The 144,179-nt window shown below is 44.7% G+C and overlaps 1 protein-coding gene across 1 annotated transcript; it reads left to right on the plus strand.

Moving 5' to 3' along the window:
* The first annotated feature begins 1,505 nt into the window (after nt 1–1,505).
* LOC138293454 (calreticulin-like) lies at nt 1,506–115,959 on the plus strand. The gene is made up of 9 exons (XM_069232683.1): nt 1,506–1,857; nt 23,832–23,933; nt 51,383–51,586; nt 67,445–67,539; nt 70,328–70,537; nt 89,316–89,429; nt 96,242–96,385; nt 110,235–110,327; nt 114,404–115,959. Exons 1-9 carry the CDS (start codon nt 1,764–1,766, stop codon nt 114,647–114,649), a joined length of 1,302 nt encoding a protein of 433 aa, XP_069088784.1. The 5' UTR covers nt 1,506–1,763; the 3' UTR covers nt 114,650–115,959.
* The last annotated feature ends 28,220 nt before the right edge of the window (nt 115,960–144,179 follow it).

Below are 144,179 nucleotides of genomic sequence, written 5' to 3' on the forward strand. Positions count from 1 at the left end.
TACCATTAGTTGGTGAGGGTTTTGCGTCCTTATAAAAGGTATGCCCTTCAAAAAACAAATTACTCCATTCTCCTTGCCCATAAAAATACATTTGTTACATTTTCTGTTATTGTAGTAATTGTTTAGGGAATTACACGCAACGGACCTTGACAGAAACCCTCATGCTCCCATTCGTTTATTAGTGTGATATTCAGTCCACACCTGCATCTAGTTCTCCTCCCAACCCCAGGAGATATTATGGAGGTTCTGCTGAAAATGTAACTTCCCAAATAGATTCCATTAAGTGGAGGCTTTTTCAAGCAGGAAAATGCTAAAATATATTAATCAGTGGTTTAAAACTGTGGATTCTTCCACCTAAGTCTAGTGTGCTGGAATTAATTTTCTAGAGACTCACACAGTAACACATAATAATATCCTTACTGTAAAGTGCCTGGTCTTCCCTGACCTTCCAACTTTGAAAACACTAACACTGTGAAAGAGGGGAGGTGGGACCCTGTAGGGAGTGTGGCCTTGAGTAGGGACAGGGCTTTCAGGCTGTCAGATCCATATTTAAGGGGGCGGGACCTGATTAGGCTGGGGGAGGGACATTTTATGCTTGGCATTGTCAGAGCAGTTACTGCTAAACCTCCAAAAATAACAAACAAAATGATTCTAGAGCTGCCTCACGTGATCGTTGAGGTAGCATACAAGCCAACAGTTCCGAATAAGGCAGGAGACTAGGCCTTTTAAAGCCAAAAATGGCTTTATTTGAGCTGTCTGCCGCCTAAAATGGCATCTGCTTCAATATAGGTCAATGGGAAAAATACATTGCCCCCGTTTTTTTTCCCCAAATCTCCTACTTTGCATTTTTTAAATGTTGGGATGTATGAGGTAAGTAAATCTGTAAATCTGTACTGGATTCGAAAAGTACATAGAACCACACTTGGGATGGAACTTACCGTGTGTAAGGGTTTCTTGAGCACATGCTCGCCGTTTGACATCAGCTTTTCAACAGGTCACTCAGTGTGAATAGCACCGATGTTATTTTACTCACAGTGGGACTGAGTGACTAGATCCTCTAGTTTACTGCCAATCCGTGCCCACCTACAGCAAATTAAGGCAAAAAAGAGCACCACTCATGATTGACAACAAGATATTTAAAAAAAACAGTACTTCCCAAAAGAGTAGCGTACTACCTGTCTGCTAAGGTGCCTGGAGCCGCATCATGAGGAACGAAACGCTATCTAAGTGCAATACAATACGTGGGTCTCCTGAGACCCAGCTAAATTCTTCTCCCTACTGTAGTTATTTTGCAGTCAGGTTGCACCCGCGCTTTGTAATCTCTATTGTTTAATATATAAATATAAGAAACATGTTTTCAATTCTGCATTTAACTCTTACTTCTGATTGGATAAAATTACTAGATTTGGTTTGGTTATATTTATGGTATTCTGATATGGCCGACGTGTTGATATGCGGTTTGTGGCCAATTTCATTGTAAGGATGGTGTTTTATGTCCGTTGTTTGTTTCGATTAATTTCCCGCCTCTGGGACCCGATGCTTTTGCTGTTACATGCACAGGTTGTTCAGCATCTTCCCGCAGGACCCGCCCAGTGCGTGGTCTGAGTTGATTGGCTGTCTAGGATGCATGGAGGTGTATCGGTAGCCAATGGGAGTAGGCCATCTGTGGCAGCTTGGCTGTGCTCTGTAGAAGCATCTTCTGACAGCTCCGTCCTGGTTCCGTGCCCTCGGTCCAGCGGCTCGCGCTCTTCGCCGAGAGAGGGATGACAGGCATCTGCTGGTTGCTGCTGGCCGGGCTAGCGAGCGCGGTGTTCGCCGAGCCCATGGTGCACTTCAGGGAGCAGTTCGAGGATGGAGGTGAGACACTGGCTATTGCTTTCGGACGGAAAACGGCGGCCGCTAAATGGCCACAACCCCTTTACCGGCCACTGAGATCTCTGGGGCAATATATACAAGAAAAGTGAGGAGGATACTCAAAAGGACCTGTGTTAAACACGGATGTGTTCGATGTAAGGGCACTACATTGTGTGTTGCTGGGCACAGCACGTTATCGCAGGACATACGTTTGTTTTGTCTAAGGCATAAGGTACAGTTGTATGGATCATAGAGACAAGTGTACGTGTTATCCTCGACACAGCAATGCGTGTTATCCGCGAACGTTACTGTGTGTTAACTGATGCTCAGGTAGAGTGTGATATTTGAGGTAGCAGGCAGGAATTAAAAATGACAATGGACAGAAATTGAGTAACATACAGTAGAGTAGAAGGGAAATGGAGTAGCAGAAATCCTTTTACTAAATGTATTGGCTGCTTTTGACTCTGTCCACCACCAGACACAACTATAGACATTGAAAAAGTTTAGAATTCAAGAAGGTATCATAAACTGTATTCCCATCCATCTTCAAGGCAGTCACAGCATTGTCTCACCACGCCGGTTTGCATCAGCCCTTTTCCTTAATGGCTTAAGTTTTTGTCCACTACTTGTAGGAAGTTGGCTCTGTATGTGCTATTTCAAAGTAAGGAATAGCATGCACAGAGTCCAAGGGTTCCCCTTAGAGGTAAAATAGTGGTAAAAAGAGATAATACTAATGCTCTATTTTGTGGTAGTGTGGTCGAGCAGTAGGCTTATCCAAGGAGTAGTGTTAAGCATTTGTTGTACATACACATAGACAATAAATGAGGTACACACACTCAGAGACAAATCCAGCCAATAGGTTTTGTATAGAAAAATATATTTTCTTAGTTTATTTTAAGAACCACAGGTTCAAATTTAACATGTAATATCTTGTTTGAAAGGTATTGCAGGTAAGTACATTAGGAACTTTGAATCATTTCAATTGCATGTATACTTTTCAAGTTATTCACAAATAGCTATTTTAAAAGTGGACACAGTGCAATTTTCACAGTTCCTGGGGGAGGTAAGTTTTTGTTAGTTTTACCAGGTAAGTAAGGCACTTATAGGGTTCAGTTCTTGGTCCAAGGTAGCCCACCGTTGGGGGTTCAGAGCAACCCCAAAGTTACCACACCAGCAGCTCAGGGCCGGTCAGGTGCAGAGTTCAAAGTGGTGCCCAAAACGCATAGGCTTCAATGGAGAGAAGGGGGTGCCCCGGTTCCAGTCTGCCAGCAGGTAAGTACCCGCGTCTTCGGAGGGCAGACCAGGGGGGTTTTGTAGGGCACCGGGGGGACACAAGCCCACACAGAAATTTCACCCTCAGCGGCGCGGGGGCGGCCGGGTGCAGTATTAGAACAAGCGTCGGGTTCGCAATGGAAGTCAATGAGAGATCAAGGGATCTCTTCAGCGCTGCAGGCAGGCAAGGGGGGGCTTCCTCGGGGAAACCTCCACTTGGGCAAGGGAGAGGGACTCCTGGGGGTCACTTCTGCAGTGAAAGTCCAGTCCTTCAGGTCCTGGGGCTGCGGGTGCAGGGTCTTTTCCAGGCGTCGGGACTTAGGTTTCAGAGAGTCGCGGTCAGGGGAAGCCTCGGGATTCCCTCTGTAGGCGGCGCTGTGGGGGCTCAGGGGGGGCAGGTTTTGGTACTCACAGTCGTAGAGTAGTCCGGGGGTCCTCCCTGAGGTGTTGGTTCTCCACCAGCCGAGTCGGGGTCGCCGGGTGCAGTGTTGCAAATCTCACGCTTCTTGCGGGGAGATTGCAGGGGTCTTTAAAGCTGCTCCTTTGGATAAAGTTGCAGTCTTTTTGGAGCAGGTCCGCTGTCCTCGGGAGTTTCTTGTCGTCGTCGAAGCAGGGCAGTCCTCAGAGGATTCAGAGGTCGCTGGTCCCTTTGGAAGGCGTCGCTGGAGCAGAGTTCTTTGGAAGGCAGGAGACAGGCCGGTGAGTTTCTGGAGCCAAGGCAGTTGTTGTCTTCTGGTCTTCCTCTGCAGGGGTTTTCAGCTAGGCAGTCCTTCTTCTTGTTGTTGCAGGAATCTAAATTCTTAGGTTCAGGGGAGCCCTTAAATACTAAATTTAAGGGCGTGTTTAGGTCTGGGGGGTTAGTAGCCAATGGCTACTAGCCCTGAGGGTGAGTACACCCTCTTTGTGCCTCCTCCCAAGGGGAGGGGGTCACATCCCTAATCCTATTGGGGGAATCCTCCATCTGCAAGATGGAGGATTTCTAAAAGTTAGAGTCACCTCAGCTCAGGACACCTTAGGGGCTGTCCTGACTGGCCAGTGACTCCTCCTTGTTATTCTCATTATTTTCTCCGGCCTTGCCGCCAAAAGTGGGGGGCCGGGGCCGGAGGGGGCGGGCAACTCCACTAGCTGGAGTGTCCTGCGGTGCTGTGACAAAGGGGTGAGCCTTTGAGGCTCACCGCCAGGTGTTACAGCTCCTGCCTGGGGGAGGTGTTAGCATCTCCACCCAGTGCAGGCTTTGTTACTGGCCTCAGAGTGACAAAGGCACTCTCCCCATGGGGCCAGCAACATGTCTCTAGTGTGGCAGGCTGCTGGAACCAGTCAGCCTACACAGATAGTCGGTTAAGTTTCAGGGGGCACCTCTAAGGTGCCTTCTGGGGTGTATTTTGCAATAAAATGTACACTGGCATCAGTGTGCATTTATTGTGCTGAGAAGTTTGATACCAAACTTCCCAGTTTTCAGTGTAGCCATTATGGTGCTGTGGAGTTCGTGTTTGACAAACTCCCAGACCATATACTCTTATGGCTACCCTGCACTCACAATGTCTAAGGTTTTGTTTAGACACTGTAGGGGTACCATGCTCATGCACTGGTACCCTCACCTATGGTATAGTGCACCCTGCCTTAGGGTTGTAAGGCCTGCTAGAGGGGTGACTGACCTATACTTGCATAGGCAGTGAGAGGCTGGCATGGCACCCTGAGGGGAGTGCCATGTCGACTTACTCGTTTTGTTCTCACTAGCACACACAAGCTGGCAAGCAGTGTGTCTGTGCTGAGTGAGAGGTCTCCAGGGTGGCATAAGACATGCTGCAGCCCTTAGAGACCTTCCTTGGCATCAGGGCCCTTGGTACTAGCAGTACCAGTTACAAGGGACTTATCTGGATGCCAGGGTCTGCCAATTGTGGATACAAAAGTACAGGTTAGGGAAAGAACACTGGTGCTGGGGCCTGGTTAGCAGGCCTCAGCACACTTTCAATTGTAAACATAGCATCAGCAAAGGCAAAAAGTCAGGGGGCAACCATGCCAAGGAGGCATTTCCTTACACTACTGTTCAACCTATTCATGATACCCTTAACAATCATCAGCTCTTTGCCCACAAGGCTTAATTTTCTCGCCACTACTGCTCAACCTCTACATGATGTATGTACATATTTGTGTATTCATGTGTGTATATATGTGTGTGTGTATATGTATGTATATATATTATATATGTATGTTATTCTATGCTTAACATGTTCATAGGTCATTGCATAGCTCCTAGATAAGTTGTTATACTAGATACTTATGAATCCCTGCTCTTATCTTATATCACACTTATCTACCCATCACCATATGTCATGTCTCTATCAATCTATCCTCCATTCCCACTCTGACTCATCCCAAATCCATTCTACTACTTTCATCTCCTAAATAACTCTGCCTAAGCTCTTCCCTCCCCTTCCTTATCTAACTCACCAAACCTCACTTTTCTACCATGATCTCCCAAACAAACCTAGTCAATTCTCCCTCATTTATCTCACCCTGCTACTATGATCTCCCTAACCCCTTCCTCAGACACGTCCCTCTTCCATCCTCCTTTTCTCATCCCAAGCCTAAATCCTATTACTATCTACTCCCAATTAACACTTCTAGATTCTTTCCTCCTCCACCCCTCCATTACTCCAGTCAATCTAACTAACAAACTCTCATATCCGCGGCTCAAATTAACTCATAATAATACTAAAACTGTACTCATATTTCCCTATACTAATCCATCACTAATTCTTGTTGGGTTCCGGAGTGGCGTGCTACTCGCCGAAAGGAGCTTCGACCCCTCATCAGGGGTAGTAAGTGCTATATAAATGCTATTACAATACAATACAATACATGATACCCAAAGCTGATCCGTTTCTTCAACCTAGCCTGCTACAATTTTACTGAGATAATACAGGTTATCTTAAAAATTGAAAACCTGAAGGAGTTAGAATCATTAATGCTGGACAGATGTTTCTGTGCCATTAATGAGGAGATGCTATCCCACCGTGGCATAATGAAACTTGAGGCCCCCCCGTAAAGTACCTGGAGATGGCCCGCTCCTACCTGGGCCCATTCAGGGGCCTGCCACCCGTGCACAGTGTACTGTGCTGAGGGGGCCTCTGGGAGCTTGGGGGCCCCCTGCACCACAGGGGCTGTGGGGGACTGTATTACACCACTGATCCCACCATCTTACACTTAACTGTTCCAAGGTTGGAATGCTGTTCTGTGGAGAATGAAGAGTCTGCTTCCTGGAATTGGAGACCCAAATGTCGACACCAACTGAAAGAAGAATTTGTGGATTGATTATAGACTCCATCCTTTCTTTAATCGTACAAGTGAATCAAGACACAAGAAGTGTCGTCTGCACAATTTGAACAGTTAGGGAAACGTGGGCCATTACCACCTTCATTATCTCACTTGTGAACCTGAACCTAGTGCCACTATTCATACTTCAGATGCTGCAAAGGGCTCAAAATATGACAGCAAGACAGCTACTTCACCTTCACAATTCAGAGTACATTATACCTGCACTACAAGTGCTTCACTGGCTCCCCATAGCCACACACTATTCATTAGAGAGACGTGTACAAGACACAGATGGGTATGGGTTATCTGAAGCACAATATTTTTGTCAGGATTATATTGGGATGGAATATAGGGCTAGGCACAAAATAATACATGACTCCATCAGTGAATTAGATAGATAAAAAGTGACTCATGCTTGCACATAGGGGCAGTTTTGAACTTGCAAAAACACATTTTCTTAGTGTTTTGCAAGGTATGGATGTCTGCTTGGAGTTGAGCTTCTTGCAGACAATGTTTGTTTTAATACCAGCAAAATCAACAGTAAAATCAGCTCAGAAGACTATAAATCAGGCCCTCAAGCAGCCAACTACCCTCCCACACACAAACCTGTCAGACCATCCCATTTGGCACTGCCTCATTGGTTTATAGACCAGTCCGATTCTAATTGTCATGCACAGCAGTGTGTTATTCAACTACAGTAGTAGTGTGCCTTTTCCAGGCATGATAAAGAGCCAATGTAGTCTTCCACTTTAATGTGGTTTATTTATGGGTGTATCTAGAGCAGTTTTTTTTAAACTGTGGGTGCAGTGGGTCGAAAGTACATTTTTGGTAGATCAGGAAAGTCCAAGCAATAAATAAAGATGCCTTTAAATCATGTTACATTTGCTGGTGCTTCAAAGATAGAGGTGAGATGTCAGACTATGCCTACTGACAAATTGCTGTTTACACTTTTAAAATTAGGATTGGTATATTCCTTCTCTGACAGCAAAGTGAGAGAACTATTTAAAGTGAGTTATATGACAATATTACTGGAGTACAGCATGTGTGAAAAGAAAGGCTGTAGGATGTCAGTTTTTGCAACACATAAAATGGTAAATACCTGTAAATGATCTGTATGCGTTCAGCAGTTAGGAAAGCAAAAATGAAGCACATTTGTTTTGTAAATCTGAAGTGTGCTGGAAACAGGGATTTTAATAGAATCAAAAAAGTCAGCATCCTTTACATGGTGATGGACAAATAATAAATATTCCCAGAAACGTGATTTCTGCACGTTATCATTTGTGGGCTATAGTTTTATAAATAAAACTGTATGTCTGTGCAAATTTAGTGGCCATTTCAAAGGAAAATGTACTTTCTGTAAATGACAATGCACCGCCACACAATGCTTTAGTTATATTAAAAAATCGTCCAGACTCATGACCATTGGCGGTAGGTTGGTAGCAAATGTTTTTGCGTCTTACAAAATTGGGTCATGGTTTTGAAAATTTGGGAAGCACTGATCTAAGTCACAGAATCATATATGTACGCCAAAGCAATGGAGTGTGGGCTGCATATAGAGGTGTCTGTTGCTAGGTGCAGTAAAAGTTGAGTGTTACTCTAGTGGTGGCGATCTAGTGCCATGTCATCCGAGTTCACTGTGGTGGTGTGTGTTATACGGCAACAGAGGTTGAAAGGTGCTATCCAGGGAAAAAATGTTTGTGTGTTATTCTGTACCAACTAAATGTATTATTTCAGGGCAAAGGGGTGGGTATTCTGTTGTACATAGCATTTAGTGTCAGTCAAGGACACAGGGTTGTCTGTCATTTGTGGCACAGGGTGCATGCATGCTATCCTTATGTTATAAGAGCATAAGTATGTAGGTCTTTTATGCCAGGGCTCATGTTTGGGTGCGTTTTTCAACGGGGTAGGTTGGGTATGCATGTGTTATTTCCTGCCTTAGTGTGCATGTGTTAACCATGGGTACCTGAGTGCATGTGCTGCTTTTTCCAAAGGCATAGAATGAGCCTGCATTATCTGGAGATGCAGGGTGCTGTGTCTTGTCTTGTGGTACAAGCTATTTGTCCTTTATCCAGAAGAAAAGGGAGTCTCTCAGACTCATGACATGTGTGTATAACAGTAAAACAGTCAGATTTGTGCAGCCGAGGGAGTGGAGGGGTGGTATCATATAGTAATGGGGTATGTGTTCTTTTGAGGCACAGTGCCTATTTGTTTTCCAAACTGATGTGTTATGTGTTATCTATTGGCATTAAATGTATTTCATATCCTTGGGTGCTCTTTGGGGGGGTGAAACGGATAGGGGGAAGAGGGCCAGGGTTGAGGTTAATGGTAGCTGGAGTCTTCAGCTGCTTATAAGTGCCTGTGTTGTTTGTAGATGGAGGGCACTTATTCCTTACCTTGTGCTCCTATTAACAAAGAAGCCACAAATCTCCACCTAAGTAAGCATACCCGTACCCCTTATGGAAGTGTATGGTTATATGTCCAATTCACAGAACCTCCTGAAGGATTTATGAGTTTCTTATTAAGTTCAGAATTTCTGTGCATAAATATATGCTATTGTCATACCTTTCTAGTGTACAGCTCTTTTTCCTATCTGTCCATGCGTGGAGTCTCCTCGTGCATAATGTTAATGGATTAGAAACACTTTAAAACCTTTTTACTTCTTTATTTCCCCCATCCTTGAGGAATATACAAGACACTGGTGCACTTTCCCATACTTACTGTGGAGCTTACATCTGGATCAATCAAGTATAAGCTTGGAAGTGAAGTATGGGTGAGGTTTTGCAGTTGTCTGTGAATACCCTGAATATCTTGCCTCAGTCGCTCACCTGACCTGAATTTCATTTTCCTGACCATGCCTTAGGATCGTTCACACCTACTCCTCTTCAGGCGTGGCAGAACGTAAGTGCTAGTAACATCTCAGTGAGCAAAAAATGATTTCTGAATCACCTATCTGTTTGGCATGCACAGTGTCAGATTTCTGTAAGCATAAGTCGATTTGCATACAGGAAAAATCTTTGTAAATAGGGCCCTATGTGTGTTAAATTCCAAAGCACAGGAGGTATTTTATAACCTGGGACCCTGAGCCTATAGGCCAGTGAATACTATGTGCAGGTGGTGGGCTTCAGCTCTCATTTCTGGAGAATGGGAACTATTTTTCATTATCAGGCTTTGACCCAGAGCAAGAGGGAGAAAGGCACAAAATGAAGAGCGAAGGGGAGGGAGATACGTAGGAAAACAATAGAGCAGGTAAAAAGCATGGATAAAAAGTAGCTTGCAAGAGATAGAGATAGGAAGTGTAGGGTGGTGGAAGAAAGAGGCATCAGGTAGGACATTGGTTTACAGCAATCCTAGAATTCTGTAATGCTGGCAACAAACTCCTAAGGAAATCTTTCAACCCTTGCACATACTTTTTACATATTAAACACTGATATAGCTGTATCTATTAGCTGCTGGTTGTATGATTCCATGCACTCTAGGGGCACCTTAGAGGACCCCCAGTACTGCCATTACAGCCTTCTGAGGTTTTCAGGGCAGCCCCAGCTGCTGCCACTTCACAGACAGTTTTCTGCCCCCCTGTTGCTCAAGCAGCTCGAGCCCAGGAAGGCAGAACAAAGAACTTCCTTTGGGAGAGGGGTGTTACACCCTCTCCCTTTGGAAATAGGTGTTACAGGCATGGGAGAGGTAGCCTCTGGAAATGCTTTGAAGGGCACAGATATTGCCCTCCTTGCATACTCCAGTCGACATGGTTCAGGGACCCCCAGTCCCTGCTCTGGTGCGAAACTGGACAAAGGAAAGGGGAGTGACACTCTCCTGTCCATCACCACCCCAGGGGTGTTGCTCAGAGCTTCTCCAGAGTGTCGGTTTTGCTATCTTGGATTCCAAGTTGGCAGAGCACTCTGGGAGCAGCTGAGTAGCCAGTGCCAGCAGGTGACGTCAGAGCCCTCCCCTGATAGGTGCTTACTTGTTTAGCTGACCAATCCCCCTTTCAGGGCTATTTAGGGTCTCTCTCTTGGGTGGTTCTTCAGATTCAGATTGCAAGACTCCAGCAGCAATCCCCTGCATCCTTTACTTCACCTTTATACCGAAGAAACTGTTTTGGACCCTCCAGGAATTCTACAAACTGCAACAAAGAAGCAAGGATGACTTCTGCAACATTGTATCTTCAGCTGCTCCCAGCAACTGCAACTGTTTCCAGGTCGTGCATCCTCAGAGGACTGCCTGCACCAGAAGAACGAAGGAATGTCCCTTGAAGTGAAGGAGTCACTTCTCTGCTTCAGCAGGCACCCCTCTGCAGCAACGACCGGTGGCTTAGGTCACCTCTTCTGACAAAAGTGCATAGATCCAGCAACACGGGTGGTGGACTGAAGTGGTCCAGACATCCAACTGTCCAACTTTGGTGGAGGTAAGTGCTTGCCTTCCCAAGCAAGAAGGTACCCCCCTGCACCACGTGTTTTGCAGTTGCCAAGGCTTGTTGGCATCCTTCCACAAAGTCCTTTGTGCATCGTGCAGCTCCGACCCCCAGCACTCCTTCCTGCGACGCACAGCCTCCTGTGTGGTTCTCCGGCTGCGTAGGATCCCTTTGTGTAGTGCTGCGTGGGCCTCCTTTTGCACCTTCTTTGACCCCATGCTGTTGGACTCCTGTGCACGCTGCCTGCTCTTCGACAGCTCTCTGAGTTGCTGAGAGCCCCCTCTGTCTACCCCTCCTGAGTAGAGTCCACCAGGTCTCTCCTGGTCCCGGGCAGTGCCATTTTCCGCTAACCGCGAGCTTTGTGTGTGCCAAGGCTTGTTGCCAGAATTCAGCAACGCAAACCAGACTGCATTCATCCATCCGGCTTGGGGCATCTTCTGCACCAACCAGGAACCCGCATCTGTCTTCTTGGCTGCAATACTGACTGTTGGTCCTCACCAGTGGTTCTTATTTTGCTCCTTCATCAGGGTTAGCAGGGGCTCCTGTTCTCCCTGGACTCTTCAGTGCTTCTTGGACTTGGTCCCCTTTTTCCACAGGTCTTCAGGTCCAGGAATCCATCTTTGGTGTCTTACAGTCTCTTCTGGTTCTTGCATAATCTTCTTTCTCGTGTTCTTGTGTATTCTAGGAAAGTTACTATGATTTGCTGTCCTGGGCTCTTGGGTGGGTTTTATTACTTACCTTTGGTGTTTTCTAATACTCCCTGCGCCCCTCTACACACTACACTTGCCTAGGTGGGAAACCGACTTTCGCGTTCCACTTTCTTAGTATATGGTTTGTATTCCCCCAGGCCCATTTCTAACTATTGTGATTTTCACTATTTGCACTGTTTTCTAACAGTTTTTGCAGCTATTTCTGCATACCAGTGTATATAATTTGTGTATTACTTACCTCCTAAGGGAGTATAGTCTCTATGGTATTTTTGGCAGTCGTGTCGCCAAAATAAAGTACCTTCATTTTTGTAACTGAGTATTTTTCTTTCATGTGTGTGGGTACTGTGTGACTACAGTGGTATTGCATGAGCTTTGCATGTCTCCTAGTTAGGCCTTGGCTGCTCATCCACGCTACCCCTAGAGAGCCTGGCTTCTAGACACCGTGTACATTTCACTAATAAAGGATAACTGGACCTGGTATAAGGTGTAAGTACCTTAGGTACCCACTACAAACCAGGCCAGCCTCCTACAACTTGATCCCCAAGTAACCAGGCCCTTCAGCCTCCTATAAGTCCTTGGTAAATGGTACCCCTTGGCTTTGGTACTGAAGAGGGCCCCTCAGAGCTGCAGCACAACCTGTGCCCCTCTGAGGGACCCAGCACCAACCTTATGCAGACTGCCATTGCAGGCTTCGTAACAAGGTGCTCCCAAAATTGAAAACAAACACAGCACACACTTGTGTGCCATGTCCTCTAAAACACTGCTTGTAATATATGTACATCACCCCTACAGCAGGCCTTCAGCCCTGGGCAGGGTGCATTATATTACAAATAAGGGCATATATGTATGAGCAAATATGGCCCTATGGCTTTGCCGATTCTTAGACATAGTAAATGTATAGGGAAGCACTGTTAAATATATGTGCTCGACATTGGTCACTACGAGTTCCCCAGCTACATGATAGGTTCTCTGAACCTAGGGATATTTGGTATCAAACATCTCGTATTAATAAACCCTCACTGATTCCAGTGATGAATTTATTAATAAATGCACGCAGAAGGCACCTTAGAGGTGCCCCCGAAAAACCTACCAACTGCTGGTGAGACTGACCGTTTCTGGCCAGCCTACCACCGACAAATGAGAATCTTACCTCCCAGGGGGAGAGCCTCCACTCTTGAGACGTCAGAAACAAAAGTCTGTCTGGGCTGGGGTGTTACCCACCCCTTCCCACAGGATGATCTGCATTCCAAGGCAGGAGCTTCAATGAAGCCCACTGCCTTTGATATGCAGAACTGGCCTTCCTCAGAGGAAGATGCCAACCCCTCTGCCTCATGGCCCATCTGGTGCCTGGACAGGTGGGAAAATTAGCTATGCAGGAGGCGTATCACACTTTCAGACTGGGAACACCCCTAGGGTGGCTAGCCTGAAGTGGAAACCCCTTTAGAGATTCTGCCATCTTGCATGTGGTGGCATTTAGGAACTCTGGTTAGGGTGATGCCCACTCCCCACAGGAAGTGGTCATCTAGAGGATGTAGTGACCCCAAGGGTAAATAGCCCATTGGCTACTACCCTGCACTCAACCCTAAGGCCTCCTAAATTGAGTATTTAGGGGACCCCCTGATACCAGATCCTCAGGTCTTTGCTGGACCCAAAAGGAGTGGACAAGGAGACTGCTGGACCCGAGACCCGAGGAGCACAGCTGATTTGGCACTAACCCTGCCAGCTTGCCTGCTGCACCTGACTCTCGAGTACCAACTGACCTGTCCCGTCGCTGCAGCCTCCAAGAAATGGGGAGAGCTACCAGTGCTTCGCCAATCGCCAGGAGGAACTACCTTGGAGTAAAGGAGCTGCCCCCTCCCCTACATCCGCAGGCACCCAAGTAAGAACTGAGAAGACCGCGACAGCCAGAAATCCAATGCCTGACATTACCACTGCACCCGAGCCACCTAGCCCATGTTTAAGTGGGCCAACGGTGTCAGCGCTGTCCCCAGGCGGCCCTCCAGAAGAGAAGCCCACCCTGTACTTATCCACTGTGGACTTCACTACAGTGTCTGCATACAGTTTCTGCAGACCCCCTGCAACCACGAGTGACCAGGAGGCAAAATCCAACACCCTAAGACACTGCTGCATCTGTTTGCCCCAGAACCAGAAGAGGAGAACAAAGTGTGCCCCCACAACTCCTCACCTTGTGAGACCTGAGCCCACTTGATGGCTGGGTCGAACTGGACCCCCAGTCCAAACCTGCAGAGTGTTTCTGCGGGCCTCCCCTGTAACCGCGAGGAACTCCAGTGCTGGACCTGATGTCAGAAGACATCCCTGCACCCGCGCCCTACACCCGAGGAGGAGTGGACTGACAGTGTCCCCACATGCCCTAGGACCTCATGGGTCAAGCCCCCCGGTGGGTTCCCCTGGTTTGTCCTTCCAGTCCATCTGTGCAGCAACTTTGTAACCAGACCAATCCCCGTAGACTTGAATGGGACACCCGATGCTGTAACACATGTCTGCACCCGGGCACACCAGAGCTCACAAGATGACCTATTGGTGTGAACCTTGCCCCAAAACCCCCAAGTCCCGGGGATTGGTCCCGTAAGTCGTTACACTTTACCTGGATTGCCGTCTTTGTTTTCTTCCATAGGATTCCATTACAGATTTCTAAAAATGCTTGACTTTTGAAAACTATTAAAATTCATAACTCAAAAAGTGTTATTTTTATAAATTGGTTTCCGATTTCTTTTTTGAGTGTGTGTCTCACTTCATGAGTCTGGCATTACATGCTTAGCACTACCCTCTGATATGCCTAACTGCTTGACCATGCTGCCCAAAAAAGAGAGCATTTGGGATGTCATTTGTGCCTCTGTGGTACTTATGGGGATTGCTGGGGACCGATTGCTGGGGACCCTGTCATTCACTGATCATGTGTGTTTGCTTTGTAGTGAAGTGCCATTAAGATTCTTTTCTATGTCAGTGAGATTGTTTTTCCACTTCTTTCTTTAGTTAGAAGTTTGATTCATATCTTCATTCAATTAATATTATTATTAGGTTTATTAATTACATTAATAAAGCGCAGCAAACACCCCGAAATCTCTTGGTGCTAGAACGGGCTTTATGAGGTGAAAAGGTGGGGTTTGAGACTTTCTTTAAAAGTGAGGTGAACAGCTGCCTTCTTTACAAAAGATGGAACAGTGTTCAAAAGGCCGAAGCCAAATCTATAAAACATTTGCCTCCTTGTGAGGACTTTTTGAACTGTGATATGGCAAGATGATTACTGTTAGAAGAAGCAAAAGTCTGGTGGTAACATATTTCCGAAATTTGCTGCTGAGGAAGCCCAGGAAAAGGCAACTGGGGTGTTTGTACACAGTACACACAGACTTGAAACAGATACCTGTGAGAGGAAAATATACCATGGGAATTTGGCCGAATGAATGGGGACCAGCTCTGTGGGTTGTAACCAACTTCAGTTTTATCAAGATTAATTTTTAACTAATTTTGGTCCATCCATTTTTTTAAATATTAGAGACTGTTCTCCAATCATTATCTGGATGTAGTCTAAACAAAGCTATTAGAAGCTTTTTTGTATTGCAAATCTAGAAATATTCTGTGATTAGCTTTCCCTAGCTAGCCAAGTTCTACTTTCCATTGCATTTATTAATACTTTCGGTACAGTCTTTCAAACAGTACTACATTTAAAACACCAGTTTGACAAGCAATTTAAAGGCCAAACAATGAATATATGTAAACACTCCTATTAGTGTGTATACAATTTGAGAGCGAAAACCCTGGTTCAACACCTGTCTTTTTCAAAATTGTTACCCCTAGTCATTGTGCCACATCATTTCCAAAGTTTCCAATGGATGGTTTTCTTTCTTTCTAAAATTCAGAGCATTCTGAATGCTACGGCTCGAATTGAGACATACTAAAAAGCAATATGGCCCTACCAGTTTCTGCATTGATTACATGTTAGGATACTATTTAAAGTCCTTGTGTACCACAGTAGGTTCTAGTTCGTTAATGCAACTCACTCAATGTAACATTTAGTAAAATATGTTCACACAGTATCTAGGCCTGCATTCAGTCATTTTCCAAAGCCTCATAGCCTGCTGCAATGTTGGAGAATTCTCCTTTGAAGCTGCTCAGCACTGAAACCCAACTTTAGACCTGTGAGAGGTATTTCTGACCATATACTAGTAGAAAGAAGAATCAAGTCTTGGATTATCCATCAGCAAGGTCTTCTTATAATTCTCGCCCAGTTATCCTTGATGAGTTTTTTTTGTTCCGAAATTTTTGTGGCGTGTTGGTGAATAGAACAAAAGTAAGACATAGTAACAGACTTTCAAGACAATGTGAGATTTGGCTATGAAGATAAACTGACAATACGTAGGCCCTAGCAGAAAATGTATCTGATATCTTCAGGTCATGATGAGTGGTGCACTGTCAGAATGAAGAACATTGTTTTAGCATGTCTTATTAATTATTCGTTTTGAATTGATCTTTATTAATTTTCAATTATACATTTTCCGGAGCTCCACCTGAGTATAATGTACAAATGATATCATGCGCATGCTGTTTCTAAGGATGAACATCATGGGTATATTCATGTGCTGAATTATGTGGCATCTGCTGCATGCATGCTACACTAAGTTACATTTAGATCTGTCTTTACAAATTAGACAAGAAAGAAACATGAAAGAAAGACAGCTTCCCCTCCTGCCAGCCCGCTACGCCGCCCCAGGCACCATTACCATTGAACGTATTAAAGTCCTATATTGTGTTCGAGGTATTGGGGTGTGTGCCTGTCCGTGCACTCACGCTGTCTGAGCAAACGGGGACCCACTAAATGTATAGAGTGTGTAGAGTATTCACCACTCTTTCCTTACTTTTCATCAAAGATGAAGTCTATGACGTTTATCCTCTGTCTTGGGGCTGATGGCTCGCCATAGAGGTTCCCATTCCAATACCACTTTCAGCAGGGATTCCTCCTGACCTGTAGCTGCTTGTAGACATCACAGCCAAAGCAAGCCATTCCATATCTACGTTCCTTCTTCCTTGATCCGACGACTGGAGAACTTCCAGCTTATCAACATGAGTCTCTTAGAGAGAATCAGTGCCAAGTCGATACATTTGCAGAGGGACTTGTCAATTTTAGGCCTTCTCAATAGTCCCAATAACCATACCTTGGGTTCACCTGTACTCTGCCTGCCTATCCAATTTGTGATATTTGTTGCCACTTCCATCCACCAGAGCAGTATAACAACACATGACTATACTAGGAGACAAATGTAGCTCCACCTAGCAAGCTTTTGAAATGATGAGAGTTGAAAAGAAGGAAGAACAACATAGGTGGTGAAGAGAAAAGAAAAAATGGTTGGTCTGTGTAGTACTCAATATTTGAAGGAATATGAGGTTGTCCTGCCAGTGTAAATCAAATCCACAGGCTAGTAGATAATGCACAACTTTCAAATTACAGTGGGATAAGCAGGAGGTGCAACTTGTGGGGTTGGAGTTGTAATTATTTATTGAGGCTGTCCTATAATTGCTGTAGATCAGTGCTTAATTTGTGCTTGTTGTTTCCGTTGCTGAGCACCGGCACTTATTTTTGAGGACCGGCGCTTAGTTTTCTGCCTCAAGTATTTATTGCGAGCAAAAGACTCATATGGGAAAGACGGAGGAAGAGAAAGACTGAAAAGCGTCTCAAAGGGAGAAAGCAGAAAGCTGCAAGAGTGAGGGGGCAAGGGAGTGGCTGTAAATTGACTAAAGAGGCCCGAGATGGCTTCAGGATTGCGCTGCCTCGGTATTTAGTGCTGGCACATTTAATTGCAGCAGCCGCGTATTTAAGAGGAGGGCTTTGGGCACCGACATGTTACTTTTACAAATTAAACACTGCTGTAGATTACTAGTTAAGGGCCTGATTTTGAATTTGGATACTCTTTCACAAACGTGATAGATATCCCGTCCGCCTTATTAAGATCCCATTATAGCCTAAGGAGAACCCAAAGTAAGCATAAACTACTGGCCAGAGAGGCTAGACATGCAGCTTGATAGTGGGCTGTGTCAACTGTGGTCGAAAGCTGGGAGCAAAAAGGGAATTGGTTTGCAATATCAGAGGGATTAAGTTCCTAAACAAATTGGGGATATATTGACCACATAAGAGTGGTCTGGGGAAGATCCTGGCTTTCATAAAGTTCAAGGTTTTTTTTTCACTTTCTAGTGAGTACACGAGAGAGGGGTATAGGGGAGATCACTTAAGCAGTAGACAGAAAATGAAAGCTATTTGTTCAGGCATAGCACTTGCAGCTACGTTGGACTAGACACACATAGATGGGATCTAGTGACAGCAGTAACCCCAAGTCTACGAGCAAGAGGGTCACAGGGGTCAGGGCAAATTGGAACGCGAAGAGGTATAGTGGATGAACTGAGAAAAAGTATGATGTGGAACATCAACGACCTTAGCAGATATTTTAAAAGAAATGGTACACCCCAGTTTAAGAAAACATGGTATTTCAATTGCAGCGTTGGGAATGACACACGAGTCTGGAGACGAAACAGGGAAACTTCGGGAAAATGGCATGGGAACGTATTTGCAACAAATCATTTGACTGACCCAAGAATGGTGTTGACCTGGGTAGTGCAAGGGATCACCCTTCCAAAGGGAGACTGGGAACACATTGGTTAAGACCTTGGTCAGCTCTAGTTAGTGGTTGGATTTGGGACATGAGGGAGTGGGCTGTGCTAACAAAAGTTCAAATGAAGACGACAAGACAAATTGAACAAGCATTTACACTGCAATGGGTCTCGTGTTTACTCGCGTTAAAGCTAATAGCGTTGTAATTTCCTAACCAGGCTTTTCTTGCCACATAAACTGAGAAGCAAAACAGTTATACATAAGTGAGCTGACGGCCGCCATGAGCGCAAAGCAAACACACAAAAGGAAACAGAAGTTCGCTCGCAGTGAAACGTATTGGCAAAAGTGCAATTATCCCTGTAACCGGCAAAAGTGCAATTATCCATGGAACGGGGTCGATGTCATGCAAAGCACTCGACTACTGCCCAGTGAGATCGCGCTGACTACGAAATACAGGGAAAAAGTAGCGCAGAAACCAGACGGAAAACATGGAGCCTCGTATGTTTTCAGTAATTGTCCGGTGCGCTCGAGGCAGGCTAAACACCGGAAAAGGAATGACATGTGCATGCCTTTCACTATTGAAATCAAGTGATTTTTAAAAAGCAAGCCCACGAACCAACCAATGGGTGTGGTTACAAGCCCGTAGAGAGTTAACAACAGGGACAGAGTGCTTTGTGCTCGACCCTAAAAATGACTCGTGCACCGATATTATGGGATAAAAGAAAGTAGTTCTGGTGAAGCAGGCTGGTAGAGTAAGTTTAAACGCATCAATAAGTTAGCAGGACTATTGGGACCTTGATGGAGATTGTAAATATTCGACCATCGCTGGTCGCGAAATAACACATTGAAAACTCATTGGTGTGGTGACTGCGTCTCCTGCGCACAATTTTTATCTTTTTATGACAAATGTTGTATGCTGTTGTTTAGGTAGTTTTAAGAAAACCAATAGATATATATTTAAAATGAGAAAAACACAATTTATCTGTACAGAACATTGATGGTGCTCAACAGCACTAACTGTTGTGCAAAGTTACAATCTATAATATGGTGCTAAATTGTACATTGAGTTAAATTAGCATCCAGGCAGTTATGCAATCAAGAGCATGTTTTTAGAAAGAGGTATTCGTAGTAGTTTACAAACATGCTTTAAAGCGCACAGTGAATATTGACTGCTGCTTCCTGTTCCACGTGAATTGTAGAGAGCCAAAGGAAAGTAGACCGGTGGCAAGCAAAGTGGTGAGGAATCGAAAATGTAGTCGCCCAGGTTGGGACGTATGTTGGTTTGAGATGCTTTGGGAAGAATGCAGACGTTCTTCATAAAGTAGTCATCTATTACTTGGAGCGAGGTCTGCATTCTTTCATTTACACAAAGCACGATGCTTAAGTGGCTCCCAGTTTTATTGTGATCAACAAAGTAAAAGAGCAGTAATAAACCACTGTACTTGAGGAGAAGTCTGGGCCTATTGGAATTTCTCTGGAAAGCATGTAGAATGGAATAGAATGTGATTGCAATTGGCAGAGGCTGCTTTTCAGTGTTCTAATCACTCTTTATGTGACATTCCATTTCGTTTTTGATATTATTTTGAGGTTTGGGGGATGAACAAGAGTGAATCTATACTTTGTGGCGAGGGCAAAATGCTGCTTGTAGCTTGAGAGCAGAGGGCACAGTGCCACATTTATTGGAAGGCTAAAAGTACAATGGTGGTAGAGCTGCATTAAGTGGCATTTCCGTATGCCGGTTTGGCTGGGGTGATCCCAACCAGAAGTGTGACTCAAGCCCCTGCGGTGCAAGTGGGCCCCCAATCCTACAGGGGTCCCCAACCCTTCAGGGACCCCTTGTTCGGATGATCTGTGAGATGTGGAAGACACAGGAGCACCTCCCCCCAGCCCACCCCCCACTCCCATCTCAGTGCTGTGGAGCCCCATCATTCTGCGTTTCGCCACTGAACCCGACCCCTGGACCCTGCAGATTTGATGATTTGGGAAGGGGAGTACAGCATATGCCTGTGATTTCAAAACTGTATACTGCTGTCACAGCATGGCTGCCACATGAGCTCTAATTCCAGCAACGTGTCAGCTAACGCAAAGACCACCCTTCCCTCACCCCACTCCCAATAACCTGTAGGCACATCCGTGGACTTACTTTCCATGTTGACATTTGTTTATGTAGCTCTCCAGGGAAATAGGTCCATTTGCATTAACTCATGGAAATATCTATTTGTGGCCGCCTTGCCCATACATTCACTTAGATGAATGCTGTACCTCCGTGTCAAATCACCAGGCTGTATTGGTGGCGGGGGCGGGAGGGGCACAGACTTCACCACACTTCCTCTGTGCTTTTGGGTGACTGACTAAGATACAGAGTCGGTGGGTCAGGCGGGGACTGACACACCCGTGCTCAGAGACGACACCTCCACCCTGTCCGAAGAACCTTTTTAGCATGAATCCGAGCCCAGCTAATCAGCTGGAAAGTGAGGGTCTTAATTATGCATGTGCAGGTCACTGCAAGTATTAAGAGGCCGCCATATTTCGAAGCCCCAATTAATAATTCAGAAGGCGAAAACAGGTTTCCTTCCTGAGTAACAAACAGCCCTGAAGGCTGAATAAGAGTTCGACTGCATGTAAGATTCACCGGAACCAACTAATAAACATAAGATTAAACTCCGTACTGCACATTCTTGTACCTATAATGTTCACCCATTATGCTTCTTGTTTAGCCAATCTTTCTGTTTTACGTGGTTTGAGTCAGCACACTTTCAAATGAGCTGAATTCGCTTTTCTATCAACGAGCTGGGGCACCAGGCACGTGAGGGCACGTGAAGGAATTGAGCCCGGGTCACAAAGATGTTAGGGGTGAAATGAGACCAATGTCAAATATAGCTGAGGCTTTTCAGAAAATGCAAATTTTATGGGGATGCAACATTTCCATCTGCACCAGGCCCATAACGTGCGTAGTGCAGCAGGCGCATACAAATGTGTACATTGAATTACAAGTTACTCATAAACACGTGAATAAAGCTAGCTTGTTTATTATGCTCCTTCGGGCCACCGTGGCCTGCCTTGGTTCAAACCTTTCTGTTATGAAAGCACAGATCCTCGGTGTATTCTGGTCATATTTAGGCCATTTGGACATATTTCGTCTCATCAATATCAATACCTGCCTCAAGCGGGTATAATTTAGCTTCAATGAATTAACAAGGTTATTTGGGGATTTACTGGATGAAAAGTGTATTTAAATTGCCTGGTTTGGCCCTTCATTGAACTCCCCTTTCCGTAATCAGATGAGGTCGCTTCTCAGACTGTCTTTTTGCTTCCATTTGCAGTGTGAGCTTGCTTAAAGTGTGCGTGAAATGACTTTCTGAAACACATTAATTGTGTCTGTGAGCATTTTGCTCATTTGTATACGAGCAAATCCATAAGCAGGTATAAAAACATTGCGAGTTAGACACACTCATTGATGTCCATTCAACAAAATGTCAGAGGTAGCAGAAGTGAGATCGCTCCTCTGTTTGACCTCTTCCCCTCATGACTTCACGGGAAGAGACGTGCCGTGACCTTTGACCATGATTACATCAAAGGAAGTGATGTCACGTGCCCTTTGAGTCTGTTGGTATTACAGACAGTGCCAACACTGAACTTCGAAAACACACTCACAATAAAAGTGTTAGTGGTGAAATACAGAGAAAAATATCGATGCAGCTAAAACACTGTTTAGTTACCACCCATGTATGAATTAAGGTATTGCAGGGGTGCAAACACGATAGACCAGCATTAAGGCAGTTATAGGCCAGTAGTAGAGCCGTCACACACTAAAGTACAGCCTCAAATGTCCTGGCACTACCATCAGTTGCTTAGGCGGAATCCTAGTCTCAGATGCTCAATTTCAGCATCATAAAAGCATGTGCTGGCTCGCGCCATTTTATAACTAGTGTGCACTCAGATTACATGCATGATCAGGTCATACAGTGGGGAAAATCCTGTGGGCTCTTGACCCTAACAAATGAGGGCTTGCTTCGCAAAGGTAAACTTACACTTTTGTAGAAGTTTGCGATTGTTTGCTATTCACAAAGGTATTTTGTGAGTAGTAGTCAAGATATTACACGTAAAATACCTTTGTGAATAGCAAACAATCGTAAACTTACACATAGGTGTAAGTTTACCTTTTGGAATCATGCCTTCAGTGTGTGCTCAGGAACCGGTGTGTGTGTGTGTGTTCTAGTGACATCATGCTTAGTTTGGTGATTGATTCAATTACAATAGCTATAGAGACAAAATATTTTGAGAATTATAATAGTTTGGTTTTATATACTCTACAGATATTTTGCATGTGCAAAGCACACTCCGCAAACTAAATTGCCTGCTGTGGATTTATTAATTACAGTGGTGTAATGGGAGAAATGCTGAGACTTCTGTCTAGTATTTACATCCGTGACTGCATGACTCTCACACAGGTTTTTGTCATCAGCATTCAACTTGGTGAGCTATTGTTCCACCCATAAACGTCTAGACATTTTACAGAATGCAGCCTAGAAAGCGTGCATGGACCCCGAAATGAGTGATCCATTAGTAATGGACACAAGCTTTTAGATTTCAAATGTTTACAATGATATCATTATAGGCTGCTGATTTCGCACATGCTGAACCCAAATCCAAGTGCAAAGTGCTGTAGGTGTCGGCACCCAACTGTAGGTTTTATTGTGGACATGCCCATGGGGTAGCATTTCCTCAACCTTGATAAGAATATGAGACAGAGCTGTGGCAACAATGCCACTAGTGGCCCTACTGGGCAGTGTGCAAGACATCCCAAAGACAGTCAGAAGAGTGGCTGCCATTTCATGACTCCTAGCTAATCAAAGAGTAACTATGTTATGGCTGCACAAAGAAGCACAGTGGATTGGAAATGTGGTGGTGTGCGATGAAGGTGCGGGGGCAATGTTATACTCCACCCCAGCATACCTTGTCCCCAAGATATCTGGGACCCTCTCGTAAACTACTTGGCCAAGATGGATGAAAACAAGCATTCAGAATTGCTCAAAACATAGCATAATGTTATGCATTGGAACTTGTATCCTCGTCAATATGTACTGGCTCAAAGTGTTGGGGCTTCCGGAAGTTGCATATATACTGAGCTTTACTTTATAGTGAATGATGCATTGTGTTCTTTCTGCATGTTTTTTGTTGGTAATGAGCAATCAACTTTACAGTAATTATACACCTTGTTCTGATGTAAAAGTGTTTTTATTAAATTGCTCATGTGAATGTGTTTTTTCTTCTTTTTCACTTTGTATTGCTATGTTGGTTACTGTTCTAACACTTCTGAAATATAAATAAATAAGACAAGCTGTGACGCACGTTTTCTTTCCCGAAATCTAACATTATTCAGATGGCCCCTTATGATCCTTAGCTGGTCACCTTTCAGTGGCTTATTGCTGTATTAAAGCATTCAACTGACACTAATGAAGTGAAACGTTTGCACACACTTGATGTTAGTTTGTGTTAAAATGTCAAAAGGTGAATGTTATAGCCAGTTTATCAGGTATTCACTAAGCATGTTTAAGATTGCATCTCATGACTGTAGTTGTCATTTTCGATAATGTTTGGATGAATGGATGTTGGCTGAGACCTTATGTTGGCTCTTTTTTTGTTCCAGATGAGTGGCAAACACGGTGGGTCGAATCAAAGCATAAATCAGATTATGGTAAATTTCGACTCACTGCGGGGAAGTTCTTTGGAGATGAAGAAAAGGATAAAGGTAAGCCAATATTACCAGTAAATGCATACTCATGTTTGAGTATGTGCATCTTTATATTATTTGTTCAGAGAGAAAAAAGGAAATGTGTATGGAGAGACAGCAGCCACGGTCGAGTGAGGGAGTCAGAGAGACTGATTGTAAAAGCACACTAACTCCAATCACTCAGTGTGATGTATTACTGTAGAGTTTACAGCCCAGCATTCATACACATCAGAGGCACCACACTTTCTGGTGTACTCTTCGAAGCTACCATGTGACCCCACCCAGACCAGTCACAGTTATTGACTGAGGCGAGCTGCTGCTTCTCTCAAAAGTCATGAGATTCTCCAAAAGGTCCTGAAATTCTCAACACTGCTTGATCAAGGATAACCTCCATCATCATTGAATGAAGCCTCCAAACTGGATCCTTCAGCGGGTTCGTTCTCCAGGGAAGTAGATTTGGAGAATCAGTCCAAAGTTCCTGAAGATCCAGAAACCATTGTTGCACACTTATCAGCCAGGTTATCAGGCTCAAATTAGCTCTCTTCCATCTAACTTGCCTTCAGAATCCTGGGAATCACTGGAAAGGGTGGTATTTAGAGCCCCCCTCGCCCACCACAGGAGAGTATCCATACCACTGACTTTGAGTCAGCCCACCTAGCATAAAACCTCCACATTTGTCTAGTCATCTTAGATGCAAAACAATCTGCCTGGCATTTGACCCAAACTTCCAGTACTGTATCCAGAAATGTGTATCCAGCTTCCATTTGCTGCCTTGCAACCAATAATGTCAGTTCTAACCCGCAGTGTCTTTCCTGTGACCCAGTTGGTACTCTGCCACCACAGACATCTGCTGACAGAGGCAATATGCCTAAACTCCTTTGCACGTTTCAGCTGTTAGAATACCTCACTGCAGACATGTTATCCATCTGAAGAAAGACACAATAACAGACACTTCCCCACTGATGAGCTGGCAAATGATGTGCATCAGCAGTTTGCACACTGACACCGTCCTCCATATGACATCTCCCCGAAGAGTCTCTTGATCCTTGCTTGGCATTGGACTGTATCATCAGTTCTTGTGCTCTCCCAAAAGTGGCACACCCTTTCCAGGCATCTATATGAGGTAGGCGCAAGTGAAGCTCTGTGCCAGTGACCTGAGAAATAGGCACCAACTCTGCAGATTATTACTGTGAATTCACATTTAATTATGAAAAGACGACTCAGCAAGCATGCTGTTCTAAAGTAAAGCTGAGTTAATTCAAAAGAAGACACTCCAGCCACCACAGCACAACCTTCAGCTTTCCCCTCACATAACAAGTTCTGTTCTTTCAATAATAACATCCTCATATAGAACCTTTCATTGTACATGAGACACTGAAAACTACAGACTTGAGATAAAAGGAATATGCCACCAGAACCCTTTTCTGAGATGCTGGATCTTCAATCTTAAAATGTTCTTTAATGTGAAGGTCACGGAAGGATGTTTTTAATGGATGAAGAGAACAGGCCAACTATCTTGGTCAAACCCTTCAGGGAAGTCTGCTTTCTTCAACAGTGACATTCAGATGTGTATTTTGATGGCAAGCATCATGTTGGTTGGGAGCTAAAATATCAATTGCATATAATCCACTTTGATTCCAAAACTCTGTTTAGGGCCAGGGTCGCAAACAAAGGATTTCTTCCAATTGATGGTAAACCTCAAATCTTGGAGAATGCCAATCAGAATTGCTGCCTGTTACACCAAACGTTCCATATTCAGTACCATTAAAAGTCAAATTGTCCAAGTATATACCCCTTTTGCTATTAGCAATGCCTCCTCTAACTTCAGAAACTTCTAAAATAAAAATATCATGGGATGCGGGTTACCTGAACATCGTACTGAATAACTCTCAAATCTGACCAGGCATATGAACTGAAGAAACTTACATTGAGGCTTCCAAATGGGGACTGACAGGTAGATGTCCTTCTGACCCAGACAGCATTTTTCTGGTGGCAAATGCCTCCACAATTCTGGACATCTTCTTAATGAAAGGATCCCCACTGAGGAAATCCTGTGCCACTAGACCCAACTTTCATTGTCATCTTTTCTTGCTGAGGAGTATACTCTGATGCTAGCTAAGGGTCCAGGAACTGGGGAGGCTCTTCTTGGGGATCATGGACTCACTCCAGCAGAGGCTAGCTGGGCTCCGGCAGGTTCAGATGCAGGACCAGGCAGGTCCAGCTGCTGCAGGTCAGATGGACCGTTACAGGGAGGCCTTTGAAGCTTGTTGTGTCCCTGTAGCTCACACAGGATGTCAGCCAGCTGAACTTGGAATCACTCATGTTAGCCTGGGATGAAAGTAAGCAGGTCCAGTCTTCCTTCTCAGACAGCAGGGCAGTCCTCAGGCAACAGGGTAGTCCTTGTTCTGTAACATTCATAGGTCCAGTAGTGATGATTTCTGATGAGTAGCTCTGGAGGTCGAATATTTATACCTGGTGCCAGCCTTTGGTGGGGACTCCATGTCCTAACTCCACATCTGGTTCTAGAAAGTTCTTCCCCTTCCCCTGTCAAGGCTCCAAACTGTCTAGGGGTGACAAAAGGCAGACAGGCCTGGTATCAGATTATTTTGTTGGTGCAGGATGCCAAGCCAAGCCCTTTGAAGAGTAGGTGCCCAGCCATCCTACTTGGACGGCCCATTCTGTCCACATCTAAGCCCTCTTTGTCTCACTGCCTGGAAGAAATGCAGAAACCCGAACAGCAGAACCATTCACCATCAGGTGACTCAAGGACACTGCAAAAGCCACAAATTATTGGGACAAGAAAATACTAACTTTCTAAACATGGCTTTTTCAGAATTGTGACTTAAAATGTGACTTCACAATTTAAGAGGGTTTTAATTAAAAATTAATCTGAGTGTAAACATCATATTTCTATCTGCTCCTAATCCAAAGTTATCACTTGTTAAACGCAATAAGATAATCCAGTGATAGTCAATGGGAGAGATAGCCCTTGCAGCAATAAAAAATGACTTTAGAAGTTGTTTATTGCCAGGACATGCACAACATAAGCACACATGTCCTACTTTTTAAATACAATGCTCCCTGCCCTATGAGCCTTTTGGGCCCACCTTAGGGTGACTTATATATGATAAAAAGAAAGGTATAGGCCTGGCAAAAATTTCATTTTGCCAGGTCAAAATGGCAATTTAAAACTGTACAGTAGGCTTGCAGTGACAGGCCTGAGATATGTATTAAAAGACTACTGTAATGGGTTGCACAATGGGTGCTACAAGACCGACTTACAAGCAGGGTTGGCTTTAGCACCTGGTGCCCCATGTGGCAATCTTTTTTGGTGTCTCCCACTCCATGACCCCCTTCTACATGACCCTCCAACAGTGCCTTTCACCTCTCCATAGCCCCTCTCTCAAATGTATTTCATTTGTTTTATAGTGCTGCTCATACTAGTGTTGGGTGTCAGACCACTTTACTTCACACACACATTATACAGAGACAGTGAATCATGCATGTGTAAATCAGTCTGTCTATAGGAAATGCTACATAAAACAATGAGGATTACAGGTGCAGGAATCAAACGTCATCCATCCTTGGAGGCAGTATATTTTGAGAGTGTTTGGTCCGGAGAAGGACAAACTCTAGATATAAAACATACCACAGTGGTTGGGGTTGGCTTTACTAATAAAAATGTATTCTACCTAAAATAACCCTTTTCAGCAACATTAGGATAATGAAAGACTGGGAAAACATAAGGTTCCAACCCTATTCCTTGCTGTTTGCAAGAAGCTCTTACTTGACAAGTCATAGGTCACTGTGCTAAATTAGGATTGTAACTGCAAGTAACAAAATGATCTTTATGACAAAATCAGTAACTTACTGAGCTATCCTCATAAAATTCAGTTCTGTGATTTGCATGTTACAGGTTCTTGGCAGCAGGCACATTAACCCTCTGTGTTACATTATAATGAATCAGAACTGCCACTAGATAATACACCACCTCTATCTAGCAGGAACATTAATCACCAGTTATCTTGACGTTTTTATTGTTGCCTGAAAACTGTCCAACACACAAGGAACTTTGCATCTGGTGCTTTAAAGCCATATGTCCTTACTAAACACAGTGCCCCCCCCTCCAAAGTCAGCCCCAGGTGCGGCTGCATCCACCGCCCTGCTTACAAGTGAATGAAATGTGCTTATTAGGTCTAGTCAAATTGTACTATGTTGGAAGGAGCGAGCACAAGCACTTTAGCACAAGTTAGCAGTGGTAAAGTACATGATCCTAATGCCAACAAAAATTAATTCAGCAAAACAGGAAGAGTGAAAGCAAAAGGTTTTGGGAAATACAGCACCAAGGATGTCAGGGCCAACAAAAAACAAAAAAACTTAACTTAAAATACTGTTCCACACATTTAACCTACTATTTGGATTACATGGTGTCTCTGCCTCTTCTTTTAGTTTCTTTAGATTAAAGTCAGCATGGCAGTCACAAGGCAAGACACATACTTAATTCCCTTATTCACCCACTACAGAAGAATCACTCAAAAGAAAACTCTTGAGGACTGCCATGGCCACAAAGAAGCAGTCACAAGTCTGCAAAGTGCTCACGGGCATCCGCGATCACTGTCCACTTGAGCACTTTTAAGTTGCTTCCCTCAAAGACATGCTCTTGCCCTAACCACTCTTGCCTCAGCTGCTGCCACCCAAACCACTGCTGTAATAGAACAACGGGCGTCAGAAAATGGCACAAGGAGCTGGGGCCGAGTGAGGAGCAGATGGCTGACTCATTACCTTGGATTCATAATCTCCTCTTCAACATATTCTTTAAAGTACTTTCTAGCATTTCTTCCTTGAAAATGACAAGCACATTAAGACTCTATTGACTAACCTATTAAATATAGGTTTGACTTCTCATTTATTGTCAATTCTATTCTAACACACTCATTGCTTCTTCTCCAGCTTTGTGAATACTATACCAAATCCTTAATATCTGTGGATATATTTTGGCCTTAATTCCAATTAGGCCTGATTCCAATTAATAGCTTCTATTGGTTTCTCCTTTCTCATTTCCGTTAGCCTTCTCCAGGAAAAAACTCCATACCTTCCATCCTACTTATCAACTCTGAGTATGAGTACTTAATTCCATAAAGTAGAATGGGGGGAATTTGATTCCATTTAACAGAGGTGCAGGGATCTTAATACCATAAATTTGCTTAAAATTGTCCAATCACTCATTACCCATATTAGACAGCAAACTATGGACGTCCTTGGCTACCTCCACAAACTTGGTTCTTTGTTTCTCCTCATGAAGTTTCCATTAATCTCTATTTTTAGATCCAGTCATGAAACATTTTATTTTACAGTGTTGTGTTGCAAATATCATTATTTTAATTTGTTCCATTATAATGTTCAGCTTTAATTGTGTGATATATGAACACAGTACAAACCATTTCCTTTGCTATCCAATTTGATATAAAGACACTTCAATCAAATTCCTTTTGCTTCAGTCTTTATTCTTTCATCTCTACTGCCTCAGCAACAGTTCTCCACACAGCTGCTCTTCTAGCTCCTCAACGTTCTACTGTCAACTCCAGCCCAATAACTGTCAGACTCTACCATTCTAAGGGGAAGGGGAGGTGGAACATACTACTTCTATCGGTGTAAATATTAAACTCCTATTAGGATAAACTTATTTATATAGAACAATATATATATAGCTTATTTAATTAAAACTGCGATACAACACATCTTCCCTTCTAACAAAACTAGAAATAGTACAGTCATCTGCTATCATTAATTACAGTTCATTATACTCAAGTAGTAATCTCGTAATCTTTATGCCAAACAGGAGGTTTAATTCGTCGGCTATATGTTCTTTTCTCATAACCTCCTTCATTGCGATTCTGTGGAACTTCCTGACTTCCTTCCGCTTCCTCAGGATTGCTTTCAGTCTTTTCTACACCCGGTGGCTGTTTGACGATCCTATCCATGCTCCAACACTGTCCATTCTCTAATACAACTACATTTCTTTTTACTTTGGCAATATTGAATGGGCCCATAAACTTGGTGTCTCTCACATTTGACCTCATTCCCTTCAATGGATTTTTAACATACACTCTGTCCCCTACCACCCACTGTTGTTGTTTCGTACCATGTTTCTTATCATACATTCTTCTGTATTTATCTTGGTGCAGAGATAATTTAAGTTTGATATGAGGGGTTGCAGGTTCACTCTTCTCTCCTCCACCTAACCATGAGGGAAAGAATTTTGTGCTTGGTTTTCTGCCTTTTAGCGCAGAAAACGGGGAAACTTTAGTGATTAAATTTGGAGTTGTATGGTATGCCCATAACATGTCTCTGATAGCATTTTCCACACTCAAATGATTAACACTAGCTAACTGTATGCATTCCTTGATCATACGATTGGTTCTCTCAATCAGACCATTTGCCCTTGGGCAATACAAAGCTGTAGTGAGGTGATTTATGCTGAGAGATGCAAGGAAGTCTTTCATTGCTAAAGAAGTCAACTGAACCCCATTATCAGTAATAAGGGTAGCTGGTATGCCCTCAACAGCAAACACATCCTTGAGGAAATTTATCACCGATTCAGTTGTGATTTGGTTAACTAATTTTGCATTTATCCAATGCGAGTGGTAGTCAATTAATACTAAGGCAAAGCGTTTGACTACTCCTGTCATGTTGATTGGCCCAATGATATCTAATGCCAGTTTGGACCAAGGTTTGATATGAGGGGTTGCGATACAACACAATTTATGGTAAGGGTTAATTTTAGTTCAAAAACTGAAAATGAAAACAACAGCCACATCAGACATCACCGACTGCAGAAACATCCGTTTTCTGCACATATCAAGAATCTTTTAATGTAATAGTTTAAAAGTATAATATCACCAGCATACATTAAACAGGATAGTTTTTAATCTTCCAACTTTGGGGAAAAAAAGCACACCCTATCAAAAACCCTAGGCAAATCCAAGAAATATAAAGAAAAAAAAAAAAGCCAGCACAATCTCCTGCTTGTATCCATTATATACTGCCTAATCTGAAGTATATGTATTTGACTTATCTAACAGTAAACGTCTTAACAAACATATAGGAATGTTTAATTTTCTTAATGCTGTAGTGGCAAGGCCCCATCTACCTCATCGAAGACGCTGCTAATATTTATAAATGAAACACATAGCCTTTGTGGCCTTGTATTCACATGTTTATCATTATTGTCAATGCCTTTAACTAGAGTAGAGCCTCCCTTCATAAAGCCTACTTGTTCTACTGGGATGAAACCAAAACGACCAACCTAACTTTGTTATTTTATTAGTAATAGTTTTGTAAACAATTTGTCCAGTTGCACCAAGTAAAGCTACCAATTTGTAACTCCTTGGTGAATTACCAGGATTACTTTCCAGGAAGCAAGTATTATGCAGTGGAGCCAAATATGATAAAATATTTGCTTTAAAATGTAGGCCTACTGTGCTTAACTAGTACCATTTGGATACTGTTATGCCTTTGAACCCTTTTAGGTTTTAAATATTCTGCTGTTTTCTTTTTTTTTTTATAAAGAGATTTTTTATTGTTTTGTAATAGACGGTAAAATAATAGTACAGCATATACAAATAATATGAAAACAACTGGTGCTCGAACACAATCAACCCAGTTCCCGGACAGAACTCAGTGTGCAATATCTGTGTGTCAAGATGGTAGTCAATAAACTGGTCTCAGTCTCTTAAGGAAGGACATAGGCAGTAGAAGAAGAATAGGGAGAGGGAATCTTCCCACCATCTCCTTTGGTAAAGGCACCACTCCTCCAATTGCACGGCTGTTTTGAGCTAGTCGTATGTCATGGCCTCCCACTTCCCCCACACTTTGTCATATTTATTTGGGTACCCCTTGGCCTCATACACAAGCCTCTCGCACTGTGCACACCAGTCCACTCCATGTCTCCTTTTACTCAGAGTCGGTGCTGCTCCGGCTTTCCAGTCCACCATTATGTCTCTCTTTGCCACCAGACATGCCACTCCCACAAAACTCTGGTCCGCCCTCCTCAATCCCACATCCCCCATGACCCCTAGTAGAAGTGGTAGTGGGGCCACCTCTATGTCCTCACGCAGAGCCCTGGAGATCTCTCTCATGACTGCCTTCCAGTAAGTCCCTATAACTGGGCATGTCCATACCATATGGAAGAAGTTAGCATTTGGGTTGGAACACCGGGGACAGTCAACTGTGGGTCGGAGGCCTGCTGTGTGTAATTTTGCAGGTGTAAGGCATGCTGTGTGTAGATAGAGGGCTTGCAGAAGACAGAATCGGGTGGCCATCATTAGAGTCCGAGGTGCCATCAAAGCCTCTCTCCATTCCTCTTCCTCCATTGGTCTCACCCAGTCCGCCCACCTGTGACGAAGTCCCTCAAGGGAACATGAGGTATTGGTTATCAGTGAGCGGTAGATCTGGGAAACACCTCCTCTGCCTAGATTTCCCATTAGCACCTTCGCTTCCATGGGGCTGTACTCAGGAATGTGTTCTCCCGCTCGTGTGTGCACTAGCAAAGCATGGCGAAGCTGGAGGTGTTTGTGGAACTGTGTCCTGTTTAGTGAGAAGAGTCCCTGAAGCTCCTCGAAGGACCTCATATGTGATCCCCCCCAGACGTCTCCCAGTGTGGAGATTCCTATGTTGTCCCACCTCTGGAACCATTCCAGCCCCGCAACCTCTGCGAGTAATTTTCCATGCCATAGCGGAGTTTGTTGGGTTATGCGACCCAACCAGCCCGACACCTTCTGGTCTGCGCGCCACCCCAGCATGATTACGTTAGTCACGTCTGAGATAATCCGGGGGATCAGGCAACCATAAAGAGCATCGAATACCCCGGGGTACCCCAGTGTGGGGAGCTCCAGTCGGTATGCGGGGTCTGTCCAACTGCCTCCCACCCAGTCGTTAATTACAAGCAAGTGCATTGCAAGGTGATAGTAGTAAACATTAGACATTCCCAACCCTCCGTCATAGACGTCTCGTTGACAAGTAATAAGTGCCAGCCTAGGCGGGTACCGCTCCACAAGAACTGGCGTGCCACTGAGTCTATTTCTTTGAACCATTTCTTGGGGATTGGGTATGGGAAGTTCTGCAGTAAATAAAGGAGCCTAGGGAGGACCATCATTTTATAGAGGGCTATTCTCCCAAGCAGATTGAGGGGTAGGGTTTGCCAACGTTGAAGATCGTCCTTGACTCTTGTAGTAAGTGGTGTAACGTTAAGTTCCCATGCTAGTTCTGGAATGAGGGCAACGTAGACTCCCAGGTATTTTAAACTATTTCGACTGATGGGGATGTTATGTTGCCAGTCAATACAGTCCCTCGTGGGGTGTAGAGGAACTAGTAAAGATTTGTGGGGGTTTAAAATTAGGCCGGAGGCCTCTCAGAAGAGGTCCAGAATCTGTAAGATATGTAGGCCACTTGTGGCCGGGTTAGCAATGTATAGGAGAACGTCATCAGCGTAAAGCGCCACTTGGTCCTCCGGTCCTGCGGGCCAAGACCATCCCTCAATCAGAGGGTCCTCACGCAGCAGTTTCGCCAAGGGCTCTATTACGAGTGCAAAGAGCAGCGGGGCCAAAGGGCATCCCTGACGAGTGCCTCGGCTGATGGGAAACGGGTCGGAGACCACTCCATTCACCTGCACCCTAGCCGTTGGGTTAGAGTATAGTAGCCCCACTAAGCTTCGGAACTTGGGACCAATTCCGTTACTCCGCAGGACACGATCAAGGTAGGACCAGTCCACGGTATCGAAGGCTTTTTCAAAATCGAGTAGGAGTAGGGGCAAGGGGGATCGGGTCAAGACCCCGCGGTGCGCCAGGGCCAAGTGCAGCCGCCTGATACAATGTCTAGTGCTTCAGGAGGGCATGAAGCTGCATTGATCCGGGTGAATCAATGACCGGAGCGCTGTTTTCAACCTGGAGGCAAGAATTGAAGACAGTGTTTTAATTTCGGTATTCAGGAGGGAGATGGGCCGGTAATACGAACAGCGCCGTGACGGAGGTTGAGTCTTGGGGATTACCACAATTGTGGCTTGTTCGATTTCTGAGGGGAACTGACCGTTGCTTTGTGCTTCGTCATACATGTTGAGTAGGTGAGGACCTAGGATGTCGCTACATCTACTGTACAATTCGGCTGGGAAGCTGTCTGGGCCCGGAGTCTTACCTGATGCTAGGGTGGCTATTGCACCGGTAACTTCTACCAAACTTATAGCCTCTTCTAAGCTATCTCATACTACCTGAGGAATTTTGGGGAAGGTAATGTCGTTGAGGAGGGGGGACTCCCTCTCTGCCAGTGGTCGGGGGCTCTTCTCATATAATTGTGCGTAATAGGAAGAAAAACTTTGCGCAATCTCTCTAGGTGTCTTGGAAAGAGATCCCCTATCGTCTGTGATCTCTGAGATGATCCTGTTAGGCATAGGCCGTGTAGCTAGCCAATGTAAGAGTTTCCCATTTTTGTCCCTGCAGCCATACACTCGGGCTGTCGACGGCCTCCAAATGTGTTTCGCGGACTCCAACACCAAATGTTTAATCTCCTCACGCACCTTGATGAGTTGCCGCATGCAGGGGACCGAGGGAGACGTGGAGTGCCAGCACTCAAGGCATAGTGCGCGGGCCTCCAGGTCTGTTACCTGGGAGTTTTGTGCACGTTCACGCACGCGAAGGAGATGTTTGGCGTGCCCTCTAAGGGTAGCTTAACATGCGGCCCAGACTGTACCCAGGGACTGCACCGATCCCAGTTGAAAGTATTGTGTAAGATGGTTTCCAACTGCTAGTTTGAATTCGTCGTCTTGAAGATACCATGCGTTCAAACGCCACATTGGACGATGGGTGGGATCCGTGCTGCCTAAGCGGACTTGTACTGGTGCATGGTCGGAGATTCCGCGAGGTAGGATCTCGGTCCCCGTGACATTGGCAACGTCTAGCGCAGGTGCGAACACGAGATCAATTCTGGCATGCGTCCTATGGGCTGCTGAGGTGTGTGTGTACTGTCTTGTTCTGAGGTGCCAGGTTCTCCAAACCTCGTACAGGCCGAGGCTTTCGGCCCAGCTGCACAGGGTCGTTGCTTGGCCGGATCGGCCGGCGTTAATGTCGCCCGATACAGCTAGTCCAGGATCTAGGATGCCATTGAAGTCTCCTCCTATTAGTGTAGTACCCTGGGGGAGTCCAGCCACAACCTGACAAAGGGAAGTTAGGAAAGCATCTAACCCGGTTGGAGGGGCGTATGCACAGATTAAGTGGTAGCCCGTGTAGCGACCCGGACACTGCAACATATCTACCCTGTGGGTCGATCTGTGTGGCTGTAATCACCATGGGCAGTGAATGATGAAGTAGGATAGCCACTCCCCTGGAGCCCATAGAGAAGCCTGAGTTGTAAACCTTATCATACCCTCCCCTCGCAAGCATGAGGCACCTAGTCCCAAGGAGGTGTGTCTCGTGTAGTAAGACCACTGAGGGGGTGTATCTGTGAAGAGTACTATATACAGCCGACCTCTTAATCTTGCCTAGGAGGCCGTTCACGTTCCATGAGAGTATCTGTGTCAGTGAGGGCCACACGTGGAGTGTGCAGGTGTGTCAAGGTGACGAGTGTCTGTTATTGGGCACAAGGACAACCGCTTCGAGCAATAAAATAAGAAAACAAAACAGTAAAGGAAACTTACAAAGACATTATTGTTTATCCCCAACGTAAACTTTTCACCCCCCAACCAACCCCCGCCCAATACTTCAACCCAGGAAGCATCTGTCGCCCAAGTATCCAATCTAAACAATACAGCCAAGAGGACTGACGTTGGAGTGGAGTGGTGGACCCCTCCATTAAGACGGATCATCTGCAATTTATAGACGGAAGTCTAAGCCAGGTACGATAGGTAGCGGGCAGGTCGCTGGTTTTTGGGTAAGGATCAGTCTGTATACGCCGGCTTTGTGCGGTGTTGATTTGGAGTAGATCATGTTTATTTCGTCAGCCGAGCGTCGGAGACTGGCTCAGGCGGTCACTGTCCATCACATGTGCCGGATCTGGGTCATCCGGGGCACCCACAGGGATCTCCTCGGACCCGGGGCCAGGACCACGGCCCTCGCTCTCGCACGTAGGATCCCCGGTGCCCCTCCGTCCCCCATGCCTAGATCTAGTGCGCCTTTGGCCCCTCCGCTGTGCCATCCGGGAGGGAGGTCCGTCTCCGGGGGAGCCCCCAGCCAGACCAGGGGGGCCCCTCCGAGATCCGACACCCTCCTCGGTCAACCAGTCCCACGCCTCCTCCAGAGATTCGAAAAAATACGTCTTTCCGTCCATAAGGACTTTTAGGCGCGCAGGGAAAAGGAGCGTATAGGAAAGTTGCATGGCCCTGAGCTTTTGTTTAACGTGTTCGTAAGACCGGCGCCGGGTCTGGACTTCACGGGTGTCGTCTGGGAATATCAGGATCTTGTGGTTTTCTCAGTGGAGGTCAACCGAACGTCTGGCCTCCTTGAGGACGTTATCTCTAGCTTTAAAGTTTAGCAATCGGTCTCCTGGGACCACCCGGGGGGGGGGGGGGGGTCGAGGGGCTAGAGCTCTGTGAGCGCGTTCAACTGCAAACCAGGCTGAGAGAGCTTGGTCTGGCATCCAAGACCTGATCCAGCGCTCAAGGAATTCAGAGGCTTTATTGTCTTCTGCTCCCTCCGGGAATCCCACAAAGCATAGGTTATTGCATCTTGAGTGGTTTTCTGCATCTTCGGCGCGTCGGTGTAGCTCGCCGGTTCGGGTTTGCAATTGGGCCACTTTGGTTCTGAGGTCGGCCAGTTCATCTTTGGCATGGGAGACACGGCTCTCCACTTCTGTGATCCGACCCACTCCTTTCCTGAGGTCTTGTCTGATGAGGCCCATGTCATCTCGTACCTCTCCTATCTTAGTCTCTACGGCCAGCTGCGATGATTGAATAGCCTGAAGGATTGCATTCACCCCGTCCGGCATGGGGCCCCCGGAGGTAACATCTCCGTCGCCTCGAGGGGTCGCCAAGGTGGTAAACTGATCAATTTTCTGCTGAGAGGCCGGTGGCTGTCTATTTGCTCTGTCCTTCCCCATCTCTCCTCTAAGATGCTGGTTTTAGCTCTTTATATCACGCGGAGTTTTAGGTTAGGCTCTAGTCACCCCACGGTCTCAGATGGCTTTAAATCCAGAACGGATATCTCCAGGGGCACAGCCTCAGCGGCCAGCCCGGACACCTCAGGCAGGGCGATTAGTCTGAACGTCTGCACATTAGGTAGCTGCCTGCGGGTGTATTCCCTTCGGGCAGTCCCCCCCCGGAGCAGGGCGGCCTTCAACTGACCACGCTCAGTCGATGTCTAAGCGTCTCAAGCCAGCACTGCCGGGTATCTCTCACCTTCAGGAACCTCCGCAGGTAGTCGTTTCTCCCAGAGGGTCTTCGGGGACAGGAAGGACACGCCCGTCAACCTCTCTGGCCCCCGTCCCACGATGCTCGGTTTGGTACTCCTCACCTCACCTTCTGCTCTTGCACTGCCGTATCGTGGTCCCCTCCTCGGGCCCCGTTCTCGTCCCGAGTTTAGAAGCGGCCCGGGGGTTCAGTTCCTCCCTTGTCCTCCGGCACAGAGTATCCGTGGCGTCTGATGTTAGTAAAGAACACGGAGGGGGGAGGGGGGACTAGCAGCGGCAATGGGGCGGCACTCGATCTCCAGGCAGTCCATCTCTTCTCTGGGAGGTAGCCCAGGGACGGCACCCCAAGGGGTCCGGCGCCGCTACTGCGGGTTCACACCCGCAGTAATCTAGTTCACTGGACTCCCTCGTCCAATTGTATTGGGGGACCGGAGTCTAGTTCTTCCCCTTCCCTCTAGTGCAGAGCCTCCGTGGCGCTGCGTGCTGGCAGGAGAAAACAAGGGGCAGGGTGGGGTCCAGCAGCAGTAATGAGGTGGACCCACACCCAACACGGTTCACCACTGCTGTCAGGGGCCCCTCGGCGCGAGCGCCCCAATGAGTCTGGTGCCACCTTCGCGAATCTGGCACTCGCTGCAGCCCTGTTTGCCGGTCCCCGCTCCCCGCTCCCACGGGGATCAGCCCGTCTGGTGTGTTTAAGCGCCAGGCCACTGTGGCAGTGGCGTGGTGCAGGGCAGGCCCCAGAGTCAAGGGTCGCCGTCCAGGCCCGGGCCGCCCCTCCAGACAGCCACCGGATTTCAGCAAGGAGGGCCCGGCGTTACTCCTGTAAGGCCCAAGACCAAGCGGTCCAGCGATCTCCACTCACAAAGCGACGGGCCGATGGGGCCCATTAAGATTTTAGGCCAATCCGGCACCGATTGGCCCGTTCCTCCACTTGCGCGGCCCAGGGGTCACTCACCAAGCCCGAGGCCGCCGCCTCTGCACCCAGGTCACAGGCTCCATCGGTCTCTTCGATCCATGGGGAGAGAGACCCGCGAAAGCCGGGGCTCCCCTCCACTCGCTGCCGCCGCCGCCTATGTCACTCGCACCGCGACCCTCGCGCCGGGTCTCAACACCGGGCCTCTCTGGCATCCCCGCTACTGCCGTCTCCTAGCGCGTCCGATCCAGGACTCAGCACTACTTTCGGGGACTGCGGCAGGGAGCCACGATCTGCGCTGCCATCTTGATCACAGGTTCGTGCGGCCCACACCGGGACCTGGGCACCGGCGCTTCTCCCTCTTCGACGTCACGGGGTCTCTGGTGGGCAGGGAGCACATAGGGTTGTCGGATGTGCGTTACAGGGTGGGAACAGGGTCGGCTTCCTCTGGCGGATGACGGAGGGGTGCAGAACACTCTCAGAGTGCGACCGCCATCTTGACGCCCGATGCCACGCCCGAATATTCTGCTATTTTCTTAACCTCTGCCTCATCTGCAATTGATTTAACTAATTTAAATTCTAACTCTGCTTGTGACAACTTAACAATATTTATATTACCTGTTTCCCTACTCTGAATAGCCAGATCGAGGCCCTGTGTATTGTTTTCAAGTTGCAGAATTGGTGGGAATAATTGGTTTGAAAACCAATCCCCAGCTGCAAGTGCAACAGATTCACAAAAACATTCTAAATCATTTCACTGCAAACTGCCAAGCATATGCCTCTGAGCTATGCTTTTCTAATTTAATTAATATCTGATATTGTTGCCTAAATAACTTCCTTTCATAAAGCCCAAAAGTGATTCACTCTAACTAAATGATTTAAGTCTCCTTTCACCCTAAATTCTAGTACTGTGATTTTTTTTATTCCGACTTTCCAAGGATAATGCTATTATTCATAACAAAAAATATTCATGGTTATATGACGCTTCTCCATAACTGAAGCTGTCCTTAGGCCGGTGGTATGCCCTCAATACAGAGGCTTCTGGAGTGCATTCTATGTGTATGTCTGTTATTTTGTTTATGAACGCCACTACTCTCTCCCAAAAATATGTTAATTTGGTGCAGCATCATACATTAAAGCTTCTCAAAGGTTTCTATCTATTTGTGTAGTGACCCTCAAGATCATCCTGGGGAAGAAATGGGGGTCTGCATGGAAAACCCTCTTCCAAGCTGCTTGTTCCCCTTCTCTTTTGGCAACCGTCACTGTTTGCTCTTGCTCCTTTCTTCTCCAGGGGCAGATCTCTTGCTCAAGCCGTCTTGTGCCCCTTATACCAACCGACTGAACAGGATTGTTTCTGCACTGAAAGGAGGTCCAGCCTCTCATGAATCAGCCCTAGAACCTCAGACCTTCACTGACTAGTCCACAAACGACTTAAGCAATTTCATGCAATGTGGGGATCTGGACACTAGGACCCCTCCTTCTCCGCCCTCATCAGAGATGGTGAGGGCCCTGCTGCTGATGTAACACCCATGCCAGTCTGTCTCATTACCAAGTTAAAGCTACTATCAAATCACAGCCTTAAAATCCCAAACCCGATTCTGGAAATGTCTACCCCTAGCCATTACAGGCAGGATTGCCCTCACGAAAATGATCACCTTCCCACGGCTACTATATTATTTGGTTAAGGTACCAGTCTATCAAACACGTTCCCTTTTTCGGGGGTTGAACTAGATGCTCAGGAAATTGCTTTGGGATGAAAAATGACGCCACATAGCCCTTTGCAAACTACAGTTGCCGGTGGGGGTGCGGCCTCTTGGGAGCCCCCTCGTTCAAATCCTACTATCTTGCCGCCGAGCTTAAATGGGTGCCACATTCGCAAACAGGTAAGAACCTTTATGAAACCAGTATGGAAGAAGGTCCTCTACCCTATGACATTATCCGTCAGCTCCTGCTGACATTTGTCAAGCTGCACGGCTCTTGGTCCCTGCATGTCTGGGTAGCCTGGAAATGCCTCACCTGGATTTTCCAACTGATGCTCCAAACATTGGTTAGTCAAAATTCCCTGGGTTATTCACGGCAGACAATCTCACAATCTGGCACGACAAATCTATGGTCACAGTGAGCTCCTTTTTTGAGGACCACCAACTGCTCACATTTGACCAGCTCCATCAAGATTACAAAATCTCCCTGGGTCAGTTCCTCCTACACAAACAGTTACTAGCTACATGTCGACTGCAATGGCATGCAGTGGACGAGGAACCGCCCCCCACTCCATTCTACACAAACTACACACTATGAGTGCTGGGTGTCCCTTGATTACATGGTTCTTTAAAGCCACCAGAGAACACGTGGGAGTTTCATTAGCGCCTCTTCGCCAGACGTGGGAATAAGATCTTGCATGCCCCCTCCGTGAATCTGAGTAGAATAAGGCCCTGGATTCCCAACATACTATCTTATGGTGCAAAAGCATACAATATGGTTCTCCACAGGGCCTATCTCACACCAACCAGACTGAATCGTATCTTCCCCAAAGTACACCTCATATGCTCCAGATGTCAATCCTTTGTAGCCGATCTCCAACATATGCTGTTTTCCTGCTCCTCCCTCACACATTATTGGCACACTATACACGACATCCTGGCCACAATTACTGAACTAACCACTCTGAACACATGGGAGGTGAATGCCCTGGGGATCTACAAGTACATTACTAATCACATATTGCAAGAAAGAAAGATTTGCGAACCTGGTCATGCTGCTGGACAAGCGAACCCTCACAATGCGTTGAAAGGGCAGCTAACCTTTAGCTGACTCCCAATGGCAGAGGGCACTCCATCGATTGGGAGAAGCTGAAAGTGTAGTTCTTCACTACACAGAAGCCAGTTGGCTGCACAAAAGACCTATAGCGGCTACCTGGGACATTATGCTCACCCAGTTTCCAGAATGGATTTGCAAAGAGGCCCCCTGCGGCTTACAGGGCCCACAACGCAGGCCCTAGCCCTCCTTGACCCCCCGGCTCTTCCTGTTTATCTACAGTGCAACACAGCACAGTTCTTCAATGACACCCTCTTAGAAGCAAGCACAGCACCACAAGCAAAGGCTCTAGATGCCACCATACGTGCTACACCCCCTACTCCTATGAAAATTCCTCTCAGTTCACACTTGTGCTTTCTTTAAGCTGGACCCCTTCGCCCACAGTCCCTCTTTCTTCTCCTGCCCCCCACCTTCTGGGTCTCATAGAGGTATGCATCCTCCACTACCCAGCTTGTGAGGCCTCTACTCATTTCAAGTCATCGCTACATAACATTGAGTGAACACTTCCTTCTATTGGAACTGATGTCATCCATGGTGTTAATGCTCAATTGTGTTTTCCCGCACATTATTTGAATACTAGCGCAGGGAATAGTTGGTGTTTAAGCCTCCTACACTAAGGCCCTCATTACGAGGCTGGTGGTCATGAGACCACCAGCCTTGCCGTGGTGGTCCTTCTGCTGCGGAGCTGTCAGTAAGGACCGTCACATTAAGAGTTGTGAATCTTGGCAGACGCCAAGCCTCCACAACCCCGCCTGGCTTGCCGGTGCGGCCGCACTGCAGCGGTCGGCGGGGAGAACCTCCAACCCAACGGCAGACCTCAGCCTGCCGTCCGGATTATGAGGTTGCACACTGCCAGGCTTTCCGTGGTAGTCACCCCGCCACAAAAACCCTAACGGTTCCACACCCGGCGATAGGAATCTTTATTCCTGTCGCCAGCACACACAAACACACACCTACACATCCCCCACACACTCAAACCCCCACCTCTTCATGCTCGCATGCATTGACATACACACACACACACAAACACATGCAGCACACAAATACATGCACTCATACACCCCCACTCACTCAAATTCATCCACACAGACACCCCCATACACGTGCATTCATCCAGAGACACCCACATACATGCGCACAAAGACACACACACACATTCACATTCACTCACAGACATGCACGCATTCAGCACCCCCCTCTGCAAACACACACCCAGACACACAGACCCCTCCCCCATTGGAATGCCCACTTACCTTCTCAGTCGAGGGGGACATCTGGGAGGGAAGGGGTCCTTGCGGTCTTCCCTCGCTGCCACCACCACGCCAGCAGGACTCCGACAAGCCATATTACGGCTTGTAATACGGCGAGCGGAGTCCTGCTGGTGTGGTGGTGCCTGCGAGGGAACCACCTCTGCAGCACCGACCACACCACCAACATAACTGCTGGCTGCTTTCCGCCTCAATAATGGCAGAAAGCAGCCAACACTCGTATTATGGCAGTCTGCTGACCGCCAGCACTGCCGGTCGTCTGGCGAGTTGGGCTTTGGCAGTCAGTGAAATTGACCGCCAAAGTCCAAATGAGGGCATAAACGTCTAATACGTGTCTTTATAAATTGTCTATGCCACTCAAGATACGTTCATTGTAACTGTGTTCCTGCAATGACACTGTAATCCACGGTAAAGTAACAAATAAGAAAAAAACCTCAATAAAAAGAGTTTGAAAAAAATCACTGCTTTGCAGTGCACATTCTTACTTTATGTCACAGTAGACAAACTCTCTTTATTAATCATGCACTAAAATATTTTGTCGAAGGACTAATGCATCCACATTTTAAAACTGGAAATATTCACATTGCTGCTGATTAGAGTAAAATGAATTCCGGGGTAAATGTAATAAATACATTGTTAAAGTGATGCAACGTGGATTCCCTGAAAGAATGACATAAATGGGGTGACATTGTTAAAGTTCTTGTTATACTTTTAAAAATTATATTGCCTTTATTTTGGTTAGATCAGAAGCTTGTTGATGTACATCATGCAGCAAAATTATTAATACAGTTACTCTCGTTGTTAATTATCAATTGAAGATCCAGATGTCAATAGAAAAAAATGAGCTGAGATAATGTTAGAATTTGTTTTTCAATTCATATGATGGCTTACTAAAGTGAGAGAGCCTATCTTCATTACTGTGCCAATGTTCAGCATTGGTCACTAGGTCACAATTGTTCATTTACTTTCTGCCTTGAGACAAAACAGCAAGATCTACTTACACTTTGAATAACTAATCAAAATTAAAATAGTTATGGCTGTTAGGGGGACAGTAGCACAGTTTTATGTGGATTGGGTCTCTCTGGGTCTCAAATCCGGTAGTAATTAAAAACGGACCTTGAAGGTTGCTGTTGGGTTGTATATTCAAGTCCTTAACTTTTCTGGCAAATAACACTGATATATTTCTTAACAATTAATGTTACAAATATTAATGTAATTCATGTCAGCCATTTAGTTTCTATTTATATTTTGCATGTCTTCCTAAATCGTGCATTCCCTTGAGTGCTTGCTATTTCCAGGATGTTGTGTTTATGTATTTTTTAGTGTTGTTAGGGCAGAGCTTGCCGTGCTCAAAGATAGCTGCACTGTAATATTTGTCAGCTAACTGGCTTACTATCCTGCACAATCTTGCTGCTCACCTCCGTGTACTCCTACTCACAATTGTTCACCTGGGCCCCCTCGGGCTTAATCTGGCACTGGGATCCCCCAAGTGGAGATGCTGTATGCCTGGCTCCCTGGTGATTAATTGGGGAGTCAGTGTGGGAGCCGTGGCACAGTGGCAGTCCCTGTCGGACCCAGTTGGTTGATCCGAGGCCCAAGACCATTCTACCTAGCAGCTGGGACGGGGGTCAAGATAGATGCTCTGACGTTCCGCATGGATCGTATTACGGAACGCTTGGACAAGCACGCCAAGTGTCTGAACATGGCGGAACGGAGGTCGAAAATAAGCAATTTTCCACAGCTACTGATTAGAAAATGATTGAAAAGCTACTCTCCACCCTCCTAGCCAAAGATGAAGATTAAGAGGCACGTTCCAGGTGGAATAATTTGAGAACTGTGAGAATAGCACCCATATTCGAAACATTGAGCTTTTCATAGAGCAGTTGCTTCAAGACCTACTGGGCTGTGAAACCTTATCAAGTATACTTGTCGTGGAGAGGGCATACTGCTCCTTTGTGCCACGCCCAATCCATGGGGTTCCTCCTAGGCCCAAAATTGCCAGATTACTGAACTACTGAGATGCAGCACTTTGTAAGGTGCTGGAGCTAAAGGAACTACGATATGGGGCGCAGTTGTGTCCCTTTACTCAGATTTTACACAGCAGGTCCAGGACACCAGGAAACAATTTCTTCCAGCCAAACAGAAACTTAGAGAGCTGAACCGGCAAAACAATATGTTACACCCGGCCCGGCTCCAAATCATGGTCAAAAGTAAGGCCATCATTTTCTCTGACCCGAAAACACTTCAACAGTTTCTGAAATGCAGGGAGTGCAAGGTCAGGCGAAGCCACTCTCCAAGGTTGGGCCACGAAGATGAATGGGAAGGACTGACTACAGTGGAGTGACCAGTTGCCCTTCTCCCTAACTAAGGTACCCAGCATTCTCCTTGGGGATATTTGGCTAGAGCACTTGTTTCTTCTGTAACTGTACTCCCTTGTTCTTGTTCATTGTTGTGCTATACCTCCATAGCTCATTGCATGCATAGTTGTATTGGTTTTTCATGTTTACATTGCAACATATGCCAAGAAAAGAACTGTTGTATTACTCTTGGGTAGTGTCCCGACTTGACCTGTGGGGTCCATTGTTTGATAACTTGTTACATGAAAACTGCTTGCACTCTATGTGTATCTTAGAATGGGGGCATGTCCTTGATCGAAGTTTGTGCAGTACAGATACTGTATTTCATCCCCCCGCGTGTACACCACGTGTTATAACTTGTTGGGGCCAATGTTGGGGTCTCGGAGAGTCACAGGAGGGAGTGGGGACATTGTGTCAGTTGGGATATGGCAGAGTGTGCTAGGGGAATGAGATGGATTACATGCAGGAGTCATTATTGCAACTGTCAATTGTTTGCCAGTGGTCGAGTGGTTACATAGAGCTAGGGAGATGGCAGAGATGGCGAGGTGACCGATGACAAAAGAGGTGGATCTGAGGTGCGACCATCAGGCACTCCATGGCTCCGCTTCCGCAGCTGGAACCTAAGAGGCCAAAATGATTGCAGAAAGTGGTAGCATATCTTAAACGGCACACAATCAGTGTCACTATTCTGCAGGAAACTCACTTAACCCCTGATAGCAGCATGTTTACATCTCAAAGATTGGAAGGGCACCACAGCACCACGGGGTTCCGCACACATGCCGGGGGGGTGGTGAGGGGGTTATATGAACACCTGGAGGCTCAGACATGAAATTGCAGAGTGTGAACTTTGACCTGAGGGGAATGTATGTGGTGGGGCACTGCAGCAAGGATAACTTGTTGATTCTATTGATCAGCATATGAGTCCCCAATTACAGTGATCCACAGTTTTACCATTCTTTATATACTTGTTTGTCTCTGTGGTCTGGCTTGCCGCTGTTGTGGGGCAGAGACTTTACTTGTGTATTATGCCCTGACATGGACTGGTCTAAGGGCCCAAGATGACACCCATCCACTGCAGCAATGTCTATTGTGGACATTGCAGCACAGGGCAGTTTAATGGATGATTGGCGATACCTTTCCCCCGACATTCCAGGATACACACATTATTCCTCAGCACACGACATACAAACGTTCATAGGTTTCTGGCTGCTGTCTCACAAGCTGCTTCCGTGGGTGGACAGATGTGAACCACTCCTGCACACATACTCCGACCACTCCCCAGTGCTGTTGGAGCTGGAGTTGCGGTCCCCATGGCGTGCTCCCTTTTCTTGGTGCTTCCCCCCATTTTCGTTATTGGATGCAACCTTCAGGGAATATCAACTCCAAGCGATAGAAGAGTTATTTTGCATGAATGTGGGCTCAGTAGATAAGTTTGCAACAATATGGGAAACCTTTGAAGTCTTTATTAGAGGAGTTACGCTATCAAAACATTCAGGGGTTCTCTGTTCCATTTGCAACTACTTAGCTACTCTAGAGCACGAATTGGCTGCCCTGCAAAGGAAACAGAGACTGGAGATAAAGGTGTCTCCTAGCTACCATCAAATCTAAGATTGATGAATACCACATGTTGGCCCAAGGCAAGGTGAATCACAAAGGGAAATATGCGGTGGCTCAGGTATTCGGCGAAGGCGAGCGCCCAGATGCCACTTTGATGGCCATACTGCGATCCAGCTGGGACAGTGATGCCATACTAGAAGTGCAGAATGAGGACACATGCTACATTCTACTGAGGTCATAACTGATCGCTTTTGTAAGAACTATACCATGCTTTACGAGGCACGGACCACCACAGATGACAGCGCAACTACAGACTATTTGGCTTATATAGTCATGAAATGGCTTACTAATGAGCAGAGGGAGTGACTGATGGCTCTGTTGGGGCTGGAAAGGTCTGTGCTGCACTGAAGGATATGCCATCTGGAAGAGTTCCCGGTTCGGACTCACGGTGGCCTTTTACAAGGCCTGCCAAGATATCTTGACACCCCACCTAGTTACATTGTTTACATAGATGGCTACTGACGGTCTGGTGCCCCCCACCATGAGAGAAGCTTTGCTTGTCACGTTCCTGAAGCCAGGGAAACCTGCAAATGCACTTTTCTCTTGCAGGCCACTGTCCCTTCTGAATGTGAACATGAAAATATACACAAAAATACTCACCAATTATCTGGCACCAATCCTGAAAGGTGGGACAGGATCAGGCGGGATTTGTTCCAGGTCACTTATTAACATATAATCTTAGAACTTTCTTTGGGTGGTACGGAATTTGAACTCAGACACACGCGCCGTTGTGGTTTTTATGGACGCAGAAAAGGCGTTCGACTCTGTGGCTTGGGGTTTCATGAGAGTGGTACTGCATAGAATCGGAGTCTGGGAGGTATTCCAACAGCTGGTCAGTGTGCTTTATGCACAACCTACAGCACGGGTATGCATCAATGGGACAATCTCAGAGCCGATAACCATTGGCAGGTGAACCTGACAGGGATGCCTGCTTTCCCCCCCGCTATATGCATTGGTGGCGGAGCTGCTGGCGTCTGCGTTGTGGGAGTTTCACTTGCAACTTGGGCTCCTGTATCCTGGCTACAGGTTAATAGTCTTGGCATATACTGATGATACATTGTTCTATATTGGAGATCCGGACTGCAATCTGTTGCCGTTAATGCAGGAGGTGTCGTCGTTTGGGGGACATTCAGGGCTCCATATAAACTGAGATAAGTCCCTTATTTTCCTGCTCACACCTGCAATGACTCCTAGGCACATGGAATATCTGTTGCTGTGGACCACTGATGCTATTTGCTATTTGGGGATCCAGGTACATATCGATCCAGACACTGTGCTACTTGAAAACTACGGGAAATTGATGCAAAAAATATTGGAGTCTGTGGACTGCTGGATAAGGCTGCCTTCCTCACTAGTTGGACATGTAGCTATTAAGAAGATGGTAGTGCTTCCGCACTTTCTGTTCCTCATTATGAACATTCCACTCCTACTCTTGCGGACGCTATGGGACACTTTGCACACATTAATGATATGACTGGGCTGGGCCGGGAAGAAGCCGCGGGTGAGCTGGGAAACTCACACCTTGGCATATGACATGGGAGGTTTGAATGCACCATATCTTGAAGCCTAATATTATATGGCACAAAGTAGTTATGCCAATTACTGGGTGCATGGCCTGTAGGCCCTGCCTCATTTATGCCTGGAGCAGTCTATTGTGGCCCCTCTTGCTCTGACACTGGTACTTTTCAGTCAGTCAGTGTTTGGCGGTACCTGGTGGATTGACAGGCGGATGCACTTTTGTATTCTCCCCATGTTCTCTTAGCATGGTGCTTGTGGTTTCTGCTGAGGCAGGAGAGAGGGGCGGCACAGGCTTTTAGCTCCCTGAATATACACACAATGGGAGATTACTTTGATGGAGAGTGATGCGCAGTTGATACCAAGTCAGAACTCAAGCCATGGTACCCACTGCATTGACACAATTCCAGTATTATAGAGCAAGGCTGGCCTTGCGCGGGCTTCTTGGAGGAGAATACCAGGAACCTCTTGAACTGGTTGCTTTGACTTCCTTATTACAATCACAAATCCCTACTTCATTGTGGCCAGGCTCTGTGCTTATATGCAGGAGGCTCATAAGTCACGCCTAACAAAAACTAGATTAGACTGGCAGAGGGACCTACAACTTACCATAACAGACATCCAGTGGCTACATTGTTGCTTGGTCACACTGACAGTCTCCCTTAACAGCAGGCACAGACTCATTCACTTCAAGTATATAAAGCAGGCATACTACACTCTGGTCAGACTCTCTAGAGATGGGTTACGATGTATGCGATGTAGGGTGGACGATGCCGGCTTTGCGCCCCTTGCTTGGTATTGCCCGGGAGTTCGGGAAATGTGGCAAGACGTTTTTCTGGCAATGGAGGCCATTATGAGGATTACTTTGGCTAGAGATCCATTATTGGCCTTCCTGGGACACAACAGAGATGTCCCGAAGTCAGACAGATGGCTAGTGGTCATGGTGCGGTTGCTGACAAAGCAGAGAATTGCTATTCAATGGGCCTGTGCCCACGTGCTGATGTTAAAGGAATGCCACACTGATATGGCGTATTGCAGCACACACTCCAATGTCTACAAGGAGCTGCTTCCTAGTGGTAGGCCTGGAATGTTACCCCCATTTTTACATGTATGTAAATTTGTTTTTGCCTGTCTCACTGGGATCCTGCTAGCCAGGACCCCAGTGCTCATAGTTTGTGGCCTGAATGTGTGTACCTGTGTAGTGACTGTGTCACTGAGGCTCTGCTAACCAGAACGTCAGTGCTTATGCTCTCTCTGCCTTTAAATTTGTCACTATAGGCTAGTGACCACTTTTCAATTGACCTTATAATTCACCCTTATAATTCCGTAGTATATGGTTCCTAGGTACCCAGGGTATGGGGGTTCCAGGAGATCCCTATAGGCTGCAGCATTTCTTTTGCCACCTATAGGGAGCTCAGACAAACTTTTACACAGAACTGCCACTGCAGCCTGAGTGAAATAACACACACGTTATTTCACAGTCTTTTCACTGCACTTAAGTAACTTATAAGTCACCAATATGTCTAACCTTCACTTGCTGAAGGTTAGGTGCAAAGTTACTAAGTGTGAGGGCATCCTTGCACTAGCAAAGGTGCCCCCACATAGTTCAGGGCCATTTCCCTGGACTTTGTGAGTGCGGAGATGCCATTACACGCGTGCACTACACATAGGTCAATACCTATATGTAGCTTCACAATGGTAACTCTGAATATGGCCATGTAACATGTCTAAGATCATGGAATTGTCCCCCCATGCCAAATCTAATATTGGGGTGCCAATCCCATGCATCCCCGGGGCTCCACTATGGACCCTAGGTACTACCAAACCAGCTCTCTGGGGTTTTCTCTGCAGCTACCGCTGCCACCCCACAGACAGGGTTCTGCCCTCCTGGGGTCCTGGCAGCTCAGTCCCAGGAAGGCAGAACAAAGAGTTCCCTCTGAGAGAGGGTGTTACACCCTCTCCCTTTGGAAATAGATATTAAAGGCTGGGGAGGGGTAGCCTCTCCCAGCCTCTGGAAATGCTTTGAAGGGCACAGATGGTGCCACCTTGCATATGCCAGTCTACACCGGTTCAGGGAACCCCCAGTCCCTGCTTTGGCGCGAAACTGGACAAAGGAAAGGGGAGTGACCACTCCCCTGTCCATCACCAACCCAGGGATGGTTCCCAGAGCTCCTCCAGTGTGTCCCAGACCTCTGCTATCTTGGATCCAGAGGTGTGAGGGCACTCTGGAGGCCTCTGAGTGGCCAGTGCCAGCAGGTGACGTCAGATACCCCTCCTGATAGGTGCTTACCTGACTAGGTGGCCAATCCTCCTCGGAGTGCTATTTAGGGTCTCTCCAGTGGGCTTTCCTCAGATAACGACTTGCAAGAATTCACCAGAGTTCCTCTGCACCTCTCTCTTCAACTTCGGCCAAGGACTGACCGCTGACTGCTCCAGGACGCCTGCAAAACTGCAACAAAGTAGCAAGAAGACTACCAGCGACATTGTATCACCTAATCCTGCCGGCTTTCTCGACTGTTTCCTGGTGGTGCATGCTTTGAGGGCTGCCTGCCTTCATCCTGCACTGGAAGCCACGAAGAAATCTCCCAGGGGTCGACAGAATCTTCCCCCTGCTTCAGCAGGCACCAAACTTCAGCGTCACCGGTACTCTGGGACCCCTCTCACCTGACGAGCGTGGCCCCTGGAACCCAGGTGGTGGACCCAAGTTACCCAGACTGTCCAGTGGTTCAACTGTCCAAATTTGGAGGAGGTAAGTCCTTTCCTTCCCTCTCCAGACACTAATCCTGTGCACCGTGTGAACTGCAGCTGCTAGGGCTTCTGTGAACTTTTCCACTAAATTCTTCAGGCACAGCCAAGCCTGGGTCCCCAGCACTCTGTCCTGCAATGCTCAGCTTCCTGAGTTGATCTCCGGCTTCGTGGGACCCCCTTTTGCAGTGTTGAGATGACCACCATGTCCAGACTTATTGAACACATGTTCAAGGACTCTACGGCTGCTACCTTCTTGTGCGTGGGCTCTCTAGAGTGAATATAACAAGAGTGATTGAGGAACTGTGAAGACCATTTTCTCTTCCACAGGCCTCAATGTTCAATTCACAGTCTCACAATTTCAGAATTGAAACATTTTCAGTATAAATGATTTACAACAATGATTGTTGTAACACATTTACCTTAAACAGCGAATCCCCATTGACAAAGACAATAGTCTTGGTAGAAACCGCAGTATAAGAGCAGTACAAAAAACAACATCTTCAACGGATGTTCTTTTTATGGGGATTTGGGGAAAAATGCAAAAGTCATAAGAGTGTCTAAGCAACAAGGGCAACACCTACAGATTTAGGGTGACTCGTTTACCCACACGCCAAATACATTGTGATGGTGAAAGCAGCTGCTCTTTGTAACATTTCTCTGATGTTTTTATTGTGAAGTGCACTTCTGATTCTTTTCTACAGTGTTTTGTTTTTGCTGCAGCACCTTATTTGACTTTCTAATTTATTATAATGTTCTCTTAAAAGGGGGTGGAGTCTGTACATAAGATGAGGATGTCTAATTACCTGTGAATGGAAGTCTGACACTAGCATTTGTTCTTTCTTCCAGGTTTGCAGACTAGCGAAGATGCAAAATTTTATGCAATATCATCAAGATTTGAGCCTTTCACTAACGAGGGCCAAATATTAGTCATTCAGTTCACAGTAAAACATGAACAGAACATCGATTGTGGTGGCGGATACATCAAGCTGTTCCCCGCTGACCTGAAACAGGAGGAAATGCATGGCGACTCCACCTATTTCATCATGTTTGGTGAGTTTTGTCGACACGCTGCTGCTGTGTGTTGCAAGGAATGTTACTGCCAAGCTGAACTTTCCTTGTTTTCTGGATGGATTATTTACAGGTTTCAGAGAAAAAAACTCTCCTGAGGTCTATGATAGAGCTAGTTTATGAATTAAACTAAACATTCACTTAGTAGAAATAAAAGTGCAGATTTAAGACACAATCTCTGCTACAGTTTTGGGCTGTCTGGTGTCTTAGGTAGTTGGAGAGCTGTAGTGCATCGCTTTTGTTAGTACTTAATTTGAGCCTGTGGTTTCCGGTTCTCAGCACCGGCAGTTAATTGTCAGCACCTACATTTATGACAGTTTGCCATATGGTGGTGCTGTCTGTCTAATTTAGAGATGACCACAACAACAGTTGTTTATTAATTCAGTATACGTTAAAAATGACTAATAATTGCCATCAAACCATTTTCATAGCTTTATATGTGTGAAATAGTCACACTTGTAGGATTATGATAGTAGTTGTGTTGGAACTGTCATTGGCAGTGCTGGCAGGTGCAATGGGTGGAGCAAGCTGCAGTGGTTTCCAAACGAGGGCCCGGCACTTTTTTTTTTTTTACAAATTAAGCTCTGGCTTTTGTACCAGCTTGAACATTGGTAAATGGTTACTTGTCATGACTTTCAAGATGTGCTGCTTTTGGCTGGAGTTGTAGCCGTATTTACTTACATTTGTAAAGTAGATAAAACAAACAGAACAAAAACACAAAGCAAAGAAAAGCACCAACATCATGAAAACATAACAGGGCACAGCACAAAACAATCAGTACAGGATCCATCATAACAACCACACAATACAGCGCAACAATATTTCAGTAGTACAGCACCAAAGCACAGCAACACAAACAAGCTTTGGCAAAACCAATGGGTCTCGCTTTCGAGATCTATTGACTTTGCCAGTGCTAGTTAGACATACTGTACAGCATTGGCAGGATGCTGTACAGTGTCGCTGAAAGCTAAAAATAAAAGCCAGATGACACATTTGCATTATTTTGTATGGCACATTTTGCATTATTTGCTCTATTTTGCAAATGCGCATATATAAAATGACGTGGGCACCATTGTTTTATTTACCAATCAAAGGTGAATTAGTAAGTTAAAAAAATAAATAGAAGTAGTACGAAGGCTCTTTGAAGAAGAATAGGCTGGTAGGAATTTATTGTCCGGTTGTTCACACAAAATAAATAAATAAATAAAAAGCCCACAGTTGGGGTCAGCAAAGGTGTGTGGGTGAGTGGGAGATGGAAGTAGCACTCAGGGAAGAAGCAGATAAGCAGGATCACAACACAGAGGGTGTGGTGGAGAAGCACATGTCTTCAGAGAGCAACACAGACATGAATGTGACAATAAAGGCAACCAGTGGTAAGCAATGGACGGGCTCAAATCTCACTGCAAGCTCAGAATATGTCTTTTCACTGTCTGGTTGACGAGAACTTAAAGCAACAAAACACATCAGCACCACAACAAAATAACACACTACAAATGTGCACAAACACTCATTGCACATGTTACAATCTTCAGAAACCTTCTTTGATGATACACTGATAAGCATTAAATTAACTTACCATTAAGGACATGAAATAACACTAATCTGAAATGGTAGTTTCTGGGAGTGCCATACAGGGCTGTTCAGCATGAAGAGGAGATACGTTTTGAGTTTTAAAGTTTGTTTTTATCATTCACCTTGTGCGACTCGTAAATGAAAAGGTTAGTATTAAATTGGATCAAAAGGAGTGCTAAGGTTACAGATTGTGATGAAGATACTTCAGCATGGGTGGTAGAGAAGTGCTGGATTGCATGAAGGCAAGTGGAAGGAGGGATTATTGTAAACAGAGGTGCAGAGGTTTAGCATATTATTTCTCCTGTTAAACCATTTCTTTACCAAAGCCTTCCCTTTATGGATTAGGCTAAACATTTTTCAATAGACTTTGATGCTCTACTCCTCTAAATTTGGACTTTGTTGTTGAAGGACCTTTTGCTATAATGGTGGTGGTTAATTGTATAGACCTTTATTGTCTCATTATGTTGTTTCAACAATGTGGGTGGTGGGGGAAACATGGTTGAATTTGCAGTGTAACAGGACAGACATATTTATGTCTGAGCAGCTTATGATAAACTAGTATATCTCATAATCCACCCGACCATGTGGCCATCTTTTTGGGAGCTTGTGCTCCTAAAAACCTTTTGCTCCCTTTTAGTCGAGCAACAGATGGCGAGTGCACATTTGAGATGCTTCTTCCCTTGCTGGCATTTATAGTTCACCTTTCGTTTGTCTGGTCTCTTCAAAAGCAAGTGAACAATGAAGTACAGCATTTGATTTATGACTGAAAGAGAAAGTGGCATAACACATGGCTAGATAGTGACTAGCAAATAGTTTTATATACACTCTTTATTTACTGCAATGTGAGTTGTGTATGGGATGTTATCATCCCTTGAGACAAGTAGGAGAAGGAGTGTGAGTTACTAAAGATTCTTTTTAAGTGATATTTTAAAAGCTTTAAATAACCTAGATAACCATGCACTGTAACTGGCAAATCACATTAAATCTCTGTGTGCGTATATGTGTGTGTTGGCTGTCATGCTGTGTAGAAAAAGTTACATACCTTTTGGGAACACTATTTCTGGTGGATTCTATATCTTCCATTTGATTCCCCACCTTAATAATATCCTCCAGGCACTAGAGTGGATCTGGAAACTTTTTTTCCCATCAGTAGCTCTGAAGCACAGCTAAGTAGCACCATTTGCCCTGTGTCACGACTCTGCCTGGCCAGAATGTGATGATATTGAAATATTTAATGGTCCAACTGGTTCCCTGGATACAGTTCCTGACAGTTTCCCTGCACCCCATCCAGCCTCGAGTGGAACCAACAAAGCATCAACAACAGCAACAATACAGCACATGATATGTTTGCATAACTTAGGATCTCATTCATCATAGCACTAATTCATAAGGGAGGAATGAAGGTTGTGAGGAATCTGCAGGAAGGTATAGGGGCCTATTTGCAAACTGTATTATGTAGTGCATAAAGTAGTATTACAGTAGTGCTCCTCGTGTACTACTAAAAACAATTCACAAACCAATGGCTGGAGATATCTGTCTCTCCTATATTTTCTAGACAGAGAGCTCCACCACAGTGGTGAAAATCTCCACATATGTAGCTGTGCATTCTCAAAACAGATGGAAATGTACTCCAGTCCAGCCTTGAAGTAAGTCAAGCACCACACACTGCCATTCATAGTAACTGCAACACACTCCTGTAGATATCAACAGATCAGAGAAAGAAAATCGCGCACTATAGGAATTATGTTAACATACTTAGATTATTTCAACCTTTAATATATGTGCATGTATATTGATATGCTAATATTTATATGTGAGTATTAAATAATTATCGTATTTAAAAATAAATAAAAAACAATTAAAACAAATAACATTCAACTTTAAAAATTAGAAATACTTTAAATTAGTTACATTTAACAAATCTAGATATGAAATAAGCATATAAATGTTAGTGAGGGTGGGAATTTCCTTTTGTATATTTGTTCAAATATAATTGTTTCTTATTAAAATCTTTAAAGTCATTATTTATTACACATTTTAGTTGATTGGCTAGTAATAAATAGTTCAAGTTAATTTACAAATTATATCAACACTTAAAATGTTTTGTTATATTTTTTTAAAGAATAATAAATGTTGATAATTTTTCCTATATTATCCCAGAGGGAGACCTCCACCGTGATGGCAGAGATTATCACCTACATAAGCAAAGTGACTAGTAGTAACTTTTCAGTCATAAATCCACTTGTAGTAGGCTCTGATCCTCTAATTTGAGGGGTTGCAACTTGCAAGTCTACACACAAGTGTAAATCTACTCTTGTAAATGGTGACTATCACTAAAGCATATACTTACACCTACGCGTAGTAGTAAATATGCACATGCGTAAATGTTCAGGTGTATATTTACCTTTGTGAATAGGTTGAATAGTATCCCTATGGACCATGTGGCTGCCCAGCAGATGTCAACTACTGAACATCTCTAGTGAGAGCGATGGGAACATCCATGATCCTGGTTGTGTGGTCACAAATGCCAGCTGCAGCATCATGATTCCCCAAGGCTTAGTAGTCTTTAATAGTACAAAGCATAACCCAGATAAAAATGTTGTTCTTGGTCACCACAAAGAGCTGGTCATTATCTCTGTTATGTTGCATCTAGTTGATGTAGTAAGACATTGCATGCCTGGGATTCAGCCTGTGCAGCCTCACCTCTTTGTTGGTGGTTGCTGGAGGAGGGAAGAAATCTTGAAGAGTGATAGACAGGCCCACTTGAAAGACAGACACTACTTTTGTTAAAAAGTATGGGCAAGTACAAAGAACCAGTTGCCCATATAGAAGTCTGTGGTTGAACCGAGAGGACCTACAGTTCCCTAACCCTATGGTCAGATGTCATCACCACCAGGAATTAAGTTTTCAGAGTCAGAAAATAAATCCAGCAACTTTACATCTTTAACCCAAGGTTCAAGTCCAATTAAGGAACAATAAACAGAGTGGAAGGAAACAAAGTAAATAAGCTATCAGAAAACATGTCAGTAGTGAGTGGTGGCTTAAACAGAGAAGGGTGGTTATGGAGTCACATTAAAGTGAATAGTGAAGCCAAATAACCTTTCACGGTAGCCACTGTTAGGCCCTGCTGGGCAGTAGACAGTGTGATGCATAGAACATCAGGAAAACAGGAATGAAATAGGTTCAGACATTCAATCTTGCATCATTAAACAAACCTTTTCTACACACTTGAATAAATGGCACTTGACAGCCAACATAATGTCCACAACTTCAAGCAATAAGTAGGAGGGCTCTTGTTGGCACTGTGCAGTCTCCACCGCTGCAGCCCTTGGCAATTGGTTGAAGGATCTGGGCATTCTGATGCCAGAGCAGGTCTACCCATGTGAGAGTTAAAGAGGCTAAGCAGTGTGTTCCAACAGACCAGCGTACCAAATTGTTCTTGCCCAGGCCAGGGCAATTAAGATCATATGTGCTCGATCCTCATGCACCTTCTGGAAGACACACAACCAAAGTGGTATGGGCTCAGGATTAGGAAAGTGTAATTGTTTTTTTAATTAGCTTTTTATTAGCTTTTCCCATTCAGTTACATCATGGCCCTTAGGCTCTCTACAGTTAAAGTGAACATTAATAAACATTGCAACATTAAGCATCAGCTTCATTACTCGGCGTGCCAGTAACATTTTATAGGACTTTTGGGGACATCCCCTTGCTGCGTATATGGGCTTCTCCAGTCCAATGCAGAAGTCCATCCCTTGACCCTACCCCTCAATGGGGGGGGGGGGATGTCGCATTACAGGCCTGGGCGATGTCTCTTTTGGCCAGCACCAACCCTAAACACAGGAGAAGTTTTTGATTTGTTGTGCCTCCCAGCCCATCAGTGACATGCAGAAGAATCAATTTGGGATTTATTGCGATTTTCCAGCCCAAGACCCCCTCCAACTGTCTCAGAATCCTTCCTCAGAAACCAGAGAGAGCAAGGTGGTTCCAGAATGTATGAATTAAATTTCCCAGTGTCTCCCCACAGCGAAGGCAAGCACTGGTGGTCAGAAGTCCCATGTGGTGAAGCCTTGCTCTGGTATAATAAGTGCAATGTAGCAGTTTAAACTGAATGTGCCTAAACTAGGACGCTATACCTGCTTCCTTAGGTGCCTCCAAGTCCTCCCTCTAGTCCTCATCATCGAGGTCCCCCAAGTCCTTCTCCCATGCTCTACGCACCATCTCCTTGGGGTCCGGCACATTCCATAGAAGCATTTTGTATGTCTGCGATAATTTGTTGTCTGTCATATGTGTCAGCAGAAGTTTGGCCTCTTGAGAGGAAAAGCGCCCGAAGACTGGGCATCAGGGCATGCTGAAGCTGTAGCTGTAGCTGTAGGTATTTAAAGAATTGCGTGCGATGTAGCGCAAAGTCCCTCTGTAAGTCTTGGAAGGATTTCAGTATTCCATTCTCCAATATATCCCCTAGAGTCGAAATCCCCACCAGATCCCAGGCTGCAAAACCCTGCATGGCCGTGACCTTTGGTAGGTAGTTGCCCTGACATAATGGTGTTTCTAAAGTCAATTTGTTCATTCCCCCCAGCCTGTTGCCTTTTTTGCTTCTTCCCATACCTCTACCACCACCTGCGTCGCCGGAGGTAGCTCCCTCCCTGTGGCCCGTATAACAAATGTGGGAGACCCTACACCCTATGACCATTCCTTCAAGAGCGTAGGCTGTGTCTGTAAATACCTCAAACCACCAATCATCAATTATAAAAAGATGTGCTGCTCAGTAATACAATCTAATGTCTAGTGTAGCAATGCCCTCATCAATCCCCAATTAATAACTTTTTTCTAGTGATACAGGCAGGACTCCTCTCCCCCACAGCAGCTTGCACAGCTGGGTGTTCACTGTCTGAAAAAAAGACATGACAATGGGAAACAGTGGTTCTGTAGCCGATACAAAAGGCGTGGCAGTGCCACCATCTTAAATATGGCCGACTACCCAGTAGGGACAACCGAACAGCCTTCCAGAACAGAACATCCTTGGACAACCTCTCTAGCTGCATTCCCAGGTATTTGAACCCATCTGTTTGGATTGCGAGGCCATTCGCCCACTGCATGCCCGTTGGGCATTGGGCTATGGGGAATATGACAGACTTCCCTTGGTTAATATGGAGCCCCGAGTGCTCACCAAAGATTCCCATGATTTCCAGCAACCTCGGTCTGGATGTCTCCGGGTTCCCCAAATACAGGAGCACACCATCTGCATATAACAATATTCTGTCGCATAACGCCTCTTCCCACTGGAAGCCCATATATAAAGGGCACACTCTGAACCAGGCTGCCAATGGCTGTATTACTACTGCAAATTTCAAGGGAGACAGGGGACATCTGTGGCGCATACCCCTCTCCACCGAAAACCACTCTGAAACCTGTCCCCCAATGCGCACTCTAGCCCTGAGGCCGGTGTACAGAAACCTTACATAGCTGCAAAACAAGGGTCCCCAACCAATTCGCTAAGGAAGGCAAACATATGCCCAGTCAACTGAATTGAAAGCTTTCTGGAAATCAACAGAAAGCAGGGCCCTGTGTTCTTCTTCCGCTTCACTGAGAGTAATACCATTATGCACTCATCTCAGATTGTGCCTTGTAGCTCATGTCGGCATTAACCAAGACTGATTTGAGTGTACCAAATGGGTAATGATCTTTCCCAATCTATTGGCCAGCACCCTCGCTCACACCTTAACCTCTGTATTTAGAAGCGAAATGGGGCAAAAATTCTCACAGTAACGACCAGCAGTACCCGGTTTGGATAGTACCACGATGTCTGCAGTCCGAAGATCTGGGGGTAATTTGCCCTTTCCCAAGGCCTCTTGTAGGCCGACCTACTGCCACACCAGACGCAAGTACTCAGGCATGAAGCCATTCGGTCTAGGTGCTTTCCCTGAATTTAGCTGAGCCAGGACTGCCTCTAGTTCCTCCAGTGAAATGTCATCCTCTAAGGAGGCCCAGTCATCTGCTGAGAGTCTTGGGACTGGCAAATCCTGCACAAACTGAGGGCGGTCTGAACTTGGCCCCCCGGTTCGCCCGATAGAAGTCCCGATAATAATTGTCAAAAGCCTGAGCCATCGACCCATGTCCCGTCACCTTCGAGCCATCCCTCATCTGTAAGTATGGTATGACAGCCAGTCCCTCCCTGGGTGTGCACAGCCAGTGCATGGTTTTACTAGCTTTATCCCCCCATTGGTGGAGCTGACTACGTGGGGCCTTCCACGCCTCTCTTGCCTCCTGTGTAAGTTCCTGCCTCAACAGTGTCTGCTTATGTGTTAGATCCTGCAGGAGGTGGTCCATAGGCGGGGAGGTCAGACCACCCTCCAAGTCCAAAATGCACCCCTTTAGGTCCCGGATATTTTGTCTACTCTTCTCTCTGTGGCCTTTCACATAACTAATAATTTGTCCCCGCGAGACCACAGAACCCCGATTGTCAGTAAAATAGCGGTCAGTTCTTTGCCTACACAGGTCCCTGAATTCCTCCCTCTGGAGGTACTGCCTATCCATCCTACATCCAACCCATCTCCCCCCCTTCCCAAGCCAGGCACATCTCTATTGGGGAATGATCTGACAATCTTCTCACTAAGTGTCTCACCTTGGCCACCCTATGACACTCCTTGGCAGGCATGAGAAAGTAATCCAGCCTAGAAAAGATGCAGTGAGCGCCTGAGTAGAAGGTATAACCTTTCTTGGATGGATGTTGTACCCTCCATACATCTGCAAGATTCAAATTACGAATAAAGGTTGCCAACTGGGTGAACCCACTCCCCCTGGCCCCATCAAGGGATCTGTCCATAGGGAGGTCACATACCCCATTTAAGTCTCCTCCCAGCACCCATAGGGCCTCCAGCATGTCCTTAAGCAGCCCTCCCAACTGAGCCAGGAATCCCATGGTGAGCGGAGGTAGGGCATAAACGCTTATAATTGAAATGAGCTGGCCCTGAAGAGTCCCGGTAACCCCCACATACCGAACCATGCCATCTGTCCAGGTGTGTGTGACTAGCAGTGGAGTATGTTTTATAATCAGTATTGCTGTGCCCCTGGAACTCCTGTGAAATCCTGCATAATAGCCCTGTAATCATCCCCTGCGGACCAAAAAAGGACTATGATTGCCTATTAAATGTGTTTCTTGGAGAAATACAATGTCTGCCTCGGTTTTCAAGGCGGAGCGGAGGACCGATCCTCTTTTGACTTTATCTAGGGTTCCGTTCACATTCCCCAAAAAATATTTTGAGTGTGTCCGCCGTGAGGGGACTTATGTCAGTGCTCCCGATCACATTGGTGTCTATCAGTCTATCATCGGGAGACAGTTCTTAGCTCCATGCATGCAACCCTGTGATGTATACTGTACTGTTGTGTTGCCTTCTATTCATGAACTTGTAAAACCAAAACCAAAACTCCCCTCTTCTGCTCCCCTCCCCCCTGTTCCAACTCCCTCCCCATACTTCCCATACTAAAAGTACCTGTTGTGTTATGTCAAGGGACCTAGCCAACTGGGCTAAACTGTGACCTGTAGCACTACTTGCACCAGTGTTTCCCTCCCCAACGAAACTAACCCCCCCCAAAAGGAAAGATAGCCATCTGCAGTTTGTCCCCCACTTCCCTCCTTGCATCCCCAAGCACACACAATTAGTCTCTGGTCATGATCAGTCTTTCTGCTGTGGAGTCGGCAGCAACCTCTGCGTCGGATTCAGTTCGTTGGTCGAGGACCCTGGACTTGCCGGAGATGTAGCCATTTCTTTCTTTTCTCTGGCCATCCCATGGCCCAGTGAATGAGGGTGGGGCCTTTCCTCCCTGTCCGTTGTTTTAGTGCTGTTCACCATTCCTGCCTCGGTACCATACGACCCTCATCTTGGGTAGTGGTCTGAGAGTGTAGCATTTTGTGTGGTCGTTCCTCGATCCAGTGCCAGACTGCTTCCAGTGTATCAGAAGCATGTATTTAAGCCTCATCGCTCTTAGCTCAGCATTGGCCTCTATGTATAAACAGCGCTGCTGCTGTACTTTTAGAGTGTAGTCTGGAAAAATCATGACTGTACTGGACTGGCAAGTCAGGGGCTCCACTCGTCTCGCTGCCCTGAGGACTGCGTCTCTATCAGCATAGTGAAGTAGTCGTATTATGAACAGCATTGGTGAGGCACCTACTGGAGGTCTAGCTGTCAGTGCCCTATGTACATGCTCTACTATGAAACATGTCAAGACTTTGTCCTTAGGGACCCAACTCATTAGCCAATCCCATATGAATTTAGTGGGTGTGGCACTTTCTGCACCTTCAGGATTCCCACCACTCGTAGGTTGTTTTTCCTGAATCTGCCTTCTGCATCTTCTGCCTTCGCCTCTAGTTGGTTTACCAACCTCTGCACGTGCGCCAGTCATTCCCCTGCGATTTAACTGTATCCTCTGTCCCCGAAAGGCACCCCTCCATCTCTGTAACAGTGTGCATGGTGTTTCGGAGATCCTGTCTAATGAGAGCCAAATCTACCTTCAGTTCCCCAATTTTGCCTTCCATAGTGACCTTTAAGTCTCCAATGGCCTGCAGGATAGTCGCCGTTTTGGCAGCACCCTCCAGCTCAGGGGTCGCGGCTGCTGCTCCCACATCATTCCCAGGGATATTTTGCTTGGCATATTTGTCTATTTCTTGTTGCTGTTGTGGTGCCGGTGTGCCCATTGTCTTGTTGCCTACCATTGTAATGACACATGAGATGCCACCCGCACCGTTAGGTTTGTCTGCAGTCCTACGTCCCAAGGGTCACTGTTTACCCCCGGCTACACCTCTTTATGACACCATCCGCCTAGCTGGGCTTCTCGGCTTTTAGCGGCACGCTGGCTCCCAACTCCATGGATTCTGCGTCATTTCCTACCCTTCCATTTTGTCCTTCTGGGGGCTGGATGTTGTTCCAATACATCTTCCAGTTGATCGTTTCGTCACTAAACTGCGGCCTACATTCCGCCCCCTCCTTCAGGCCACCTAGAACTTCCTGCAGAGAGGTACAGCAACTATGGGCCCCAGGCTTAGGTCTCCTCAATTCTCCACTCTCAATTCCTGACCCTAGGGTCTGTAATCGCTGAAGGTGAGAAGGGAGGGCTCCAGCAACTTCCGAAGCCTCAGCGCCCCCCCTGGCATGGCGCCCCACCGCCCCAGGCGACCACTCCGCCAGTTCACCAGGTCTCAGCCAGCCTTTTTCCCGCAACAGCTCCTTATCTGAGCCCCTAGGGCGTCTTGCTCACCTCTCCGCCAGAAGCACCCTAGGGCTCCTCGTCCTCTCCCTCTGTGCTCTCAGTTGAATCGCTCTTTCCTCCACCTGGAGGAGCCTCAGGGAGGGCACACAAGGTCTTCCGTGCGCTGCCTCAGTCCAGCATACAGGTCACCTGTCGAACCTGCACGCCTTAGTCCATCGTCAATGCCCCCCAGGTACACCAGGCCACGATCTTGCTGCTCCTCGCGACTCCTGGGTGTCTTCGTGCCCACAGCACCTGGCCCATCCTCCGGGCCGTCACTCTTCAGGCAACGTGCTGTCCGTCACTACCACAGAGACCGGTATCTCGCCCTCCAACCCTCATGTACCGCAAGCTAACCCGCGAGCACCGCGGCCGAGCAGGTCTCATCGGCGCATCTCTGCCTTCAGTCCTCCATGAATCCGTGAGAGTGATCCCCACACTACGGTCTAATCAGCCGGTTCATGGGGTGTAATTTTCTTTGCATTTTTAATGGATATTTGAGTGGATCATAGGGGATGACGGTATGGGGTCGCGGAGCTGCAGTAAGCTGCAGCCATCTTGGTCGGCATCAGGCCACGCCCGGGAAAGTTTAATTTTAGTGCTTCCACTACTTTCTGTACCACCAGAGTGAACAAAAAGATCTTCTGTGAAGGAGGTCTTGATAGGCAAAGGATATCCCTTTCAGGGGATGTACCCAGACCACTTTTAATTTGTAAGTCCAGATAAAGGCCACAATCTGTGTTGTAAGATGAAAGGAGGCTTGCGTACTCCAAGTCATTATAATCTTAATGGCCATAACACTTTTCAGCCACCAAGAGCATTGGAGTCAGACCTGAAAAGCTTTTCCACATGGGCAAATCTCTTGCCCAAAGGAGAGGGTATGCCAAAGGTTTGCTGTGAAAACAGGCCCAAACTTTTTCTTTTGGCATTCAAATAATATCTGCTGACCTTGAGGGTTTTGGAGACAACACTGAAATCAGTTCTGAGGGCATCAGTGTCATGGACAGCATCAAGAGTATGGTAGTTAGCAACTTAAAGGGCACTTGCTTCCTCAGAGGCAACTCCAAGGCTGAAGCTTGTTTAGGTGTGGGGTTGGCTATTGTCAGAGTCATAACCACAGGAATCACCAACCCTCTAGGAGTGATCACACCCTTGGGGAGTGGCCAAGAGTGTAAAGAGACCATTCTGAGGATTTCTAGCATGACATGCCAAAAGCTTCGACTGGTGCAAGGTCACCATTGAAGTCAGAAATTCTGGCTTTATCTTTTGTATAGTGTCCTAGTCAGTTCCAATGATAAGGAGGAGCACAGCTTGAAACTACGAATGGCTTCAAGAAAAAGACTCTTCCTCTAGGAAGAAGGAGTTTCTCCTTCTGATGGTGCTTTTTGTGTTTTTTATCTTGTAGGGTGATCTTTATTAAGACTGTTTACTTTTAGGGGACTTACCTGAAAGGGAAGGAATATGCTTCAGCAAAACACTGGAGCTCTTGGGCAAATATAACTTGGCTTCTCAACCCTAATGTCCTTCATCTACATTGGTGAACAGGAGTCCCGGATCATGTTCAGAGCCAAGACGCCACATACATATATTGTATTGGTCTGACAAAGACATTGCGTGCCATCTTTGACAGGGTTTTAGCTCTGAAAACCTGAGAGGAGGCATATGACCTATAATTTTGATGGAGAAGCACTGAAAACAGCTCCGGACCCCTGTCAATGAGGAGCGTAAAAACAGGAATTGTGCCTGATGTATTCCAGTATCGTCACATCCTGATTGAGCAGTGTCACTGCTGTGATCAAAGGGCACCACCTGCCAACACTGAAGAGCCGTTGCTTGCGGAAAAAGTTCTGGATCGAGACTGGCACCTGAAAGATATTCATAGGGAGAGGAATCTGTGGCAATAAGTATCCATCAGAATTAATGTTTGTAGCTGAGGCAAAAAAGGAACTGTCAACTAGTGCCCTAAAGGTTAAAATTGTAAACTTGAGGAGGTAGACTGAATGTTGATATGGTGTAATAGGCAAGTACCACTGAAAGGCAGGTAGTGCTGGGACAGATTCAGAATCAGTGGCATGTCAGGCATAACCAGTGATGTGCCTTATTCAGCCCTCCTTTACTTAAATGTCAGGGTTCTAGATTTCCTCATAGGCCAGTTCACATCTGTAATCTTGTATTATCTTTCCAAAAATATTTACATGTGACAGTGTCTTAAACCTAATTCTCTGGAACAGTTAGCAGGACTACACAAAACATTGTACAAAGGTAATAAAACAAAGCTTCCGAAAACAGTAGAAAAATGGCTTTCCTTTCACAAGAAGGGTAGTTTTAAATGCCCAGCTGGTTAACAAAAAATGTTAGAAATGTTCTCCTGAAGGCTTTAACCTAAGACTTGGAAAATATTTAGACTTCTTTTGCAATACCAACAAATCCCCAAAACTCTCAAGGACACTGTGACTTTTGCAATATCACAAAAGAAAATGATGGACGGAGTGTTGAGACTTTTCAAACACTCACCTCCAGTCACAGATCTGGGTTTAATCCATTGTTATTTTGCTTGCCACGTCACCCTAGTTCGGACCCAGCCATATTCAAATCAGTCTTGACCCTGCTCCCAATGGGAGCAGTCCAGCCCCAACTGCAAAGCCAGGTCCTCCCTGGACAGGATTCAAGGATCCTGGTACCGGTTTCAGGGTATTACCCTTCATCAGCCAGGCTAGCTTGAATCCAGTGGAGCAGCAAGCAAGGGACCCACGTCTGGGCATACCCTAGCCACTTAGGGCGCACAAAGCAATTTCCCAAAATAAAATAATGGACGGAGTGTTGAAACTTTTCAAACACTCACCCCCAGTCACAGATCTGGGTTTAATCCATCGTTATTTTGCTTCCCACGTCCCCCCCCATGAGGAACAGGGTCAAGACTGATTTGCATATGGCTGGGTCCAACCTGGGGTGGCATGGTGAGCAAAAGAATGATGGATTAAACCCAGATCTGTGACTGGGGGTGAGTGTTTGCATTGTTCAGCACTCTGTCCATCATCCTTTTGTGTTCCATACTGTGACTTTTGCACAGCCCGAGAAGTACTCACCTGCCTAAATATTTGCAGATTCTGAGCTATAACTGATGAGCATTTCAGAAAGAGAAAATGTAATGCTGAAGTGTTTAGAACTTGCTTTTTTTCTTTGTTTTTTTACAATTGGGTTCCGCCCATTTAGTGGGCATTGATTCTTTGCTTTGTGAATCACTCAGTTTTTGACATTTTACTGTGAGTGAGTCTAACTACATGTGTCTCACCCACAGTAATCACATGGCAAATGGACTGCGTGTGTTTACTGCCAATGTCTGCCTTTTAAGATAAGGCCTCTGCAACGCAGCAAAGGTAAGAGGCACTTGGCTGGTTGCACATGAACACATGTGCACACGTGTGCGGGTTGTCCGTGGAGGACTGCTGTTGTGCGCAGCACAGTAACTGCACACAGGTAGCCTGGCACAATGGGGATATTCACCTGGGGTAGGTCTCATAATGTTAGTGTACACTAACAGGAAAAGTCAGTGTGATTTACTGTTTTGTCTGTACTGACACTTTATTATACACATAGGGAGAGAACTGCCTTAGAGTGCAATTTTGCTTCCCTTTGGCATACAGAGACCATTTTCATCTTGAATTGGGTTGTAACCTGTGCGGGAAAATCCGCATTTTCAAAATGATAACTGTACACTTTATGGGTCATCGCGAGTTGTCAAATTTCTCTGGCTCAGCTCGGGATCAGAGACCAGGCCTTTTGCCATCCTGCTGTGTCCAGTTAATTACAGTTCTCTCCAGCAGTAGGTGTGATTAGTGGGTTCCTGGATGATGCTATTATGGATTGGTCCAGTATGCTGTGCAGGAGGGTTGGATCAGAGATAGAGAGGTGAGATGGCACACTAGGACTGGCCAGGAGGGCTTGACTTCTGGAACTTTCCTCTCCCCTTTAAAAAACTTGCATAAGGAGGTTCTCTCTTGCATGTAGATTTCGCTGCACTTTGCTGCTGGACCCTGGGACTACCATGGAGAGCTGGAAGGAGGGACCCACTGACGCCCACCAAGTACTAAGGTCCTCATTATGAACTTGGCGGTTTAGACCACCATGCTGGTGGCGGCGTAAAAGACCACCACCGGCATGGCGGTCTGAACCGCTATATTATTAACACAGGGAGGGCTGCCTGTGGCGGCCTTCTGCCACCGCCAGGCAGCCGCCGACAGGCAGCCTGACGATGGCAGATTACATTATCCGACAGGGCAGCGCTGCAAGCAGCGGTGCCCTCTGGATAATGTACCCTGTTTCCCCCAGCCTTTCCCTGGCGGGTTCCCCCGCCAGTAAAAGGCTGTCGGAAGGGGTGCTCCGGTGCCACCCAGGTGGCCCCTGCACTCCCCATGCATTTTGCATGGGCAGTGCAGGGGCCCCCGTGCAGTGCCCCGTTGCGCAGAAGTGATCTCCATGTGGAGCCGTAGTCAATGTCCCGGCCCAGCAGAATGTTTTTTATGCGGCAGGCAGGGGCTCAAGGGGGCTGGCGGTCTATGGAAAGACCGCCAGCATGAACACGGCGGTGTTTACCACCGTGTTCATAATGACCCCCTAAGTCTCTGCCCAGTTGACCACAGGACCAGTGGGTCTCCCAAAGGGCCAGTGAGACTGGCACTTTAAGGTCCCTGAGAAAAACCCTAGACTTTTTGCACCCAGAAACCAAGATCAGGATCAATGTGATATCATTAGAATGTGATTCTCTCTGTGGGCTGTTTTTATAATTGCAGTTTGGTGGTTGAAAATGTATGAAAAAATACAAAAAGACAGGTTTTACTGGTTATAAATACACTATTGGTTCCCCATAATGATGACAATGATCACTGCTCATAATATATATGTCCTGTTACCATTAATGAGGATTATTCTTTTTGATAATTGTATTTAAGCACAAAATTATGATTTTAACATGTGGGATTTTGCTCTTGAACCTGTTGGATTCACTAAAACGTGCTTTCTTTCCAGGTCCTGACATTTGTGGAACAGGAAACAAGAAAGTGCATGTTATCTTTAACTACAAAGACAAGAATCACTTGATCAATAAAGACATTCGATGCAAGGTAAAGCCAGTACTTTTTATTTTCTTACTTTGAAAACTGTAACTTCATCCAGTAAACTTGAATGTAATAAGCAAAGAAAACTCTACAGTGATGCAGTCTAGACCTTGATTCAATGTCATAACAGTCAGGAGTGCCAGGTAAGCCACTGGTTCACATATATGAGCAGTGGTCTAAGTTGTGTGCCTTATTTAAATTAAAGAAGGCATAGTAGAGTGCTATACATAGCCTAACTTAACATAATTGATTGAAGATCCTGAGAAGTTAAGGCCAGAATATCCTAGCCAAACATTCCTGATGGCACTATAGAGAAGAACTTGCTGCAGCACCCCAGCCATATCAGCGTTACATTTAGTTCCGAATACCCATTGGGTGTCTGGCTGTGTTCCAAGTATTTCCACCAAAGAGCACATTCAATCAAAGCTAAGTGCCACCACATACTGCTTTAAGATGGTGCACTTCCATAACTTGTCGTTACTGCGAACTACTTAAGCTGTAGCCAGAATACTTTAAAATCGTCATAGCCTTTGTGACATTAGACATGAGGATTCCACACAAAATGCTGTTCCATTAGAGTACCCACACAGTTACATTCCTTAACTTTTCCAAGCAATGATTACCACACCACCAATAGAAAGCACTGGGGGTATCTCCAGGTTTAGGGCCTGGTTTGGCGGATGGGTTACTCTGTCACAAACGTGGTGGATATCCCATCTGTCGTATTAGGGTCTCCATATGCTATAATGGGATCGTAATACAGCGGTCTGGATATTCGTCACATTTGTGACAGAGTATTCCCCTCAGCCAAACTCTAAATCAGTCCCTTAGCCTTTTGATTGCTATTAATAGTCAATGGATGACAGTAAGCCTTCAGTCCCAATCGCCAATCTGTGTATGGATCATGGTATGGTCAACCACCAAGTATTATGTATGTAACATAAATGCAAAACTACAACGTCCCAGTGCAGGAGGGAAGCTGTTCTTTCTGGCCATTTCCTTAGGAAGATCTGCAATACATTCCAAGAAAAGAGTAGAATCCTCTTCAAAGGCCCTTCTTAGATTGCTGAATCTCACAACTTGGACCATCAAGCTGAGCAGTTCACTTCACCAAGTGCATCCACAAAGACGCCTTAGAGTAGTGCTGTTGACTTTTAAAAGTCCTGAACATCTATAAAGATGCAATAGAGGAATGCTACTGACTTTTACAAGTCCTCAAGAAATCTACACAGGCGCTGTAAAGTAGTGCTGTTGACTTTCAAATGTCCTGAACACGTCTACACAAGCACCGTAGATTAGCACTGGTGACTTTTAAAAGTCCTGAACAAATGTACATAGACGCCATAGAGTAGTGCTATTGGCTTTTAAAAGTCCTGAACAAATGTACACAGGTGCCATAGAGTAGTGCTGCTGACTTTTAAAAGTCCTGAACACATCTACAAAGGCTCTGTAGAGTAGTGCTGTTACCTTTTAAACCTTTAAAACATCTACAAAGGCGAAGTAGAGCTGTCGACATATACAGTGCCTTACTTAATAAAACCTCCTATGCCATGATACCAAGAAAGAAGGTGATCCCTTGAGGAACCTGATGTGCACAAATAACAAAATATTAAACTGTATAGCCCAATCAGTAATTCTGGAATTGTGACAATAGCCATTTGGTTTTCAGCTCTCTGTAGTAGAATTAAAGGCTGGCTTTAGTTATGTTCTACAGCTTTTTTGTGCCAACCATCTATGAACACTCTAAACCCATAATCCTCTGCTCAATGTCAGAAGTTAAATACACAACTGTCTTATGAGTTGTCATGCTGGGATGATTATTTCTCCGGCTCAACTCCTAACAACATGTCACATTACCTTTTTTCCATAATTGTGGGTTGTGCCCCGATTCACAGGAATAAATGTGCTTAGAAGTCATCCTACTTTTTCCTGCTAGAGTCCTGGAAAATGAGTGCTAGTTGCCCTTCCCTGAATCGGTAGGGTAACCTTCATTCTGGCCTCACAGCCTTTTTGCAAACGGACCATCAAGTCAGTACTTTACCCTGGCCGGTCCACTGGTGTAAGCCTAGTGCTTCCCCCAACCCAAAATTGAGCAGGGGAGACACAAGTTCAGAAGTTTGATTGGAAGGAAACACTCCTGGTTTACAGGGGTACTCCCTCACTGCTGAACTCTCAATCGAGCCCTATGTCCAGAGCTTAAGATGAACATTTTAGAGATACATATGAAGACAAATAGCAATGTGGTAAAGGTCACAAATGTAGTCGTCTCTATTGTATCGTGTAAACCTGTTGTTGAAAGTTTCGAGGTGATAACCTTGTAGTTCATCAATTGTGTGAGGTCCTGCGTCTAAAACAAACCAACAAGAACATCCAAAGTCAAGCTACTGCTGTTGGTTCAACAAATTTGTCCTCTACAAATTCTCCAACAGAAGCGCTACAAATAAAAATAATTTTGTTCCAACTTGAAAATTACTAATTCCTGATTTCTTCAATTTGGCTGGTAGAAAAGTTACTTCATATTTTTGAATCTAGCAAATACACTCTTAACTTTTGCCACATTGGGGAGCCAGTATATAGCGAGGCTGGTTGGTCTTACATGTTTTCTCTGCACTCGACACTCAGAACAGCACTAATGGGCATGATACAGAAACACGTCCGTGCAGGCCATTTTTATTCCACCATTGATCAACATAGTTGTATAATGTGTTTTGATTTTTCCATTATCATGTGCTCCCAGTGCAAGTGACAAATTATGTATTTTGTTTTTCTCTTAATTTTCATATTCCCCCACCAGGATGATGAATTCACTCACCTCTACACGCTAATAGTCCATCCCAATAACACCTATGAAGTCAAGATTGATAATGCGAAAGTAGAGTCTGGAACGCTAGAAGAGGATTGGGATTTTCTTCCGGCAAAAAGAATTCTGGACCCTAATGCAACAAAACCGGAGGACTGGGATGAACGAGAACAGATCGATGACCCTGACGACAGGAGACCAGATGTGAGTAAACTACTAGGGAAGACTTTTGTTCTCCTATTTATATATTTTTAAGTTCTCTTCCTTTCAAATAAAACATACTGTAAAGATACTTAGAACCTCATTACAAATGCAGATTAAATATCAGTTAAGTCAGTAAGAGGAATTACCAGCTGAATCACAATTTTAAATTGTGTATATACTTTTTCCCTGTGTGCATTTCACCTGTGAAAACCTGGCAATATCTGTGCAGATATAAATGCCAGGAAATTAGTTAAAACATGCAGGGAACAGTGTGCACACAGTGATTCTTGCATTATTCCCCATTGCCAAGTCATTAACTCGCAATTTCATGGGAATATTTCCCAGGAGAAATTCCAACCCCTACTGTTTCATTATTTCTCTGTATGGGGATTCTAAGATTGTATTTCTACTTGACCATTTTTTAAGGTCACCAGGTAGGTTATGGGTTAATACCAGCTAATACGTTCGTTGTCCAGTCTTTGCTTTACTTTGTAAAGAAATTTACTTTAATAAACACTAGAAAAATATAGTACACACAGAATGAACATACATAATGGAAATCTGAAGTCTCCATGACCCTTTGGGCCAGAATTCTGACCCCATATAATATTATAGCGCCTACACGCTAAGAGCTATAAAACAAGTTAACATTGGAATATACACACCATGTTGCACAAGGTTAATGGGAAAAGCTATGTTAATCAGACAATATAGTAACATCAGAGGCACTTGCTCAAGTAAATAATGATTCTTATCTTTCATAATTAATATTATAGTCCAAGTATATATTTTGATCATGTAAAAAGAAACCATCAAAGTCCAAGAACACACTGTCATGAAGAAAGTCCGATCACATGACGAACAAATAAAATACGTCTCAGTTCTTCTGTGTGGTTTATCAGTTAGTAGTTTATTTATTTCAAGCACAATTCTTACTCTTCTGTGTATGCAGATGTTGGGTTTCAAATGTACCTCAGCTTCTGTGTATGCAGAGGTTGAATTTCAAATGTACCTCAGCCAACACGTGTTTCGTCTTAGGGAATAACCCGACGACTTCCTCAGGGCTGATATAATGTCAGTTCTTGAATCTGCTTAATGAGTTCGAACATCATATTGGACGAGCTCCAACAAATTGCCTCACGCTGTAATAGCTGTCAAAACTTCCAACCAGGAATACTAGATCAACCCGACACTTTATATGATAGTACTAGTATCAAGTAGTGAAAAGTTATGCCACGAATGCCGGTCGCGAGTACCCAGGAGAAATTCCAACCCCTACTGTATCATTATTTCTCTGTATGGCAATTCTAAGATGGTATTTCTACTTGACCATTTTTTAAGGTCACCAGCTAGGTCATGGGTTAATACCAGCTAATAAGTTAGGTGTCCAGTCTTTGCTTTACTTTATAAAGAAATGTACTTTTATAAACACAAGAAAAATATAGTACACACAAAATGAACATTGAAATCTGCAGTCTTCATGACCCTTTGGGACAGAATTTTGACCCCATATAGTATTATAGCGCCTACACGCTAAGAGCTATAAAACAAGTTAACACTGGAATATACACACCATGTTGCACAAGGGTAATATACAAAGCTAGAATCTTGTAATGCAGTGATTCGGCTTAAGCAATTAAAATAAAGTCAAATTTACCCATCCGCCCACTGTCCCACCACCCAAAGGCACAGAATTCAATCAATAAATTATAAATTTATAAAGCACGGCTACTCCAAGAGTGTCCCATGCTGGTGGATCCCATTCACACCACCCGGGCATAGTATTTATTCTCACTGAAAGATTCTCTTAAATAGCCAAGTTTTGAACAATCACCAAAAAACACTTTTCATCCCTCATTTCTCACATGTGTGGTCGAAGGAGATACTGAGCCTATGCCGTGAAATGGAAAAATGACACGTCTCCCCACTTTTTTGCTTGGATTTCGGCATATAGCCCAGTCCTGCCACAGAGGAATGGAGAGTTCTAGTTGGAACAGAGAATTCTAGTCTAGATTGCTCACCACCCTTGGAAACGGCACTGCTCTGATGGTGTCATGGTCCTGGTTTGGGTGCTTGATGTCTAGACACATTCACTGGAGTCCCACTAGTCCAGTATCCACTGAGCTAACCTAGTGAAGGTTCCAGAACCCCCTCCCCCTCATAGCCCCTGATGACACAAAAGGGGTGGGACATGTACCTCAGAAGCACACTGGTTGAAGAATTCCCAATAGAAGGCCACCCATGGGATATTGCTTTTTGATACTGGTGCAGGACAAGCAAGGGCAAAGCTGGATGCTATGCTGGTGTGGGGTTCAAGTGGTAAGTGTTTCCACAGGATAATCTTCTCCAGCTGCAGATGATAAATGGTAGCACCAACAGGCTCCCATAGCACAGGGAAGAGGCCGGGGATGAGGTAGTCTCATTTTCAGTGACAGTGTCTACCCTGATTCCCTCAATGTTGATGTGCAGTAAGTTGCCTTATGTTCAGCAGCTGCCTTAAGTCTCTTTGTACTTTTAGGCAGCTACTCTTCCACAGGTCTTAGCAGATAGATGACTGTGTACTGGGATGCTGCAAAACCTTTTGCATGATAAGCTGAAGCCCAGCTCCTTTCATCAGAGTGGCAAATTATTTGCCTGCATTGTCCCTGCATTATCACTTCATAGGGAAAGCCTGCTCTCCCGTCATCCTCTTTTGGTACCTGATTGTACTATGCCAATGGAGGAATGCTCATTACCTCCATGCAAGGGGTTCTGGCTACATGAGAGTGACTGAACCCAGAAGATGGGAACGGAGGGCTGTCTGTCCATTAGGGCAGCCTGAGCTAAACAGTGGTGATAGCAGACTCCTGCCCCAGCCCAACAAGCTTCAACAAGGATTAGGGAGGTGGAATGCCCTAATGGTAGAACAGATACCATCTCAGTGTACATTAAACAAAGTGGGTCACCAATCCATTCTCGCCCAGTGATCATAGTCTTGAACATACATATCCTAAACTATAATTCTCAGGGTGGATGCTGTAGGTTTCTTTTTCTTGGGGGAATATGTGAACTTTGTTAATAGGGTTAAAGCTTTTTCCTGCAATCTACTGGGTAACGCATTAGTTTTCTTCCTTGTCAATTCTTGTTTATGAGGTAGAAATGTATATATATTATTTGTAATAAACTACCACTTCGGTTAACCCCCTGTTTGAAACAGGTGACCCACTCCTCCATCACTCTGATTATTTCACCCCTGAATTAAATCAGCTTGTTGTTAGGCATACAATAGCTACTCATTGAGACTTCTTAGATCTGAAACAGGGAAACGAACGTCTGTTGACCTATGTAGACCATTGTTATCACTTGGCTGCTAAAACATATTGGCCTCAGGTTAAGAAGGAATTCCTGGGCCTTACTCCTTGTGTTACAGATGGACAAAATAACTAATAAGTGGCAGATAGAAAAATGCATATATGAATAATCATACCTTCATACCTAAGCTTGAGAGAGGGTCTATTGCCATTTCACTGTCACATCATCCTGAACCATTTCTTGAGAAAAACATGAATGCTGTTGTCTACATACAATGTGTATTGTGGCTAGGACTTTCAGAATGCCACTGAATGCACCCTGTTCTGAAGGAAATGAGAGTTCTCCAGTATTGGATCTTTCCTGTAAAGGTTGCTAAAAAATCAAAACACATCTCTCATGGGTACGTAATGTGCGTTCATAACCAAACCATGCTAGACAAACAACAGAGGAGGGGCCAGTCACCTATCACCAAGAGGCAGAGAACCATGCTGTATAACTTAATGAAAAAAACAAACACTTCATCTGTTCCCTGAGCCTCAACCCGAACCGCAGCTGCTAGTGCTGCAATGAGAACGGGTGCAGACTGCAGCAAGTCATGATACAAAAGGCACAGCACCAGCTGTACTATTTAAAATTGTACATCCTGTATAGCCCTGCCAAGTGCTAAACATTGCGTGACATTCTCACACCTTTCGGTAATGCTGACAAATAATTTAAAAAGCGCTAATCTAACACAAGGTGAGTGGCACTTGGCAAGTTGCTCAGTGTTGGAGGTCAATATACCACACCGCCAGTGAAGGGATGTCCTAGATTTTCAACTATGGGTGATTGCTCGGCGTGCCAACAGCAGGGCGAGGACCAATAACTGGGTTCTGATCTTGGCAACTGCTGGGCTAGGGTAGCCCCCTAGGAGACCATCATCTCAAGTGGCTGATAGTGTGGAAAGTCTGTAGCGCGGTGTGTGTAGGGGGTTCTTGGCAAGGTTTTGCCATGCCTGAAGCATCACCATGTGAATCCTGCCATCGGTGAGAAATTCTCCTGGTTGAAGCTCGCCTTAGGCACTCACAGCCAGAAAGTCCACTAAGACTCCATCCTTAGGAAAATTCCACATTTTGGACCATCCATCTTCCTCCCAGCGTAGCAGATCTTGAAGGGGAAGCATTGTAGATTGAGCCAAGAATCCTCTCAATGGTAATGCATTGGCATAGGAAGGTGCTTCCTTTAGAGCACTAGGTAAGCAAATTGAGTAATCTCCAACAGTGGGGCTGTGGCTCCAGACCGGGCACCATAGAGGAACAATACAGTATGCAGTGCACCTTCTTTGATCTGGTCAGCTGAGAGGCCAGTCCTGGTCAAATTGTGCCCTGCTAGCCATAACTGCCCTGCTAGTCAGTATGCGTCCCACTTCAGTTGCATTGCATAGTAGTATGCCTGGACGTTTCATGCTCCAAGGCCCCTGAGGTCGGGAGGCAGGAGAAGTTTAGATAAAGCTATGCGATTTAGTAGTACTGAGTTGAGGTCACAAAACATTTTTGCAAGGATCAGAACAGGCTAATTGGTAAAGTGGTACAATAAGCACTGGAAGACTACCATCTTTGAAAGGTCTATACGCCCCATTATTGTAAGCAGTAGAGTATTCCAGAATGTTACTTGGGACTTAATGGCACATATTGCATCCCCAACGTTGCCTTCAAGGAGGTCTTTGGGCATATGGAATAATTTGATTCCAAGATTTGAAAGAATGTGGGGCTCACTGTGGTCATTCAGCGCTGAACATAAGGGCTGTTGTGACATAGAGGGAATGTAACTGTTTTGGTGGAGTTGGCATGAAGGCCAGTGATGATATGGAAGGAGTTCTATTCTGTTACTAGAGGGGTAACGGCCATATGAGAGGTGCGCAAGAAGAGCAACATTTCATCCTTCTAGAGCGATAGGGTGTGTTTAACGTAACCCAGGGGACTGCCTATCTACTAGATGCAATGCATTGTGTGAAAACAGGTGAACACAAAGGAGGTCATTTAAAGTTAGCTGGCAGGCTAACAATCCACAAACTTATCAGAGGCAGTGGCTGTTGTTTTTCGGGTGATAGACCCCTCCTGTATTGTGAGACCACATGACTAGCAAGAATCTCATTGCCTTCAGTGCAATCGCCAGTACAGTGGTTGTTCTGAAGGCAGAACAGTTTGCTGAGCGTGTTCCATGTTGTTTAGGTGAACGTTTTAGGTTTTCAAAAACAAACTTCCAAAATTGGAGTTTGTTGTTGCAAAAAATAAAACGAAGGCCCTCATTATGATACTGGTGGTACCGCCGCGGCGACGGCTGCCAAAAGACCGTTGCCGCGGCTACCAGCCATCCACCGTAATATGACCTCAGCCGGATTTCCGCCAGAAGGATGGTGGAATCCAGGTGTGGCCATGCCGGTGGATGGTAAGATGGTAGACCACCGCCAGTCGTATTATGAGAAATAATACGGCCTGGCGCTGTTCTGCTGGCGGATGCTGCTGCTGGCAGCAGTGCCCCATCCCGTCTCCTGATGGAGGACCCCCTGCACACAGGTAAGTGGGTGCTTCAACAGGGGAGGGGGTTAGGGGGTTTTGTGTGTGTGGTTGTGTGTGTATGTTTGTATGTGCGTGTATGCGGGTGTGTGTTGTGTGTTGGTGCATGTATGAAGGTGTGAGTGCATGTGTTATGTTTTGTGAATGCGTGTGTGCTTGCATGTTTGAAAGTGTGTGCGAGTGTGTTTGAGTGGAAGTATGCATGCGTGGATGTTTGTGGGAATGTGTGTGTGTATGTGTGTGTGAAGGAGGGTTGTGAATGTAGTGGGGGGGCATTGGAGAGGCAAAGGGGTGGGGAGGATAACTGGAGAGGGAAAAGGGGGAAACCCCTATCAGTGACAGGGAAGGAATTCCCTGTCACTGATAGTGCCTACCGGCATGGTTTCCATGTCGGTAAGGAAGCCACAAAAACCATGGCAGTAGGCGGAGTCATAATCCTGCGGGTGGAACAGTGACGGCCGCCGGACTGGAGATAGATATCTCCAGCCCGGTGGCTGTCGCCGCCATGGCGGTCGGAGTGGAAGCCAACCTGCCAATGTCATTATATGGCGGTACGTACCGCCAGCCCATTGGCGGTACTTACCACCATATTTCCACCGACCGCTGGGGTCATAATGAACCTCTCAGTCTGTTACATTTTCTTCCTGCAAGTGTCATTGTTTGTGTTCTCAGACAAAGGTACCAGGCATAAAAATCTAATGGCCATCATCCCATACTTAAAAGGGTAAAGTAACTGTGACATTGCCCTGGCGGCCCCGTGGCAGACAGGTCAAAGATTTTTGCTAGAAGAGTCAACTGAGGCTCCACCAGTGAAAGCTCTATAATTTCCCCACGTTTAATTAGGAGGAAAAAGCAACGGTTTGGAGTTCCAGGTGAAGCGCCAATTTACGATAATTCACCTGCTCACCAAACTGTAATTGAGCAACACAGTCTAGTAACTGCCAGGAAGGCAACATATTTACCAAGATGAAACCTTCAAAACACTGGAACAGCTAGTACAGAGTAATACACTGAAATCAATGGGGATTTAAAAGTAGAAACTGGATGCATATAATCATGATAAAATATTATTAACTGCAGTTCCTGATGTAAGAAACTAATGGCTTGGAAAATACTGAATGGGAAAGAGAAGTTGGAAGGTCTCTTCTGATTCCTATTGTGAAACTGATCTGTTACAACATTTCTCAATAATGTAATAATTTCATGGACACCTTAACCGAAACATATGAATAAGGGGAAATTAGAGACTTTTAAATACTTTTCAAAAAGTAAGTTCTCTATGAGCTGTAAAGATTTTCTATGGTGTGGGTTAAATGTTGCTGATATCCCCATTAGTATGGTCACTTTGTAGATCTACTGAACTAAAATTATTAGGAGGTAAACCCTTTGTCAATGAGTTTAGTTACAGAGAGCAAAGATCCAAAGCTGATTTTCCTACTGAATGCAACAATTGTTTACTATGCTATAGCGAGTGTCTGCTTAAGTGTGGACATTGATAGCATGGTCTAGTACGAGTGTGAAATAATTATTCATATACCTGAGGAGAGCCTTTATGGGAAGAAGGGTGGGTCACATATGAATCTATGAAATATACCAATACTGGAGAACCACAGTTACAGGTAAGTAACTAATTTTCTTCTCCAATATTGGATCTTTCATAGATTCACATGCTTGAATCAGAATAACAATCAATATTCAACATTGTAATAGTATTCACAGTATCCACAGTAATAATAACAATAATAATAACATCAACAATAATAACAATAATAACAACAATAACAACAATAATAACAATAATAATAATATTAATTATTATTATTATTATTTTAAGACATACGTTTTGGTGATCGGAAACAATCCCTCACTGTGGGACCAATACCTTTGGCCCCCTTTCCTGGGATCTCCTCCATTACCCAAATCTGAGGGTTAAAAGCTTAGGGGATTTCCTTGACAAAGAGTTATGAATGGTTGTACAGGCCCTGAAAGGTATCAGCCGTCTGTTTTGGGCTTTTAAGATCTTTAAAGAAATTCCTTAGATGGTTACCTCAGGAGTGCAGGAAATTGGTAGTGCAAGGCCTAATTTTGTCTCGTCTGGACTACGGTAACTGTTTGTTCCTTGGAAGTCGAGCTTATGTAATTAAAAAGTTGCAGGTCGTCAAAAACACAGCAGCACATGTTTTATTGGGAGTGCCAAAGTAAAGATCTGCCAGCCCAGCATTAGCTCCACTGCACTGGCTACCAATCAAGAAAATAATCAAATTTAAAGCCCTATGTATTGTACATAGATTGAAACATTCTTCAGGCATTCATCCCCCTCAAAACCTGATCACCCCTCATGCTGCTAAGAGGGCGTCAAGACTTAACAGCCGCTTGCTCTTAAATGTTCCCAGTATTAAGAGAGCCAGAGGAGGAGGCCAATCATTTGCCTACAGGGCTGCCGTACTGTGGAATTCCCTGCCACTCAAGCTTCGGTCCAACAGTAATTTGTTGACTTTTAGAAAACAATTAAAAACTCATTTTTTGTTTAGGGTGAGCTTAACGACTCACGATTATGGTCGTGTTCTGCTTTTCTACAGCGCCGGGATGCCCAGGAGCTGGGTAGCTGCTTGCGCTCTATAAGAGCCATTAACAAAACATAACTTATGTCATGTAGCATACATTTAGCGGATGGTGGGAAAAAAAAGGGGCTCACCTTAATGAAACAGATGTCTTAGCATTGCCTGTCCTATTGCTGCACCAGGCTTCTGTGCTTCATCCAGACATTAAGGCTTTGTAAATGTGCGTCTGCTGGACCATGTTGTTGCATGGCATATATCCTGGAGAGGTACCCCAGCAAAAAGAGCTATAGACGTGGAAATAGCCCTGGTGGAATGGGCTTTAACCTTGTCCTGTAATGGTTTCCCAGCTTGTGAGTGGCATTATAGTTCATCCAGTCCATCTGGCAATGGTCTGTTTGGATACTGGAAAACCTTTCTTGACACAACCATATGCTAAACAGTTGGTCAGCTTTTTGGATCTGAAAGGTCCTGTGTAAGTAAAATTTCATATATCTCTTTACATCCACAGAATGTAGTGACTTTTCTGCAACTGTTTGCGGGTCTAGAAACATTTTTCTCAGGACCGCTGGTTTGTTCAGATGGAAGTCGGATGGAACCTTCGAGATAAACTTAGGATTCGTTCGAAGTATAATGCTGTTTGATGTGAACTGAAGAAAAGGTTCTTTGATGGTAAAAGCATGGATGTCACTTACTATTTTGGCAGATGTGAGAGCCACTAAGATTGATGTCTTCCAAGTGAGGTATTTTAGTGAGGTATTACAATTGTAGAGGCTTTCGTACAAGAGGAAAAACTTTGACGAGGCCTTTGAGGATATGTTTCACCACGTCACTAGACCATAAAGAAGGGGCATAATTGGAACATCTGAACCTGGAAATTGTTGCTAGGTGCACTCTTATCGACATATGAGATAATCTGGATTTCGCCAAATGAAGCAGATATGGGATTATCTGATCCAGCGGTGATGTGAGAAGGTGAATGTTAGAATTTATACACCAGAGGCAAAAATGTTTTGATTTAAACGTATATGTTTTGTTTGATGTATCCGCTATCGCTCTGGCAAGTATTTGTCTGCATTCTGACAGAATGTCTAACCTGGAGGACTCATTGAATTCAGGAGCCAGGCCGATAAGTTTAGTGATGTCAGGTCCGGATTCCTGATCTGGCTCTAGCTCATGGTCAGCAACGTTGGCATCAGTTTGAGCTGGACATGTGGTTGTTCCGATAGGAGGAGGAGCTCCATGAACCAGAACTGCCTGGGTCACCTGGGGGCTATAAGGAGGAGCCGGCACCATTCTCTCTTCAATTTGTTCAGCCCCTTGGGGATCAATAGGATCGGGGGGAAAAAGCATAAGCATAAATTCCTGCCCATCTAATTGAAAACACATTCCCCAACAATCATTTTTGGGGATGCCAGCTTGCATAAAATAGGCATTTCTTGTTCTCCTTCATAGAGAATTGATCTTAGTTCGTTGAAAACCTGTTGGTCTAGCTCTCACTCGTGATACGGAATGCTCGTTCTACTTAGCGAGTCTGCCAGGAGGTTGGACACTCCCAGAACATGTTCTGCTTTGAGTGAGATTTGTTGTTGTAGAGCCCAATTCCAAACGTGCTACGCTTGATGATATAAGCGCTAGTGATCGTGTCCCTCGTTGTTTGTTGAGATAGAACACACTGGTGGTATTGTCTGTGCACATGAGGACTGCTGAGTGCTCTATTTTGAGTAGAAAATCTTTGAGCGCTAGCTCGCTCGCTTTTAGCACCAGTTGATTGATGTGAAGTTTTTTTTCTGTTGGACTCCATTTTCCACTGATTTGCAAATCTTGGAGGTGGGCACCCAAACTCTCCGGGGAAGCGTCTGCCTTTATGATAAGGGTGGAAATTTGTTGCAGATATGAGAGCCCCTTGGATAGATTTTATTGATGTATCCAAAAAACATGGCAGTTTTCATTACTGTTGTTATCTGAATGCGGTCCTTGAATGAACTATGTGCCTGTAGCCACTGTTTGTCCAGTTCTTCCTGAAGAGGACGCATCTGCAGTTGGCAATTTTGGACAAGAGGAATGCAGGAAGAAACCATTCCGCCTACCAAGTTTTGTGACGGGTTGGAAGAAACACCTGAAGTGCAGAACTTCCACTATAAAAACCAACAGCCGCCGATTGTACTGGATAATCCTCTCTCGGCCAAATCCAGGACGCACAAGCATGAAGGAGACATTATTGGTCCGGCAATTAAAGTAAGATGACATCTTTTTCTAAAAGCCTCATTTCGGTCACCCGTGTTGTTTGTTGCAGAGTGAATATATGCATGAAAAGCGAGTTCTAATCGCTATATTTCCCTTGTGTTTCTACTACTAAAATATAAGGAAGAATGTGGCATTACGAGCAGAGCTGCTGTCTTTAGAACTGGAGAGCCAGGCTCTAGTCACAGCATGAGCTCAACATCCTGTGATATGCCTAAACAATGAGTTTGTCCTTGTGTAAAGTAACTGCAGCTCATGTAAAAAGCTACAATACCTTCGGATCAAGTTTGTGCTATATAAACGGCAGCGTTTGTTATTTTTTATCTGATCGATGCTATAAAAAAGAATTATAATATAAAATTAAATAAAACTTAAATATATCAGGCACGATTCACGCCATGGACATTTAAATTATCTCAGCATCAGCATTATGTCCCTTGTTTGCTACGTAACAACAAATGGCAAATGATAATAGTTTGGGGTGGCCACTTTCTCTGGCCTTCGGTTCTGTGTTCTTCAGGTCACCAACAAGGTCCAGTTTCATTTTCTTATTGAAATTTCCACAAAAGGTAGTCAATGCTGGGAAGGGCACTAAGAACTACTGCTGATATTGCAATAGCACTGATTACAAAGATCTTGTGTTACATGAATGCTTATTGTGTATAGTATTGTTTGTAGTTGTGTAAGACTGTGTGTGGGGTGTGTAGTAGTGCTCTTCCTATGACCTTAGTTAGGTGTGCATGTGTCGAAGCTACACAATGTGGCCTATGGCATGGACATTCCAGGGGCCCACCTGCCAGTGCCGTCAGAATGCGCACTGTCTGCTCTGCATTCCGAGGGTGCTGTTGTGCAAAGGAATTGGCCTTGGTTCCCTTAAGGGAGTCGAGGCCAATGCTGTTGCACTGTTTCTGCCCGGCTGACTGGCGGAAACGTCATAATACTATGTTTCATTCAGCCAGCCCAGTGGAAAAATCATAATATGACATGTGGGGGGGGAGGACACCGGCTTTACGGCAGCCTCCTCCCTGCAAATGAGGCCCTTAATGTTTCATAGAAAAAGTTTTCTTTATTTTAAATTTCTTCCATTTGAAATGATGACTATTTTACAGTTATAAATATGACACAGTGTCTATTGCCCACTGGGAGCAAATGACTTGCTGCCTGTAAATGTGACACTTTGAAATGGGAGAAAATTAAAATCAAGAGTTAATCATGAAGGTAACTTTTCATTTTAATTTTCTCCCATTGAAAAGGAAGCAGAAACATTTTGTTCTCTCACTTCAATATTGAGTCGAAAAGGACTTTTATTTAAGTGTTAAATACTTCAGTGCTTCAGTTTGTCTCCTCTGTGATAAATCTGACTGAGCACTGCTCATTATCAGGCTTTGCTATCTGCAGCCTGATGACAAAAGTAAACACAGCCTTCCTTTAACTTTAAACCCTAGGGTGCCCGGGACGAGGTGGTTACGTCCGCTGCTGTGGTGCTCAGGAGCCCGGGATGTAACCACCTCGTCCTGCTATGGCCCTCAGGGGAGTGCTGGCACCCCCCTCCCCTGGGCAGGGATGGAAGGGGAATCGTTTCCCGTTCCACCCCTGCGCCCCCTGAACCCAGTGGCTTCTGATGACGTCAGCGCTATCGAGCGCTCACCTCATCAGAGGCTGCCCCCAACTCGCCGGAAGCTCAACTTCCAGTGCGGAAAGCATTTCTCCTCCGATCACGTGGAGGAGTGAGAGAGGCATCAAAGGAAAAGCAAAGGCCTTTCCTTTCATGGCTCTCTCAGCATGTCTGCTGCCCACTATACACCAGGGAATCTTTTTTTTTTTTTACTTACTCATAGGAGAAGCAGCCCCTTGGGTAAGGGCCACTCCCCGGGGGCAATTTATTTCAAGGCCATTTCTGCCCCCCTTGAGGGCAAATCGAGCTATTGTAATTAGGCCGATCTGCCCCCAGGGGAGGCAGAAACCTCAAGGCAACAAGGATTGGTGAGTGTGTATGTGTGTGTTTTGGGGGGGGCAGCCCCTTGGTCAAGGGTCACTCTCCATGGGGTCACGTTACTGTTGGCCATATCTGCACCCCTTACGGGCAGATCAGCTAATTTTTGGAATGCCCATCTGCCCCCAAGGGGGCAGAAAGCCCACCAGAGACCAAGGAAGATTTGTTTTTCAAAAAATGGGGCCAAAGTTGTTCTGCCAACCGGTGGGAAGATGGGGCAATTACCCCCGATCCACTCCCGGGTGAGGGTGGGTGCGAGTGAGGGAAAGCCTACTAGATGCCAGGGAATTAAAAAAAACAAAATAGGGTGGTGGCTACCAACCACTATGGGCATGGTTATGCGCCCACCCCAACTGAAGGGGTAACAGTCTCTCCCCTGCACACTAAAACATCTTATCCTATGGCAAGCAAGAGGACATTTGATTATTTTGGGTTTTGGTTTTGCATTTGGGCCATGAGAGCTTGTCTAACTCTCAAAACCGTCCCACTTGGAATGGTGAGTGCTGCACTTTTTGGACTTTGGGATGCTGCCAGGTAGAAAAATCCACAAGACCTAGACACATCTGAAAACTAAACATCTGGGTGAGTCCAGGGTGGTGTGCCTCACATGCACCCGCACCATTTTCTTACCCACAATGCCCTGCAAAGTATCAACTTTGCTGGAAATCACACATTTTCCCCACATTTTTGTGATGGAACCTTCCGGAATCTGCAGGAATCCACAAAATTCCTACCACTCAGCAGTGTTGCATCTATACCAATAAAAATTATGCCCCACTTGTCAGTCTAAAAATGTTTTTTTTCAAACTGCCCTTTTGGACCTGCTTTGGTTTCCCCTCAATTTCGACCTGTTTTTGGCTCTTCCCTGTCACAGGCACTTGGCCCACCTACACAAGTGAGGCATCATTTTTATTAGGAGACTGAGGGAAATGTTGTGTGGTAGGAAATTTGTCCCGGTGCGGTGATCCCACACAGCAATGTGGGAAAAATATGGGGTTTTTGTAGCTAAATTTGAGGTTTCTGAGGATTCTGGGTAAGAAAACACTGGGGGATCCACGCAAGTCACACCTTCCTGGACTCCCTCAGGTGTCTAGTTTTTAGAAATGTTTGGGTTTGGTAGGTTTCCCTATATGGCTGCTGAGCCCAGGATCAAAAATGTAGCCCCCCCCGCTGCAAAAACAGATAGTTTAGTATTTTATAATTTTGATGTGTCCACATAGTGTTTTGGGGCATTTCTTTTTGCGGGCACTAGGCCTACCCACGCAAGTGAGGTACCATTTTTATCGGGAGACTTAGGGGAATGCTGAGTGGAAGGAAATTTGTGGCTCCTCTTAGATTCCAGAACTTTCTGTCACCGAAATGTGAGAAAAAGGTGTTTTTGAGGCCAAATTTTGAGGTTTGCAAAGGATTCTGGGTAACAGAATCTGGTAAGAGCCCCACAAGTCACCCCATCTTGGATTCCCCTTGGTGTCTAGTTTAAAAAAATGCACAGGTTTGGTAGGTTTCCCTGGGTGCTGGGTGTGGTAGAGGCCAAAATCCACAGCTAGGCACTTTGCAAAAAACACGTCAGATTTCAATGTAAAAATGTGATGTGTCCATGTTGCATTTCCTGTCGCAGGCACTAGGCCTACCCACACAATTGAGGTACCATTTTTATCAGGAGACTTGGGGGAACACAGAAAAGAATAACAAGTGTGTAAAAAAGATGTCTATTTGAAAAATGCACTGTAATTCACATGCTAATTTGGGGACCCCGGAATTCAGAGATGTGCAAATAACCACTGCTTCTCAACACCTTAGCTTGTGCCTATTTTGGAAATACAAGGGTTTCCTTGATACCTATTTTTCACTCTTTATATTTCGGCAAATGAATTGCTGTATACTCGATATACAATGAAAACCCATTGCAAGGTGCAGCTCATTTATTGGCTCTGGGTACCTAGAGTTCTTGATTAACCTACAAGCCCTATATATCCCTTCAACCAGAAGTGTCCAGCAGATGTAACGGTATAATGCTTTAAAAAATCTGACATTGCAGGAAAAAGTTACAGAGTAAAACGTGGAGAAAAATTGCTGTTTCTTTACCTCAATTTCAATTTTTTTTTTATTTCAGCTGTTATTTTCTGTAGGAAAACCGTTTAGGATCTACACAAATGACCCCTTGCTAAATTCAGAATGTTGTGTATCTTTCAGAAATGTTTAGCTTTCAGGGATCCAGCATTGGTTTCACACCCATTTCTGTCACTAACTGGAATGAGGCTAAAACCACAAAATATAGTAAAAATGGGGTATGTCCCAGTAAAATGCCAAAATTGTGTTGAGAAATGTGTTTTTCTGATTCAAGACTGCCTGTTCCTGAAAGATGGTAAGATGGTGATTCTAGCACCGCAAACCCTTTTTTGGTGCCATTTTCAGGGGAAAAACCACAAGCCTTCTTCTGCAACCCTTTTTCCCATTTCTTTTTAAAAACTAAATTTTCGTTATATTTTGGCTAATGTTTTGGTCTGCTCCAGAGGATCCCACAAACTCTGGGTATCTCTAGAATCCCTAGGATGTTGGAAAAAAGGATGCAAACTTGGCATAGGTAGCTTATGTGAACAAAATGTTGTGAGGGCCTAAGTGAGAACTGCCCCAAATAGCCCCAAAAAAAGGCCTGGCACCTGAGGGGCAAAAGGCCTGGCAACGAAGGGGTTAAGAGAAAAATGTGCTCCTGTGTTTTGCTTATTTAAAAATGAGCTCAAGGCTGTGAGCTACTCTTAAGGTGTCTGAGAGCTACTGGTAGCTCGCGATGGACTAGTTGGAGACATCTCGTTTAGAGTATATTACTACATTCACTAATGAAAGTTTGATGAGACGCACATATCTGAAACTATTCTCTTAGTGTACAATGTATAACAATATATTCTGATGCTATCTATCCATAAGAATTGTACTTACTCTATAATTGCATGATCTCAATGTGAAAATCAATAAAATGGTTTTGAAAAAACTCTAGTAGGTCAGCAGTGGTATTAGAGCGGTTTGTAGAGGTGTCATATGGCAGTCACTCCCAGTACATTTACCCAGGCCACAAAGGAGACTACAACGTTTGCAGGGAAAAGGAAAACAGACAGGTTATTTTTCACCTCACATCTGAGATGTAGTTACAGGAGTGAAAGGTACTTAAACTATGGCAAACCTATGAGAGAATCTCATGTTTTACAGGGGAAGAAATTGGGGGCCCATCCTGAACCCCCAGAATCTGCAATGTATAACAACATTTATTGTGTGCTACTGTAAATCACAGGATTAAGAATTACCATCATAATAATGAATACCTCGTTAATTGATTAATCACAGATATTATTGGAGAATATCATTGGAGTGAATAAGATAAAATCCCAAACATAATTCATCACAGATCCCTAACCAGGGTGTGCAAAGGTCCCCACTTGTCTTTTGTTATTATTATTATTCAGTGTAGTGCCAAGCCTTGTAATACACCTCATACCATTGGACCAGGAAGTCTTTAAATAGATGTCCTGACAGACAGACAGCATGCCTCCCAGCAAACCTCCTTAATTAGCCGGAGCATATATATATCTTTTTTTCCTCTGTAGTATGCTCTACCGAACTGCTGGGGGCTTATTCTTTCAGAACTCCAAGTTTGCATCACCAAACTGAAAATTATGCTTTCATTTGAAGAATTGCGGAAATGTTGGCTCTTGTTATGCATTAACATAGCAGCCAACGCTTTTTTCAAGGTCATCCTGGAAGTCTCATCGTGACAGCCTTCAACAAAAAATCAGCAAGAAAATCATAATACCCCCTTAGCTGAAGCAACTACATCAGAAAATTTGGAAATTCTTGCACATCTATAATATTCCACCAGCTTGTACGAAATAACACAAGGAAACCTAGTTTATTTTGAGGCATAGGGTACTTAGGCTAAGTGAACACACCAAAAATACACCTTTGATTGCACAAACAATATGTCAAAATGCATCAAGGCCTGTAACGCATACTAAAAATGTTCATATGAGTATAAAAAAGTGGTGCACATGACACAATGGTTGTAACTCATAGGTACTGAAGTGATGTTCACATTATGTGTTTCATCATGTGAAGGTAGCCAGGGTGTAGTTCTAGGGAGGGTGTGTACTTGTGCTGAGAGTGCTATGAGTGTTGTGTCTTATTTGGTGTTGGATGAAAGTTACATTGATTGTATTTTTCTATGGTTTCTTCCTTTCTTTTTTTTCTAGTGACTGTTTTGAACTTATTACATATTGTCATGTGCTCTAGTAGTGTAGCATGTGTAGGCCGTATCTTGTCACATGTGATTTGTTGGCCTTGTGGGTATCCATACATTGCACAAGGCTTTTAGGTAAAGGGCCTGCATGTTGTTTTACAGGCACTGTGGCAATGTTTGAAATTGTATTTGAATCAAAGTGTACATCATTATTTCCAGGTGCACTTTAAGTTTTCTGAACTTCAGTTCTGTGTTTGCTGATGGTTACTGGGGGTGAATGTTTGATTTGCTCTGCATTCCTTCCATCATTTGTTGTTTTTGCATTTGTCGCCCTAAGTGGGAAGGGTATGCCTAGACTTGGGTCCCGGGCTTGCTATGCCACCATATTCAAACTAGCCTGGCTGATGAAGGGTGATACCCTGAAACCAGTCTCAGGATGCTTGTTTCTGGTCCAGGGAGGACCTGGCCTGGTAGTTCTGGCTGAACTGTTCCCATGGGGATCAGGGTCGAAACTGATTTGCATATGCCTGGGTCCAAACTGGAATGTCATGGCAAGCAAAACAAACTGATGGATTAAACCCATATCTGTGACTGGGGGTGAATGTTTGATTTGTTCTTCATTCTGCTGATCATCTGTTGTTTTTGCAGATGGTTATTTCATGTCAGATGTTGTTGAGTTTATCGAACTATGGCCATAGAAGGCATGTGGTGTGGTGTCAGGTGATGTGCGATGCCGCATCTGTTTGTGTTGTGGGTTTGGCATTGCACTATTTTATCCTACAGGGTTATTTGTGCCCAGTCACTCACCTACTTTATTCATCCATCATGGCCTGTACGTCTCCAGGCTTACTGCAAGTCTTGATGGAGAGGTCAGGAGTGTCCATCCACCAGTATGCCGACAACATACAACTTTATAGGAAAATTGCCTCCTTCACAAAATTATCACCCTTATGAACTGTTTAAAACATTAAAACTTATTCATACTAAATCCTGAAAGTCAGAATTTCTAATTATCCTAGAACACCAATCAAAATTCAACACAGGCTGCATTAGTGAACTACAAATAGACATTTTGCCAACACAATCTCGATAAGTTAGATCTTTTGATTTTTGGATCTTCTGAAACTTCACTATGCAAAGTGAGTCAGTTAGAGCACCACTGCTTGCAGAAGAAAGATTCAAACCTAATGAAGCAGTTTGATTTCTGGTCTGTAAAATACAACCTATTGTTATATCCAACATACATTTTGGAAGTATCCTTTCGTTTGTAACTCCCAAAAATGTATGTGCACCATTAAAAGTTCAGTTATACTAAGTTGAAAGTTGATAGTTGACTCACCAAGGTTTAACTAGAAAACTGCAGTACTGATGGCTCCTCACTGGCTACCTACAGAGGCAAGAATCAAACTCAGTCAAACATGCCTTGCGTTGAAAGCACTCAGACTTCAACGACCAACCTGTCTGTGTTCGCCACTAAATATTTTCAGAGGGTCTAAAAGCTGCTGGAAAAAATAAGAAGTTTTTCCACAAGTGCATTTTCTCTAGTAGTGTCTGACAGGACGATTGATTGGGTTACATTCTGAAGTCTTTTAGTGGAAGGAGGGATTCCATTTTCAAAGAAATGTAGTTTGCCAGTGTAAAAATGCCTACAGAGATGGTGTATGTTCAGCAATAGTGCCTTTCCAAGTGGTCACTTTGTGTTTAATGTCGCCCTTTAGAAAACAACTAGCACAATATAAATAAATGTTGATATTTGAACTATGGCACATTCATAGATTCAAGATTCCACATGGCCTTTTGTTTTTCTTCTTCTCACCACTACCACTAGAAAAATCCTGAGAATGAGACCATAAGATAATGGACATTTTATTCATCAATAGTAATCAACTGATCTAAATCCTCGTTGCAGGACTGGGAAGAAATAGAACATATTACTGACCCTGATGCCAAAAGGCCTGATGACTGGGATGCAGAAATGGATGGTGAATGGGAACCACCAATGATCCCCAACCCTAAATATAAGGTAACCATGTTTAAACTCTCTGAAAAACAAGGGTTTGGAACTGTCAACATGTCCATTTCCTTCAATTCATAGTTTATGTGAAGTTTTTCTTGTTAGTCTCAGTTTCATGACATGAGTACTTGGATAAAGAGAACACTTTAGATAGTGGATGTATTTACATGAAGTATGTATGCTGGTGCACAAAGCGCACAAGGCCTATTGCGCCATCATGTACATCCAGGCCCACTTTTCGATTACAGAAGGGACATTTGCACCCCTTCTGGTATATTAATATTTGGTGCTCCCTTGATGTACTTTACTGAAACTTTAGGTGGAACGGATTCTGATGAGCTCAAATATAAAGAAAGTCTATAATGAGGAATACCTGCTAGATCTCTTAATGTACATCACTTTCCTCCACTGCCTACATCCGAGCACACTTCAGGATCCGCTCAAAGTGTTTTTATCCATGTGCCTTAGCCATGGGAAGAGGGCACTGAGTGTGAGCTCTTTGGTTTTGGCACCAAAGGCACGGAGTTGCTGAGCTGTAAACCTGTTTTGGCTGAATAACCTCATCGGTGCACACTCATCTGGAATGTGGCCACCAGTAAGTGTGACAGTGACTTTATGAGAGGCAGTATATATATATATATATATATATATATATATATATATATATATATCCATGTTCAATGGCATGTGTAGCTGCAGATACACATGCTGTGCATTATCCTGCCATCTAGTGTTGGGCTCGGAGTGTTACAAGTTGTTTTTCTTCAAAGAAGTCTTTTCGAGTCACGAGACCAAGGGACTCCTCCCTTTCGGCTCCATTGCGCATGGGCGTTGACTCCATCTTAGATTGTTTTCTTTCCACCATCGGGTTCGGACGTGTTCCTCTTCGCTCCGTATTTCGGTTTGAAAAAGATAGTTATCCATCCGAAAATTCGACGGTATTGTTTGCGCTCGGTACCGAGTTAGTGCTAGCACATCGACACCGAAGAAAGAAGAGCTCCGGCGGCCCTTTGGGGCTTCCACTCCTCAGCGGGGCCTGGTCGGCCCTACCGCGTCCATCTTCAAAACTCATGGACCGGACCCCCTTCCGCTTCTGCCCCAACTGCCACGCAAAGTATCCTTATACAGACCAACACTTGGTCTGTAATCTGTGTTTGTCCCCCAAACACAAAGAGGATACTTGCGAGGCCTGTTGGGCATTTCGATCCAAGAAAACACTGTGGGATCGAAGAGCACGAAGACTTCAGATGGCGTCGACACCGGCCGGTCACACCGACGTCGAAGAAGAGGAGAGATTCTCCATTCCAGATTCGGACGAGTCCGGGAGTGAGCAGCCAAAGACGCAGCAAACCGTGAGTAAACCAGCCCCGGCAAAAACTCACTCGGACGCCACCGCCAACAGGCCATGGCTTAACCCGAAAACACGGTGACCAAACATCGGCACCGAAAAAGGCCTTTCAGCAGCCGAAGACATCTGACTCCGGTCGAGAAACTGGCTCCGAACAGACTCGGCACTGAGATACCGGCTCCGACCAGACTTGGCACCGAGAGATCGGCACCCCAAAAGCCAAAAAGGTTTCCTCGGAGCCCAAAAAGACTGCCGAAAAGATTTCGGTGCCGAAACATGCAGCCTCGGAGCCGAAACACAGCTCCTATACAGACGAACAAGGCCTTTCCACACAATTACAAGGCCACAGATTTGAACAAGAACTGGGCATGGGAGAGCCAGACCATACCCAGAGGAGGCTTCTTATACAAAAAGACACAGGGAAAATCAGAACTCTTCCTCCAATAAAGATGAAGCGGAAGCTCGCATTCCAAGAGGCGGAAATGCAGCCAAAAGCAAAAGTGGCTAAAGAAAAAACACCACCACAGTTTTCGCCATCGCCACCGCACTCGCCACATCTGTCCCCAGTAGCAACACCCCCGATGATGTAGTCACCAACGCACACAGGGATGAGCCAAGATGACCCGGATGCATGGGATTTGTATGATGCACCGGTCTCAGATAATAGTCCGGATTGCTACCCGGCAAGGCCATCACCACCTGAGGACAGTACTGCTTACATGCAGGTGGTTTCCAGGGCAGCTACTTTTCATAATGTAGCATTACATGCAGAGCCCATAGAAGATGACTTCTTGTTCAACACCCTGTCATCTACGCACAGCCAATACCAAAGTTTGCCAATGTTACCAGGCATGTTAAAACATGCCAAACAAGTGTTTCAGGACCCAGTCAAAAGCAGAGCCATCACACACAGGGTGGAGAAGAAATATAAACCTCCCCCTACGTACCCTGTGTAAATCACACAACAGTTAACTCCTGATTCGTTGGTAGTAGGAGCAGCCCGGAAAAGGGACAAACTTCTGGAGACGCACCACCGCCCGACAAAGAAAGTCGGAAATTCGATGCAGCAGGCAAGAGGGTGGCCGCACAGGCAGCCAATCAATGGCGAATTGCCAGTTCTCAAGCTCTACTGGCAAGATACGACAGGGCACATTGGGATGAAATGCAACATTTCATTCAACACCTTCCCAAGGAGTTCCAGAAACGTGCCCAACAGGTTGTCGAGGAGGGCCAAACTATCTCCAACAACCAAATAAGGTCGGCTATGGACTCAGCAGATACGGCGGCCAGGACAGTAAACACGGCGGTAACCATTCGAAGACACTCGTGGCTACGGACCTCCGGATTTAAGCCAGAAATCCAGCAGGCTGTGCTGAATATGCCTTTTAACGAACAACAATTGTTTGGGCCGGAGGTGGATATAGCATAGAGAAACTGAAGAAAGACACGGACACGGCCAAGGCCATGGGCGCGCTCTACACCCCACAGAGCAGAGGCACTTTTAGGAAGCCACACTTTAGAGGGGGGTTTTGGGCCCAAACCACAGAGCCCTCCACCTCACAAGTCAGACCCACATATCAGGGCCAATATCAGAGAGGAGGTTTTCGAGGACAATATAGGGGTGGACAGTTCCCTAAAACAAGAGGGAAATTCCAGAGCCCAAAAACCCCACAAACCAAACAGTGACTTCAACGTCAAAAACCCCCACCACACAACACCAGTGGGGGGGAGACTCACACATTATTACCACAACTGGGAACACATAACTACGGACGCGTGGGTCCTAGCCATTATCCAACATGGCTATTGCATAGAATTCCTCCATTTACCACCAGATTTGCCTCCCAGAGCACACAACAACATTTCCAAACAACACTTAGATCTGTTGCAACTAGAAGTCCAAGCATTGTTACAAAAAGAAGCAATAGAACTAGTACCCAACCATCAAAAAGGAACAGGTGTTTACTCCCTGTATTTCCTAATTCCAAAAAAGGACAAAACACTGAGACCCATATTAGACCCCAGAACACTAAGGGGGTTATTACAACTTTGGAGGAGGTGTTAATCCGTCCCAAAAGTGACGGTAAAGTGACAGATATACCACCAGCCATATTACAAGTCCATTATATCCTATGGAACTCGTAATACGGCTGGTGGTATTTCCGTCACATTTGGGACAGATTAACACCTCCTCCAAAGTTGTAATAACCCCCTAAATCTTTACATCAGATCAGATCACTTTCACATGGTGACACTTCAAGATGAGATTCCCTTGCTCAAACAACAGGACTACATGTCAACATTAGATCTCAAATATGCTTATTTCCACATACCCATACATCCTTCCCACAGGAAATACTTGAGGTTCGTAATCCAAGGCATGCATTACCAATTCAAAGTGTTACCGTTCGGCATAACAACAGCCCCAAGGGTATTCACAAAATGTCTTGCAATAGTAGCTGCTCACATCAGGAGACAGCACATGCATGTATTCCCTTACTTAGACGATTGGTTAATAAAAACCAGCACTCAGCAACAGTGTCTTCTACACACAAACTACGTCATAGAAACCCTTCACAAACTAGGGTTCTCTATAAACTACCAAAAATCACATCTACATCCGTGTCAAATACAACAATATTTAGGAGCAACAATCAACACACAAAAAGGGATTGCCACTCCAAGTCCACAAAGGGTACAAGCCTTCCAAAATGTAATACTAAACATGCACTCAAACCAACACTATCAAGTGAGGTTTGTAATGAAACTCCTAGGCATGATGTCTTCATGCATAGCCATTGTCCCAAACGCAAGACTACACATGCGTCCCTTACAGCAATGCCTAGCAACACAATGGACACAAGCATAGGGTCAACTTCAAGATCTAGTGTTGGTAGACCGCCAAACACACTCCTCCCTTCAATGGTGGAATCCTATCAATTTAAACCAAGGGCGGCCATTCCAAGACCCAGTGCCTCAATACGTGATCACAACAGATGCTTCTAGGATGGGGTGGGGAGCACACCTCAACCAGCACAGCATACAGGGACAGTGGGACGTTCAACAAAGGCAACTGCATATAAATCATTTAGAGCTGTTAGCAGTGTTTCTAGCATTGAAAGCATTTCAACCGCTAATAGCCCACAAACAGATTCTTGTCAAAACAGACAACATGACAACAATGTATTACCTAAACAAGCAGGGAGGGACACACTCATCACAACTGTGTCTCTTAGCACAAAGGATTTGGCATTGGGCGATTCACAATCACATTCGCCTAATAGCACAGTACATCCCAGGGATTCAAAACCAGTTAGCCGACAATCTCAGTCGAGATCACCAACAAACACACGAATGGGAAATTCATCCCCAGATACTACAAACTTACTTTCAAAGCTGGGGGAACACCACAAATAGAACTATTCGCAACAAAAGAAAACGCAAAATGCCAAAACTTTGCGTCCAGGTATCCACACCCTCAGTCCAAGGGCAATGCGTTATGGATGAGTTGGTCAGGGATATTTGCTTACGCTTTTCCCCCCTCCCACTCCTTCTTTATCTAATAAACAAACTGAGTCACAACAAACTCAAACTAATATTAATAGCACCAACCTGAGCCCGTCAGCCATGGTATACAACACTACTGGACCTGTCGGTAGTACCTCATATCAAACTACCAAACATACCAGATCTGTTAACTCAACACAAACAACAGATCAGACACCCGAATCCAGCATCGCTCAATCCAGCAATCTGGCTCCTGAAGTCTTAGAATTTGGACATTTAGACCTTACACAAGAATGTATGGAGGTCATTAAACAAGCTAGAAAACCCACTACAAGACATTGTTACGCAAACAAATGGAAAAGATTTGTTTATTACTGCCATAATAATCAAATTCAACCACTACATGCTTCTGCAAAAAACATTGTAGGCTATTTATTACACTTACAAAAATCAAAAATAGCATTTTCTTCTATCAAAATACATCTCACAGCAATATCTGCCTACCTGCAGATTACACATTCAACATCACTCTTTAGAATCCCAGTCATCAAAGCATTTATGGAGGGTTTAAAAAGAATCATACCCCCAAGAACACCAACAGTTCCCTCGTGGAACCTCAATATTGTATTAACAAGACTCATGGGTCCACCATTTGAACCCATGCACTCTTGTGACATGCAATACTTAACCTGGAAAGTAGCCTTCCTAGTAGCTATCACATCTCTTAGAAGGGTAAGCGAAATACAAGCATTCACTATACAAGAACCCTTTATACAAATACATAAACATAAAGTGGTGCTCTGTAGAAATCCAAAGTTCTTACCAAAAGTTATATCACCGTTCCACCTAAACCAAACAGTGGAACTCCCAGTCTTTTTTCCACAACCAGACTCAGTAGCCGAAAGAGCCTTACATACATTAGACATCAAAAGAGCACTAATGTATTACATTGATAGAACAAAACAATTTTGCAAGACAAAACAATTGTTTGTAGCCTTCCAAAAACTTCATGCAGGAAATCCAATATCCAAACAAGGCATTGCCAGATGGATAGTGAAATGTATTCAGACCTGCTATATTAAAGCAAAAAGAGATCAGCCTATTACGCTAAAAGCGCACTCCACTAGGAAAAAAGGCGCCACAATGGCCTTTCTAGGAAATATACCTATGACAGAAATCTGTAAGGCAGCCACATGGTCTACGCCTCATACATTCACAAAACATTACTGTGTAGATGTGCTAACAACACAACAAGCCACAGTAGGACAGGCTGTATTCCGCACATTATTTCAGACAACTTCAACTCCTACAGGCTAAGCCTCCGCTTTTGGGGAGATAACTGCTTACTAGTCTATGCACAGCATGTGTATCTGCAGCTACACATGCCATCGAACGGAAAATGTCACTTACCCAGTGTACATCTGTTCGTGGCATGAGACGCTGCAGATTCACATGCGCCCTCCCGCCTCCCCGGGAGCCTGTAGCCGTTATAAGTGGATGAAACTTGTACATTTGTAAATATATACTATTCTTTATACACATTATGTACATACATACTCACTCCATTGCATGGGCACTTTTAATATATACACAACTCCTACCTCACCCTCTGCGAGGAAAACAATCTAAGATGGAGTCGATGCCCATGCGCAATGGAGCCGAAAGGGAGGAGTCCCTCGGTCTCGTGACTCGAAAAGACTTCTTCGAAGAAAAACAACTTGTAACACTCCGAGCCCAACACTAGATGGCAGGATATGCACAGCATGTGAATCTGCAGCGTCTCATGCCACGAACAGATGTACACTGGGTAAGTGACATTTTCCACATATATATATATATATATATATATATACATATATTTCGCTCTAGCTGTAGCACAATAACATTGATCCGATGCTGATAAATGTTTGTACACCATTATGAGATGATGCTCTATTTTATTAAATATGTATTTTTATTTATTTAGGGAATATGGAAACCTAGAAAAATTGATAATCCGAACTTCAAAGGTGAATGGGTTCAACCTGAGATTGACAATCCTGAATATGTCCCAGATGACAAAATCTATAAATATGAAAACATTGGCGTTATTGGGCTCGACCTTTGGCAGGTATGTGTAGAAGAAGCCACTTTGTAAATTTCAGTCGTCCACTGATATTGAAAAAAAAATTCTTAAAATTTCAAACATGTAAAAAATCTTTAAAAAAATACTTAGTTATTGAGAGAAGGGGTGTGTCAGTGAATTTGAACACACACACACACACTGTGAGGCCCATTCATACTGCTTGCGGTGATGTCTGCCACCTCCACTGGATGGTTTGAGGGCTCTCCCCTGGCTACCAGTCAGAAAGCGGGTGACCTTAAAGCCCTATGCTTGGTTCACAAGACACTCCAAAAGCGGGGCCCATGTTACCTTAGGGCCACTTTCAAATGGTATACTCCCAGTAGATTGTTGAGATCCACAGGACAGAGAAAGGTGATGCTCCCCAGGGTCTGGAAAGCTAGATGGGGAGAAGGGCTTTTTTAGTGGCAGCTGCTAGGGTGTGGAACAGTCTTTCAGAGTCAATTAGGGCTGTGGACTCTTACTTGGCTTTCGTAGACAGGCAAAAACTTGGTTATTTTCAACCCTGTAACCTCGACCTGGAGAGGTCCTCTGGTGTAGTCTGGTAGGGTTCACTCATGGTTAACCCCTCCTGCTGTCTTGTTATATTTTAGCGCTCTGATGCCTTTCTGGTTTTTATGCACTTCATAAATCAATAATTTCACATTCTTTTTGGCTCAGTGTGACAGCTGCTATGGCTAGCAGATCCCCAAGCCTTTGGTCTTGGATATTTCATCAATGGTTGGAGCACTGGATCCGTTGTGTGTCAAAATTCTGGTGCCATCTTAGTTCTGAAAATGGTATTTAGCATCCCCATTGCTTGTGACTGAAGCAACGGTGAAGAAGGAGATATAGGTTTTGAAGGCCAGGTCAACATAGCAACTACTTTGGTATTCAAGACAAATCATAAACGTTAATAATTTTGTCTTCTCTGTCAGAAGCTGTGGCATTTTCTTTTTCTTTTTTTGCCAAACAATCAAGTGTGAAACTGTTCTTCTATCTGTATTTTTTTTACAACTGTTTGAGTTTCTGTCACATAGTGTTGTGCTTTCCTCTTTGTGGTTCTCCCAAGATGTTAAGGATCTAATTAAGTTTATGAAGCAAAGTATTCGACTTGGAGTTTTACATCTCTTTTTTTCTTTTCTCTGCTACTGATTCTGTCTATTAGAGGGCTAACATTGGTAAAAAAAAAAAGTTTGAAAGAGATTCATTTTACTGTTTTGTTTCTGCCATCTTTGTTTAGAAACATGCAGTCATTGCCCGAATCTTTGATGACGGTATGTGAACCTCAGAGTTCAGTTGTGTAAATAAACGTTCCGTAGCCACCAGTTTGCAACTTCTTTTTGCAAACCAGGACATCTTTGAGTTCTCAGGGCCAGGGACTAGTACTTTATAAGACCTCTGGAGTCAGTTTGCCTCCTGAATTCCAGCAGTTTCTTGGCTACATAAAATGGCCACCATATATCACCAATAACATCTCGTTCCTGCGTGTCTAATGCTATAATATTGCTGATGGCAACTACAAAATGGCAATTATTATTTACTACATTGTTGTCATATGTACTATGTATGTCAAAACTAATAAAATCTCTTTTAAAAAAATCACTAACAGCAGTTGAGCATGGTTTAGCCACTTTGCATTCTTCTAGGTATTGAGAAAGGTTTTTTAATAATTATTTTTGCAAAATAAACTCATACATCTCTCGTACCTCTATTAATATGGTGCAGTAAAGGACTCTGTTAAGCCCTTTGCATAAAGACCTTCTATGCATTGACCAAAAAGCAGCCTCCAGCCTAGGCTTATATGGCCCATTTTACTAGGGCCAACACTGCCACCACTGCACTGATACATGGACTGCCTGTTACTCACAACTGTCAGGCTGTGATGTGGGTATCAGTGCACATGTTACTGAAGCAATATTTCCTTGACAGTTATGTTCAAGGGGAAGAACATTTCGCCCAATTTAGTCCTGCAAGAGTTTTCAGTCTGAACCCACCCGACAGGCCCTCCTCCACCTTGGAAGGTTCTGGTTTCTCTCTATTCTAAAGGTGAGGCATTTGCAGTTAGAAGTATCCATCAGAATAACAAGTAACAATGTTTCTGGTGACTACTCTGTCTAACCTCAGATTCCTCATTGACCTCCCACCTCCGCGTTCTGTAATCTAGTCCCTTTTTGCCATCTTACAATGTCCCAAATTAGAGATCTGCACACTGGTACCTCCAATTGTTTTATGCTTTGTGTCCAAGGGCATGGAAAGAGTCAAGCAAGAAACTGATGTTGGTTCCCAGGGATGGCGCTTATATGCTGCTTTGCTCCCTCAGTTCCAGGGTGGAACTAACCCAGTAGGGAGCCGCACAATGCCACCTAGTAGCATGCAGAATCACTGCTATTTAAAAACTTACAGATCCAGTCTGACGCCTGGGGAATATTCTTACAGTGAAGAATCTGTAGTTGTATAAAGTTTTCACCAGAAGGATTGTTACCAAAGGTAAATAACCTATTCATCTCGCACCCATACTAGCCTAAAAGTATGCTTCCTCTTTCATTCAATATTTGTGCAACAGAAGGACGTAGGCAAGTGGGAGTATGGAAAGCCAGAATGCTCCTATGTACATCAATTCTATTTATTCAAGTGTCAAGTGTCATTTGAAGTGAATGGGTTTGGTAGAAATGTTAGATTATACACCAATACCACTTTCTCTGGTCTACTCCCAGCAACACCCTTTTCGCTGTCAAATTTTTAAGGACAGGGAAACATTGTTCTGAACATCAGATACTGACACTACAAGCCTGTATATGAATGAGTGCTTTGAAACCCGACAGCAGAATTCTCTGCCCCTCCATTCTGAGCCTCTGAAAGTGACAGAACAGGAAGAAGTCATGACACCTTGTCACTAATTCAAATCATTTGAATAGATCAAGACAAGTGGTTTGATGAGCAAGATAGGTAAACAGAAGGGGGATTAGAAAATAAAGTAAAACATGGCAAATTAGGCTAGACAAATGATTGGTGAGGGAGTTAAAGCGAATAAGCAAGCATCAGTATAAGGTGAGGGGGGACTCTAATAAAACAAAAAGAGAAAACAGAGACTGATGAAGGAAATAGGCAAGGAAAAATGGAAGGGGCTGAAAGTATACAGAAGTTTATGAAAGAAGGTGTAAAAGGGATAGCAAACAATAGTCTCTGCTTGTACTGAAAGAAATTTAACCGAATGTAGATTTTAATTAAATAATTCAGGCCAATGTTAATTTCAATACAAAGATGTATTTTTAAATTACCTGCATTCTAACCATTTGATTAAAAGCAGATGCAATAGCCAATAAATCAATCAAATCAGTCACTCAGAATGAGGAGGCAAACCAGAAAAGAAGCCACCAAATATTTTATAAAGATGTAAAATTCAGAGCTAATTGTATAGAAAGTCACCAAGAGGTCCAAAAGTGCTGCCAAACATACAGTGCTGGCAGGGGTGTGGCCAAGCACAATATGGAAAGAGATATACTCCGGTGCTACTCCTGTGTGCCACCCTGCAGTCAACAGGAATGTTGCCTGCTCTGGGCTGATCTGCAGACCAATTAACTGAGTTGAAAAATACTTAGTGAACAGAATGGGTTGGGGCTTGACTAGGGATCAGATCACCTTGAAAACAAGTAAAGGGAGGGCCGAGCTGAAGCAAGGTGGTGGCAGATGGAAAGACCTCCAAAACAGGCTGACCAGAGCCGAGAGAGGATACACATGACTGCTGAACCTGCAGCACATGGTGATCAGAACCTGTGGGACTTGGTTGAACCTATGGCGTGCCGCAGGGAAGCTGCACAAAGAAAAAGATGGGAAACGCGGGCAGCCAAATGCCCCACCTGCTTCCAGACAGTGAGGACTTGGGAGGATTGGCGCAAGCGAAGAACATGCTTGCTATGAGTGTAGATAGCCTGTAGCTCAGGGTGAGCAGAGCCTGTGGGGCTTGGCTAGGGCCTGTGGTAGGCCTTGTGAGTAGTAGACTAGGGAAGGGAGTGAGGGAGTGGGCGGACATGTATCCTAACTGCTGTATGCTTGTGAGGACAGTGGACGATGAAGAAGAAAGTAGGTGCATACATTTGGAATGGTCCCCCCATCTCTGAAATAATAAACAAATACAAAAACAAAAGTCCAGACAGATCTCCAGAGGGAAGATATTGGCATTACTGGGCCAGAAGTGTGTTGGTGAAGCCACCCCAACCTCTGCCTCCCCCCCCCCCGATGAGGATGTCATCATGTGCAATGAGGGAGATTGCACTGGGCCCAGGAGGCCACAAAGGAGCATTTTCAAAGGGCCTAAATCACAGTATTCACTGATTGGAAGGGTGTTGGATATACAAGACTGTGGCATCCAGCATTACTCACACATATCCCGGTGTTCTGGGTTGACCTTCTCAGACAGTAGAGAGAAAACATAGCTGCTAGGAGGTGAACAAACACAATGGGAATTTCCAGCTGGTCCTATTCCTGAGGACTGAGCTGCAAAGGCTGTGGAAGGTTACCTTTGGACACCCTGACTGAGCTCAGGGTAACAAACAAGGAAATTGGACACAGAGCATCTTCCCCCCTTGGGGGTTGTTTGGGGCATCAGTTCTGTTTGCACTGGAAGACGGGAACCTTGGCTCCCATCTCACTATGTAAAATAAAGTGTCTTACAGAGTTGTCTCTGAGGTGTGAGTGTCCCGCTACCATGTGGTCTCCTACCATAATGGTGACAACCAAAGGTGGGAAAGGTCAGTCGACAAAGAAACTTGCTGAGACAAGGTCTGATGGAGACAGAGTATGTGTTAAAGCCTACGGGGACGGCGCTGGACCGCTGCATGGAGAAATTCAAAGAAATCCTATAGGCTATTTTAGTTACTAAATGCACACTGGAATATATTATTGATGCTGTGGCAAGTGCGTAAATTGTTACGCGCCGAACATAGACACAATGAAAGAGTGGCGAAAATAATTCAACACTGTTATCCCTGTGCCCCAACGGCTACTCACAAATATTTATGATGCACAGCAGTTCCTTCTGGTGGAGAGAGCACGCATGTTTTTTGCAGTGGCACAACTGCCAGTTCTGGAGTGCTCCCTATACCAAGGGCCAGTAGGTTACTGAACTTCTAAGACTGGGACCATATCTGGGTCTCCTTCTTCTTTGAATGAGAGAAAGCTTCATGAAGTAAGAAGGCAAGGAGACCACATATTGTCTTAAGTTTCTGAGAGGCATCTCAAGGAGTTGATCTAATCTCTATCCAAGGCCTATAATCGGCAACAGAGCAGGAGCTCTCCTTCTTCTCAGTCTCTGGTATCTTCAAAAGCTCATATTTGTTAGTCTCTGGGCCACCCTCGTGTTCCTCCTGGGCATCTCCTGATTATGAGGAGGAAGAACCTATTCTTCCAGGTGGCCCTTGTGCTCCAAGGGGGAAGTATATTTTGAATATATGATCTTAAGCCACTAATCTCATATATGTCATCAAATCTACAGCTCCCTCTGGAGGATGAACAGTCCAGGGATAGTAGGGTGTATTTTTGCCAATTTCAAATAACTTCCTTCCCTAAGGTTCAAGTTATTCCTGATTCTCAGGGCTTACTAAAATGATAATGTAAGGATCCTGAGAGAGTATTAGTGCCTAGGTTTATGGCCTGACTGTATTCTCAAGCAATGGGTGACACTGAGCTTTCACAGTCCCTCTTTATTGACCTTCTTAAGAGCAAATCAGGTTGGAAACCTTCTTTACTATTAGAAGATGTTGTGGTGGCTGACCCAGTTGATAAGAAGGCGGAAGGCACCTGAAGTGGGTTCATGCTGGCGATGTCCTGTATTGCGGTGCCTGTTTGTGTGCGGATCCATTCTTGTGATTGGGTCTGCTTAAACACAGATTTTTATGTGACTTATCTTAAGGAGCCTGTCTTCTTCCTTGTTGGTGACCTCTCTCTCCTCCCTCTGTCAGGTTGCAAAGCAGCTGTATAGAGAACTTAAAAAAAAGGAGGCGGTTAGCTTGTGACTTATTTTCCAGTATGTTTAGAGAAGATGGGGCTCAAAAGAATGAAAAAAACGTTTGAAGAAAGGAAAGGAACATCTTTTAAAATACTGACTTTCCTTCTAAAATGTCATATGAGGCCTAATGATTTTGGTATAAGACTTTCACTCTTAACTTTTTTTTTCAGACATCTTTATTGGCATTTTTCAACATTTAACAGAATATCTATAGCCAAGTTTTGCACAATACATTATCAAATGAACTAATAGAAGCAGATCATTGAAATAGCACGTTATTGTTATATAACATTCCGTGGTATCTGGTAGTTTTTTTCCTTATTTCAACTGCATCCTGTGATAACTTTTATATAACTCTAGTTTCTATTATTACTATACATGCATCCTCTTTTATTTTTCTGTTTACCCCTCTTTGATTTCTGCAATCCCCAATCGAAGGCATATTCATACTTCCAGTTATGTTAATCTTTAGTGTAGATATAGATACATTGTATACCCTCATTAGAATACACAGCCATCCGAGTTGGGAGTAAGTGTCAATGCAGCAAAGTAGAAGAGTGTTCTGCTCATTTGGAGGGGACAAAGAGTTCCATTACAGTAGCCAAGCCCAAGATAAACAATAGGAAACCGTAAACAGAGAAGAAAAAAAAGAGAAAACTGTTAATTCTAACTAAGATGACTCCAGTAATAGATGATATGCTGTATTTTGTGGTATGTCAGTAATATTACATAGGCTAATACGTGATAACCGGAACCCTCAATCTCGGAATAAGGTATAGGTCAGGTGGCCCGAGATCCCGAGGGCGGGACCTGCCATCACTAGTGCTGTATGGACTACCATGATCAACTCCAACTACTTCCAAGCCCTCCTTCCATGGCTCCCACACCAGATCTTTTCATATGATCTACATTCAGTCGCATGTATAGTCAGTTGGTGCCCTCCCCATTGTCAGATCTTGTGCCTACATCTGGTTGCAGCCATGATTCCAGTATCTCTGTCCATGTGTGCTATAGGGCGCCTCCTGATCCCCCTGCTGTCTTCTTTCTTAAGTACTTGTTTGTCTGCCCTCACCCACTTCGAAACAATTTCCAAGCCACTGTAATGCGTCTCCTTGCCAGGGCCAATGCAACATCTATGAATTGTACCCAACGTTGCACTTGCTGGGTCTAGGGAAGTTACCCACTAAACAGACGTCAATGGTGTGTGGGAGCGAGCACTCGAGAGTGAGGTGTATTCTGTAAACGACCACCCTCCAAAAAACCTGTAAGGGGAACATCTGCATGTCATGTGACAGAAGTCTTCATCTAAAATTCTGCATCTTGGACATCATTGGGCATCCCCTCCATATATTACCCACAGTCTATGCGGCGCCAGATAGGTCATATGTAGGAAGTTGAATTGAATGTATTGAAGCCCAGTGTTACGTGAGACCGTCTTGGGGTATGCAATCATCCTGCTCCTATCTCTATCTGAAATCTCTTTCCCCAAGACCCCTTCCCATTTAGCCCTTCACGCTGTTAAGGGTGTACGCCCCATCTCATTCAGTGCTTTGTTGAACCAGGTAATCAACCTTCTAGCCGAGCCCAATGAGAGAAGTAGCTGAAGTATAGTGTGTGTGGGGGGTCCCTCTGACCACAGTTCCATAGGTCTGCGAAGGATCGCACCACAACCTCGTAGCCGCCTTCTTGAAAGCAGTCACCGACTGTCACTAATCAAGCAACTCAAAAGCCTGACTGCTGTGAAATAAGTAACCGAGTCGCCATGTGGGGGGCCCACGATATGGATCCTGGGGACATACACTACTGGCCTTCGGGTCCTCACTTGGCATCTCTTCCAAGTAGTTAAGGCCACTTTCAGTAATATGGTTGGATGTGAAATTGGTACGTCTGGTCTCAGTAACTGTGGCAGTAATAAGCTCTGGTAAGGCGGCAACCTTATCTGGCCCAATACCCCCCAGTGGACATCCCCAATCCATCTAGCAATCCACTGTAACTGCGCTGCCAAATAATATAACTAGAGGTTGGGACTCCCAGTCCTCCTTCTTCAGGTGGGTGTCTCAAAATTGCAAGCGACACTCTATGTCTGCCCCGTCCCATATGAGTTCCCTGAGCAATGCATCCACAACACTGGGAAGTTAATCGGTATGTTTGCAAAAAAAGTAAAGAAGGCAGGGTAACACCACCATTTTAGTTATTGCTATTCGTGCCATCAGGAATACATTTTGTGATCTCCAGGAAAAAACATTAAACTCAAAGGAGCGATACGCCCTTCCCAAGTTTCCTTCTTATACATTTTCAATATTGTGGTAAATCTGGATGCCTAAATATCTGAAGGAGGAAGGATCCCATCGGAGTCCCATCAGCATGTGTTGTGGGCGCTGGGTATCTTTAGTACAGGGAAATAAGCAGGTCTTTACTCGATTCAGCCGCAAGCCAGACACCCTCCCAAATTCTCTAGTCTCTCAATGGCATCATTCACCCCATTCCTATGGTTTTCCAAATACAGGAGGAGGTCATCTGCATTCAATGAGATAACATGACGGTGTCCATCCACTAGCAGTCCAGTCTCTGCACCTTCTGCTTGAACCAAGCTGCCAATGGTTCTATGGCCAGCACAAATAATGAAGGTGATAATGGGCAACCCTGCCTAGTCCCTCTGTGGACATCATATGTGGAGGAGGCCTTTTTCCCAGTCCGTACCCTAGCAATTGGGTCAATGTACCGCAGCATCACCCACCTTATGCAGCCCTCCCCTAAGCCCATTTGCTGCATAACCTTAATCAGGAAGTCCCTGCATATAGAATCAAAAGCCTTCTTGAAATCCACTGACATAAGTGTGGCCTCGGTGTGGGAACGCACGTCCGGGTGGTGCAAAACATGAAAGAGTCTACCCAGTTTGAGGGAGTTTTCCTTCTTGGGATACACCTGTTCTGATCGTCGTGTATGAGTGTTTGCATATAGGGAATAAATCTATTTGCCAAAACCTTGCTAAGCATTTTGAAGTCCATATTCAAAATAGATAATGGACGGAATGTCGAGGCGGGCGCCCCTGAACATTTCTTCTTAGGCAATGGGACGACCAATGCACTCCTAGCAGATTCCGGTAAATAACTCCTTTCTAACGAGGTAGCATATAGGCATTCCATCTTTGGTGTCAATGCATCTATGTATGTCATATAAAAATCAGCTGGAAGGTCGTCTGGCCCCAGTGTTTACCCTTGGATATCTCCCTGATTACCTGACATATTTCCAGAGCAGTGACCAGACCCCCCAGTTCCCCAGGCTCTCCTTGACGCAGAGTCTGAAACTTCACTCTATAGAGGAATGTATCTTGAGCATGGTCAGGTAGAGCCTCCTATCGTCTGTAAAGAGCCTCGTAATACGTTCTAAAAATGCCATTAATTAAACTCCAGGAGTATACATGTTCTCCAGTCGTGGTAGTTAAGTGTGTAATAGGATTGTCCCGCAGACGAGGACCGATCAACCAGGCTAATAAGCATCTGAATTTTCCCTCTTCCCCATGAGTTTTAGCCACATAAGCCTTATAATCAAGGTTTCACAACCTGTTCATCACTTCACTATGTTTTGTATGTGCCTCTCGCAATTGCTGACTAGTGAGGGGGTCAGACCTCTGTGTCTTCTCTAATTGATGTATAGAGGTTTCAAGTGTTTGCAGTTCACCTTGTAGCTCTCTGCAAACTCCCACAGTTTGACCCAAGCATTGCCCACACACCACGACCTTAAAGGCCTCTCATTCTACTAATCTGTGATAGCATTGCCAAAGGACTCCCTATAACTGCTGTCTTCAAGGGCAGCAGGCTCCAGCCACCATAATGGTATCACTAGCCTGCACTGCTGTGGAACAAGTATCAGAAGAAGAGGGCTGTGATCCTAGAGGGTTGGTCACATATATTCTGTAGTCCGCACTGAATGACATAACCCACATAGCACAACAGTCTAGCTAGGTATGTAAATCATGTACATGGGAGTAATACGAGTAGTCCCCATACTAGGCTGTATTGGAGATGCCATATGTCAGTGAAGGCAGAATGTTGTATCCATTCCCTGAAACCCAAGGCCAGTCTAAAGGCAGAGCTCCCTGCAATAGTGGAGTGGAGCAGTCAAGCTGGACATTGTCTACACAATTTAAAATCCCACCTAGCGAACGATCCCCCCTTATCATCATGCTTACCGGGGCTGAAAGAGTCTGTAAAAAAACAAGTTGATCTTGGTTGTGCGCATAAATGCTTCCCAGGGTGAGGGTGACTTCCTTCCCCAGACATCTACCAGTGATTACTACATACCTTCCCTCCTTATCAATAAGGTCTTGCAGGAGTTCAAAATGGACTCCTGTCCTGACCCAAATCAATGTCCCCCTTGCATAAGCAAAATAAGAAGTAGCATAGAGTTGTCTACGCCATCTACGCTGCAATCAGGCAATCACCACAACCTTTGTGTGTGTTTCTTGCAACGTCGCTATATCTGCAGTACAGGTAATGATATACTTTATAATGCTTTGCTGCAGACCCTAGACCCCGGACATTCCAGGTCATGCATAGTACATTCAGTGGTTTGTTAGCCATGTGTCAGGGGAAAGTCTAAATCACCAATTAGTTGTTCCTGGCCCCATATCAGGTCCTAACACCTTAGTGTACCTTTAGATTAGTTCCAGAGTCATTGAAACATAAACCGAAACCCCCAGTTGAACTCCTCAACCCCGGGGCTGAACAGCAATGGCCTTCCGTCCAAACAAATCAAATTCAGTAAAGGAAACCATCTCATGCATTATTTCATTGTGCTTCGACAAAGAGCATAGTGATGGGGGAGGCCTCCTGCAATACATAGCCACCAAAGACACTCCTGCCCATTTATTGCAATGGTAGTTTTCCTTGGGAGTGCCCTGAACATCTGGGATAAGCCAGACCCACCACTACAATTTGTCGAACAGAGTTGCAAGTTCCATGTTTCCCTCTCACCTGATGCCACCTGTATTTCGGGAGGGCAGTATCATCTCTTACTTCAATGAGACATGCAGCAAGTCATGAATAATCAGGGTAGGATACATTGTAAGTTCGTAAGTGGTCAAATAATTTCGTCCACTGATTGTGGCGTTATCACAGTGAGTTTATAGTTTTCAGGGGTAGATTTGTCCGCCTCAGAGTCTGTCGCCGACCCACCTGTGCCTGATCCTGATCTTTGTTCAGAACTGTGTTGCCAGGTAAGGCTGCTGCCGTTTTGATTGTTGCCTCCCAGTCATTGTTAGTGTATGTGATAGTTGGCTGTTCCCACGGATCACTTTTACGTAACTTCCGGGGTTTCCTGCTAGGACTATGTAGGCATTTGCTCGGCTTGTGTCTTTTTCCCACCCAGGAAGTCCCAGCCCTGTGCGCCTCCAGGCAGTCCCATACTTTCCGTGGATTTTCACAAAAATATGTATTGCTATCCACCATAAGTTTCAGTTTGGCAGGAAACAGTAGTGAATATTGGATGTCTTCATCTCTCAGAGCTCTCTTCACTTTGGCATACAATGCCTTTTTTTTCCTCAACAGTGGTCGTGTAATGTGGGAACATGTTCACTCTTCCATTCTCAACCAGGTAGGGTCCATCTCTGCGGGCACAGTTCAATAAAATATCCCTGTCATGAAAGTGTAGTCATTTGGCCACCACTGTTCACGGTTGTCTGTCTGTGGCAGGGGGACAGGCGGAGACTCTATGTGCTTGTTCCACTGTGAAGAAAAGGGTAAGTTTATCCGGGGCCACCTCGTCTTGATCCAATTCTCGAGATATGCCACCATGCTTCCTTCTGTCCCCTCAGGCAGTCCCACTATACAAGCATCAGTTAATCTGTTGTGGCCTTCCGCATCTTCGGCGCAGTAGTCTAATATACATACTCAATCAGTCAGTGCCACTACATGTAGCATAAGAGCCTCTTGAGCTGGCCACACATCTTCTAGGCCGTGTTCTGTTTCTTGCACTCTGTCTGCTAGTTTTTGATGTTTGGCAAGCAGCAGTCCCAAGCCCGCTGAGACAGCACCAATATCTTGTTGAAGAGCAGTTTTGGTGTTGACTATTGTGATTGCATAATAGTTGGCATTGTATCTGGTACCACTGGTAGCAGGTCTAAAGGGCCACTGCCTCTGATATCTTTGGAGAAGTGGCAGCTTCATGGGCAGAATGAGTGGGTGGGAGTGGGTGGGAGTAGTCAATGTGGATTTCTTCAGAGCTGCCACCTCAGCTTCCTCAACTGCTTTCATTATGCATAATAGGCTGAAAGTAACTAAGGATTTGTTTCTGGTCCCAGGTTCTTGTTAAATCTGTGGCTGTTTGAATGTTTGTTTCTTTTTGTAACTTTCCTTGCTTTTTCAAATCGCTTTGTGCATGTACCAGTGTAATGTATTTTTCTTTTAGATTTGATCAAATTCTGATGAAGGATACCGCTTAACTATTACTCATTTAAGTAAAGAATGGGACTAGAAAGTGACTGGAAGGTAATGCTTGGATTACTTAGCAGTAATCTTTATTACTCCAATTCCTCCTTCCTCACACCAGTACTTACGACCTTCCCTCTGTGCTCTATTTTCTTCATCATCCTTTGATAGGAGGACTTTTATAACATCGGAAAGAGGCAGTGGGAGGGGGATTTGTAGGTGCTGCCTATATTTCTAGTGGAAATAGAAGACAGCTTGGGATAGCTGATTAGATGTGTAAATGGAACTCATTTACTCATTTAAGTAAGTACTGGAACAAGGAAGGAGGAATTTGGAGTAATGATGTTTACCAGTAAATAACCAAATAATTTGATGAGTTTGATGTTGTAGCACCTGAAGTGGAATCTCGATTAGATGCCGAGTGTTTCTATTTTCATGGGTTCAGTAAGCACAAGTTTGTTTTAGAATGTTGAGTGAGAATCATTTATTAACCTTAGGGTAAGCTGTACTTGAAGCATATTCCGTAGTTGCTGTAAACTACATATTAGTAATATTACTGCATGCAGCTAAGTTCAACTTGTTACTTGTTTGCATACATTTGTTTATTTTACACTTTGGCAAGGAGGCTTTTAGAAAGCTATTTCCAATCAATTCAAAGCTGGTTTGAACTTCAAAATTAATATTAATTTGACAAGTAATTTCATTGGTAAATATAGTGAACTTTTATAAAAGATGAAAGTGAATAATAGTTGATCCTCATTTATGATTAAAGGCAAAGAGATGACAGTAATATTTAAAGTTTAGATGTGAAACAGATATGAGATGGAAAAGAGGTAATGATGAAAAATGAAGAAAGTCACAGAGGAGAAGCTTACTAGTGGGATGGTAATCTGTCTGGTATTTCTCCCCTTCTCTGGGAACTACTGATACCATGGGCAATGATAATTCCGAGTGGGGGTGATTACTTCCAATTATGCATTAGCTGAAATAACATGAGAGCATTCTTGATGCTTTTCCCCATTTTCAGCTGCATTTTCACTGAAAACCTGCTTTGAGGTGAGTGGTCATGGTGAAAAACTCCAGATGCGAAGTGTTCCTGTGGGTCATGTAATTCGCATGTCACAGGTCCCTCCCAATACTGGCCCCACAGGGATTTTGGATTGACTTGTGATGGGCACCAAAGTAGAGAAGACATGGATAGAATCTGCTACAGAATGAAGGAAATTGGGGAAAATGAATACCTAAGACAAGAACAGTAACAATATACTCAAAAAGTGAAATCTACAAATTTCCTTTAGCGATGTTGAAAAATGTAATTATAGGTGTAACTCAGCAATCAACTGTTCTTAATTTAATGTGAACTTTAATTAATAATGAAGTCACTGCTGGAAGCCTATATAATAAGTCTGAAACATTTCAACAGGTGAAATCTGGTACCATCTTTGACAATTTCCTCATTACAAATGATGAAATACTTGCTGAAGAAATTGCAAATGAAACATGGGGTGTGACAACAGTAAGTATGTTGTTAATATTAACCATCAACTCCACCTCTGGTCATTGTTTGGTGATTTATTTGAAATACAGGCTAGCATAAATGTCTGTTAGACTTGTACAGTAGACCATTTTTGTTGTTAATTAGTCTTTGGATTACAGCGGGTCTCTGATATCAATCGCCAAATTTGGAATTCCTTCAAAAAAACCTAAGGCTCAGAAAGCTTCTGACCTCAAAGCTTTATTATGTGTTTATGTTACTCATGAAATAATAGTACATTTGACATACTCAGAGTGACCAGAATGTGTGTAATTTCTGCGTCTTAGGGTTTGTGTTTTTAAGCAAAAAATATCTTCATCCTCAGCCTGCGAGTCCTACTTCCTAAAGTTTCTTCATTTCAAAGTAGAATTTCTTTCAGGAGCACATTACAACTGGTCATGTGTATCCTGAGTCATTTTCAATTATTTTTATTTCTGCTGTGTTTTTCTATTGTCCATCATATCAGACAACTGGCAAAAAATATATATATATTTCTCTTTAAGTACTGCAGGACAGAAACAAAAACATTTGGGATGGGTGTCCATGGGGTTAACCACCTTGCGAGGGTTGGACGCAGGACCAGGCCACAATCAGGCCCTGCAGCCAACCCCATGCCACTCAAAGCCAAAGGCAATGCATGGCAGTAGGGTTAGCTGCCTGCGGTTGGCTGGGCACTCACAGCGTAAGTACGCTTAGTTATGGTAATAATGTCTTACTTTATGTAAAAAAACACCTTAGAAATTGACTGAAAAAACAAAGGTTAAAGTGGAGTTGCATGTGGGTAAGGTTCTAAGATTTTAACTCACGTTATAAAAAATTGGAATTTCACTGAAAAACACAAAGTTTAAATTGGAGCTATATGTAGATCGTGCAATATCAATATTGATGCTTAAACGCCAGAAAAACTCAGAAATAAAACAGTTATACGTACTTGACCAAAGCAATAACATACACCCTCATGATGCACTTCTGATGACCTCACATTTTACATCACTCATGACATGTTAAATCACATCTCTAATGACATCACAGATGGCATCTCAAATCCATGAGTGTTGCTGGTAGAGGCTAGGGGTATACACAGAAATGGAAGTGCTTACGAATGACATGCTAAGTACTGTATTTTGAAATATACAGATCTGGCACTTTGCTTAAGTGCCCCATAAAGTGCAAATACACCACTGATGATCAGTTTTGCAACACTTTCAGAGAGTTTGCCTAAGTTTCTCCCTCTCCTCTGAGCCTTGCTGCTGGTGTTCTTGTGATAATAGTAATCTGTGGTTAAAGGTTTTTTTTTTAAGAGAACATTGTGTTTCATTCTCAATGAATTGTGATTGTGTGCTGTGTGCAACATAATTTTGAATGGAGTTAGAGTAATTAGAAAATATGATGGAAACTGTTGCCATAAGGTAGTTGAAGGTTTTTTGTGGGCTTCTCCCCAGTTGGAACCCTTCTCTGGTCACCCATCATCAATTTCTTTCAACTTTTTTAGAACAAAATAAATGTTGTCAAAATTACATTTCAAATCATCTTTCTGACTATAAACGGGAACTATGTGTATAAAAATGTATATAAAGCAGTAAAAAACACTATGCAGAGAAAATTCTAGCAGCAGATAATTTAGATAGAGAAGTCTTTATTATTGTAAAAAGTATGTGATTTCCTGCATTCACACAAACAAAACGTTTAGGCTTGGATCTATTTGAAAACCTTTTGACCTTTTTCCAGCAAAAAATAGATAAAATCAGTCAAACCTTTAACTTGACAGAGACTATTGACAGTGGAGGCTACATCCAGCAGTTGACTCTGGTCTCTACGTTAACAGATTTTGAAATGTTACAGTATTACCCAGTCCCAACATTGATACTGATAGTTAAAACTGGTTGCTGCTGGACCATTTTCCAGGCTCTTGCACTAGGGGACTGACTTGCTAACATAATTGTCAGCTAACTTGTGTAATCAGTCAACTAGTTCTGCCGTTTGCCCATAATCATGGAAAGAAGCCCCAATACTTCCCATTTTGAAAAAATCAACTGCGGACTCTGAGCAACTTTCAGTTTTAGGCCAGTGTCTCGACTCCCTTTCCGGGTAAAAATACTGGAGAAAAAAATCAGTAAATAATTGAAAAGATATACCGAAACTAATAATTTACTGGATAAATCCCGAGACGGCTTTAGGTCTGTGCACTGCACAGAGACAGCTCTAGTAACAGTACTAGATGATATATGAACTCTCCTTGGTAAAGGTCATTGTGCACGACTGCTATTATTAGATTTCAGTGCTGCTTTTAACATGGTCTATCACCCCACTCTGCATTCAGACTAAAACTTTGGGAGTACTTGGAAAGCCCAAGACTGGCTTACCTCATTCTAATTCAAACACAAACGGTGAAGATATCCTCCTTATCTTCAAACAATATGTTTTGCCATGTGGAATTCTCCAAGGCTGTATCTTAAGTCACACTTTATTTATCCTGTATAGCTCACTGCTGCTAACACTGATATGGAGATATGAGCTCTCTCTGATGAATTATGCAGGTGTCTCCCCAATCATAGTGTCAGTAGTAGGGAAGATGCATTGGATGTGTACCAACGTATTAAAACCGAACAGGTGGAAAACAGAATTGTTATGCTTTGGCTCTCTATCTGTTACACAGTCACCTCACTCGTTGCCAATGGTGCTGGGAGTTGGCCTGGTGCCAGCAGCATTACCATAGATATTAAACTTAGTATGAATAAGCAAGAAAATCTGGTTTCAGCCTCTTGTTTTCTGCATGTGAGATTATTGTGCGAAGTGCTCCCCCTTACTTCCTAGGCCTTTATCTTATCACTGCTGGTCTGTTGTAATAGCCTTTAGCTAGTACTTCCAGCCAGAACAATGACAAAGGCTTTAAATTGTACAAAACGGAGTGTTTCATAGGAATTTGAAGACATGGCTGCTTCAACACATACAGATTAGTTCCAATTATCTAGCCCCAGGATTCACTTGTAGGGTAACAAGTGTACTTTATAATTATATGTCTCCATCATTATCATCAACATCATCAACATTATTTGATAAGTATGGGAAAAGGGTCGACTTAAAGCTAATACTTCCTTACATTGATTTAGGCACCCTTCCACCTGAACCAATGCTCTACTTATTTTATCTGGTTTTGTGCTGGACTCATCAACACACAAAATAATAAAATCCTTTCAGACTCTTAGGATAGCCACAATAAATAGGGATGGAAACATTTACGGATAATACATTTTACTGCTCGTTACTGGCATGTTAGTTGGTCTTTTGGAAATACCGGTTAGAGATTACTCTTCCGTGGGTCTGTGGAAAGAGATCTATCCTCTTATTGCAGGAAACTTCACAAGTTAAGATGTAGTGGTATTTGTGGCATGACCGGGGGAGCATATCTGGGAGGGTGTGGTTATTTGTGTCACAGTTCATTTTAATATATAACATTTTAAAAGGTTTTAGGGGCCTCTCAGTGGTCAGCTGGTCTACAAACATGTAAAATGTAAATTAGCACTTGTATAGCGCACTACTCACCCGTTAGGGTCTCAAGGCGCTGTACTCATACCGCTATGGAACCCCTCCTCGCTTTTTCCCTGTGAGGCGCCCACTCCTGAGCACCCCCAGGGTGAAGCCAGGCATCCAAGCGCTGTTGGGGCCGTTGTGGAGATTAAGCAAGCTATTGCCCAGAGTTGCAGAGTGGGACCCATGAATTAGATACATGAAGCAAACATTACTTGCAGATAAGTTTCATGATATAAATCATGTTAAATTGTATTAATTACTTTAAAGAAAGCAATCTATTTCCAGTGAAAGGAAGTTAATATAGGGTAATCAGGCTGTAGGGAACTTTTGCTTTGTTTCTTTACCTTAGTGGTCAGTTATTAACCTCATACCTTTAAATGCAGATGTGACAGCAGAACTGATTTCATGCAAGCAAATGTATATTAATGAAACTGATAGAATGCAGGTCTTAGTTTTACAGACTATGCAACTTCCTTTGTGTATGTGTGATATGTCACCTAACCATCAATATCTAATATGATTATTAGGAGGCAGAAAAAAAGATGAAGGAATTACAGGAAGAGGAGGAAAAGAAAAAACAGGATGATAAGGATGAAAAGTCTACGGCTGAAGACAAAGTAGCTGTGGAGGAGGAGGAGGAGGAGGAGGTAGAGGCTGATGAAGAAGACGATGAAGAAAAGGAACCAGATGAGGATGAAGATGTGGAAGAAGAGGAAGAGGAGGAACTAGAAGAAACAGAAAAAACAGAATCCTCGCCTAAGGATGAATTGTAACTGGAAAAAAAAAAGTAGTACTTCCCAATCCTGGGCCTCTAGTTGTGAGTATATTCACAAAGCTGTCTTAAGATTCAACAATGAATCCAAGCAATAGTCCAGGATCCTGTGACATTCAGCAAATGGATCACGGGATTAGGATGGAATTGGGAATACGGTGTCATGCTGTTAACAGTTTAATTTAAGACAGATTTGTGAACACAACCCTTTTGTTTTTTTATTCACCGTAAGATCTACCTTAATTTAACTTTAAACGTTTTTATTTATTTATAATTTAAAATCAATCTCCGGATATTTTGTCTGTCTTTTAATATAATTAGGCACTATTACCGAAAAAACTAAATGTGAAAATACAAAGGACTTATTGAGAAAACCTTGCTGCCTGTGTACTTAGTAAATACATTTATTTGCTGCCATAATTTCTACAGTTATTTCCGTCCTTAGTATACAATTGTTTTTCATTTATTATGGTGTCTGTTGTTTCAAGAGTGGATATGTGACCTGATTAGTTGTGTGTTTCCACAGAACATATGGTAGACAGTGTAAGTGGCCGCTAGATCATACACTGTATTTCACTGTTTTGATATCATGCCTAGTGAATACATTTATCTGGAGCTCGGAAGCTTACCCTCTTTGAAATAGTTTGTTTGAACTGTGAAAAATTGTCTGCTATACAACTACAAAAAAGATATTATGAATAGTTGATTTTGTCTTTTTATATATATATTTTTTGTACAATACGTGTAGGGCATGGTAGGTGTCATGCAGAATGTCTGGAAAGGGATGACTGTGTATAGTCTTAAATAAAAAAAGAATAAATCATGCCTTGTCAGTTTTTATTTTCATATAGAAATTTCTGTTATATTAATCTTTTTTGTGTAATTCATACACAACTGCCCCTTCTTCGAAGACAAGCAGCATGTTTCTGTCAGTTCTAAAAAAGGAATCTGAATCTGGAGAAACGGACAAAGGCACCTGAACAAAATGGGTTTAAAATCATATATTATTATTATTATGGACACATACCTCTTCAGCCCGGCAGAGGACTGTGGGTGCTTTATGAGAGGGGCTTTAATTTGTACCATTTATGGAAGCGAGGGTCTTGGCTACAGATCAATGTTCATCGCAGACAGGACAATCAAAGGACAGACTGGAAGTTAATTAAGGTCATTCTTTGAGAAATTACTCAGAAAGTGTTCTTGAGCATTGTTGTCCAAGACGGCACCATAAGGGCTAGAAACAAAAAAATATGTATACCTTGTTGAAAGTGAATATGGTCCAATAAAATATATTATTGAGAGGAACTAGACCAAAATTCACATTTCCAAATTTATTACTATTGTTTAAAGGTCAACTTCTTTATTATTATTGTAGTGGTGCTTAACTGACCGACCTGAGTAAACAATGATTATTCTCTCCTAGCTTGTATTTTACAACGATCTTATGGAGGATGTTGGCTCATTTTGATGTTATCTCAGTGCATGGATGGAAACCTTGTATCGCGGTTCTGTTCAAATATGTATGTGTATATTTATGTATCAATGTCCTATGTGTACAGTGGGGGGGCGGACGTATTCAGAAGGCCACTGGGCACTGTAGAAGGTGTGGGCATGTCCAGCCTTATATTTCTTTTGATAATTTATTTATAAGGTGACATGTATAGGGTAACCATCAATTACCCTTAGAGGTCAACACAAATCTTTGGACTCAGATAGGAATGAGATGGTCAACAACAATGAGATTCAAATGTATAAATATCACTTTTATTTTGAAGTCAGTAATTTATACGCTCCATCACCCATGTGGCCAAGAATCTCCACATCAGTTTAAGAAAGTTCAAACATTTATTGCCCTTTAGATTAACAATGCTAAGATCTCGTAAACCAAACGCAAGAAAAAATTATATAAGTACAGGAATAATACAGGCTGACCAAATCTTTTAAAGAATCTTAGTCTAATCAGAATACTTATCATTAGGCATTCAAGAACCACCATGCAAAATAACAATAATAACAGATGAATGATAGAGACAGAATATATTTAATATCATAGATTAATTTGTTTACATTCAATTTATATGAAACAGTCAAATTTAGATTCTGACATCCTTAACTATTACTCTTATTCTATAAGCATGTTTGGGCATCATACACAAAGAAAAGAAGACAATAACTAATTTGGAAAACATCTAACTATGGCGCTAACCAAAAATAGTGGCTCGGTTTTCTAAAAGAGAAAACATAAAAATCTGCAAGAAAGACAAATGCACATTTTAGTTATACCTCTCCTAAATGGATCAGAAAACAGCGATGTTGATGTCAGTGGAGCATCTTCTGGTCTTCTTCATTGGCAGCGACAATACAGGGAACAGTTCAGATATGTTTAGCCTTAATGCATCTGAACCGTCAATGGCAGAAAGCTAACAACACATCATTACTCTAGCTTAGAAAGTAGAATTCTGAGATCAAAGCCACTAGTTTGCTATATTAAAGTCCTGGAAAGCAACTAGCTATGTTTCTATTTGTCAGTCTATGGGGTGGTTTGGGTCAGAAACAATAAACATTAGTCCACGTTCTCAAAGTATCTTTTCTTCATTTTCTGCATTCATGATTTGCTCATCTTCTCCCACTGCAGTCACCAGTTTCTACAGTAGAATACAATTGTTGCAGGCTATTCATGAAAACTATTACACTATTGTTCTTGGGTACATACTATCTCGCAGGAAGACAAACAAATATTACAACATAAGAACATAACTTTTCCCCGGTGATCAAGTCACGCAGGATGCTTAGAAAAACATTTTTCACAGCTGTTAACAATTTAAACATTGCCTTTGTATTTTACTAAAATGAGACCTTTATAAAACCAATGCTAAAGCGTGAAGAATAAAACATTTCATAATATTTAAACTCTTGTTCATTTTAGTACATATTAGTATTCGTTTTCAGTACATTTAGTTATAAATACACAAAATACATTTCATTAGCCAGTTATTTATTATTATTGTCGAACTAGATTATGACTGGCACCAGAGTGGTCATGTTTTCCAAAATGCATGTTTTCATTTAAACATTTAAACACGTTATTTCATTAACATTTTAGTATCACAATTTTATTAATAATATTTGCGCTCCATCTTCGCCTCATGTGAATCATAGCCCTTCCCTACACACAACTAAGTTAGTAAATAGCATACTACACTCAGCAGCTACATATGTGGTAAGTGTGGTATAATTATTTAAATAGTCTGCAATAAACTTAACAACCTGTCATGGATGCCCACACCTTTTCAAAAGATTACCTTTTCTAAATTTGCAGTGTTAACTTCCAACAGCCTTGCTATGAGTGTGCTGGTAGAATCAGGTAAAAAGCCCATGGAAACAAAATGATCTTGTGGCAACCAGAGATGTGGGAGCAGGTTACATGAAATCCAAGTGTCCCTGCTGTAGTCGTAATGTAGCGGCAAGTAAGCTACAAGTTTGTGTTGGAAGCCCTAGGAAACCGGATGATTGTAATTTCCATTTTCTGTGCCATCAGTATATCCATTCTTAATCAGCGAAAATGTTGTTGGTTCCTGCGAGTCTGCTAGACAGGGACTGCAGGAGTCTCTTCAAATAACCTCTGGTGTTCGACTTAAAAAGGTAGCGTAGACACCACTTCATTCTTACAATGTTTCTGAAGTGGGCTGCCGACGTTGCTTTCTGTTATTTGTGAAGGTGCTTTGTTTCTTCTTTTTTGTGTGCTGCAGAAATTGTAGTAGTAGCAAGTCTCAGGTTCCACGCTGCAAAACTCGGAAACATGTGTGTGACGGGCTGAATGCATCTCGCCCGCACAGGAATGGGACTTGTGCTGACTCTGCCTCTGCTAACCCCGACTCTCCTGACCTCGTTCCCCGTGATTGGCTGAATATCTTTCCTTCGCGGGTCAATTTGAGGACAAATACGGCAGCGCCAGTAATTGAGGGCGCGTTAGGGGAAAGTGGAGAAGGAGACCTAGCAGACGCCGAAGACACTCGAGGACGAGAAGAAGACGAGCTGACTAACCTGGAGAGGGTGAGAGACCAGTGGCCGGATTTGGGGACGTACAGAACCAGGAGGAACCCCGTCAACGACCTCGGACGCTACAGCAACAAATCCTGGGGAGACAACACTCTCATTCCCGCCACGCTTCTGGAGAAGCGTGGCTCTACCAGGTGCGTGGGGCCGGTGGAGTGAAAGAAGCGGGAGGGAAAGGAAGGGAAAAGAAGGGGAAAGAAGGGGGAAGTGGGGGGAGGAGGAGATCGGGCACTTGTTTTTGCACCTAATATAGTTTGTTTGCACCACTCATCGTTACGCCGTAGCACCTTCTCACAAACCGGAATAGTTGCAATAATACACAAGAGTCCCAGGCAGTGAGCACGTATCTTGATGAAGAGCTGATACAGGAGAAAGTCAGGAGAACTGGGGGTACGGGAACAAGAGGAGAAGAATAGGAAGAAGAGGCTTCCTAGGCAGTAAAGAACGACAGGAATCAAAGACGGGGACGGAAAGCAGAGACACTCGAAGAACAGGTGAAGGAAGAAAAGAGAAGGGGAATCAGATCAGAAAAGAGGAGGCGGAAAACAGAGAGCAGGAAACTGGAAAATACAAGACGGAAAAGGGAAGACAGGAAAGGGCTAGACGACAGAAAACGCACGACAGTACTTACCATGGTGTTTTTCTGTCTCTCCACATGCGTTTTCCTGGGGAACCTGTGAGACGATAGAAGTCAAGGAGAAGACTGAGAAGCAGGAACCCTCCAACAACCCCGCAGAGACCAGAAGGAAGAGAATTGGGACAGAACCAAAATGCAGGAACAGAGAACAGAGAAAGAGAGAGATTGTACCAAGCCTATTTGAAAATAAAAACCAAATAAGTCCACGATAACTGACTCCTGAGCATTCACTATACCCCGAGAGCGTCACACTGTGCTTTTCCACACACTAATCACTAACAGGTTTTATTTACCAAGGTTTTTGTTGGTGAAAAACTCCAGGTAAGTTCAAACTTTGCAAGTCTGATTTTCCTGCAAAACAGTATTTGCACTTGGATTACCCCTCTCCTTGGAATTATGGCATTTACAGTGAGGGTGGACTACAGTAATACTGTTGCTTGTCTAAAAAATGGGTACTATAATGTATTATGTTTAGGTGAACAAGAGTTATGGGCTAACAGGCTCAATGGGACTTGAAAGACTAACACTTGTTAACACTTGAAACTTCCAACTTCTGAACCAAGCAAGCAAAGAGGCAAGCCTTCTGCCCTGCTGCAACGTACAATGATCCTCTTCATGCTGACCCGGGCACTCAGTCCACCTGCTTGGCTTTCTAGAAAAATCTGAAAGTTTCTCTGATCCACAGTTTCCAATTGTAACTGGTTCTGCTGTTACCCTTGTGCAGCTGGGTATAACATGTATGTGCCCATGTGTATCTGTTCTGTCCCACTCTTCCTTCTCTGAGTCTTATTTCATTTACTCCTGTGTTTTACATACTGGTTAATTGTAAAGACCAGATCCTATGGACTGTCATAGTTCACATCTTACACTCATATTCACACCCATAAGTGACATGCTTGGTGGACTTACCATTGTTCAACTAAGCTCACTGAGCTTTTGCTTGTGCTATATAACAATATACTGACTTCCAGCCTCTTGGGCAATAGCTTCAATTGCCCTTTCATTTTTGACCCAGGTCAGGTTTTGTGATAGCCAGCATGCCATCTCACAAAGACTACATTTTCCAGATCCCTTGATCTTGTGGCATCTACCAATACTGAATTACAGCTTCCAGTAAAACGTTTTGTATTTGACTTACATTTCGGATCCATACCTGGTTTTGTGGCAGTCTTTATGTTTTTAGTGTCAAAAGCTTCCAATTTCTAGAATTCCCTGTTCTTTTCTTTGTCTCTGTTCTTGGAGGTCAAGGATGGTGGAAAGATTTGGTACATCTATAGCTGGTAGTTCCTAGCGTGATCACATATGAGGAATGTGCTCATCAGAGAGCTCTGTTAAGCCTCTGTTTCATTCAGCCAGACATTGGTCATTGTAGCAGTGGTCCTGTTTGACTGACTCTTTTTTGTCAAAATTACTGATCCCTGACTTATTCAGCTCCTGAATGAGAGGGTCAGGGCTCGCCCCGCCTACTCAACTGGCAGCTTTGTAAGTAATGCGGATGGTAATTGCTATTGGCAGTTTCCATCTACATAACATTTATTGCCCTCAGTACTTGACTGCCTTTCCTTTCTTTCCTCCTCACAGACACGAATGTCAGGACAAGCAGCCAGGCACATTCCACTGATGCACAAGTGCTAGTGCGCATGTACTAACTCTTATTTATTTTCTTAATTTCATCAGGCCGGGCTGACCTAGTGCCAACTCTTGCTTGTAATTATTGGGGTCTCAAGAGACCACCTTCTAATGATGAGCAACCCCTTAAAATTTTGAAGCCCTGTGCGTTTAGGGCATGAGTCCATTATTTCCCAGGGCTGCTTGTCATTCACAGGCTGCAAGCAAGCACCCACCCTTTTCCAACTCGTCATAGGGCGTGGTGGGGTCAACAAGCAGAGAGGGCCCCACCCGGTGGGGTCAACAAGCAGAGAGGGCCCCACCCACCCTGTAACGAGTTGGGACTACCTGGGTTTCTAAAAGCTTGCTCACTCAAATCAGTCACACACACTAACAGCTAAGGTTATTCAGTCTTTTTGTTTCTTGTTATTTCAGTCTCTATAAATCAGTGAGGTTTAATTTCGAAAGATGCGGTCTATGTTCACATGTTTACTTTTTTGGTCACATTTAAATTACACTCGGCGTCATATTTAATCAAAGTTTTTAGCAAGCAAAAAGGTCCGCAAAGCACTGGAACACCCTTTCCGAGTCACAGATTAAAATTGTGCATGCGCTCTTTGTCTTTTTACAATGCTGCACTTAGTGTTCACTGTTATCCTAGTTTATGGGCCACTTAAAGAAAGGGCTCTCATGATAGTCTCACAAAGCACAGGAACATCCCTTTCCCGTTACGCGTCACAGACAAAATGGTTACGCGCTTCTCTGCCCCTCTCACTAACCGCATGGATGTTAGTTCTATTTCTGAGGCGGTAATGAACATTTTGATGCATTGGCTTATATTTTTAATTTGCTACATTTATATTCAACAGGTGTTGTTTTCATTTGAGCACTGCGCTATGTGCAGGAACATGCGCATTTCTTTGAAAATTAAATGTTCAATGTGCTCTTTGCTAACTTTTTTTATCGTGCAATGCTTAAGATCCAGGTGATATCGCATTTCAGCGAGCTTTTAAAAGTAAGTTTCTCAGAACACTTGTTGCCATTTTTTGAGACAACACAATTAGTGAATCAAATTCTTTCAATGATTCCAACCAGAGCTCTTTTGTGGGTGTTGTTTCATTTATATGGGACACATGAGTATTTCTTGAGTCAGCCTTTGCAACATTTTACAATTTAGACAGACATTTCGGCTAATTTTATATTTTAACTGTGATATAGTCAGATTGGTATGATGCTTGTGCTACGGGTTGACTAACAACTTGACGACATTGAGTAACATATTACTTCCTGTTTTTGTACAGTGCATACCCTGAGCTCATGTATTTCCAGACACTCTCAGATGTGCTAATGAGTTCATTCATTAGCACAAATTAAAGTGCCTTGAAATACATGAGCTCAGGATGTGCTCTGTACAAAAACAGGAAGTATTATGTTACTCACTGTCGCCAAATTGTGTTAAAGTGCTTTGCTTGGCAAACCAGAATTGCAACCCCATTTTTGGATTTATCACGGGAATAGAACTGGAAATAGTGACTATATAAACCAGGTTTTACCCCCACCAAACCTCCCTGAGAAACGCCAAGCTCACTTGTGTGGTTAAATTCATGTGGTCTTATGCCGCACCACTTTCAAATCTGACCGGCCGTCGCTGTGCTAATCACTGTTCCTCTGAGATCCTGTGTGAACCTTGGCTCATGGACGTAACTGACAAACTAGGTGATATTTCTTGTCTACTGTGAGTATTGTCTTAATGTTACTTTTATAACATCATCAAAGATATCTGCTCCACTGACCCTGCCTTTGCATGTATCCTGTATACATGTGGGTATTTGCTGTCAGTATCTGTAACAGGAAATGTGAATGAGGAACTTAGTGTGCTTCAGCCCTAACATGTGGAGGGCTTTACCTCACATTCGCTTTATTGTTAATGCTGTTATATGTATTTCTTGCACATGCTGGGTGTCAATTATTCTTAAGGCTGAATTGACTCATGAGTGCTGTTCCTTCTGAGCGTTGACTTTCTTGTTACATTGGGCAGAACTTTCTCATTGGATACCTAGTCTTCTCTGACTCCCCGTGTGATCTTGGGCTGCCCTGTTACCAATATTATCTTCACTTTGTCTGCCTTACATTGCCAGACCCGTTCATGCAACCTTGTGGAAAGGAATGTAGTAGCCCTGAATCTGCTGCACTGAAATAATAAACTTATAGTTCAAATATTGAAGACGATTTTAGTGGGTGTCTTTCCCAGTGCTGTCATGACCCTCAATCCTCCCCTTCCTAGATGTATCCATTAAATGGAACCTGACCATATAGCATATTGACAGTACTTGTCAATTGACAAATGGCCACTTATCTAAAACATAAAGTCAAATCATAAGGGTTCTGTTTGAACATGGTACCATAAAAAGGTTTTCAACTCATAAGCCGTCACCTAGAGTCTTGTTCCTCATCTCCTCTAGCTTCAAACATTCTGTCTTGGGTGCATCAGTAAACCATTTAGCAGCTTTAAGAATGTAAATATGTTCTTTTCTCAGGATACACATTTACCTTATCAGGTAAGGTCTAAATGCAACTTTAACAGAGATATAGTTTGCTTCCTCCTCTAACACCCACAAGAGCATGTTTTGTATGTCACAGATTTTGTCTTCAACAAGATCACTAAACTAATTTCTCCAGAGTATTGCTATGTAAGATTCACTTTTTGAGAGATGCAAGTGTATCCTGGGGTGAAAGAACATGTAAAGGCACCTGAGGGGATGGGGAATACAAACATTCACATTGAAATGGCCAATAGGAATGAACAAAGATAACCAAATTCATAGTAAATGAGCTCTAAGATCCGACTTAGAGCCTGATTTAGAATTTGGTGGATGGGTTACTCCGTCACAAACGTGACGGTTATCCCGTCCGCCGTATTACAATTTCCATAGAATAAAATGCAATCGTAACACAGCAAACAGGATATCCGTCACGTTTGTGATGAAGTAACCTCATCTGTCAAACTCTAAATCAGGCCGTTACTGTCAAAGAATTTAATATGAAGCAAATCGACTTGCAGTGACCCTACCCACTCCCACAACAAACTAAATCATGACCCTAACTATGTCATCTGTCAAAAAGGTATACTGGACACCGACCTGCTCTTCTACACACAGGGTATCACTAGCTCGGACCTCGCTGACTGTCCAAGGATGCCTGTGAGTGGTGTATGAATGTTTAGAAATGCTGCCACATCAATAAAATGATTATGTGAATGCATTTCCATCACAAATTAATAAAAGGCAACAGCTGATGCAAAGGTGAGGTGTAACAAAAGCAGCAGGGAGGAAGAGCTGATGGTAGTTACTGCAATGTTGTATCACATTAGAACCAACTGAAAGTATTTGAAATTGGTACTTGAATATATGCTCTGAGTATGGACGATGTAGCACATGGGCAAATAGTAGCTGTTGTTTGGAATATACAATAAAGTACAGGAGTACTCTTATGATGATTCCGGAAGCCAAAGAGCCAATGCTGAAGCAATTCTGTAGAGTTCAAATGGTTGGTGGACTGTAGCAGACACAAGGCTGTGGCTCTAGCCACGTTGCTATAATTTATCTTGTCCTGACCTTGGGCTGGTTTAGCTGTTCTCAAAGGATGTGCTGGAATACTACGTGCGTCAATATAGAAGAAGCCAGATGATGTCTCCCTACCTTCTGTGCATTCAGAAAGGTCTCCTTGATATTTCCTATCTGAACTGGCTTTTCAACTGAAGGTAAGGCAGCACCAGAAACTTTTTGGTTTCCACATGCTTGTAAATCAGACAAGAAAGAGCAAATATCCATTAAAATCACCAACTTCTCTTTTCCAGCCCCCTGGGAATGTAGACCCAACAGAAGTGATGATAGTTTCCATTCTACACCAAACCCACAATCAATCCCAATCTACTATTGTGGGGATTTGTGGTATCCTTAGAGAACAAGGGGTGAGAGAAAGAAACAGGGAACTGGATGTCACCACACAGCTGGTTACACAGCTGTGTTTTAATCTGCTCTGTAGGAGTGGTGATATCTGAAAAGTAAAGAAGATCATTAGCATTACAATTCTTTGAGCATTCAAGTTGTACCATTACATGTTGCTTATGATATACATCTTAATGCTCTTTGCATTTCCGCCCTACATTATAATTTGAAACTTAATTTTCTCTGCTTAAACTTGATGCAGTAAGGGGGCGGAGCTTGCCGCCAACAAAGATGGCCATGCTCTGAGAGAGCTCCATTGCCTGCCGCTGAGTGAGTAGACCCCCATAATCTGGCAACATCCTGACAGAAGGGACACAGGGCGAGCCCTGAGTCCTGAGACCCTGGAAGTAGAAGAGCAACCATAGGCCCGACAATTAGAGTGCTGAGGGCGGCATAAACAGCGCCGACCGATTGGTGCGATCGTACACACAATGGTGAACAAAGCGAGACGGACCGGTGGCGGCAACGGAGGTAGGAGATGAATGCTAAATAGGTGAGACGCTTGAAGCAGTGGGGCCCCCATCGCCGCCTCCTGCCTTTCCCTGCCACTCCCGATATGCAGACAGCAGGACAGGTCCTAGAGGTCCCAGAGAAATGCCATCGGCTATGGAGACAGACGCAGGCTATACTGGAGAGACCAGCAGAGCTGAAAACAGACCTGAAGGAGGAGACAGCGGTGCAGTGAGTGCCACCCACCGCAGCCTGACCCCTGTGGACTCCCGTGCACGGACCCCAAAGAGAGAAAAGGGGAGCGGTAAGAAACCGGAGGCACACGGCCAAAGAAAGAAAAATAGGGAAGGCCCAGGGACAAGAACACAGCAGACATGCGCTGAGCCTGGCAGGGGCCTAAGTCTGACCCAATGCAGCCAAGAAGGGCAAGTCCATAGCGGAGAGCGAGAGTTGCCGACAGAGACCTCCTGAGAGCTTGCCCGGAGAGGACCACACAAGGTGAGGAATAGGATGCTGAGATCTCCTAAGCAGTCACAAACACACAGCCTGGACAGGTATACATTAAGAATGGAGGTGGCGAAGGCCCCCCTCCAAGGAGGGGGGGCATATCCCTCAATGAAGATCTGAACCTGGAGGGGAGCCTTCCCTGGGCACGATCATGGCAGCCGGAGGGGAGCTTTCGCTGGTCACGATCATGGTAGCCATCCAGGAACCAACGCTAGATGCAGTTCAGATTGATGTCAACCTCCTCAGAGCAGATATGGGCAAGATCTCCACGAAAGTAGCTGTGGCAGAAATGCACATAGATGGCATACTGGCAACAACAAAACACTTGGAGGAGCAGGTCCAGTTGCTCACCAGAAATAATTCAATAATGGAAGCCAAGCTGGAAGACCAGCAGGGGAGATCCAGGAGGAACAGTGTGAGAGTGATGGGTGTTTTCCAGAGGTCACAAGCACGGACCTATTTGTGGAGGATTTGGTCCTGAATAAACTCAAACTGAAGCACCTGTATAACTTCTTTTTTATGGCACGGGCACACAGGGTACCTGACCCCCCCACCGAAACCAGGGGCTCCACTGCGCACAATAGTCACCAGGATCTAGACAGAGATGCCATACTGCAGGCAGCCAGAACTTTTGGGGACCTGAAGCAAGACAACGCTGCCATTCGGTTCTTTCTTGATTCCACCCTCCCAAGTGCAACACCAACGAAAGAACTTTGAGGAAGTTAAAAAAGACTTGAGGGCCAAGGAACTAGATACATTATGTTATTCCCAGCCACACAGTGGAGGCAGAGGGTAAGACTTGGTACTTTGGCGCCCATGAAGAGACGTGGGACTGGCTGGAGGGCTGGAGACCATCAGGAAATAGACAGCGAGATGGAGGGAGGGCCCGACCCACCTGTGGCATGGCAACAACTCAGTCCAGACCAGGAGGGAAGAATGGAAAGGGCTCAACGCAAGAGGAGCACTGAGAGCATTCAGACTGTGTTGATACTGGGGCGTTTGGAATCCCTCACGCAGAGTCAACGAGGAATAGTCAGGTTTGCTTTGCTGTACAGCAACCAGGGACACAACAATTAGCCGACGCAAAGGGGGGAGATTCTGGGCGTTCACTTAAATAAACTCCGCTGAGCAACACCATACAGGCGACAACCCCTTCCCCTCGGTGAGGTATAGTTAATTTAGGGCGACAGGCGCTCTCTCTGCAAGTTGGGGAGGGTGGGCAGTTCTGAGCTCACGAAGTAGAGTAGCTGGGAGGGGGGAGTTGGGGAAGCTAGTGTTCTTATGTAAGCACCTAGGTATGGGTATGTTCTTAGAGCCACATTTTTGGGCAGCTTGGGTTCACACAGCACGGTGAAGAGGGATCAAGATCATTGTCAGGGATCGGGAGGATACACGGGGGCAAAGGTGTCGGGCCCCACTACAGAATCATTGTTGACAAATGGGTTGTCCAGTCCACAACCTGACCATATGGTCCTGGAACGTAAATGGTCTTGGGAGCAGGATCAAGGGCACCATGGTTCTGCAGCACATAAAGCACTATGCTCCAGACACCACCCTGCTCCAGGAGACACATATCCGAGGCGACTACTACAAGGCACTTGACAGATTTGGCGACACATTTAGAGCATACACAGGGTACACCACGGACTGTAGGGGAGTAGGCATACTTGTTAAGAAAACAGTACCCTTTATCACACATCGGATGTGGCATGATCATACTTGCCGCTATGTGGCCATATCGGGGACTTGGGAGGGTACCACACTCAACCTGTGCTCAGTATGTCTTCCCGCCCCCCCGTCTGCAGGCAGCAGCACTCATGGAGATGGGAGATATACTACTGAATCTACCCCCAGGGATCCTTATTTTAGGCGGCAACCTAAATCTGACTATGGAGATGGATAGATCCGGGACCTCAGGGGAGGGAGGAGGCAAGAGAATACTCTCCCAGTTTGCCGCGACACTGGGCTTGACTGATCTCTGGAGGGAGGGGAACCCTTACACGAGACAATACACATACTTCTCAACGGCACATGGGAGCTTCTCCCGACTGGACTACATTTTTACTCTATGCGCTTGTTTATAGCCCCGGTTCCGCAATGCGACTATCCACGCGAGAGGAATCTCCAACCATTCCGGGTCGAGGTCAGACTGATGGGTCCACGGCGAGACTATATGTTACCGGGCCATCTGGACTCTGGGGTTGAGGGACTCGGGGGCCAAAGAAAGCCTTCGGGAGGGGGCAGCCCTCTACTTCACAGAAAATCGGGGCTCAGTGCCATCAGCGGGAACGTTGTTGGAAGCCTTCAAGACAGTACTGAGGAGGCAGGCACAGGCATTACTGGGGGTGGGAAAGAAGGAGACACAATTAAAATGCACAGCCATAGAGGTAGATATCGTTGGGCTGGAGGAGACCACTCTAGCCTCAGGGGACCCAGAAGCTTGAGAGAAACTGCGACCAAGACAGATGGAGCTGAGATCCCTGGCAGAATACCACACCAGGCAGTAAGCAATAGCGGCTCATCGTCAGCTCTATAAGGTGGGTGACAAAGTCGGCAAATTACAAGCATGGCTGGAGCGGAGGGACAGAGAACGCGCGTGGTTGCTAAGGGTAGAAATCTCTGAGTGGGTCATGCAGGCAACTAGTGCAGCCATAGCAGAGACCTTTGCAGACTATTACGAGAGCCTGTACGCATCCAAGACAGACATGGCCATTGAGGACTGCAGGGACTTCCTCAGAGATATTCAACTGCAGGAGCTGCAGAAAGACGATAAGAGACAAATTGGAATGCAAGATGATGGAGGAAGAGGTGACCCTTCCACTGCAGGACTTATAGACGGGGAAGGCTGCGGGCCTGTATGGGATTCCAGTCGAACTGTATAAAGGAATGGCCACTGTGATTGCCGGTCCACTGCTAGAGATGTTTAAGGAAGCCAGGGACAAGGGTTGCCCACCAGCAGACCAAAGAGCAGCAACGATTACAGTTATCCATAAGGAGGAGAAACCTCCGGAGGCTTGCAGTTCATACCGGCCGATCTCTTTACTAAACATGAAGGCTAAGGTACTAGCCAAGGTGTTAGCCAATAGGTTGCGCAGGGTAAAAGGATACCTGATACATCCAGATCAGACAGGCTTCATGCCGGACAGGATCCCCGGACTCAACCTTCGACGTCTGTTTGGTGTGTTGCACCTTCCCACAGGGTCTCATGCGGAACAGGTGGCTCTGATGGCGTTAGATGCCAAAATGGCATTTAACTCTGTGGAATGGAATTATATGTTTGCAGTCCTGGAGTGACTGGGGTTCGGGCCTCATTTTTGTGCTTGGACTAAGCTACTATACGCCTTTCCCATGGCATGTGTGAGGGTCAATAGAGTGGTGTCACGAGAATCCGAGCTATGGAGGGGCATCCGTCAGGGTTTTCCACTGTCCCACCTGCTCTTTGCTCTAGCGCTAGAGCCATTGGCAGCATCGATCCACCAGGATCCCTTGATGAAGGGAATACAAGTTCCAGGTGGCTGAGAGGAGCGTATATCACTATACCCGGATGATATTCTCCACTACGTTTCAAGGCCCTCGCTGACGATAGGCAGGCTTATGCAAATATTCAGAATATTTGGCGACCACTCGGGATATAGGATACATTTGTCAAAATCAGTGGTGTTTACCTTTTGGGGGAGAGGCCCTGCCTCCCACAAGATTGCAGGGCCACAGTTGTGACTGAGGGCTTTCGCTACCTGGGAATAAATGTAACTAGAGACCCCAGGGACTTTCTGGGGAAAAATCTGAACACCCAGCTAGAATTACTTAAGGGGGTTGTGACTCACTTGCACAATCTCCCCCTGCCCCTGATGGGGAAGGCTGCTCTATATAAGATGATGAGTCTGCTGTGCCTCCTCCACGTCATGTAAAACACACCATACAGCATTCCACGAGAGGTCTTTGGCATGATAGATTTGGAGGTACAGAGACTGTTGTGGGGGTGGGGAGCACCAAGGATTGCACTGGCCAAACTGCAGAGGGGACTATACGAAGGGGGGGGCTTGGCGGTACCGGACATTCAGAAATACTATTGGGCATCCCACCTTCTCAAAGTCAATGACTGGGTGTTTGGGAATCAGCAAGACCCGGCATATAGACTGGAAAGACATCTGATGAGAAGGGGGGGACCCTAAGCCCTACTTCACAACACTCGACGGGAGCGAGCCTTGCTGCACCACACGAGGGCAGTGATACGTGCCTGGAAAGATGCAACTAAACACATGGGGTGGACAGGAAAACTCACTGACCTCTCCCCGTTTTGGCACAGCGTCGAATTGGCAGAGGTACAAGGCCCACAAGGATTCAGGAGTGGAAGATGATAGACATAGAGTGCTTGGGAGATGTGTGAAGGGGCAAGCATTTGCCAGTTTTGAGACGCTTAGGGAGGAATATGCATTGGCACCCACTGAACACTTTTGGTACATGCAACATGGACATGCGTTGAGAAGACACATCAGAGGGGGATCACCTGCCAGACTCTTCCCCTATGGGAGATATAATCGTACTTGAGCCACTTCCTAGGGGGGGAATTTCTGTAATTTATAAAAAACTGATCAATTACTCCCCCGACCTGCTGAGCAACTTGAGGGAGAAATGGGAGGTTGATCTGGGTCCCCTGGAGGAAGATGAGTGGGGAGAAGCCCTCGGCAGCGCCAAGGAGCTAGCCATCAGGGCCAGATTCCGACTGGTACAATTAAAAATCCTACATAGAGCATATTACTCTTGTACATTGCTATTTAAAATTGGCAGGGCAGAGAATTTGTTCTGCCTGAGAAACTGCGACAAAGACGGCACATATATACATATACTTTGAGAGTGTCCCAAAATAAGAAAATACTGGGTCGGGTAATTAGACAAATGTCTTGCATCACTGCACTTGACATTCAGTTGGACTCTAAGTGGCTTATCCTGGGAATATCAGGCGAACACACCTGGCCAAGATTTACAGAAATTTGCTGAGACTAGCAGCCGGAGTGGCTAAACGTAACATTGCAAGAGAATTGGGGGACACAGTCATCCCTCAAATATTAGACTGGCAACACGATCCGGACTGGTGTCGGTGAACTGAGAAGGATATATATAATGGCAGGGGTAGCCCCAGGAAATGGGAAAAAATATGGGGGTCATGGGCAACGGCTCGGGGCTTGGGTCTAGACTGTGACCAAGAGGAGGGCTGGTACTGAGGTAAGGAAAGCAGTCTTTCGTCCAGACAGTGAGATGGCTGTAAAAGCGCCATGAAGGACTCAATGGCAAATTCCCTAATAGGTTGCAAGAAGTTATGTAACTTGTGTATGTACCCTCTATGCCTTAGTGTATACGACAGTGTGAACCCTGTTTATGGTTTGAAAAACAATAAAAATAATGTATGTAAATAAATACATTTGATGCAGTAAGTGTAAATTAGGGTTGCTAATTGTCACTTACTAAAGCAAGATGTCTTCAATATGAGGAAACAATTGTTTGTGTTTGATTAACTAGCAAGACTGTCAAGTAGCTAACTAACATGAAAAGCATTTGCTAGAATTTCATCTGATGTTTCAAACCCTGGTCATACTTAGTAACATTGATGGAAGTAAACCATACAACAATGATTCTGTGTTCAGATTTTTATATTGAAGTTTCCAAATAGTTCATAACCTGCGCTGCAACGCCCGTGGGAAATAAACAGATCAATAGAAATCATGATCATAAAGGATGACTCTTGGTGAAAACAAACATGTGCTGTAGATTTCATAATCCTAATGGATGACTCCTTGTGAAAACAAACAAGTGTTAAAGAGTTTGTAATCCTAAAGGATGACTCCTGGTGAAAGCAACAAGTGCAATCCCATATTCTTTCAAGATAATTCTCTGCTTCCAAGAGTTGTTTGTCAGCTTCACAGAGGACAAGTCTTGGCTGCAGAAACTACGTATCAGGATTGCCTAGTGAAGGCTCTGTGGACCATGAGGAACTTTCAAGAGTACTGCTATCATTGACAAGTCTCAAACTAGTCAGGTGGGCTCATGGGACAGATAGTCCTTCTTGTCTTTACACACGTTTCATAAAATGGATCCTTCTGAGATGTGATGATTCTTTCCAGACAGTGCCCATGTTCTTCACACACTTTCATCCTCTTCTTCTTCTGAAGACAAGCATGTTTGTGAGCCTCATAGTAGCCTGTCATGAGGGACCTAAAAAGGATACTCTGGACCATGAGAAACTTATACTCTATGCTTCTAAGAATGCCGCATCCATCCACTGTGAAAGTCCTGCAGGCTCCTGGAACATGTAGTCTGTCTTGTCTTTACTCAGGTGTTTCGCTAAACAAATCGACGTGAGGTGACTGTGCAGGCAGCATTCACACCTTACAAATACTTTCATAACGTTCTGCTTCTGAAACAGAAAGGTTTGTGAGACCTGAGGGTCCAGCATCCAATATTAAGTGTGTCCTGTGCCCTATCCTGACATCACCTTTCTCATAGTTACATGTTAATCTGCAAGATCAGTTCCATCGGACCTGTTAAGGTTTCAGAACGAGCAATTTGATATTTCATCTACTCGCAATGTTATGTTTCAGAGGAGAATTATCTCATTTTTGTTACCCAAAAATCTTGTTTTTTCTGATTGAAAAATTAAAATGCAATACTGCTTATTTTGCATTCATTGGTATTTATTTAGTATTTTCATGGTGCGGCAGGGTGCATGGAATGTGTGGACCTTTTGCACCGGTCCAGCACACAATTGTCTTACTTAGAACCTCTTTAACTTTGAATTTTAAGGAGCAGACGAGGATGACAAGGTGCACAGCATATGGGTGCCACCTGGAAAGAGGCTTCACATCTCTGATGGATGCATTAATCTAAACACATGAATGATGGAAAATACAAAAACGTCTATGGAGTCACAAGGCTTACAAGACTTGCAAAAGGTGGCGGCCATCTTGAATGCTCAGAGTATACGTTTCTTGCTTCCCATAATGTCCTTGCTAGGCAGTCCTAACACACAGGTGCTGTAGCCAGGACTTTGTTGTCTGGAATTGGGGGAGTATTCTGGCACAACATTTGTGTTAAATCAAATAGACTTTGCACTTAATAATTATTTCAGGGATCATTCATTAAGAATTGTGAAATCTTACGTTGCATTGGTTAGTTTTCATAAGAAATCACCAAGTGAGGATTACAAATCGTTTATTGCATTTGCTTTGTTTGTAAGAGCATAATTACCGTTGTTTCTGGTATCTTTGGAAAAGGTCCACTGAATTACTGCTCCCCTTCTACGAAGACTTTCACCCAAATGCATATTGTGTAGACGTTGCTCTCCCCGTTCACTGTAGGACACCCTTTGGGTGTTATCTGGAATGGGTGTGAGCAGTCAGACACAGGCCCCATCTCCTTTGTCACCAAGGTAGGAAATACCTGATAGGAAGACTGCAGGCAGAAAACAAAGCATGGTGGGATAAAACAACTGTCCTGACTAAATGGCTAAATCTCATTGATAATATAGGAAACCTACAAAAATATCTTAGACCAAGAATGGCAGTCCATGTGACGCATGATATCGGCAATGTACAGCAAAAGCTTAAATGAATCACCAAATCCATAAAAAATCAAACCTGTTTTTTAAATATTATCTGCACAGCTCGTGTTGCTTTGTTCAACATTAATGTTAAAAATGATTAACAATTAATGCATCCAATATACATGTATTAGTTACATTGTCTTTTCAAAAAAGGACTAGGGTATCCATGATGTCTAGCTGCAGATTCTGTGAGTATGTGGAGGATATGACTTCTACTTTTTCGGGAAGTGTCTGGGCCAGCATGCTGCAAAAAAAGTAACGTTGTTTGTGGGCTCTGAAACGATTCTAGATAGCTTCCCATACTATCCAGGATTACATCCAAGATAAATTGCATCAGATTGACTAGTAGCATCAGCCCAGAGCAATAGTAAGAGTCTAGACAGCAGCCCTAACCGAAAGGTAAGATTTAAAAGAAAGTAATGTTGATGCTTTGTGATCGAGTATGTGTGTGAGTGCATGTCCTTTTTGTGCTTAGACACATTTGTGTGTGTGTGTGTGTGTGTGTCTGTGTATGCATGTGAACGTGCTTGTGAATATGTGTGCATATGTGCAAATTGTGTAAGTGTTATGCCCACTGTTCACCCTTGTAAAATACATTCCATGGCATAATGATGGTAATTCTTAGCAATATGTGGGCATCCAGGGGATGAAAACCATTGCCCATCCCTGGCAAAATTCTGGCCCTCACATAATGGTGGTAATTCTTTTCAAACTGTGGGCCTCTATGAAGAGATTTTACACAATGGTTATAATACCTAGGAGGAGTCCATTGATTGATGACTGTTGTCCACCATGGCAAAATGATGGCCCTGGCACAACAGAAGTAGTTCTTGGCAACTTAGGGGTATTCATGGAGAAAGTTCATTTCCCACCAGTGGTAAAATGCAGGCCCTCACATAATAGTGGGACATCCATGGCATGACACTCACAGTTGGTAAAATATTGGGCCCGTAACAAAGGTTGTCATTCCTGGAAACTTAGGCATCCACTGCGATTATTTACCCCGGTCTATTGCTGGCCCTTGCATAAAGGTGATATTTGATTTCCAATTGTGGGCACCCGTAGCATGTTACCGAAACCTAGTAAAATGCCGGTCCTGTCACAATGGCAGTAACTCCTGGTAAATAGTGCCATGGCATGATGGTCGTTCTTAACATATCGTGTGCCTCCAATGCACAGTGAGGCCCACCCATAGTGTTAATGAGGGTCCTAGCATTATGGTGGTAGTTCTTGGTATGGGGTGGGCATTTATTGAAGAGTGGTGGCCAACTGTGGCATATTGTCCAGCCTGTAATATCAATGGTAATTCATGGAACAGTGTGAGGACTGATGGAATAGTAATGGTTCTGGTGGTATGGTAATCTTGGCAATATGCAGGCATCCAGAGCATACCCATCTGTGATAATAGTGGCCTCTACATTATGGTGACAATTCAGACTATATAGTGGCCATGCAAGGCTTGATAGTGCCCACCCCATCATGGAGCTGGCCCTGGCGTACTACTGGTAATTCCTTGCATAATGTGGGCAGCAATGGTATGGTGAAGCAAGACCACAAAAGTACATCATTTTAAATGCATGAAACGTCATGAAGGCTCAAAGAAAAAAAGAACTAGTGCAAGTGAATGTGTGTGTATATTAGTATAAATGCTTAGCTAACCCTCTCTCTAGAACCTAGGACAGACATATCTCACCTAAGATTTTGTAGAGAAATGTTTGTAAGGACAAATCTACTGCATGTATAAATGTTTGTTTCTTTAACTAACAGTTAATACAATTAATAGGTTCAGGTGGTCACTTTCAGCTTTCGTTCATACACTGTATTTTACAACATCTTTCCCAATAGCATTTCCTATTCTTGATTTTGAAGACTTTGCTTTGGCCCAAGATTTTCACACTGAGGACCATGGTCAGTACACGCATGGCTGTGGGCACGTAGGAGAGCATCTCCGGAACTAGATCCCCCCTTGGGGACTGTTATCATTCCTTCCCTAGGGCCGGGAGGGGTTCATCTGCCGTTCCAGGGCCAATGGCAAGATGCCTCTCTGAAACTGGGAACAGGATAAATAGATGGCAACACCCTCAGTGTAAGAAAATGGTGGACGCCGCGCTAGGTCAGTGCTTAGCGGTGGCCCAGCGCAGGAGCAGAGCAGCTGGCCAAGGTGGGAGTCTTCTCTTCCCCACCTCCTACAGATGGCCAGAGAGGGATGTGTGTGAGGTGTTGGTCCCACCGCTTTGTGCCCACCCAATGCTGTCACCCTCGAGTCTGCGCTGGCCTTGAAACATGGGTCATAGAGGCCCCCAACGCAACAAGGAGACTTCCTGTCCTCCTGTCTGACGCAGTCCTGGCTTGACTCAAAGGAAGACATCAGGGCTGCCCAGGCTACCAGGAAGCCCTAAGCCCAACAGATGACCCAAATACGAGCAAGGCCTCTGTGCCTGCTGCCAGACCCAGAGGGAATACACGAGGACAACGACTGGGAGGAACAGGCTAGCACTTCTACCCCTACTGTTTTAGTGGCATAACATAGTGGAGAACACATGCAGTGGGGGTTGACACCAGAGGTTCCTCACAGGGACCTTGCAAAGAAATGGTGGGGGGTGTTCATGTCACCTGGTGCAGCGGCAATGCAATGCAGATTAAAGAGAAGGGAAGGTGCATGTGCGAGGAGGTTGGCAGCCCTGATGATTCCTGATGGTACAAGGGGGCCCCTGTAGCCGGAAAGCTGTCAGGAGTAGCAGAGAAGAGGTTGTGGATTGCTGGGCTTGGGGGGGACGGTGCTCACATCAGAGCGTTAGAAAAGACCATGGCCACCCTAGAGATCAAACTGGATGATGCTGAAGTCGCTCCTGCCAAAACAACATGCGCCTAGTCAAGGTCCTGGAAAAAGTGGAGGGGCCCAGCATGGAGCTTTTTGTGTTGAGCCGCGAGCACGGGCCGCTGCGGCGCAATCTGAGGAGACCGCGGCGGCCTGCAGGCGGGCCACAGGAGAAGCTGCAGCTCATTCATGGGTCGCGGCACCCTCCGCGGCCCTTTTCTCCGTCCGCGAGTTATCTTGCAAGCGCGGCAGGGCCGGAGACCCCGAATCGGGTCACGGTCCTCGCCGCGCTCAGCGTGCAAAACTAATTAACGCGCTAGGATGCCCGCGACCTCCCTCCATATACCCACTTACCTGTCACACATACAAAAGCCGTCTGCCTACACATGACTAGCTTATAAGCATGCCTTTCTCCTTCCCAGTATGCTGTTCACTTCCTCTCTTCCCTGCATGCATTGTTTCTCTTTTCTCAGGAGCATGTTTTCTATTTTAAGTTATGACCTTTACCCAAACCAAGATGGTGGTATTACTACTTCCTGTTTCCCACTTTCTGTCTAGGGGTATATAAGGGGAATCTATCTTCCTTCTCATTGCGTTGCAACACTCCTACGGTGGTAGTCATGCTCCGGCTGGTTTCCTCTTGTGGCGGCAGTTGTTCTTGATCTGTATTCAGTCTCCAGAATTCCAGGATCTTTACTTCTAATTTCTTGTGTCCTCCATCTGTTTCAGGGTTTTTTTTACCACTTTTGGGGTTTTTCCTCTGGGACTCCTTCTGGAGGGCACGGACTGTAGTGGCTTACTATTGTCAAACAGCACCGTGGCTACCGGAAGGGGTTGCCCCTACCTCGGCCAGAGCAGGACTTGCAGGAACCGGGGCCGCTCACCACCGCTCTCCAACATCGACGGTAAGCTCAGGGTGAATCGTGACAGATTGCAACGCCCAAAACTCCAGTTGCCATCCGGAACCATGGAGAATCCCGTGATGAGTACAGAACCAACAAGCCAAACCCTGCTCCTGACTATACAACAACAGGCCCAAGAACTCCAACAGCTACGTACTGAAAACACAGTCTTCCGACAAGCATTCGCCTCTAGAACCACCGATGTTCCTACGGTCTCCGCCACTACGCCTCGCTTCTCCGGGGATCCTAACAAATTACAAGAGTTCTTGGATGCCTTGACGGTCTATTTCGCATTCCGTCCGTCACAGTTCGTGCAAGACAAGACCAAGGTTGGGTATTTGATTAGCGCCCTATCTGGACCAGCCTTGGCATAGGCAACCCCTTTGGTGACAAGCAACGACCCTAGCCTGTCTAATTATTCCAGCTTTGTCACTGCCTTTAAGCAGATGTTTGAGCGTCCTGGACTAGAGTCTTCAGCAGAAGAAGCTCTCTGCGATATTCAACAAGGAAATCAGGACGTCTTACAATACATCACTCGTTTCAGACAATTGCCAGCTGAGACTTCCTGGGTGGAGCGTACTTTGGTGACCCTGTTTTGCAGGGGTCTCAGAGAGGACATTAAGGACGAACTAGTGCACTCTGCCAGAGTAGAGAATCTTAAGGGTTTAATGGATCAGACCCTGACAATAGAATATCGGTTAAATGAGCGAAGGATGGAGAAAAAGAAGAGTCGTTTACCATCACACTCGGTGACGTCCCGCACCTTTCCTCATCGTTCCGAGGAGGATCGTTCTGAAACTAAGGGTGCTACTGATGAAGAGCCTATGCAAATTGACATGGCACGAGGGCCATTATCATCTAGTGACTGAGAAAACAGATGAAGGAAAGGACTTTGCCTGTATTGTGGTGCTGCTGGTCATCTAATTCGCACATGTCCCATCCGTCCAGCCAAGTCTTTGGGAAATGCCAATTCCCGTCCTCAGTGAGAAGGGTGAGGACGGGATGTTTCGAAATACCTTCCATTTGTTCCTCAAGGGAGGAAGGAACTGCTCTTTTCCTCTTACCTGTTATCCTCCACTTAACAGATGGCCGTGAAGAAAGGGCACTGGCCTTGCTGGACTGTGGAGCCAGTGGTATCTACCTAGACGAAACCTGGGCCAGGGAAAGATAGATTTTGCAAATACCTAAGGAAGTACCAGAACAAGTCCACACAGTGGATGGGTCACTCTTGGCCTCAGGACCTGTACAGTATACCACTCCTACCCTATGTCTCCAATTCAGGAAACATCAAGAAAACATTTATTTTGATTTGATTTCTTTACCACATCACGTTATGATCCTGGGAATTCCATGGCTAACTCGGCATAACCCTTACATTAACAGGGAAACAAGAACCATTTCTTTATCCTCTCACTTCTGCCAACACCACTGTTACTTAGCAGGAGACTATTGGTCCCCAAAGAGTCTCTTAATGGCACCCCCTAAGGTGGGATGTTCTATTAACGTTCTACAAGGAGTACCCAGACATTATCTAGAATATGCCGATGTATTCCAGAAACCAGAAAGACCTGAACTGCCACCCCATAGAGAATACGATTGCACCATTCCTTTGGAACCAGATGCCATGGTTCCTTTTGGGCGAATGTACTCTCTAACAGAACCTGAGAAGCAGATCCTCAAGCAATACCTAGAGGAGAACATACAGAGTGGGTTGATTGCCCCTTCCTCCTCACCTGCAGGGGATCCTCTCTTCTTTGTACCAAAGAAGACGAAAGACTTGCGTCCCTGTATTGATTTTAGAGGATTAAACAAGATTACTACTAAGGATCGATACCCGTTACCTCTTATTAAGGACATCTGAGAAGCTGTCAGAGGGGCAAAGAGACTCACCAAGTTGGATCTTAGAGGAGCATACCATCTTTTAAGGATAAAGGAAGGTGATGAATGGAAGACCGCCTTCAGAACACCTTTCGGTCATTATGAATACCGAGTAATGCCTTTTGGACTAACCAATGCCCCCTCCATCTTTCAAAGATTCATGGACGCTATGTTTTCTGATCTTCTACATCAAACAGTGGTTGTTTATCTGGACGACATTTTAATAATCTCTGTCCACCCAGAACAACACACTAAACATGTACTCCAAGTCCTAGATAGACTCAGACAACATCATCTATTCTGCGAGCCAGAAAAATGCAAATTTGACCGAACAGAGGTAAAATACCTGGGATATTGCATTAACCAAATAGGTGTTGCCATGGATTCAGATAAGATTCAAGCTATTCTGGATTGGCCGTCCCCCTCTTCCATCAAAGAAACTCAGTGTTTTTTGGGATTGGCCAATTTCTTTCGACAATTTATAGCGGACTTTGCCCAGAGAACCAGTTATATTACACAAACCCTTAAGAAAGACAATCTAAGGAAAGGTTTTTGTTGGACACAAGACGCAGAGTTGGATTTCAAGAATTAAAGAAAGTCTTCATTCAAGCTCCCATTTTACGGCACCCAGACACCACCAAACAGTTCATCGTTGTCGCAGACGCCTCAGAAAGAGCCATAGGGGCTGCCTTACTACAGAAACAAGATGATGATGGGTTAGAGCATCCTGTATTCTACCTTTCACACATATTATCCGATTCGGAGCGGAAGTATTCGGTGTTAGAACGAGAATTACTCGCCTTGAAGACAGCGTGCACGGAATAGAGACACTTCCTGATGGGCTCGAAAGAACCCTTTGAGGCACGGACAGATCACCGAAACTTACAATGCTTGAGAAACTTTCAGTGTCAAAATAGCCGGCAGGCTCGATGGGCTTTCTTTTTTAGTCAATATGATTTTTACATTACATACATCCCTGGTTCTCAGAATATCTTGGCCGATGCCTTGTCTCGGCGTTACCCTGAGTGTAGCGATTCTTCTGTACAGAACATATTTGAAAGCAATAAGATCATTGGTTTAGTACAGACATTCCTAGACCAGGTCAAATCCGAATATTCCCACCTGGAAACTACAGAGATGAACAATTTACGCCCGCAGCTTCATATAGATCAGGGATACTATTACCACAACAAAGCCCTGTTCTTACCTACTAAGATAGTCCAGACAGAAGCCCTACGTATGTGTCACAACTCCCCCATTGCAGGTCATTGCGGAATTAAAGCTACCCAAGAGCTTATGCTTCGCTCTTTCTGGTGGCCCACTATCAAGGCTGATACTGAGGACTATGTGTCGTCCTGTCCCATATGTGCACAAGACAAAACACCCCGTACTAAACCAGTGGGATTACTTCGCCCATTATCTGTTCCCCCAGGTCCATGGCACACTATCTCCACTGATTTTATGTGCTCTTTGCCCTCTTCAGTAGGAAATCGAGTGATAATGGTAACCATTGATTCCTTCACAAAGATGGCACATTTCACGGCATTAAGAAAACTACCTACGGCTAAGGAACTAAGCCAAATCTTTACTCAGGAGATCTTTCGGCTTCATGGACTACCACAGGTCATTATCTCAGAACGGGGTCCTCAATATATCTCCCGGTTTTGGAAACTATTCTGTAAGACCCTAGGATATGAGGTGGCCTTATCATCAGGGTTCCATCCTCAAACTAATGGACAGACAGAACGGCTGAATCAAGGCCTCAAACAATATCTACGCAGCTTCTGCAATGCTACGCAGAGTAATTGGTCTACATATTTACCACTTGCAGAATTCTCCTACAGCAACTCAGTACACAGTGCCTCGAAAGTCTCCCCATTCTATGGTTCTTATGGTTTCCATCCTAAGGCTTTTCCTACTCCTCTGAAAGATACTTCCAATCTTCCTGCCATTTCCTCATATGTCCGGCAACTACGGGATATCCAACGTGTTATCCGTTCAAATCTTGTAGCCACAAAGACACGCATGAAAAGGATGGCTGATAAGAAGCTTTGTGAGGCCCCGCGTTATCAGGTCCACGATAAGGTCTGGCTTTCCTCTAAATTCTTGCCTCTCCGACTTACCCAGAACAAATTTAAACCTCGTTATTCTGGTCCATTCCTGATTCTCCAGAAGATCAATCCTGTGTCTGTGCGCCTTCGTCTGCCCCAGACTTGAAAAATACATCCTGTGTTCCATATCTCACAACTCAAACCTTACCTTCCTGACCCTTTTCACAGACAATTCACCTGTCCTCCTCCTCCTCTGTTGATTGATAATGTGCCCGAATACGAGGTCCAGGAGATCTGTGACTCTCGGTTTTTCCATGGTCGCCTCCAATATCTTACTCATTGGAAAGGTTAGCCTATGAGTGAGTGTTCCTGGGAAGATGCACTTTCGGTCCATGCCCCTCTTTGGTCCATCGTTTCTTCCGCCTTTTTCCTCACAAGCCTGGGGCCTCGGGGGGGAACCTACTGTTGCGCTGCGGCTGCGAGCACGGGCCGCTGCGGCGCAATCTGAGGAGACCGCGGCGGCCCGCGGGCGGGCCGCAGGAGAAGCCGCTGCTCAGTCGCGAGTTACCTTGCAAGCGCGGCAGGGCCGGAGACCCCGAATCGGGTCACGGTCCTCGCCGCGCTCAGCGTGCAAAACTAATTAACGCGCTGGGATGCCCGGGACCTCCCTCCATATACCCACTTACCTGTCACACATACAAAAGCCGTCTGCCTACACATGACTAGCTTATCAGCATGCCTTTCTCCTTCCCAGCATGCTGTTCACTTCCTCTCTTCCCTGCATGCATTGTTTCTCTTTTCTCAGGAGCATGTTTTCTATTTTAAGTTATGACCTTTACCCAAACCAAGATGGTGGTATTACTACTTCCTGTTTCCCACTTCCTGTCTAGGGGTATATAAAGGGAATCTATCTTCCTTCTCATTGCGTTGCAACACTCCTCCGGCTGGTTTCCTCTTGTGGCGCCAGTTGTTCTTGATCTGTATTCAGTCTCCAGAATTCCAGGATCTTTAGTTCTAATTCCTTGTGTCCTCCGTCTGTTTCAGGGAGTTCCTGTTGGAGGTTTTTTACCCTTTTTGGGGTTTTTCCTCTGGGACTCCTTCTGGAGGGCACGGACTGTAGTGGCTTACTATTGTCAAACAGCACCGTGGCTACCGGAAGGGGTCGCTCCTACCTCGGCCAGAGCAGGACTTGCAGGAACCGGGCCGCTCACCACCGCTCTCCAACATCGACTGTAAGCTCAGGGTGAATCGTGACATTTTGTGGAGGAATGGTTGTCTTAGGTGGTACTGGAGGGAAAGCTGTCAAAGTGGCTTACAGTGGAACCAGCACGTAGAATCCCTAGATGGAGTCCGATCCCTGGGGCTCTGCCGAGAGAGATTGTGGTCAGAGTACTTAACTTTTGCAATAGGAACAAAATCCTGAAAATAGCACACTCTCACAGGCCGTGGCCACTCCAGGGAAGAAGTGTGAACATCTACCCCCATTATATCACAGCAGTAAAGTAACATAGGGAATCCTTGCTGTGAGTCAAAAAACACCTACAGCACCTGAAAATAAAGTATGCACTCTTTTTCTATATTAGCAATATCGATCAGGGTGTCTCCCACTTTTTTACGACAACAGTGGAAGCGTGGGCCTAGCTGGAAGCTAGCAGGCACTCACAGCAGGATATTGGGTCCGGTCAGCAACACAAGGGTTGCAAGGAGCCCTGTTGATGCCACAACAGATGCAGGCATCCCCCCTCGTCCCCAACAAAGAACCAGGCTGAATTGAAGAGGGCCAGGGTAGTGGCAGCCCTACAGCAACATCAGGCCCTGGAAGGGGCCAACCAAGGAGACTCATGGAATCGGAGGCCACCAATGATGAATCGTCGCCCCAGGGCAGGCGCGAGTAGAAGCCTCCAGCACGGGTGGTGACACCAATGATGGCTTACAAGATCATAGAACTATGGGGTGCAGGATAGACTCCAAGTGAAGTCAGAGGGTACCAGATGGAAAAGGAGGGAGGCAGGGGCGTTGCTAGGTGGCAATATATATATATATTGTATATATATATATATATATATATATATATATATATATATATATATATATATATATATATGTATAGAGAGAGAGAGAGAGAGAGAAACCCACAGGGGAACTGGAGCCAAGAGTCTGAACACTTCAAATAGCAGAGACTTAGTTGAGAAACCAGGCAATTTTAAGTCTGCAGTGTAAGGATGTAGGGAGGAGGGGAGTTGAGAGAGAGTCCGGTGCACAGAGCTTACTCACAACCAGAGACTGGCCATGGCCAAACACCTGACACATAACATTAGTGGGGGACAAAACATAGAATCCTGAAACATTAGTGGCCTGGAAGCAAGCTGAAAAGAGAGATAGTGACCAAATACCTGCAAAGGCATGACCCTATTGTGATCCTGCTGCAAGAGACACATTTAACGGGAAACAATTGTGGCTTCCTTAAGTAGGGTAGATACAGACTCCTAGCCCACGCAGATTTCTTCAGGGACTCACAGGGGTGGTTGTTCTGGTGGGGAGATCCCTGTTGCTGCAGGGAACCTGCTCTTGGGCAGACCCACAGGGCTGCTATGCGGTGGTGTGTGGAAGTTGTAACGGCATGAGACCGGTGGTGGCCTCCTGGTACTGCCCCCAAGCCTGCAGAGCGAGGGACTAGAGAGGTTGGATAGCTGGAAACAAATTCCCCATGGCCCTGATTCTGGCGGGGATGGGGGACTTTAACTTAACACTGCATGGGGAGATAGACAGATTCACTAGGTCGGGGATCCCACGAGGGTAGATACAGGTTTAGGGAAATTCTTGAATGCAACCAATTTGATTGACCTCTGGAGGGTTCAAAATCCCCAGACGAGACAGTACTCATGCAATTAATTACATGTGGTCCTTGTCCAGACTGGACTACCTGCTAGTACTGCACCCCCAGGTGGAGGACTTCAGGGATACAGATTATTTGCCAAAGGAGATAATGGTTCATGCCCCAATAGTGACTTCAATTCGGA

The sequence above is a fragment of the Pleurodeles waltl genome, chromosome 4_2 (genome assembly GCF_031143425.1).
Source record: "Pleurodeles waltl isolate 20211129_DDA chromosome 4_2, aPleWal1.hap1.20221129, whole genome shotgun sequence".
Lineage (NCBI taxonomy): Eukaryota > Metazoa > Chordata > Amphibia > Caudata > Salamandridae > Pleurodeles > Pleurodeles waltl.

What these genes read in the sequence shown, in the direction of transcription:
- LOC138293454 (XM_069232683.1), top strand. Translation starts at nt 1,764, where the DNA reads ATGACAGGCATCTGCTGGTTGCTGCTGGCCGGGCTAGCGAGCGCGGTG. An exon ending in CTGACGACAGGAGACCAGAT is followed by an intron (nt 70,538 to 89,315) that starts GTGAGTAAACTA and finishes TCCTCGTTGCAG; the next exon opens with GACTGGGAAGAAATAGAACA. An exon ending in AAACATGGGGTGTGACAACA is followed by an intron (nt 110,328 to 114,403) that starts GTAAGTATGTTG and finishes TATGATTATTAG; the next exon opens with GAGGCAGAAAAAAAGATGAA.